Source organism: Jaculus jaculus, chromosome 1 (genome assembly GCF_020740685.1).
Source record: "Jaculus jaculus isolate mJacJac1 chromosome 1, mJacJac1.mat.Y.cur, whole genome shotgun sequence".
Taxonomy (NCBI): Eukaryota; Metazoa; Chordata; class Mammalia; order Rodentia; family Dipodidae; genus Jaculus; species Jaculus jaculus.
In genome coordinates this window covers 130,782,918-130,927,096 of record NC_059102.1, presented here as the reverse complement: position 1 = coordinate 130,927,096, position 144,179 = coordinate 130,782,918, and the positions used below count along the sequence as shown (strand labels likewise).

Genomic DNA, 144,179 nt, shown 5'->3' with positions numbered 1-144,179 from the left:
TCTGTAAATGACACTTCTGTAGAGTAGAAGTCCAGGCTCTTCTATTACAACTTTTTTTTTCTTTTAGAGAATTCAAACTCAAGGCAGAACAGATGCCTGCCATCACAGTTTTAACCAGTGGAAAAGTGTCTGTTGGCAATATTGAACTAGAACCAACTGATCAAGCATAGAGCCCCAGCTTGGAGAGAGAGGGGAGCCAGCAACACCTATGAGCTTCAAGGCAAAAATGCAGGCAAATTTAAACCAATAAGAAAGGCATCATTCAGGGTCTTTTGATGACCTTGAATAACAATGGAGTCTAACTTGAGTCCACTGAACCAGCATTGGGAGGATTTTAAAGTACTGGGTTGAAAGGAAGAACATATGTCCAAATGGCTCTATGTCCACTAGTAGGTTTTACCAAAATTAAAACTAAACTCAAATCATTTTTTTAAAATTATTTATTTATTTATTTGAGAGCGACAGACACAGAGAGAAAAACAGATAGAGGGAGAGAGAGAGAATGGGCGCGCCAGGGCTTCCAGCCTCTGCAAACGAACTCCAGACGCGTGCGCCCCCTTGTGCATCTGGCTAACGTGGGACCTGGGGAACCGAGCCTCGAACCGGGGTCCTTAGGCTTCACAGGCAAGCGCTTAACCGCTAAGCCATCTCTCCAGCCCTCAAATCATTTTTTTGTTTTTTTATTTTCCTCTGGCTTTCAAGGTAGGGTTTTACTCTAGCTCAGGCTGTCCTGGAACTATGAGGTCTCAGGGTGACCTCGAACTCACAGTGATTCTCCTACCTCTGCCTCCCAAATGCTGGGATTAAAGGCATGTGCCACCATGCCTGGCTAAACTCAAATCTTTATGACAAGAGGTTGTTTTTTCAACTTAGAACAAAACATTATCCAAGAAATTTAGGGTCCACCCTGTCTTGGAGCCTGAGAGATATATGTATCACTTTCTTGACCATTGCATTTCAAAAAAGACAATTCCCAGGTTCTTGAAAAAGACATGCCTAGGTTGTTTTTTTAAAGTGGAAGGAGGTTTGTTTGTTTGTTTGTTTTTTAAATCTTTTGAAAAGGAGGCAGAGAAATAATTTAGAAATGCAAGGTTTTGTGTTTTTTTAATATTTTATTCATTTATTTACTTGAGAGGAGGCAGATAGAGAGAGTGAGCAAGAAAGAAAGAGAGAAAAAAATGGGCATTCCAGGGCCTCTAGCCACTGCAAACAAACTCCAGATGCATGCACCACCTTGTACTTCTGGTTTACGTGGGTCCTGGGGATTTGAATCTGGGTCCTTAGACTTCACAAGCAAGCACCTTAATCACTAAGCCATCTCTCCAGCCCAGGTTATGGTTTTTGTTCATTTTCTTTTTGTTGTTGTTGCTGTTTGGGTTTTCTGAGACAGGGTTTTCTCAATTGCCAAGGCTGCCTGAAACGTGGTATAGAGCTCAGATTGCCTTCATACTTGTGGTCTTCCTGCTTCAGCCTCATGAGTGCTAGAATTATAGGCATGTGTCACCATGATCAACAGAACAATGCAAGCTTTCCAAAGTAAATGTTGCAAGAATTAAGGTTATCGGCATGGGGTCAGGAGAAAAGTCATATGAAATTTTCCAAGCTAACTTTTTCTTGATGAGTTTTCTTGATAACTTCCCAAACAATTCAAACCAGAGGGTGGGAATGAACAAAGTCATGATGTTTGACAGCAATTGGAATCAAGGGTAAAATCCAGTTAACAACTCAATCTTTAATTTAGAGGTCCCACCAAGTGAAAAGAAGCTAGAAAGATCTAGTGCTCTGAGCCTCAGAGTACTCAAGTTTTGGAAGTAGCTTGTTCTCATCTTAAACTTCCCCATGAAGAGAGTTGACAAGAAAACCCACTTTTTGGGTGAGAGTAATAATACGAGAATTTGGAGGTGTTTTTGAGAGTGACAGAGACTTTTTCATTGTTTGATTGGGCTCATAGTCACACAAAGCTTCCACTGAATTAGTGGCCTCCAGATTCTTATGAATTCAAAGAATGACATTCACAGACCATAGAGGGATAAGTTTAGAAAAATGTTATTATCGAGCTCATAGGGTTTAAGAGAAGAAAAGAAGACAGAGCTCCTGCCCAAGAGGAGGCAGGAACAGAGTTCCCAGAAATGGGGAAGCCCACCTATCGATGGGGGCTGAACTGAACAGTCTCGCCTCAATGTCAGGTTTCTAGGTAGGGGGATCAGGTTTTCAGGGAAAGAGTGAATAATTTCCAGAAAAGGGAACTATCCTTTTGGAAGTGGGTTATTATCTCTTTTAGGAAGCATGGGCTCCTTTAGGAAAGATAAGAGATAAGAAAAGAGAATGCCCTGCTGATGCTTCTGACCTCTAGCAAAATGAAAGCTATAAGGACTCCTTTAGGAAGAGGAAAATGGGGATAATTCAGATTCTCATCCAGACTGAGGCCTTGCTACCTCTAAACTGTCTAAGAGAGCAAGAATAATTCCAAGAGAGGAAACTAGGTACCAATAGAGCAGGAGATGGGACCATATCACCCAACTGGAACTATATCTAAAGGCTCTGACAGTGTGTGATGATTACTTATCTACTTTGATTCTTTAGGGTTTTTTTGTTTGCTTGTTTGTCTTGTTTTTGTTTATGGAGGTAGGGTTTCACTCTAGTCCAGGTTGACCTGGAATTTACTATCTCAGGGTGGCCTCCAACTCACGGCAATCCTCCTACCTCTGCCTCCCAAGTGCTGGGATTAAAGGCGTGCACCACCACGCCCAGCTTCTTTAGTTTTTCAAACTCTACTTTGTTGTGTTTGTCTCTACTGCAGAACAATATGTGTGCCACATAGTAATAATGTAAAATATAAAAAACCAAGAAAGGGGAATCACCCATAATTCCTCGATTTAAGGATGACCACTGAAAGGAAATGCAAATTAAAATGACTTTGAGAGTCTGTCTCATTCCAATAAGAATGGCCATCATCAAAAAATCAAATAACGCATGCCTTTATTCCCAGCACTCGGAGGCAGAGGTAAGAGGATCACCAAGAGTTCGAGAATACCCTGAGACTACATAGTGAATTTCAGGTCAACCTGAGCTACAGTGAGACCCTACCTCAAAATACAAAATAAATAAATAAATAAATAAATAAATAAATAAATAAAATAACATGGGCTGGAGGGATGGCTTAGCTGCAAATCAAAGGACCCTGGTTCAATTCCCCAGGACCCACATTAGCCAGATGCACAAGGGGACACATGCATCTGGAGTTGGTTTGCAGTGGCTGGAGGCCCTGGCACACCCATTCTCTCTCTTTCTCTCCCTCTCTCTCTCTCTCTCTCTCTTCCTCTTTCTCACTCACTCTCTCTCTATCTGCCTCCTCTTTCTCTGTCAAATAAATAAATAAATAAAAAGACTTTTTAAAAATCAAATAACACAAAATGCCTTTGATATTTATGACCTCACAGTGGCTGAGCTACATGTACAAGACCTAAAAAATAGGAGGAATAAAAGATGGCATCAAAATAGAAGACAGACTGCTTGGAAAGAAGAAGGAATTTGTGGAGAGAAGATTTGGGAGGGTGAAAAGGGAGTGTGGTGGGAGGGGACTGTGATCATGTTATATTATTTATATTTATGGATGTCAATTAAAAAGTTTTTTTAAAAAAATCAAATGAAGAACGGGAGAGATGGCTCAGTGATTGCTGTTTGCAAAGCCTGTGGGACCAGGTTCAATTTCCCAGTACCCATAGAAAGCCAGAACCACAATGTGTCAGGAGTGCATTCACAGTGGCAAGTGGCCCTGACATTCTCTCTCTCTCTCTCCCTCTCTCTCTCTCTTTCCCTCTTACTCTATCTCTTTTTCATAAATAAATACATTTTAAAAAATGACAAATCCAGGTGTAAGTGGCACATGCCTATTGTGAGTTCAGGCCCAGCCTAGGACTACTTAGTGAATCCCAGGTCTGCCTGGGCTAGAATTAGACCCTACATCAGAAAACAAAACAAAACAACAACCAAAATAAAAAGATCAGATGCCAATGAATGCCGATGAGGGTGTAGGGAAGAGAAAGAGAGAACCTCATCAACTGTAGGTGGGAGTGCAAACTTGTGCAGCCACTATGGAAATCAGTATGAAGGCTCCTCAAAAGTCTGAAAATAGAGAACTTCCAGGTAAGATGGCAACATAGGAGCCATGCCAACCAGCCTAGGGATGGACTTAGGTAAAACCACAGCAAAATACACTCTTCTTCTGAAAAGTGAAGGAATACAGGTTATTCTTAGACACAGCAGAGAAGTTGGAGAGACCGAGATCCACCAGAAAGGAGGAAGATGGCCAGAACCCCACTGAGGCACTTGCAGCCCACCAATCCATGGGACCCTCACACCCATACAGCACCGCCCCACCAGGCACACCAAGCCACAGCAGCAGCAGAGACCAAACAAGGGGTTTTTTCAACTTTATCAGCCTTCTTGCAAAGTTAAGAAATCTGAAGATCAACTAAGGAGCTACTGAAAGGGATGCAGGTGGGACTGCTAGAGAAACTCCAGGAATCTTCCCTCTCTCATCCCCCAACCGCCAGAACCTCAAGCCTCCAGCATTCAGACCCCTGTGGCAGCACAGCAGATCAGAGCTCCAGCTGCACAGCACAACACAGAGGGATTGAGGTGGGCACTCAGCATTGGTGAGGTTGGAAGCCACCCCAAAACGTAAAGGGGGCCGACTGACAAAAAAAAAAAAAAAAAAAAAAAACAGGTATATAGGCCTGCATTGGAAGAGCTAATCTCTCTTTCCATGTCAGGGCAGGTTATGGGTTGTATATTCTTGGTTGGCTTTACCATTTTCAAATAATCTGTATTTGGGGGTTGAAAATCGTTGTCTTTGATGCTTTCATATTTATATATTTTTTATATATTTTTGTCGTTTGCTTTGTCATTATTGGGACAGGGTCTGATCCAGATTCAGGCTGACCTGGAACCCAATTCAGAAAAGAAACCTCTACCTCCCAGCTGACAATATTAAGGGTGTAGAACAATACACACCCTTACAGATTTGGGCTTTATAAGACTGTTTGTTTTAATCCCCACAATTGCATACTCTGTGCTAATTTTTATTGAATGTGTACATTGCTCAGTTGAAGTTTAGAATTTGCCAGTAAATTGTTCCATCCAGTCCACTAGAATACTTGATTAGCAAGCAAACTCAATGCCTAGGATTACTTCTGTGTCTGGATTGGGGTACAAGAGCTACACCTGGCACATTAAACTTATATCTTAAAAGTATATAAAGGTGGATTGCCACATATAAGAACACTGCAGGTAAGTACAAAATCCAAGCATCAAATCAATTCAGAATGCAAAAATCACTACATTATAATATAAGAAACACAAAGAATCAAGACAATACAGTCTCACCAAAAATCATAAATCCATCAGAAATGATCACCAATGAGAATGTTTTAGATGAAATGCCTGAAATATTTTTTTTAAATAATTGTGTCTATACTCAAAGAAATCAAAGAAGAAATGAAATGAATCAAAGAAGAAAACAAAGGAATTAAAAAAGAAAACAAACTTCTGAAAGAGAACACAGAAAACCAGCTTGATAAAATAAGGAGGTAATTACAAGACATAGGTAAATTAGAAATACTGAGGAAAAACCAAGCAAAAATTCTAACTCTGAAGAACACAGTCAATCAAATAAAAAACTCTGTGAAAAGTCTCACCAGTAGAATGATGAAGGAGAGAACAGAATATCTGAACTAGAAGACCAGATGGCAAACCTAATACAGCCCAACAAAGAGAAAGACAAGCTAATAGCAAGGTATTAAGGGGAATTTCAAGATATCTAGGACACTATGAAAAGATCAAACATTAGAATTCAGGGTATAATAGAGGAGAAGAATTTCAATCCAGAGACTTAGTAGATGTTTTCAACAAAATCATAGAAGAAAAATTTCCCCAAATTGGGAAAGAAATGCCTATGCAGATACAAGACACTTTTAGGACACCAAACAGACAAAACCTGGGAAGAACCTCTCCTTATTATGTTATAATTAAACTACTAAACACGCAAACCAAAGAAAATATATTGAAAGCACTTAGAGAGAAAAAGTTAGTCAACTACAAAGGCAAGCCCATCAGAATAACTGCAGATTACTCAACACAAACTTTAAAAGCCTGAGGGGCTTGGAATGATGTATTCCAAGTTCTGAAAGATAACAACTATCAACCAAAATTACTTTATCCTGCAAAGCTATCTTTCAAAATTGATGGAGAAATAAAGACATCCCATGACAAAAATAGGCTAAAGGAATTTATGACAACTAAACCAGCTCTACAGAAAATACTTGAAGGAATTCTTCATGCTGAAGAGAGAGCAAAACAGACACAGGAGGGAATAGGAAAAAATAATCACACTCAAATAACAATTAAAACAACCAAGTAAAGGAAAAACATGAAACACTACAAAATAAGAATAGCAAGAATAAATGCATGCCTTTCAATAATAACTCTTAATATCAATGGCCTCAATGCACCAACCGAAAGACACAGGCTTGCAGACTGGATTAAAAGGCAGGATCCTGCCATTTGTTGCCTCCAGGAAACTCATCTCTCAATACAAGAAAGACACTGTCTTAGGGTGAAAATATGGAAAACAGTATTTCAAGAAGATGAGCCTAGGAAACAAACAGGGATTACTATCCTAATATCTGACAGGATAGACTTCAAACCAAAATTAGTGAGAAAAGATAAAGAAGGTTATTTTATATTGATTAAAGGAATACTCCAACAAGAGGACATTACAATTCTAAACATATATGCACCAAAATGGGGGCTCCCAGTTTCATCAAACAAACACTATTAGACTTAAGGTCACTGATAACATCAAACACGATTGTAGTGGGTGACTTCAATACCCCACTCTCATCAACTGACAGGTCATCCTGGCAAAAAAAAAAAAAAAACATACAGAGAGACATCTGAATGATATCATGGAATAAATGGACCTAACAGATATCTGCAGAAAATTCCATCCAAATGCTGCAGAATATAAATTTTTCTAAGAAGCACATGGAGCATTCTCTAAAATAGATCATATATTAGGACACAAAGCAAATCTCAATACAGGAAAATTGAAATAATCCCTTATATTCTATCTGACCAAAATGAGACTAAACTGAAAATCAGCAACAAGAAAAGCTACAGAGCATACAAGAGTTCATGAAGGCTAAGCAGTACACTATTGAATGATCAATGGGTCATTGAAGAAATCAAAAAGGAAATCAATAAACTCGTAGAATCAAATGATGATAATAATAAAACATACCAAAACATTTAAAATACAATGAAGGCAGTCCTAAGAGGGAAATTTATAGCTCTAAGTGCTTATATTAAAAAACTAGAGAAGCCAGGCATGGTGGCACATGCCTTTCATCCCAGCACTCAGGAGGCAGAGGTAGGAGTACTACCATGAGTTCGAGGCCACCCTGAGACTCCATAATGAATTCCAGGTCAGCCTGGGCTAGAATGAGACCCTATCTCGAAAAACCAAAAACAAAGAAAGAGAGAAAAAGAAATCAGAGAGTTCACAAACAAACAATTTAATGCTTCACCTTAAGGCCTTGGAACGAGAAGAACAAGGCAAATCAAAAATCAGTAGATGGGAAGAAATAATAAGGATCAGGTCAGAAATTAATGAAACAGAAACTAAAAATCCAAAGAATCAATGAAATAAAGAGTTGGTTATTTGAAAGGATTAAACAAGGTTGATAAACCCTTAGCAAATCTGACCAGAAGAAAAAGAGAAGAGACAAAAATTAATAAAATTAGAGATGAAAAAGGCACCATTACAACAGATTATAGGGACATAATTTAAGAATACATATGCTTCTAAGTTTGAAAATCTGAAAGAAATGGATGATTTCCTTGATTCATATGACTTACCAAAATTAAATCAAGATGAGATAAACCATTTAAATAGACCTATAACAATTATGGAGATCCAAGAAATTATAAAAAGTCTCCCAACTAAAAAAAAGTCTAGGCCCAGATGGATTCACTGGTGAATTTTACCAGACCTTCAAGGAAGAACTGACACCACTGCTTCTAAAACTTTTCCATAAAATAGAAAAGGAAGGAATTCTATCAAACTCCTTCTATGAAGCCAGCATCACCCTCATACCAAAACCAGACAAAGACAGAAGAAAAAAAGAAAGAAAACTACAGACCAATCTCCCTCATGAACATAGATACAAAAATTCTCAACAAAATATTGGCAAACAGAATACAAGAATATATCAAAAAGATTATTCACCCTGACCAAATTGGCTTTATCCCAGGGATGCGGGGATGGTTTAACACATGCAAATCAATAAATGCAATACATCATATAAATGGTCTGAAGGACAAAAATCACATGATCAAAGGTATTCAACAAAATCCAACATCCTTTCATGGTAAAAGTATTATGGAAACTGGGAATAAAAGGAACATATCTCAATATAATAAAAGCTATTTATGACAAACCTACAGCCAACATAATACTAAATGGAGAAAATTTTGAAGCTTTTCCACTAAATTCACATACAAAACAAGGGTGTCCACTGTCCCCACTTTTATTTAATATCATACTAGAAGTCTTAGCTATGCAATAAGGCAAGAGACACTCATAAAAGAGATACAAGTTGGAAAGGAAGAGATCAAAGTAGCATTATTTTCAGATGACATGATTCTGTACATAAAAGACCCTAAAGATTATACCAGTGAACTGTTAGAGCTGATAAACACTTTTAGCAACATATCAGGATACAAAACAACTACACAGAAATAAGTAGCTTTCCTATACACTAACAACAAACATATGAAAGAATTGCCTCAAAAAAATAATAAAGTACAGTTGAATAAACTTAACCAAGGAAGTGAAGGATCTTTACAATGAGAACTTTAAAACACTCAAGTGAGATATTGCAGAAGACACAAGGAAATGGAAAGACACCCCACATGCTTGGATTGGAAGAATCAATATTGTGAGAATGTCAATCTTGCCAAAAGCAATCTATACATTTAATGCAATTACCATTAAAATTCCAATGGCATGCTTCACAGAAATAGAAAAAACAAACCTAAATTTCATCTGGAAGCACAAAAAAACTTGAATACCCAAAACAATTTTGAGCAACAAAAATAAGGCTGATGGTATCACCATACCCAATTTTAAGCTATATTACAAAGCCATAGTAACAAAACAGCATGGTATTGGCCCAAAGTCAGGCATGTAGATCAATGTAACAAAACAGAGGACTCAGATGTTAATCCAGGCAGCTAGAGCCATCTGATTTTTGACAAAAATGCCAAAAATATTCACTGGAGAAAAGACAGCCTCTTCCACAATTGGTGCTGGGAAAACTTTTTTTCTCTCTCTCTCTCTCAAGTAAAAATTGGGTAATTACATGTAGAAAATTAATCTAGACTCACTTCTCTCACTATGTACAAAAACCAACTACAAATGGATTAAAGACTTCAATATAAGACCTGAAACTCTCAATTGCCTAGAAGAAAAAATAGGAGGAACTCTCCACAATATAGTAGTGAGGAAAGATTTCCTGAATAATACTCTGGCAGCCCAAAAAATTTAACAGTCACTCAACCAATGGGATCTCATGAAGCTAAAAAGCTTTTTTGTACAGATAAACGTCATAAACAGAGTCACCAAACTACCCACAGAAGGCGAGAAAATCTTCACCAGCTATACCAGTGACAGAGGGATAATATCTAAAATCTTCAAAGAACTCAAAAAACTAAAACAATTTAAAAAACCAAACAACTCACTCAAAAAATGGCTCAGAAAACTGAATAGAGAATTCTCAATAGAAGGAACACAAATAGCTTATATCCACTTATGAAAATGTTCAACATTTTCAACCATCAGGGAAATTCAGATTAAAACAACGATAAGTGTCCACCTTACTCCAGTCAGGATGGCAATCATTAAAAAATCAAATGTCAATAAATGTTGGTGAAGATGTGGGAAAAGAAGAACCCTCATTCACTGTTGGTGGGAGGGCAAACTTGTACAACTACTATAGAAATCAATATGGAGTGTCCTGAAAAAGATGAAGATAGAGCTACCAACTGACCCAGCTATTCCTCTACTGGGCATCTACCCTAAAGGCTCCACTCTTCACTGCAGAGATATTTTCTCAATCATGTTTATAATTGCTCAATTCACAATGTCAAAAAAGTAAAATCAACCCATATGCCCATCATTTGATGATTGGATGATGAAGATGTGGTACACATACACAACAGAATTCTACTCAGTGGTAAGGAAACATGATAAAACGAAAATTGTAGGAAAATGGATGGACTTGGAACAGATCACAGTAAGCGAACTCACACAAGCACAAAAAGACAAATGCCACATGTTCTCCCTCATCTGTGGTTCCTAACCTGAAACACCTTGAGTTGCGGGTATACCTGACAGGGAACTCAAGGGTCAGATAATAGGGATGGAAGTTTTCCAGCCAAGGGGAATAGGAGGGAGGTGAGATACGAACAAAACTAAATCCAAAATATATTTGTTCCATAGAGGTCTGGAGGGATGGCTTAGCAGTTAAGGTGTTTGCCTGCAAAGCCAAATGACCCAGGTTTGATTCCCCAGGACCCACGTTAGCCAGATGCACAAGGGGGCACATGCATATGGAATTTGTCTTCAGTGGCTGGAGGCCCTGGCGTGTCCATTCTCTCTCTCTCTCTCTGCCTCTTTCTCTCTCTCTCAAATATTTTTTTTAAATTTTTTGGTTTATTTTTATTTATTTATTTTAATTAATTTATTTATTTGAGAGTGACAGACAGAGAAAGAGGCCTCGAACCGGGGTCCTTAGGCTTCACAGACAAGCACTTAACTGCTGAGCCATCTCTCCAGCCCTCAAATATTAATATAAATAAAATATTAATAAAATAAATCCTAGATGGACAGTCCAACATTCCAAGTAGTTTTTGTTTTTGTCTTTGTTTGGGTTTTTGTTTTTGTTTTTTAAGGCAGGGTTTCACTCTAGTCTAAGCTGACCTTGAACTCATGATGATCCTCCTGCCTCTGAATTCTGAGTGCTAGGATTAAATGCATAGGTCAACCCCCCCCCCAGCTCCAAGTAATTTTAAATCATAAGACCTTTTAAAAATCATATGCTCTGGGTGTGGTGGTGCATGCCTTTAATCCTAGAAATTGGGAGGCAGAGGTAGGAGGATTGCTGTGAGTTCAAGGCCACCCTGAGACTACATAGTGAATTCCAGGTCAGCCTGAGCTAGAGTGAGACCCTACCTCAAAAAAAAAAAAAATCACATGCATCAATCTATCAAAAAATTCTGATTTATTTTCCTGAGTATTTATTCCATGCATCAGTTTGCCTCCAGTCTAGCACAGGCATAATCACCTGTGATCATGTCGATCTCTGATCTATGCTCTTTTATGGATATCTTCAAGATGTACAAGGGTGACAGTTGTGGTAGCCAGTCTGGGAGATAAAAAGACCTTGTATCAGAAAAATATACGCAGGCTGGATAGATTGCTTGCCTGCAAAACCTAAGGACTCAGGTTTGATTGCCCCGTACCCCCTGTAAGCCAGATATACAAGGTGGTGCATGCATCTGGAGTTCATTTGCAGTAGTTAGAGGCCCTGGCACACCCATTTTTTCTATCTCTCTCTCTCTCTCTCTCTCTCTCTCTCTCTCTCTCTCAAATAAACAAAATAAATGAAATATTTTTTTAAATGTGGAGTTCAAGTGCACCCTGAGACTACATAGTAAATCCCAGGTCAGCCTGGTCTAGAGTGAGACCCTACCTAGAAAACAAAATATGCACAGAGGGAAGGAATCACTCTACCTTGGAGAAAAGAAGCCATCCTGCAAAAGGTGACATTAGAGCTTGTCCTGTAATGAACAGGAAGAACATCACAGAAAAACAAGGATGAGGTAGACATTACAAATGAGAATGGTATAATTAGTTAGATGAACCACAAACAACAAGTTTGTGTAGGTCTCAAAAGATTCTAAAGTATAGTAATCATAATATGTATATATGCCTATGTATGTAATGCAACATTATATATATAATCAAAAAATAGGTATGACTCAGGGTCCATTGCAAAAGAGGTGGCAGAAAGAATGTAATAGCCAAAGGAAGGGTAGGAATCCTTACAACGTGCTCCCTAGACACAAAATGGCCTGGATATTCATGACCTCACAGTGCCTGACACTACCTACACAAGACCATCATAATAGGAGGAAAAGATCATGACATCAGAATAAAAGAGAGACTGATTGAGAGGAGGAGGGAATTGATGGAGAGTGGAGTTTCAAAGGGGAAAGTGGGGGGAGGGAGGGAATTACCATGGAATATTGTCTACAATTATGGAAACTGTCAATAAAAAAAAATAGGTATGAAAAGTGAGCCAAAAGGACTCACACAGAGCTTTGCAGAGCCTTAAGACCCACTCAAGCCAACTTCTCTGCATCTGCAGAAACCAAAGAGTGAGTCATCACTGGCATTCCCCTGCCACCAGCTACCACAGAGTCCCCAAAGGATGTGGAGGTAAAGTCCCCATGGACTCTTGGGATCATGGAGAGGAAAAGAGGAGACAAAAAGAAAACAGAAAGATCATTCCCTCAGGATCCAGAAGGATTATATGTCCCCCGTTACTACCTCTGGGTGGGGCACATCCCTGCTATCTCCCCCTGCCATTGTCACATCAAAGGCTGGACTGAACCTGCCCTGCTGGAAGGACTCTCCACACACCTCTACTTCTTGGTATGTCCTTAAGCCCATAACCACACACTACCACTGGGAAAGCCACTGGTTAAAGCATATTAAATGTCAGCCTGCTGGGGGGTGAGGGAGCTAAGAATTCAAGGTTGTCAAGGAAATGACAAGCCATGCATTGAACAACACCAGGCCAGCCTCACCTGACTTAAAAGCACTCATTAGTATACCAGGACCTATAAAGTTTAGCAGACAGAAGGGAACTGGCAGGAAAAGATCCCTTCAGTAAATGCTGAGCTACCAATGTTGGAAATACTGTCCCATATCACCTAGGGTCACTGTGATGCCCAAACCAGCAGCATAGGCATCTCTAGGTCTCTGTTGGAATAGCAGAATTTCAGGCCAGCTCCAGTCTTTTGGTGGCAGACGTGGTATTTTACAACATTCTCAGGTCATTCTTAAGCACGTTAAAGGCTGGGAAGCATTCTTTGGGGGGTGGAAATCAGATGCATCTTAGAATTGGCACATTTTTTTTTTAATTACAGATTTCTGAGCTCTACTCTAGATAATTGTTGAGACTTTCTGATCACAGCTTATAACAACCTACTTTCCACAAAGCTCCAATAGCAATCCTAATGATACCAGTCCATACAGTAGAGCTAGAACCACTGGTCTGGTCCAAATAACAGCAACTAACTTGATAACCTATCAAAAGGCCTAAGGCTCTCTGCTTAGAGACAAAATTTAGAGAAAAATAGGGCATTTTAAGTTCATATCCCATCTTTACTCTCTTCATCGAGCTATATGTCTTGGGATAAGTCTCCTCTTCTTTGAAACTCAGTTTTCTTACCTCCATGGTAAGTAAGATTTGCCTACATGGATGGATAAAGGAAGGGACTTCGCTTGGGGCAGCTATGGATAAGAATCCCAGACATCCCACCCACAGCTGCCCCAGCTAGAACAAAATCCTTAAGGAGCACCAGAAAAGCTAGAGGCAACATACATTGATCCAGACTGGGCCAGGCTGTTCTCAATGGATGCTATCAGAGCTGGAAAGTGAGGCACATGAAACCAAAGCCTTCAGTTGAAGTGGAAACTACATGAGCTTTCTCTCCAGGACTGTGTTCCTCATATTCCTGGGGCCAGTCACCCTGGTTTGCCTGGAACTGAGAAGTTGGATAGTTTTAGGCAAACTAACACTGTTTGGTCACCATGATCCTAGGGGGATGTGGGTGGGGTAAAGTTTCTTTGTTGCAGAAATGAGTACAAAAAGGCAAGTTCCAGGAAGCATGTAAAGAAATTTCTTTCATTATTCCATACGAATTCATTGAATACATGTTATGCACCCAGCTGAATCAGGTGCTTGTAAATAACACTGAAAAAGACATGACTTCCATCTTCACAGAGCTGATAGCCAAGGGATGTTATACCTCACAACTTTACCATAAATTACCTTCTACATTTTTTTTTTCTTTTTGAGGTAGGGTTTCACTCTAGCCCAGGCTAACCTGGAATTCACTCTGTAGTCTCAGGGTAGCCTTGAAACTCACAGTGATCTTCCTACCTCTGCCTCCTAAGTGCTAGGATCAAAGATATGTGCCACCATACCCGGCACCTCCTACATTTTTTGATTTAAAAAAATTATGTTGAAGTCAGGCATGATGGCACACCCCTTTACTCCAAGCACTTGGGAGGCAGAGGTAGGAGGATGACTGTGAGTTCAAGACCACCCTGAGACTACATAGTGAAATCCAGAGCTTGAGTTAGAGTGAGACCCTGCCTCAGAAAAAAAAAAAAAAAAAACAGAAAAGTGCTGGAGAGATAGCTTAGTAGTTAAGGTATTTGCCTGCAAAGCCAAAGGACCTTGGTTCATTTCCCTAGGACCCACATAAGCCAGATGCAGAAGGTGGCACATGCATGTGAAGTTTATTGGCAATAGCTGGAGGCCCTGGCACTCCCATTCTCTCTCTCTCTCTTTCTCAAATAAAAAATAAAAATAAAATATTTTAAATTTAAAACAAAACAAAAAAGCAAAAATTATATTTAGTCCTTACTTTATGTAACTTGTACAAAATAACCAGATGAGCTAATGTTTTTTGAGACTAGCCTCAAGTTTTCTATGTAGCCAAGAATGACCTTGAACTTTTCTAATCATACTGCCTCCAGGTTCCAAATGCTGAAGCTGCAGATATGTCTTACCATGCTAGGTTTATATAGCACTGGGAATCAAACCCAAGACTTCACGAATACTAGGTAAACATACTACCACTTAATCAATTGAGCTGCATTCCTAGCCACTGGATGGGCTAAATAGCATAAAAATAAAACCATTATGGCTGGAGGAATGGCTTAGCAATTAAGGCCCTTATCTGTGAAGCCTAAAGACCTAAATTCAATTCCCTAGTATCCACATAAGCCAGATGTGGCACATGCATCTGGAGTTTGTTTACAGTGGCTGGAGGCCCTGGCATGCCCATTCTTCCTTCCATCCCTCTCTGTGTCTCTCTCTCACACTCTCTCTCTCGCAAATAAATAAATAAATACTAAAAAAATAAAACTATTAAAGCATTAGGAGAAAACATGAGAGAATATTTTTATAACTTTAGAATAAATAGGAAGGTGCATACATTCATACATAAATTGTACAGACAGACTTCATAAAGTTTAAACCCAAGGCTTAAAAATAATTGTGAAACTACACCCCCCCCAAAAAAATCAGGAAACAAAGCTGTAGAGATGGCTCAGCAGTTAATGGTGCTTGCTTGCAAAGCCTGATGGCCTGATTTTCTAGTACTCACATAAAGCCACATGCAAAAAGTGGAATCTGGAATTTGTTTTCAGTAGCAAGAGGCCCTTATATACCCATTCTTATGTTCATTCTCTCTCTCTTTCTTGATAAGTAAAATAATAATAATTATTATTATTTTGAGAGAAAGAGAAAAAAAAGTGGCAGACAGAGAGAGAGAGAATGGGTGTGCCAGGACCTACAGCCTGCTGTGAACAAACTCCAGATGCTCATGCCCCTTGTGTGCATGTGCAACATTGTGTGCTTGAGTCACTGTGTGCCTGGCTATGTGGGATCTGGAGTTTTGAACATGAGTTCTTAGGCTTCACAGGCAAGGTGCTTTTTCTAAGCCATCTCTCCAGGCCAAAATAATTTTTTTTAATCAGGAAAATTGGAAGAACCAGAAAAGACGAGAGAGTCAGCTTTACAGTTTAGGCTAAATGGGGTCAGGAATCTGAAAGTCCAGGAGTCTGAAGGCTTCCAGTTACTTCCTAGCACTGAATAGCACCTTGGAGCAAACCCAGAAGCAGTTCCTCATAGAATCCTGGTCATCCTGTTTCAGTGACAAGTCCAATAGGAAGGGCACATGCTAATCCTGTAATGTTAGGATTTCTCCTTATGGGTATTAAGGCAAGAGAGAAAAATAAATGGAGAATTAATTATATTTTGTGTCCATGTATGATGGGAGAGAGAAAACATAAGACCTGTTTAGCTAATGTTTGAAGATCCTGGTGTCAAAAAATCTGAAAGTGGGCTGGAGAGATTGCTTAGCAGTTAAGATGCTTCCCTGTAAAGCCTAAGGACCCATGTTCAACTCTCCAGATCCCTGGTAAGCCAGATGGACAAAGATGAGGCAAGCACAAAGTCACACATGCCCACTAGGTGGTGCAGGCATCAGGAGTTCTATTGCAGTGGATAAAGTTCTGGCACGCCAATTTTCAATCTCTCTCTCTCTCAAATAAAAAAAAAAAACATTAAATTTAAAAAGGATTATATCTAAAAAGCTGAAAGTAACTTAAAAGTCCTGATTTCCTTTTCCCCATGTTACAGATGGAGAAATGGAGAGGTGCTGGAGACAGCCCTGCTCCTCAAGTTTGTACACATAGACCAAAACACACAAGGGGCCAGCCATCTACTATCTTCTGTGTACACAGCTTCTGCCACACAGCTGGCTTCTTTGGCAGACAACATGCCTTACTATTGTTTTCACTCCTAGCAGCTATGTAACATCCACCAGTGACCTCATGAAGGAAAAGAGGAATGGCAAAATTAGGCATATTCCCAGAACTCCAGTTGCATAATTAGGGGATGGGGGAGAAATACTCAGACACAATACTTCTAAAACAATGCTGTGCAGCAGAGCACTCAAACTTCCTCCTGCAGGCTAGCTGAAGTAGTGTCCTTTGGTCAACATCTCCTCTTTCCCTATTATTCCCACCGCCAGCCCCTAGTAACTGCCTTTCCATCTGTTTCTAAGGGATCAACTTCTTTATATTCTATATTCTACAAGTGTGACCACAGCTAACACTTGTAGCATTTCAACATTGCCACAAGAATAGAATGCTGTGTTTTGTTTTGTCTTGTTTTTTGTATTATGTGTGTGATTGTGTGTATTCACGGTGTGTGTATGGGTATGTACATGTCACAGCACACTTGGGGAGGTCAGAAGACAATCAGGGTATTGGTTCTTGGCTTCTGCCTTGTTTGAGACAGGGTTTCTCTTCTTGTTTGCTGCTGGAAGGCCAGAATAACTGGCCCACGAGCATAATTCCCCAGACTCTACCTACTATTGACATAGGCATATTGGGATTACAGACATTTATATACCTACAATTCCACCTTTACATGGGTGCTAGAGGATCCAAATTCCAGTTGACAAGCTTATGGAGCAAGCACTTTTGACTACAGAATCATTTTCCCAATGCCTAGATTAGATGTTTAATGTAGTCACCAAAAAATAGATGTAAGTTGTAAAGTGATAGAAAGATTAATTAGTTTGACTGAATCTTTTTTTTTTTTTTTTTTTTTTTGGTGAGGGAAGGGTTCAAGATAGGGTCTTACTCTAGCCCAGGCTGACCTAGAATTTATTACGTAGTCTCAGGCTGGCCTCAAATTCACGGCCATCTTCCTACTTCTGCCTCCTGAGTGCTGGGATTAAAGGCATGTGCCAACATGCCCAGCTTGACTGAATCTTTCTAACATGTATCCATGTATCCAAACATTTCACTCTTAATTACAGTTACCTAGCCATTAAAATAATTTTAAAAATAGATTCCAGCATGAAAGGTTGAGTGGTCAGATGTTCAAGTACAGCTTTTTAGAAAAAATGACTCTTGAGTTAAAATATAAGATATATAAATATTTTATATATATAAAATATAATATAATATCATATATATATATAATAACCTGGAATGTAGCTCAATAGTAAAATGTTTGATTAGCATACTCAAGGCCCTGGGTTTGGTCACCATACCACAAAAAAGAGCCATCCTGGAGCAACCAGTAGTATGTTAGATTCATTTATCATATTATTGTTTATAGCTTCTTTGTTAGACTATATTTTTCCACATTCATATATATGCTGACTCTGTCTCTGCTTAACTTCTATGAGCCTGATCCTAAACATTTTGGTTTCACTAATGTTTGGTCATTATGAATATCTCATGAATTTGTTCACCCTGATGCATGCCTCCTGTGAGAATTTTACAAAGGAAACACCAAGAAGTAGAATTTCAGCTGGAAGTGGTGGTGCACACCTTTAATCCCAGCACTTGGGAGGAAAAGGTAAGAGGATCACTGTGAGTTTGAGGCCACCCTGAGACTACATAGTAAATTCCAGGTCAGCCTGGGCTAGAGTAAGACTATACCTCAAAAAAACAACAACAACAAAAAAGTAGAATTTCTAGTTGTTACATACTGATTGAATGTTTATGCCCCCTAAAAATTTCTATTTAGATCATAATCCCAAATATGATGATATATGGAGATGGGGCCTTTGGAAGATAATTAGGTTTCAACGAAGTTCTGAGAATGGGGCCATCATAATGGAATTAATGCCCTTATAAGAAGAGACCAGAGAAGTGCACATGGTGCATGCCTGTAATCTTAGCAAAACGGAGGCAGAGTCAGGAGGATTGCCAAAGGGGCGTACATAGTGGACATCAAAAAAATATTTTCTAAAAGCCTACAGAGTTAGCACATTCATTTTCATGTTCTCTCTCTCTCTCTCTCTCTCTCTCTCTCTCTCTCTTGTACACACACACACACACACACACAGGTTGAGAGAGAGAGAGAGACTTCACCAAAAGAACCCAGCCATGCTGTCACCTGATTTTGGGCTTCCTAGTCTCCAAAACCATAACAAATAAATGTCTGTTGTTTGCATCACCACCCTGTAGTACTTTATTATAGAACTTGAGCAGCTAAAGAAATCGGGGTAGTCATAGTAGCAGAATGAGCCCAGGAAGACACTCACATTAGCTCTTCTTCCCACACCTCATTGTCTCTCCAAGTTATCCGGCCACTCCCCGTCTAGGTCTTATGCAATGGACAAAAGTCCTCCCAACCAAATCTCAAGGGCCATAATAGGTTGCTGTTTGGATCAAGATGCAATTTCTGCCTATTACATTGTCTCTTTTCTGTCCTGGGAAACTGGAAATGAGACAACATACAGAGTCATGAAATTTTGTCAATCTCTAGCAGACAATCTACCATTTATTCATTTAACAAACATTTACTTGAGCACTCGCTCTGTGCCAGGCAGTGTTCCCCATGCCGTGGATACAAATGTAAGACACGACTTCTGCCCTTGTGAAAAACTGTGGTGACTTCTCTACCAGAAACAAAGGCTGTGAGAAGGTATGTGGCTTGACCAAGGTCGCACAGCAATCTTGTTCAGTGAGAACTAAGCCTAAGAACAGTGCTTTTTCTCTCCTGTTTTGGACATGAACTTACTCTCATCTTCCTCTTGCTTCCCCTCTCCTCAGTCTGTGTCCGGCAGGATGAGTCTAGAGAACTTTACCTGGGTCAGGGTTACCCCTGCTGAATTCATCCTCATGGGCATCACTAACCGCTGGGACCTGCGTGTGACCCTCTTCCTGATTTTCCTGCCTGTCTACCTGATCAGCCTGTTAGGAAACATGGGCATGGTGCTACTGATCTGGGTGAATTCTCGGCTCCACACGCCCATGTACTTCTTCCTGGCCAACCTCTCCCTGCTGGATGCCTGCTATTCCTCTGCCATTGGCCCCAAGATGCTAGTGGACCTGCTGCTGACCCGTGCCACCATCCCTTATGCAGGATGTGCCCTCCAGATGTTTGTCTTTGCAGGGCTGGCTGACGCCGAGTGCTGCCTGTTAGCAGTCATGGCCTATGATCGCTATGTGGCGGTGGGAAGCCCTCTTCTGTACACCACGGTGATGTCGCGGCATCTATGCCTGGCACTGCTGGGGGCATCAGGTCTGGGTGGGGCAGTGAGTGCCTTTGTCCACACGACGTTCACCTTTCGCCTGAGCTTCTGCGGTTCCAGGGAGGTGAACAGCTTCTTCTGCGATATCCCTCCACTGCTGGCCATCTCGTGCAGTGACACCAGTCTGAATGAACTCCTTCTCTTTGCTGTGTGTGGCTTCATCCAGACGGCCACAGTGTTAGTGATTGCCGTGTCTTACGGCTTCATTGCTGGAGCTGTCATCCGCATGCCCTCAACCGAGGGCCGCCGGCGGGCAGCTTCCACCTGTGGCTCCCACCTCACGGCCGTGGCCATGTTGTATGGGACGCTGATTTTCATGTACTTGCGTCCCAGTTCCAGCTATGCCCTGGACACTGACAAGATGGCATCCGTGTTCTACACCCTCGTCATTCCAGCTCTCAACCCACTCATCTACAGCCTTCGAAACAAAGAGGTCAAAGAAGCCCTTGGGCGCACCTGGAGAAGGTTCTGCTGTCCAGGGCAGGGCACCAGTGGTTGGTCCCAAGATGCTGGCTAGGTGTGACTATGAAGAAATAAGGACATACTTTTCTGTCATATCACTGTGGGTAAAGATAGGTATTCGTCTGGCCTGCATGTCTCTTTTATTGTGGGACAAACTAGAGAAGTGGGGGAATGAAAGCATGAAGAAAGGAGGCAGCAAGCTGGACTATTCTAGGACAACACTTTGAGTCTGCACCAAGACCAGGAGATGTTGCTCTGGAACTGCGTCAGGCTTCAAAACACATAATGTTTAAAACACATCAGGTTCAAAGCCAGTAGATGCAGAGTAGCATAGGTTTGTTCGCCAGCTGTTCTTGCCAGAGGCTGATCCCTGAAAGCTCTACTTGAGATCCATGTTAGCTCCAAGTTTCTAGATTCTTGCTCTGTCAAATTTCCTCATTACCAGTGATTCCCTTCAAGGTTGTAATAGAGTCAGAGTTAGAATTATGGTTAAAGTTACGTTTAAGAATTTAGGTTATGGCTAAGTATTGGATAGCTTTTCAGGGTTTGGTGAATTAAGAAGCAACTGAGAAAATTAGAATTAAAGTTATATAAATTTTATGATTTGGGTTGGTTTTGGTTAGTATCAGATTCGAGATAAGACTAGAAACCAGGGTGTTCATAAAGTTGAGACTTGGCAGGAACATTAAAAATGTTTAGGGTGGGGCTGGAGAGATGGCTTAGCAGTTAAGGCACTTGCTTGAGAAGCCTAAAGACTCATGTTCAACTCTCCAGGTCCCACTCAATGCAAAGTCACACATGCGCACAAAGAGGCACATGTATCCGGAGTTCAATTGCAGTGGCCAGAGGTCCTGGCATGCAAACTCTCTCTCTCTCTCCCTCCCTCTGTCATAAAAAATGTCAGTATGTTGGGCTTGCCTCAAAAAAAAAAAAAATAGTTTAGGGTAGAGCTGGAAAAATGGCTTAGAGAGTAAGTACACTTTTTGTGAAAGCAAAATGAGCTGAGTTTGATCTCTAGCACCCCCATAAAAAGTTAGACATTATTGGACATGCCTATCACTGCAGCTTTGAGGTAGGGTAGAAACAGAAGCATCCCTAGGGCTCACTGGTCAGCCAGTCTAACCAAATCCCTGCGTAAGCTCCAGGTTCAGTGAGAAACTCTGTTTCAAGGAAATAAGACTGAAGAGCAATAGAGGATGACCCCTGGTGTCACCGTCTGGCCTCTGTAGGCATGCCCCTGAGGCACATGCATCAGAAGACATGTGTGTACAGCACATGTGCATGCACACACACACCACAATGTGACACACACAATAAATGAGCAAATAAATAAATAGAAGTAGTTTATGGTTAGTGTTAGGTTGAAAAACTAATATGCTGAATTCAGGTTTCATTTGAATTGTTTGATTAAATTTGAGTTAGAGGTTAGGTCTTGTTAGTCATTTAGTATGCAGAAATGGTGAAGTCTAGGTCACAGCACAAGTACTTTATTTAAGCTTGACTCAGAACTAGATGAGACTTAGACATAAAAACATTGTAGGCATCCAATTGAGATGTCTTGTGTCACTTTAAGACTTAGAGTTATGCATAATGTTAGGGGTAGGGGCTGATTATTGGTGAATTTAGTTTTCTTTCTTTATTTATTTTGGTTTTTCGAGGTAGGGTCTCACTCTGGTCCAGGCTGACCTAGAATTAACTATGTAGTCTCAGGGCGGCCTCAAACTCATGGTGATCCACCTACCTGTGCCTCCTGAGTGCTGAGATTAAAGGCCTGTGCCACCACGCCCAGCTTGAATTTAGTTTTTCTTTTAATTTGGAGTATGAGCATGCTCAAATTCATATATGGTTGGGTAGGACTAACATCATGACTATTTTGTATTAATATTACAATATCCAAAGGTAGGAAAGGGAGTGCTATTACCCTGACCTATTAAGCAATGGTGACTACCATGTTCCAAGTCTTGAGCTGCAGTGAACTCTTCAAAACCAGTGCTTTTGAGATCTTCATTCACCCTAGAGTTCACAATTTATATATTTCCTTTGTCTTCTTGACTCATTCTCACATTTTAAGACTCAAGACACTTATCTACCTGGGAAATCCTTCCATGGAGCATAGTGGGAATGAACCTGAGAGTGATAGGATAGGCGCTTCCAAGGACAAATGGAGCACAACCAATGCCAAATGTCTGTTTCTGCTTAGTCCCCTTTTCAGGCCTTGACTGTGGCTAAGGGGAGGATGGAGATCGCAATATGTGAGATTCAAACAACACTTCATTATGACCCCAAACAGGTTCCCCATGAAGTCTCTTCTCCAGGCCCCAAGTAGAGGCTGGCTCATTCCTTAACACTCCCTTTCAAGAAACAAACCAGCTACCTTCCAGTTAGATTGCAGGAACTCTAAAGGTTTCAGGGTCTCCTAAAATCTATGGTCTTCTGGGAGGTAACAGGGTAGTGGAGATGATGTAGCTAAGATATATTTTCAAATCTCAGAGAATTTCATGGATTTCTTGATAGAATGAACAACTTATCCCTACTTGCTATTTGCCCCAGTCTTAAATTCCAAGTCTCACCTCCCAAGATCATGCTTGGTCATGGGCAGTATTGTTTGTTGACCTACCTCTTGATAAATTGTTTTGTTTTGTTTGTTTGTTTGGTTTTTTGAGGCAGTGTCTCATTCTAGCCCAGGCTGACCTGGAATTCACTATATAGTTTCAGGCTAGCCTTGAACTCATAGAGATTCTCCACCTCTGCCTCCCAAATGTTGGAATTAAAGTCATGTACCACCACACCCTGTATATATATTTTTTTTGTCCTGTGTGGTAGTTGGGATTAAATCCAGGGCCTCACACATACTAAGCAAGCATTCTACTGCTGAGTTATATTCTCAGCCCTCTTGAACCTTTTTTATTTTGAGACAGGGTCTCACTAAGATACCTAGGTTGATCTTGAACTTACTCTGTAGCTCTGGCAGTCCTGAAACTTGTCATCTCCCTGCCTCAGCATCCCAAGTAACTGGGATTACAGGCTTGTGCCATGAGGCCCAATTGAACTGGTATCTTGAGAGCAGATGTACAATATTCCAAACAACACATTTAGATAAATGCTAAAATAAAGCCCTTCCCTATCACAAGGGTTTTTTTTTTTAATTTTTTTTTTGTTTATTCTTACTTATTTATTTGAGAGCAACAGAGAGAGAAAGAGAGAGAGAATGGATGTGCCAGGGCTTCCAGGCACTGCAAATGAACTCCAGACGCCTGCATCCCCTTGTACATCTGGCTAACGTGGGTCCTGGAGAATCGAGCCTCAAACTGGGGTCCTTAGGCTTCACAGGCAAGCACTTAACCACTAAGCCATCTCTCCAGCCCCCATCACAAGGTTTTATAATCCTTTCCCAGTGTCCCAAGTCTTCTTTCTTTTTATCATGTAGCAAACTTCATGCTGGCAGCATTATCAGAAGTGGTAACATGGGCAGGAGAGATGGCTCAGCACTTAAGAGCACTTCCTGTGCTTTCAGTTCAATCCCTGGGACCTACATAAACACCTCCCTTAAACCTGTAGTGTAGCAAAGACCTGAGAATCACTGGAGCTCATGAAAAACTGCCAAGCTCCAGGATCAGTAAGAGACTCCAGTTCAAATAAGAACAAAGGGAAGAGAGATGAAGCAAGACACCCAACGTTCCACTCCAGCCACCTCAGGTGAGTGAACCCCACAGCAGGTGAGCGCATGAGCCCATACATGTGAATACACACACACACACAAACATACCCCATACCACACATCACATATACATCATATCACATCAGGTAAAGGAAAGAAAAAAAAAGAAGTGATAGCCATAAGGCTGTGAATGTAATGTTCCCCCACGCCTACAATGAGGTCTATGCACAAAGACTTGTGGTAATTCTTGTCATAGATTCTTGGGCTGTCATCACCATGACCAGGGAAAAGTTTCCAGAGGAGCCAGGCATGGTGATGCACACCTTTATCCCAGCATTTGGGAGGCAGAGGTAGGAGAATCACTGTGAGTTCAAGACCACCCCAAGACTACATAGTGAATTCCAAGTCAGCCTGGGCTCGAGAAAAACCCTACCTTGAAAAAAAAAGTTTCCAGAGGCACATGGTACCGTCCATCATCTTGGCCCTACAGGATGTGCCTGAGTCCTTCCACATGTTTAGCATCACTGAAAGAGCCAGAGGCGATAATTACATACATCTTAGAAATCAACTGGATGAAATATGGTGTTGCAGGTTATTACTCTGAACTTATTTGAGGTATAAGAAAACAAGTAAGAGGGAAGAGGAATAGGAAAACAATAACAGAGTCCAACCTAGGAAATGGAGAAGAAACAGATACATCCCCACTCCTAAATGAGACACCCGGTAAAGCTGCTTCAATTCAGATACGATATTTTCCTTTTAAGCCTCTTTTTTTTGTTTGTTTGTTTCTGTTTTTGTTTTGTTTTCTGAGGAAGGGTCTCACTCTAGCTCAGGCTGACCCAGAATTCACTATGTAGTCTCAGTATGACCTTGAACTGATGGTGGTCCTCCTACCTCTGCCTCCTGAGTGCTGGGATTAAAAGCATGAGTCACCACACCTGGCTTTTAAGCCTTTTTAACCATCAGTTACTAAGACACAGATTTGGAGTGAGGAAGACTGAGGAGCTTTTTAGGAGGACTCACTGCACCAAATGAGTTAGTCCCATCAACTTGGGTGAGAACTGAGGGGAAAAGCGGAGGGCAAGTATAAACAAAGGCATGGAAGTGAAATGGGCTCAGGTGGGCAGATGACGTCAAGAAGATCAATGCGGGGCTGGAGAGATGGCTTAACAGTGAAGCGCTTGCCTGCAAAGCCTAAGGACCCATGTTGGACCCTCCAGATCCTACATAAACCAGAGGCACAAAGGTGAGGCAAGCTCAAGGTTGCATATGCCCACTAGGTGGCGCAAGCATCTGGAGTTCAATCTCAGTGGCTGAGGCCCTGGCACACCAACTCTCTTGCTAAAAAAATAAGAAAGAAGAAAAAGATCAACGTGACTGTCTTGAGAAAGCTGTGTTGTCAAAGAAACAGAAAGAAAGCTGAAGAACCATGCCCCTGGTTATTAGGTAAGGGAGATTGGACTTTATTGAACAGACAATGGAGAATCATTGCAAGTTTCTATTATGAAAATGTTTCCTTTATGTTTGTTCCAACACTGTTTTATGCAAAGCAAATTCCACCTGAAATGCTACCTTTAAGCACAATTTCTTCATCTTGCAAACAGACAAATACAGCATTTAACATAGATGTGATCTCCTGCTGCACAAAGAAACAATGTCATATGTACAGCCACTTCACAGACAAACAAGCAGCTTGAGTGTGCACTTACACTGAAACTCTTAGGCACATGTGGTTGCACAAGGATATGCCCCCATACCCATGTGCATGTGTGTGTGTGTGCCATGTGTATTGCACAATTGCCAGAGACACAATCATATCATGCCTACAAGAAGCAATTAATTAAGAGTTTAGATGGCATGATGATGGCCCCAATAGTTACTGCTGTAAACAGTATTCCCTAATCACCCCGATTATTTTCTTTTGCCATCTTAAGGACTTAGGAGTAGGAGCCTCCACCATGCACAAGGCTCCTGAATGTCCCCTGAATTGAAGGCAGTACGAATTACATCACCACCATCAAATTGGGCCCTAGAAAGGAAGAATAACAAGGCCCAGAGATGAGCTGCCTCCTGCTTCAGGAATGAAGGCCTGAGCTGTGCAAGCATTGCCTCCAAGGAGAAGCTGAAGTGTTCCTGAAGCACCAAGCTCCCTAGATGTGACCAATCACTTGTTCCAATGACAAGCCATACCTGCTACTGTTCCCTCCTGTGATGTAAGGGACCAGGTTTCAGAGTGTGCAGTTATGTCTTCTTGAGTGTGATTGCATAAGAGAGTGTGCATTGTTTGTGAAGGTATGATTAGGCATTGTCATCTTTGCCCAGTGGTGTCCTTGGGGGACAAGAGGCAGTGTGTATATTGGTATGCCCCTTGTAGGGCGGCACATCTCTGCTTTGATCCACCATAATTCTATGTGAGTATAACCATGAAGGGGCAAAGGCTGTGGGATCATAAGGCTGTGCACAGGGCTTAACTGTGTAATCCAGGCAGGGATTGGATGAACAGGCACTGGGTAGAGTGCTCACACACAACAGGTGGCTGATGAAATATGAATGTATGTGATGGATCACTGTAGCTGTGCATGATGGGATGTGCCACCATGAACAGGAATGTGACTGACTGACACCCTCTAAATGCTATCATGTGACTGTAATTGGCTTTTTGTTTATGTACATGATGATCTGTGTCCTTCGATCTTGTGGTTCTGTTCCTTTGCTGATTAGGATGTGAATGGATGTGCTGAGTCCACATTTCTGTGTGGGATTGGCAATGCTTTTGTTTGCAGAGAACAGTTGAAGGCTGTACATATCAGCATGCCTATGAATGTGGGTTTGTGATTACATACAAATGTTTCTGCAAAAATCCCAGTATATGAATATTTATCAGAGTCTGTTTAAACATAGATCAGAGTTCATCCAGTTTCCAAGAGCAATTTCATAGACAGGCTTACTTCCATCCTACCTAGTTACCCTCATCCTCTTCTATCTCTCTGAAGGTGGAAAATAATTGGGAATTTAAGAAAAGAAACTCTACAGGGAGCCAAAGCCAGAAGATTTTTCCTTAAACAGTGGAGGAAGAAGTCAGTAGGGTAGAGAGGTCCTTTGGTAGATTTTCTTTATTTCTTTCTTTTTTGGACAGAGAATGGTACAGACGTAAAGCAGAAGGCAAATCTTCTGCAAAGGTAGTGAGTATAGCCTCTGAAGACCTCTGTCCCTAAGTCCTCTCCTGTTAAGACCCCCTTCTCACAGATCTGCCCAGAATTTCTCTTTTTGTAAACTAAAAAATTTTTTTTTTATAAAAATTACATGCAGCGGCTGGAGTAATGGCTTAGCTATTAAGGTGCTTACCTGCAAAGCCTAAGGACCCAAGTTTTATTTCCTAGTATCCACATAAAGCCAAATGCACAAAGTGGGCATGCATCTGGTATTCATTTGCAGTGGCTAGAAGCCCTGACATGCCCATTCTCATTCTCTCTCTCTCTCTCTCTCTCTCTCTCTCTCTCTCTCTCTCTCTCTCTCTCTCCTCTCTCATTGCAAATTGCCATGTCGTTTGTTCACTTACCCCTCCCCTTGGCTATGAAAACTATAAGATGAAAATAAAATCTCAGGTCAGGGCAGAGTTTCTTTGGAGAGCTATATCAAGCAATTTGGCCCAGGTAAATAAACTACTCTACTTTCACTCAAACTGGCACTGGAATGGTCTTTCCAGAGAATTTCTGCAACAAAATTAGCAACATGTTAACAAATGATTTTCACTTATAAAATACCTCTTTAATGTTCTTCTAATGCCTATATGCCTTTTTTCTCAGCTGTTTTATAGTTCATATGCACACATAATAGGTGTGGAGTACTGTGTGTGTGTGTGTGTGTACATGTTTGCAGTGGCTAGAGACCCTGCTGCTGCACTCACCATTTCTTTCTCTCTATCTGCCTCTTTCTCTGTCTCTCATAAATAAATAAATAAATAAATAAATAAATAAATAAATAAATAAATAAATAAATAAAAAGGGGGTATGATGGTGCATGCCTTTGATCCCAGTACCAGAGGGGCAGAGGTAGAAGGATTGCTGTGAGTTTGAGGCCAGCCTGGGGCTACAGAGTGAGTTCCAGGTCCACTTGGACTAGAGGAACAAGACCTCACCTCAGAAAATATATTAATTAATTAATTAATTAATTAACAAAATAAAACAAAATAAGAATTTATTAGATTAGTCAGGCCATCCTAACAATGAACTCCATTTTACTTTGTTTTAGCCCAAGCTGTCTTTCTTTCTTATTGTCCCTCTGTGCCCTTTCTGGAAAGTTCTCTCTTTGAAATTTTTCCATCTAGTGAAAAAGGTAAGCTTAGCTCCTCATCAATTAACTCTTATAGTAACTCAACAAATCAATTCAACTTTTAGCTTCTTCTGTACCACATTTTTACCCACAAGGATGAGGACTTTATTACCATTTTATGACCAAGGTAACTGGGACTCAAAGCTGATGACCTAGTATCACAGCCAAATAAACCCTTCTGCTACTTGGGACACTTGAATTGTTTTAAATTGGCCCCATAGATCCTTGCAAGACCCAAGTTCCTGGGACTCTACGTGAAAACTTACAGAAATCCCAGACTTGGGCAGGTGCACTGTCTCTTAGGTTAGAACAGGGTCTGGAATGTCCCCCCAAAGCCTATATGTTAAAAGCTTGATTCTCAGTATTATTGGAAGATGGTGGAACCTTTAAGAAGTGGGGCCTACAAAGAATGTAATAGCCAAAAGAAGGCTAGGATTCCTTACAACATAATTCCCCCAGACAGAAAAAGGCCTGGACATCCATGACCTCACAGTGCCTGACACTACCTACACTAGACCATTATAACAGGAGAAAAAAGATCATGACATCAAAATAAGAAAGACTGATTAAAAGGGGGAGGAGATATGATGGAGAATGGAGTTTCAAAGGGGAAAGTAGGGGGAGGGAGGGCATTACCATGGGATATTTTTTATAATCATGGAAGTTGTTAATAAAAAAAAAAATTGGAGAAAAAAAAAAAAAAGAAATGGGGCCTATGGGAGGAAGTGAGGTCATCCAGGTTGTGCCCTCAAAGGAGAGAGGGACACAGTGAGGTCAAAAGACTATCAGCCCTGACAGGAACATTCTGCTCAGATGTCAGCCAAAGAACAGGTCACAGGAGAGTGGCTAACTCTAGCAGGTTCCATGACCCATTTTGTAGCATAGCCCACCCACCTTCTGCCTCTAGCCTCTGCCCACCAGCTGGCTATGTCTGCCCCAGTGCAGCCGTTGTCTCCTGCAGAACAGCCATCTGGTATCACAAGTACTGGGGGTCTCCTAATGACCCCTGCTAAATCTTCATTTTCAATGTAAGTAAACGGGGCCACTCCACCAGTCACTTAAAGTCCAGTTTCTCCTGGCTTCCACTAGGGTGCTATTCATACATGCCATATGCCACCACTCCATTCCAGTTCAAACATACATTGCCCGTCTGCTCTGTTCCAGACCCTCAGTTGGATGCAGTCTCTACTCCCAGACTGCTACCAGGGCAGACAAGAAGACATAATGGGGCACATATACTGCCTTAGTTTGGGTCCTGTGCTCTCATAGGTCACCTTCCCACCTCATCCAACTCCTTCCCACCTCTTATTTTATTTCCTCTAGCTCCAGAGATGACCTGCCCCACACACAAGAGGGGAAATCCTTCCCAGCCCCAGGAAAGACCGCCTAAATGTTCACAAAGCCACTGAAGAACCTTTCCCTGGATGGAACTTGTTCAGTTCATGTGATGTAGAAAGAGATTAACGTAAGGGTCGGTGATGTAGCCCAGTGCACGACACTGGGCTCTGTCCTCATTATAGGAGAGGGGGGCAGGAGAGTTAGGGGGAGATAAACTGATGTTCACATTGAACAAAGTAAGGGGTAAAAGTATATGAATATATTCCAAACACTCTCTTTGGAAAAGTTTGTATGTATTCCACAGAAACTGCTACAGTTCAAAGGATTTCTGCAGCCCCTTTCTCAAACATCTTTGAGGCACAAAAGGAAATCTGCCTCTTCTTACCCACCAGGTTCTATGATCTTGTCCTCAAATGATCTGACCATTTCAGCATCGGTCCAGCTCACCCTCCCAGCATTGATATTTTCAACCCTTCTGTTTATTCATAATAGTGTGTAGCACTGGGAATTTCCACATCCAGAAAAACAAATAAGCAATTACATTTCAAGAAAAGATTTTCAGAGTCTGTCTTCTACAGCCTCATTTCTAACATAACTTTAATCTTTATAATAAAGCAGCCTTCATGTCAAAGACATAGCATTTTTAAGCCTTTAATCCTAGCACTTGAGAGACTGAGGTAGGAGGATCGCCATGAACTCAAGGCCACCCTAAGACTACATAGTGAATTCCAAGTCAGCCTGGGCTAGAGAAAGATCCTACCTTGAAAAAAAAAAAAAGCAGGTATAGCACTTGGAGAGATTTTAGGTAGTGAAAGGGGCTCATGTCATGAATAGTAAACTGACTATTCCTTCTAAAGTTACAAAGACAATTTCTTTTTGAAAAAATATTTTACATATTTATTTATTTGAGAAAAAGAAACAGAGAAAGAGGAAGAGAGAGAGAGAGAGAGAATGGGTGTGCCATGACCTCTGGCTGCTGCAAACGAACTCCAGACACATGCACCACCTTGTGCATCTGGCTTACGTGAGTCCTGGGGAATCAAACCTGGGTCCTTTGGCTTTGCAGGCAAGACCCTTAACCACTGAGTCATCTCTCCAGCCCACAAAGACAATCTCTATAAACTAAGTCTCCTTTCCTGCAAGGACTTCCATGGGACAGCCATTATAGATGGCAAATGAAAACTCACTCTCTACGCAGAAATGACTGCTTTATGAAACCATTGGCACTTTTTCTTTCTTTCTTTCTTTCTTTCGTTCTTTCTTTCTTTCTTTCTTTCTTTCTTTCTTTCCTTCCTTCCTTCCTTCTCTCTCTCTCTCTCTCTCTCTCTCTCTCTCTCTCTCTCTCGCTCTTTTTTTTTTTGTGGTAGGGTCTCACTCTAGCCCAGGCTGACCTGGAACTCACTCTATTGTCCAGGATAGTCTCAAACTCATGACAATCCTCCTACCTCTGCCTCCTGAATGCCATCATGCCCAGCTAATTGGTGCTTTTTCTAACTCACCCAATCCATAGCTCTTCTGGATTGCCTCCACCCCGCCCTTTTCCCTTGCGCACACACTGTTTTCTTTTGTTTTTGGAGCTATTATTCCTGCTTTCTTCCCTATTTTTTCTTTTTACTTTTCTTTACTAACATTTAATGGATGTCATACCCTAGACTGGCCACTGAGACTATAGACAAAGTTTTTACTCTTTTGGACACAAGAACAATGAGGATTAAGATCAAACTGAAAGAGAAAGGCACTGAAGAGGGAGCAATAACTTGAGGGTGGGAAGGAAGAAGAGAAAGTTGAGGAAAACTCAGGGAGGAATGTGGAAGATAACCTAGAAGACCCCAGTTCCTCAACAGTCCTTGAATCCATAGCCTTGAACACATGACTTTGCCTTCCAATCATGACTTGAGGCTAAGCCATGTGAGACACTCTGACCAATAGGATATTAGGAGGCGTGACACATGTCTGTGATGTTGGGGTCATTCTTCATATTCCTTTCATTGTCATGAGGACATGTCCAAGTCCATTTGTCCCAAGAGCAGATAGACACAGAGCTGCTCTAGCCAAGGTGACCAAGATGGAGCCCCCAGCTGACCTGCAGATGGAAAAGCAAGTCCAGCCTAGGTGAGGGAAGCCACTGATGAGAGTGAAACTAAAGAATTTATTTTAATGTTTTTATTTATTTGCAATGAATGAGTGAGATAAAAAGAATGGTCATGCTAGGGCTTCTTGCCACTGAAAATGAACTCCAGACACATGCACCACTTTGTGCATCTGGCTTTACCTGGGTATTTGGGACTCAAACCCAGGCTGGAAGGTTTTGCAAGCAAGTACCTTTAATAGCTGAGCCATCTCCCCAGCCCAAGGATTTGTATTATAAACCAGTGATTATGGGGGTGTTCTGGGGTTTGGATTTGGTTTGGATCCCTGAAACTCATATCGGAATGTGGTTCCCAATATAACAGGGTGGAGGGCTCTAAGAGATGGTTGGGGCACCAAATTGCATTAATGCCTTCCTGGGGGTTTGGGTTAGTTCTTGAGGCAGTAATGGCTCAGATGGAACTTGATTGGTTGTGTAAAGCAAGGGGTCCCCGTATGCCTTGGTTCTTCTGCTTTCACCTCCTTTTTTTTCTTACTTCTGCCATGTTATAAAGCAGCATGCCACCTGCACCACATGTGGCACCTCTATCTCAGACCTTCCGGCTTCTGGAACCATGAAGCCAAATAAATTATTTCCTTTATAACTTATCCAGTCTCAGGTACTCTGGTATGGCAGCATAAACTAAGACAGGGTAGTTTGAAATTGAGTGAGCTGCTTAACTAGCTCTGATATTTGCTTTTTTTTTCTTTCTGGTGCAGCCTCTCTCAGCCCTTTCATTGTCCAGAGGACTGACGGATCAACAAGTATACTTCATTTCTCTTGCTTTGAGCCATTTATATTAGTATTCTGAGCATGTTTCTGCCACCAAGCTTCTGTCAATCTACTTTAAGCTATGAGTCATGTCTTTCAAATAGACTGAAAGCTCCTGAAAGAAAGGTAAGTCAAGTCTCCCCTTCCAGCATTCATAACTAAATCTGCTTTCTCGTTGTAGACACTTAGTGTTCTCTGTTGACTGATTCTTTTGAAACTTTTATGTCACTCCCATGCTTAGATTCTGCCTATACTGGAACATTTTCAAATTTTCTCATAAGGGAAACTGAAATCAATAAGGGTAGTGGTTACTAGAAGGATGTAATGAACAAAACTAATCAAATGACCTTCCATTAAGCAAGTAGCCAGACTTCACACATAAAGACATCATCACCTCACCCCTTGTTCCCCCCAAGGACAACTGAATAACTGGCATTTGGTGAAACAATGACAAAGACCATGACCACAGGACACAAGTAACTGAAGGCCCCAGGAACCACAAGGATATGGTAATTTATCAACCACAGGCTGATGCTCACTAATGGCTTTTATTCCTAGTCCATTTAATCCTCATAAGAATCCTGTTTGACATGCATTATTAGCCCCATTTTACAGATGAAGAAATTGAAGTTTAGTGAGACAGCTTGTCCAAGGCTTCAACGTAGAAAGCAGTAAAGCTAATATTTTCATATAGATCTCTCACCCTCTCTTGACCCATTTTTATTGCAGATCTCCTTAGCATGCATCAGGATGGACAAAGACAGGAATACTTTAAATGCTCCTGTAAAATTCACATTTTATCCACTATCACTCACTATCAGAACCAGCAGATCTGAGGTAAGGGCTTGGGCTACATTTAGTGTATGTATTGGGGAAGGGTGCTGGAGATTGAATACAGGGCCTTGTGCATGCTAGCCGAGTGCTCTTCCACTAAACTATACCCCACCCCTGGACTGCATTGTGAAAAAGCATCCTAGGTGACTTTGATGGAGGCCTCACTAACTTACATTATGTAAAAGCCAAACAACTCAGACCATGAAAGGGGTGATGCAATCCTTGCCTTTGGAAAGGCTAAGCTGGCTGAGCAGTGTTCAGAGGTGATACAAAAACTGTTAGAAGGGCTGGAGAGATGGCTTAGTGGTTAAGTGCTTGCCTGTGAAGCCTAAGGACCCTGGCTTGAGGCTCGATTCCCAAGGACCCACATTAGCCAGATACACAAGGGGGCGCACGCCTCTGGAGTTAGTTTGCAGTGGCTGGAGGCCCTGGTGCGCCCATTCTCTCTCTCTCTCTCTCTCTCTCTCTCTCTCTCTCTCTCTCTCTGTCCTTCTTTCTCTGTCTGTTACTCTCAAATAAATAAATAAAAATAAACAAAACATTTAAAAAACTGAGAAATACATGACTCTCAAAAACATGGAGATCAAAATTGACCATGAACACTGTGGATTAGAGGTTTTGGTGACTTACCAGCTTGCTTTCTGAGGTAAGTTTGAGATAGTTCTCTCTCTCTCTCTCCCTTGAATTTACAGAAATTACTAGGAATCAGTGTCTTACCAAGATACCATAGACTGGGTAGCTTAAGCAATAGGCATTTATTTCTCACAGAGCTGGAGAGTGCTAAGTCCAAGGTCAAGGAACTGCAGATATGGGTCTTTCTCAGTGCTCACAGCCAGGCTAGGAGCTTACCTGCTGTAGCCTTAAATGGTGGAAAAGGGAAGCACTTCCTCTTACAGGACACAAATCCCAGCATGAGGATTCCACCTTCACAAGCTCATCCAATCCTGACCAATTCCCCCAAAGCTTGTCCTTTTAAGCCATCTTATTGAGGGTTAAGGCATCAATATATAAATTGGGGGAAGAGGACCACAACATGCAGTCCATAACAGTGAGCTTAATCTTTGTTTACATTAGCCCAGCACATTGAGGGGGAGGTCTTATTCTATAAAAACTTCTAAGTGCTCTCCTCTATGACCCCATCCCATATGTCCCTCTGGCAGAATACTCCTCACATAATCTAAGCATTGCCTATTTTGTGCCTCTAATCTCTTCCTTGCACCCCCTGTTCCCCATATATATCATCCTGAGGGTTTCTCCACAAAACAAGAGAGTGCCTGATTTCTGTTCTACCTCTGAATAGCAAGCACAGGGCATGGGCCAGAGAGACAATTAAGAAATGTGTGTTCAGATTGAGGAAGGTAGCAGATTCATAGTTTGGAAACAAAACAGATGTGTGGCTACAAAGAAAGGTGGGTAGCATGAAAAGGAATAACAGTGCAATGATAAATGCTAAACAGAGGCCAGGTGAAATCCAGAAATGTTAAACTTTATATTTGTAAAAGAAACAAAGGACACAGGTGCTTAGCAACAGTGGGGAGAGGGAAAATCCTCCTCAGCCATAAGCAAGAGAGGATAAGCCTCAGCAAGCGAGTGCCTCAGACTTGTCTTCTGTAATAAGATAGCCTATGACAAGAGATGCACAGTTGGCATAGAAGAGGTTTCTAGCTTGCTCCTCAGTGCAGCAGAGGACCATCTTAAGTGGAATCTTACCAACAAAGCTTACAGATGGGGAGGTCACAAGCCCCTAACATTTTCATAGCTCTAAGTCCCAATGTTCTCTTCATCAATGGCTAAGCAAGTACCATGCAAAGAATCAGTGGGAAGCCAGGAAAATGTTGTCACTTGGAAATAGATTCTCATACACAGGTCTGAATGGTGATGGGTAGAGGTTGCTCTGCAGAGTCAAGCAGAAAGGGCTTCAGTTTGGGAAGAGCAGTCTCACCTCTGGGAAGAGGAGATACCAACTGTGTGGGATAGAATGAGGTCATAGACAGAGGCGGGCATGGTAGGGCAGGCAGAATCATTCAGCTCCCACACTTTGCTCATCCAACACACTTTCAGTACCCCAGTAGTCGCATGTTTTCTCTTTATTCTGGTAGTTAGAGATTCAAGTGCATAGAGCCATCTGGGTTAGCTTCTAGTGAGGGCTCCATCCCTGTCTCGTAGATTGTCACTTTCTGTGTCCTGAAGTGACCTCTTCTCTGGGCACACTCTGGGAAGGTGAATGGATTAAGGCCCCACACTTCAGTCCTCATTTAACCTTAATTAACCATAGAGGGCTTATCTCCAAATACATTCACAATGTGGGTTGCAGCTTTCACATAGGAATTTTAAGGGACACAAATTGGTTCCTAACACTGACTATAGGACAGGCACCCCTCATCTCTTTCCAATAGTTTTTTTTTTTTTTTTGCCAGGGGGGAATCAATCATTACCTGTTCATAGGCAAAATTGCCAAGGCAGTGAAGATCTTGAATTCTGAGCTTTGAGTTCCTACATTTAAGACCCCCCTTTTGATTTTTTTTTGTTAATATTTTTAAGCTAGCATACAAAATTAATGGATTTCCTTATGGCATTTTATACATATGTGTCATTATAGGTTGTTCTAACTTACCCTCCCCCCCCCCCGTTGCCATCTCCCATCTTCTGTCCTGCCTCCTCGTGTTAGTCCCCTTTCTCCCTCCTGCTTTTATGTCAAATATGTTCACTTACATATTTCTCCCTCCCCCTCTCTTAGACTCTCTTTCTTTCCTCTCTTGGTCCCTTTTCTAGTACACACACACACACACACACACACACACACACAACACTTTAATCTAGGTTATGCATATGAGAGAAAACATGTGATATTTTTATTTCTGAATTTGGCTTATTTTGCTTAACATAATGATTTCCAGCTCCATCCATTTTCCTGCAAATGTCATGATTTCTTTTCTCTTTGCAGCTGAATAAAATTATATTATGTATAAGTACCACAGTGTCTTTGTCCATTCATCTGCTGATAGACATCCCGGCTAGTTGTATTTACTAGCTCAATAGAGCAGCGATAAATGTGGGTGCATGTGTCTGTGGTATGCTGACTTAGAGTCGTTCAGTTATATATACCTAGGAATGGTTTAGCTGAGTCATAGGTTAGTTATTGCTTTTATGTTTTTTCTTCATCACTAGAAAATAAACTCAGAGTTTTACACATGCTAGGAAATCTCTGTGCCCTTGAGCTATATCCCCAGCCACATCTTTAATTTTTTGAGAAAACCCCATCATGATTTTCATAGAAACTGTACCAGTTTACATTCCCATCGGCACAGCATGAGTTACCCTTCCCCCATATCCTTACCAGTATCTGTTGTTCACTGTTTCCTTAATGGTAGCTATTCTGATGAGAATGATATGGACTCTCAAAGCTGTTTTTTTAAACTAGTTTTTGTAAGTTAGCATACATAGTAATGGGTTTCATAATGGCATTTTCATACCTATGTATCTTGAGTTCCTACATTTACATCTTGACTCTACTATATACTGGATAATTGCCCTTGGGAAAATTGTCTAACTTTTTTTAAAAAAGGGTACTATCACTCTGGAGTTATTGTAAGATGCATCTAAGAATGTTCATATAAAGTGCTCATGAGACTAACCTTGTAAAAAAAAAGACTGGTCCATAGAAAATCTCATTACATTTTGGGTGCGCTCACTAAATTGGATCAAGGAGTCATTACATTGGATTTAGGCCAAACACTATACTCTCAACTAGGGAGTTACATCCCTGTCCCAGTCATGGACCTCACATGGTGATCACTCCCTTCATTCTTTTCTTCCTCAGTCTGCCTGTGTCTCTTCAGCTTACCATAACCTGAAAATTAAGTATATGCATATTGTTATCTATAGGACAACATTGTTTTGTTTTTACTCATTTGAAGTGTTGGAATTTAATATTTTCTTGTTCTTATTTATAAAAACAAATTATCTGTGATTATTCATATCTGTTGCAATGTGGCATGGTATTTACTGAATAGCAGCCAAACCATTCATCCTCATTCCTCTGCTACCTCCCTGTGGCCACATCAGGGCATAAACATTATTTCCATAAGTCTTGTCAGAGGTGAGGATTTAAATTACTGTCTTATGGCTTCTAGGTGAGCATAGGTAGTACACTTTTCACTAAACACATGATATATTTATGGAAAAGTGATATAACTGCTGGCCTTGGACTGGAGACATGGCTTAGCAGTTAAGGTATTTACCTGCAAAGCCAAAGAATCCAGGTTTGATTCCCCAGGACCCATGTAAGCCAGATTCACAAAGAGGCACATGCTAGTTTATTTGCAGTGGCTAAAGGCCCTGGTGTACCCATTCTCTCTCTTTCTCTCCTTCTCCTATCTCTCTCAAATAAAATAGAAAAAAATTAAAAAGAGAGATATAACCACTGACCTTATGCCCTATTGTGATGAATTCCAACCCAACAATGTTGCCTTGGGATTTCCCCCACTTATGTAATATATTATCACTTATAATAAATCAGATCAGAGCTCAGAGGTGACAAGATGCAGGTACCTATCTTCCCTCCCCAACCCAATAATGTCATAGTCTAGTATATAAACAGATACCTACAATTCAACTTTAGAAACCACACATGCTGGAGGGAGAAAGTTTATTTTATTTTTTAAATATTTTATTTTTATTTATTTATTAGAGACAGAGAGAGGGACACACACACACACACACACACACACACACACACACACACATAGAGGGAGAGTGAATGAGAATGGCTATAGCCACTGCAAAGGAACTCCAGATGCATGTGCTGCCATGTGCACCTGGCTTGTGTGGGACCTGGAAGGCATGTGCCTTAACTGTTAAGCCATCTGTCCAGCTGAGACAGTTTATTTATACTTATATTTATTTATTTGCAAGTAGAGAGAGAGAGATAGAAGAGAGACAGAGAGAATAAGAATGCCAGGGCCTCCTGCCACTGCAAACAAACTCCAGGTGCATGTGCCACTTTGTGCCTCTGGCTTTACATGGGTGTTGGGGAATTGGACCAGGGTTGTTAAGCTTTGCAGTCAAGTGCCTTAACCATTGAGAATTCTCTCCAGCCCCAATATAGGGAAAATTTTAATGTTTCATCAAATTAAAATGGGGATGAGATGTAACTGAGTGGTTAAGTGTGTTCTTATCATGCATAAAGCCCTGGGTTCAATCCCCAGCACCAAAAAAGAAAAAAAATCAATTTAATTAAAAAGATAGAGGGCTTAAGAGATGATTTAGTGGTTAAGGCACTTGCCTACAAAGCCTAAAGACCCATGTTCTACTCTCCAGGGCCCACATAAGCCAGATGCACAATATGGCTGATATCACATGTATTGTGTGATATAAGCACATAGGTTTCACATGTGCACAAGGTGGCACACAGGTCTGGAGTTCGTTTGCCATGGCTGGAGGCTCTGGTGTGCCAATTCTTTCTTGTGCGTGTACTTCCTCTCTTGCATTAAATTAAAAAGGGTCAGTCTGTTGGGTTTGCCTCAAGAAAAAAAAAAAGGATAGAATATGGCTGGAGAGATGGTTCAGCAGTTAAAGGTGCTTGCTTGCAAGCCTGTCAGTCTGGGTTTGAGTTTCCAGTACCCACATAAAGTCATATGCACAAAATGGTTATGCATTTGGAGTTCATTTGCAGTGACAAGAGGCCCTGGTATGCCCCTTCTTCCCCCTCCCTCTCAAATAAATAAACAATTTAAAAATAACAAGACAAAATAATAACAAAATGAGTTATTAAGATGTTTGGGTTAAGCAAAATACTAAGTTTATTTTATTGATATTAGCTCACTGAACTTTCATTCGAACTATTTGACCCCTTGAACAAATGGAAAAAAGAAGACACAATCAGTACTTGTTGGATGCAGGCTTTAATCCTTCAAACCTTTTTCTAAGCAATGTTTCCATGACCTGTGGGAATTCATGTAATGAGAAAACTGCTGCATTCTGAAAAATGATGCATATTTACTAAGAATCCAGAGATGTGAGACTTGAGCTGAGTTTTGGAGGGCAAGTAGGGTTTCCCAAGTTGTCTAAAGGAGATGGGATCTGGAGAGATGGTTCAGTAGGTTCAGTAAGTAAAATTTTTGCTATGCAAGCTTACTGCCTGAGTTTGGATGCCTCAGAAATCATGTAAAGCCAAATGCAGTACTGTGTGTGTGTTTCTAATCCCAGTGTCTATGGCAAGATGGGAGGCAATCAGGAGAATACTTGGAAGCATACAGGCCTGCTATCATGGAAACACAGTGTGAACAAGAGATCTGGCCTCAAACATGGTTGAAGATGAAGACCATCACCCGAGATCATTGACTGATACCTCACACACATGAATACACATCATACACACATAAACAGAAAGACACACACACACACACACACACACACACACACACACAGAGAGAGAGAGAGAGAGAGAGAGAGAGAGAGAGAGAGAGAGAGAGAGAGAGAGAGAGAAATTAAACAAAATGTTACATCAAAGGCCTGGGGATGTGGCTCAGTGATAGAGCACTTGCCTAGCATGTACAAGATCCTGGATTTGATCCATGGTGTTGCCAAAAAGTAAAAGTAAAACCAAAAGGCCACATCCTAGGGCACGGTGGCACATGCCTTTAATCTCAGCACTCCTTGAAGCCAAGGTAGGAAGATCATTGTGAGTTCAAGGCCAGTCTGAGACTACATAGTGACTTCTAGGTCAGCCTCGGTTAGAGCAAGACCCTACTTGGAAAAACACAAAAAAAGCCACAGAAACCCTGAGGGCTATACTATTGATCTGCCAGGCAAAATGTGTCCAATAGAGAAATAGTGGCATGATAATTATAGGAGTAACTAACCACTTTATGGCTGGAGTTGAGGTCCACTCCATAGGAGGGAATTTATGCTTAGTACAATAAACCTGGTCAAAAGTCTATGACTAGAGCAGTCATAGGCCCTAGTGGAGAGGTGACTCCTTAAAAAAAAAAGATATACAATCCTATCAAATTGTCATCTAAATAGTTATATCTAGGGACTAGAGAGATGACTCAGTGGATAAGGCACTTAATTAAAAAGCCTAATAACCTGGGTTCAATTCTCCAGTACCCATGTAAAGGCAGATGCACAGTGGTACATACATCTGGAATTTGTTTGCAGTGGCTGGAGGCCCTGGCATGCCCATTTTCTTTCTCTTTCTCTCTCTCTCTCCTTGCAAATAAATAAATAAAAATGTTTAATCTATTCTTGCTTATTTACTTGAGAGTGACAGAGAAAGAGGGAGAGAGAGAGAGAATGGGTGCACCAGGACCTCCAGCCACTGCAAACAAACTCCAGACCTGTGTACCTCCCTGTGCATCTGGCTAATGTGGGTCCTGGGGAGTAGAGCCTTGAACTTGGGTCCTTAGGCTTCACAGGCAAGCGCTTAGCCGCTAAGCCATCTCTCCAGCCCCTAAATATTTATATTAATTCCCATAGGTTAGTGTTGCTCTCACATTTGATCGGTGGAGCTCCTTTCTGCAGTGGGCTCAAAGAAGATCACAGAAAAGGGGGCAGAAAGACTGTAAGAGCCAGGGGCAGGGATACATTGTTGTGGAACACTGTCCTCTAGACAGTAAATGATCCTGACACTCTTAAACTCAGCAACTGACATAACCTGCATAAGACTGGGCTTGTCCACATTCTATCATGGTTATCAGAGAGGCCTGCAAGGCCCTACCCTTCCCTGAGGATTTATATACATTTATAGGCTTTATGCTTGCTGAAGGAGGTAGTATTGTAGCCAAATATACATACATATATGTCAATTTCCATAGTGGCTGAACTAATTTACATTCCTACCTACAGTGTATAAGGGAATACCATCAACCTCATCAGCATTTTTAATTTTGTTTTATTTGTCTTGTTTGGGGTAAGGTCTCACTTTGTAGCCCAGACTGCTCTATAAGTCACTATGTACCCCAGGCAGGACTTGAACTCATGGCAATCTTCATGTTTTAGATTGTTGAGTGGTAGGATTACTGGCATGATCACTTGAATTATTTATTTATTTATTTATTTTTTGAGGTAGGGTTTCACTCTAGCTCAGGCTGACCTGGAATTCACTATGTAGTCTCAGGGTGGCCTTGAACTCATGGCAATCCTCCTACCTCTGCCTCCCGAGTCCTGGGATTAAAGGTGTGTGCCACCATGCCCAGCTGTTTTTTTTACTAAGAGCATACTTTGTATGGATGCATCATGTGTTGGTACCATCTTTTCCCTTTTCTCTGCCCCTATTCTGCAGGGGTCCCTCCTCAGTGGGGTTGCAGGTATTTCCCATGGGGTTGTGGGCTATGCATTCTGGGAGTAGAAGTCAGTTATTGGGGACAGGCAGTGCCTCTGGCCATGACATCCCAACCTGTGGTTCTTACAATCTTTCCAGCCCCTGTTCCACAAAATTCCCTGAGCTTTGGTGGGTGAGTTTTAAATCTACTTCAGTGAGGAGCTTCTGGATCTCTGCTTTGGTAGGTGTTGAGTATCGTCAGTGTCTCTTTCCTTCACCCTGGCATTGATTGTCATGTCACCATGGAAGCAGTACTCACCATATGGATGGTATCTCCTCAAAACTGCAAGTCAAAGTAAATTGTTCCTCCTTTAGCTTGCTTCTTTCTAGTATTTTATCACATGAAGGTAAAAGTAATACAAAAAATAATGCCAAGAAGTAAGGTTATTGCTGTAGGGGGAAAAAAACTGACTATGTTGATTGTTGGCCTTTGGAATGGGTTAGCAGGAGGAATGTGGAGTTTGGGAACTGCAGACTAGAGAAACCCTAGGATGCTCTAAGCAGAACTTAGTAGGTAGTTCTGGTAGAAGCGCTGAAAACCAGAATGTCAATATAAACATGGACAGTAAATGTTATGCTCCTGAGGTCTCAGTGAGGAACAAGGACTCCATCAGGTATGGGATAGAAGACATATCATGTTATATTCTGGCAAGACATCTAGCTACATTCATCCAATCCTTAAAATTTGAGAATTGCTAAAATAAAAAGTAATATACTGGGGAGATTGCACAGTGGTTAGAAGAACTTGCTTGCAAAACCTGTTGACCCAAGTTTAATTCTCCTACCACCCACAAAAAGCCAGATGCAAAAGTGACGTGTTATTTGCAGCTCTAAGAGACCCTGGCATGCGCGTGCACACACACACACACACACACTTGCAAATAAATAAATACATTCTTTAAAGTAAAGCACTTTGTGGGAAGGTGGCTTAGTGGATAAAGCATTTGCCGAGCAAGCTTGATCAGCTGAATTTGGATCCCCAGGACCCACATAAAGCTGGATGCAAATAGCACCAGCATCTATAATCCCAGAACACGTGTGGTAAGATAGGAGACAGAAACATGAATCTACTGGAAGCTCATGAGCCAGCTAGCCTGGCAAATGGAGTACTGAATGAGGCACTGCCTCAAAACAAGGTGGAAGGTTAGGAGTGACACCTAGGTTGTTCTGACCTCCACATGTGTGCCACACATACCTATGCTTTCTCAGTCTCCCTCTCCCTCTCTCTCAGATACACACACACACACACACACACACACACTCACTCACAGGCTGTAGCAGGGTTATTTCTCACTGCCTTTAGCCTGGTTTAGAGTGAGAGAAAGCAGAAAGTGGAATAGAAGAAAACTGAAGAAATTACAGTTTGGTGAGGAAAGGAGAACAAATGCATTGAGGACAGTGCTAATAAGGTAAGGCTGGACAAAGCACCTGTAATTGCTAGAGATAAGCACGACGAGTGAGAAACCAAGTACTTTGCACTGGGACGATATGAATGATGCCTGAACAAAATGCCCTTACGAGGGTTCTCTGCCCACATGGCTACCTTGGTAAATTTTTTTTCCCCCCAGTTCAGCTGTGCAGGCACTTAGCTGCTGCAGACATAATCCAGGCACTTAGCTGCTGCAGCCATAATCCAAGGGGTCTAACCAACATCTCAAGCTGACAGTAGAACTTTAGGGGTGGGGCTCCCCAAACCAGTTGGAGCACAGGTATATACCATGAGGCCCTGATGCCAGACATATAGCTGCAGGGCTTGATGTTTGCCCTACTGTTTGTTTTCCTTTGGCCTGATCTTTCCTTGTTATGCTAGAATGGGAATGTTTACTCTGTTATATGTTGGAAAATTGTTATTTTCTCATTTAATTTTACAAGGCTCATGGTTAAGTTAGCCTTGAGTTTCAGAAGAGACTTTAGACTTTTGACTTCTGAACAGTCTTCTTAAAAAATATTTTATAGGGCTGGAAAGATGGCTCAGTGGTTAAGGGGCTTGCCTACAAAGCCTAACACCCAGGGTTCGATTCCCCAGTATCCACATAAAGCCAGATGCACAAAGTGGCACATGTATTCTTTGTCTCTCTTCTCTCTGTCTACAAAAATATTAAGAGAAATAAATAAGGTCTGGAGCGAGCCTGGAACCGGAGTCCTTACACTTCACAGGCAAGCACTTAACCGCTAAGCCATCTCTCTAGCCCTCAATCTCCCAATATTGTTAATAGCATTGGATATTAGCCACTGGAAATGACTTACCTTGAATTTTCACAATATATCAAAGTATTTATCATGCAATATTAGATAAGGCAGAGAACCGAACTAAGTTTAGTAAGCTCCAATGCTATTACCCAGTACCCATGTAAGCCACATGCACAAGGTGGCACATGTATATGGAGTTCGTTTGCAGTGGCTAGAGGCCCTCACGGACCCATTCTCTTTCTCTCTCTGTCTGTCGTTCTCAAATAAATAAAAATACTTGCTTAAAAAAAAAAAAACATATTGAAGACTGCAGTCGTTGAGGCACTTGCTTGTGAAGTCTGGGGACCCAGGTTTGATTCTCCTGTACTCATGTAGGCCAGATGTATATGGCAGTGCATGCATCTGGAGTTCATTTGCTATGGCTAGAGGCCTTGGTGCACCCATTCTCTCTCAAATAAACACATAGTAAAATTTTTTAAAGTATTGATGACTGGAGAAAAGCACACTAGAACATTGACTACAACTGTCTTTTCTCATCTTCATTGTCTACAATGAGCTTCCTTCATCAGAAGAACCATGCCCTCTTTTTATTGACTAAATGTGGTAGAAGAAATTTAATGAAGAAAGCAGACACAGATGATGGTCTAAAACACAAGTTTCTATTGTACAAGCTTTACCAGGGAGACAGCATGACCCTGAGTCTTCTGCCTATGTATGCAGCTACACCGGGCTTATATCTGGTTAGCCCAGCCTTGGGCACAAACACCCCTTAACAAACAGCTTTCTGTTCTACATTTGTACTTTCTTACCACTGACTGATTTGTGCCTCAGAATCATGTAACCTTAGAAACTTGTAACCCACCAATAGTGTAAAGAATTCAAGATGATATCAGACTGACTGCCATATCAGAGCTCAGTACTCAGGCTTTGGAACTGAGTCCATGTCAACATGAATAAATTTTCTGATTCTCCAGTATCTCTCTGGTGCCATCTCTGTGTGACTCAGTTTCTGTAACATGAACATGACATATAGTTTCAAGACTCTTCTACAATTGGTTTCTGAACAAGCAAGGACATCAAACTGTAGATGCTAAAACCATTATTTAATTCCCAATTATATTTTCTCTGATACTAAGACATATATTTCAAGAAATACAAGGAAAAAACTCAACAATTATTTTTATAAATACACACAAAAAAACTAGATATCTATAAAAATGATAACAGGAATCAAGTTTGTTTAATGAAATTATGGCTTCATAAACCTCTTTTAGCTTTTTGTTGCATATTCTACAATGAACACATTACTTTCATAATTTTTTAAAGTTTTTGCAATTTTTGGTTTTTTGACGTAGGGTCTTACTCTAGCCCAGGCTGACCTGGAATTCACTATGGAGTCTCAGGGTGGCCTCAAACTCACGGCAATCCTCCTACCTCTGCCTCCTGAGTGCTGGGACTAAAGGCATGCACCATCATGCCCTGCCTTTTGCAATATTTTTGAGACAACTAGCAAACAAATTACATCATAGCCACATAACAGAGTATCAGTAATTATTGAAGAAACGTTATAGAAGAGTATTATATGAAAAATGTACAGTAAGTTATTAGCTGACCATACTATATATAACAGCATGTTCAGAATGATCCCAATGTTGTTTAAAAACAAAACAAAAAAGTTTATGTATACAAAGAAAACACTTTAATAACAAATATGCCATAACATTAGCAGTGTTTTATTCTAGATGGCAGAATTACAGATTCTAAATTTTTATTTGGCATCTGCATTTTGGTCAATTTTCCTCTACTGAATGTGAGTTATTTTCCAACAATGCAAAAAAAAAAAAGGTTAAAAAAATCTAGACTAAGCAAAAAGTTGCCTTGTTGAAATAACAGAAGGACAGACAGACATGGAGAAGCAGTGGAAGGTCCTCCTTAAACAAGCTTCCCAGCCCCATAAACTCCAGTGTCTGTGTCACAAGATGCTTGTCACCCAGCACCATGAGCAGCCAGCGTAAATCATCCCTGCTGTTCCATGTCATTAGGGAACACTGACTGCAGCTGCAGCAGAGGCCACACTGCTCCTTACAGGGCAGGAGGTGACACCTGGAACCTTTTGCTTTGTTTTTGTTTTACAATGCTGGGGATCAAACTCAGGGCCCTGTGCATGCTGGGCAAATATTGTGCCATTAAGCAACATCCCCAGCTCTGTCTAGGGCCATTAAGTAGAAAAGAGGGCCTAGGGAAAAGAAACTGCTTTGTAGGACTACAGATCTGATTACAAGCAAACATAGCCAGTCATTTGACTAAGGAAACACACTCTTTACGCTGCACATAACACACTAACTAGGGAATCCTACTCTGAGACCTCAGCAGACAATTTCCAGGACACTGCCTTTAGGATGCTAATAAATATTGACTGGAAACACTAACAGAGATGTCAGGCTAGAAAATCTTAAGTAAACAGTTCAAAAGCCTGGCATCCTGTTTATGTAATTTTAAGTCATTTTATAGGTAGCCCCAAAGTGACTCAGCATTATGATTTAATCGAAGAATTTCTGACTTTCCATATAATAACAGAGACTACAAAGAACAGCTTAAAAGCCAGAAGACACAGGAAGGAACAAAAATAAATATAGACATGTGTCCTCTAGCCCAAACAATGGAGAATTTAGGCAACTAGATTATCAGTTCAATCTATTTCCAGATCACTGTCTTCACTGTGACAGGTGGCAGAGTCACGCACAGATGACAGCACCAAGACTTCCTTTTCTGGGAGTAATCCGAATTCCTGTAGAAAAGCTTCAAGGTCCACAGCAAAGAAATCCTCCCCCAACTGGTCAGTGACACGGACAAAATTGCCAATCAATTCTCCCCCCTTGTAGATGAGCAGGGCAGGCAGGGCATTCCTGGTAAAATGACTGCTGGCTCCAATGACTGAGCTCTTCACACGACAGAACTTGACAGCAGGGTACTCTGAGGCAAGGCAGATCATGCAGCCATTCATGGCTTCGGTCCCGGGAATGCCATCCTCATAAATGTGGACCATGACGAGGGTGCTTTTCTGTTCTTTATCAATCATTTCTAAAAACCCTTCTCCACTGGGGATCTCAAAAACCTGCTTGAATTGGGGCCCTTTGTGTAACTGCTGCCGCATCTCTTCCATCCTCTGCTTCCGGTACTGCTGCAGAAACTCCTCATCATCCTGGTCCTCATTCATCATAGCAAACTCCTTCAGTGTCATCTGGAGGAAGACCATCAGGTAAACAGCCAGAATATGCATGAAAATGTCAATATGCACTGTGCATTTAGAACATCTGAGGCACCACACTAAGACTTTTATGCATATCACTTTTTCCTTTTTCCTTTTTCCTTTTTTTTTTTTTGCAAAAGAGTCTCAAGGGAGGTAGCTCAAGCTGGCCTTAGACTCAAAAACTCAAGTGATCCTCCTGCCACAGCCTCTCAAATAATGAGGAATATCATGCCTGACTTTCACTGAACTCTTGAGATACCCCAATAGGGAAGGAACTTTAATAAACCCATTTTAAAAATGGATTTTTTTTAAGCCCCAAGGTTTTACATTATTTTTCCCAAGTGCACAGAGTAATAGGTATAAAACCAGGAATTTTAAAACTTGAATTTTTTTTTTTTTTTTTTGAGGTAGGGTCTTCCTCTGGCCCATACTCTCTTTCCTCTTTCAAATAAATAAAATATTTTGTTAAGCTGGACGTGGTGGCATACGCCTTTAATCCCAGCACTTGGGAGAGGTAGGAGGATCACCATGAGTTTGAGGCCGCCCTGAGACTACACAGAGAATTCCAGGTTAGCCTGGGCTAGACTGAGACCCTACCTCGAAAAACCAAAATAAATAAATAAGTAAAAAAAAATTTGTTTTGAAAAACAGGTTTCAGCCAGATGTCACCTTTAATCCCTGGGAGGCTAAGGTAGGATTGCTGTGAGTTTGATGTAGCCTGGGACTACAGAGTTAAATTTCAGGTCCGCCTGGGCTAGAGTGCAATCCTACTTTGAAAAAGAGAAAAGTAAAACAAAAATAAATGGGGCTGGAGAGATGGCTCAGTAGTCAAGGAACTTGCCTGCAAAGCCTGAGGACATGGGTTCAATTTCCCAGTTACCATGTAAAATCAGATGCACAAAGTGGCGCATGCATCTGGTTTTGTTTGAGGCTCTGGTGTGCCCATTCTCTCTGTCTGTCTCTTTTCTCTCTCTGCTTGCAAATATATAAATAATGTATAAAATTATTCAAGGAACACAAAAAACAGGTCTTTTATTTAATTTTTACTTTTTGAGACATGATCTCAAGCTCTATACAGCAAAGGATGACCTTGAACTTCTGACACTCCTGACTCCATATCCCAAGTGCTGGGATTACATGTACCACTATACCTGGTTTATGCAGTGCTGGGGAATTGAACCCAGGGCTTTGTGCATGCTAGGCAGACACTCTACCAACTGAACCACATCCCCCACCCCAAAACCCTACATTTTTAACTGCAATGCCTCTCAATTCAAATTTGACATAAGATGATGTCACTTCATTGACACATCTCCCCTTTGTCCATGTGATGGCTTATATTATCAACTTGACAGGACCTGTGAGAGGTTACCTACATTAGGTTAGCCTCTGATCATGTCTGTAAAGGGATTGCTTAATTAGATTGAGGTGGAAGACCTGCTTTAAGTGTGGGTGTCATCATTCCATGGGTCAGGCCTCTAGACTGTATAAAAAGGAGAGAGCTGGGCTGGAGAGATGGCTCAGTGGCTAAAGGTGCTTGTTTGCAAAGCCGGACGGCCCTGGTTTGATTCCCTAGTATGCACATTACAGGCAGATGCACAAGGTGGTACATGTATCTGGAGTTCATTTGCAGTGGCAGGGGAGGCCCTGGCATGCCCATACTCACTCACTATCTCTGTCTCTAATAACTTTAAAAAAAAAAGGAGAACAGGTTGAGCAGCAAACCTTCCTTGCTCTCTGCTTCTTCACTGTGATGAATATGACCAGCCACCTCAAGCTCTCATTACTGTGCTTTTCCAGCCATGATGGACTGTAACCTGGAACTGTAGGCTGAAATACATCCTTCCTCCTACTTAATCTGATTTTTATCAGGTATTTTGTCCCAGCAATGAAAAACTGATTAATATGGTCAGTTTTGACAACGCATTATTTTAGTCCCTTTTATTGATTGACAGATGCAGACATTAAAAAACTTCAAGCCAGGCATGGTGTTGAACACCTTTAATCCCAGCATTTGGGAGGCAGAGAGAGGATGATTGCTGTGAGTTTGAGGCCACTCTGAGACTACATAGTGAATTCCAGGTCAGTCTGGGCTAGAGTGAAACTCCACTCCACCTTGAAAAACAAAACAACAGAAAAGGAACTTCAGAAGGAACATTCTCAATCATTGCTCTGCACCTACACCCACATCTCTCTCACACACACACTCACTTATACTCTAAAACTTTTTTCTTTTGGGGGACTTCCCAATGTAGACAAGGCTGAGAACAAGCTGAGAACTCACAGTTCTTGTCCCTCAGCCAGTATGTGCCACTATGCCCACCTTTACTTTTCTATTATCAGCAGTCAGCATACTGGAGTAGTTTTGCTTGCATAGCAGCAGCTGTGGGTATATCTCAACCTGCTTTTGCCCTTAGGTAATGTAAATGATAACATAAGTGTTTCCTTGTGCTTATACTTTCATAAACTGATATACAATGTATCATATTTTACTTTCACCTCCTCATCCCTTATTTCTGGCAGTCAGGGCAGGGACAGCCTCTCTCAAGTGGAATCCATATGGTCATGTGACTGTTGCTTCACTGTGTTGTAACTAGTCAGCTTCACTGGAAGTTCACTGTCTTCATTAGCAATCATCTTCCCATCCCATAACTCTCCACTCAATCTTGGCCTACCAAAGTGGATCTTTCTGATTTGTAAGTCTTTGGGTTTCATGCCCTGAAATCCTAGTCAAGGTGATTAATTACCAACTTAATACTCCTATCATTGCCCTCATTTCATTGCCTTCATTTTGACTTATATGTAAGCTTTTAGCCATAGGTAACTGATCTCAGAAATTCCTAGACATTATTTTTATGGTCAGAGGGTGTAACAGAATCGTTTTCTTTCAGAATGTCTGCGTGTGTTTGTGTGTGCACAAACACGCACGCGTGTGTGCGTGCACACACACACACACACACACACACACACCTTCCAATGAACTAGAGCAATATCATGGAAAGATCAGAAAAACCTGAATTAGGATTTTAGCTCTGACTACCATTATGGTTAAATTACCCTAAACAAGGGACTCTTGTTTTATCATCTAAAAACTGAGGTAACACCATCACCCTCACAGGGGTATTTCTTCAATAAAAAACTGAAAACTAATACTCAGCACTTTCAACAGGCAAGTCCATTATCATGGACATTTTCCTCACACAGTCCTACAGCAAGGGGGCACTTACCACATTCAACCAATTTAAAAAATGAAAAAAAAAAAAAAAAAACACCTCAGAGGAAGAGATTTTGCCACAAGCACTTATAATAGCTGAGGACAAGCCCAGGTGTGTCCACGTTAAGACATGGCTCTCTCCTTTGCCACAGCTTCTAAGAGGACACATCCAAACCTCCTGAATCACTAAGCCCAGTTCCAGCAGGCAGATAAGTGACTGGGAAAAGCCAGTCACCTTCCCACTGATCTTCTCCTGGAGGTCCTTCTGTTTCTGCTGCTCCTCCTCCTCATCCAAGTGGGATCTGCAGGTCATGGACAGCTTCTTGATCAGCCTCTCCATCTCCCGGCATTGCTCCTCCCTCTGCTCGGTCTCCAACTGCTTGAAGCGGCGCCAGTCATTGATGACGCCTTTAGGACCTGAGCAAGATGTTCAAACATGTGACTAAAATAAGGCAAGGTACTTCTGTAAGTAGGCGCTAACCTCGGCCTGAAGTTTGCAAAGAACCCATTCCTTCTCTCTTTTCATAAAACAAGTAAACAAAATAAGTTAGTTGGACTTCCGGTTAAAATGGTGGCGTAGGAACCACACCAAAGCAGTCTAGAGGAGAAAAAGAAAAAAACAACACAGCAAAATATACTTTTCTACTAAAAAGTAAGGTGTATAAGAAATTACCAATGGCAGCAGAGAAGTAGGAGAGATCCAGAGCATCCAGAGCCCACATAGGCAGGCAGAAGCAGCTACAGCAGTGGCGGCACCAGGTCCGCAGGGCCACAGATGCAAGGATGGGCTTGAGCTGCAGGAAAAGCCAGGTGAGGGGATTTTCCACTCAAAGCAGAGCTCTTTGCAAACTCAAGAAACATGAAGGGAGAACTGCAGCAAAGGGACGACCAGATCACAAGGTAGAGGATCACGTGGACAAGTGGGAGAACTAGAGCCACGATCCACAGCCTCCCCTCCCCCATCGCCAGTGCAAGCACCAGCAAACACCAGAGACCTGGGGAAGGGACATCACAGCATCCAGCACCAGCGACCAGAGCAGCAATCCAGAGACCCAGCCAGCCTACTTGAACCCACAGCACACCAAAGAGTGACCCAAGCAGGAGCGCGGCATAACTGAGACCAAAACCATCCCAAAAGGGAACTGGGATTACACCAGGTCAGTACCGGCCAAATAAGCCTGGTATATAGGCCTGAACCAGAAGTGTTAATTGCTCCTTCCATATCAGATAAATTGTATGCTAAATCTAATGGATGGTCGGATTTGCCATTCTTAAATAAGCTATATTTAAGGCTTGTTATTTGTTGCTTCTTGATTTATACTGGTTTTGTTTCCTCTTCTGTTGTTCATAGGGAAAGGTCTCACTTGGTCACAAGCTGACTTGGAACCCTCAACAGACCAGATATCTTAACCTCCTAGTTGACAGGATTAAGAGTGTGGGGCAACACACACCCTAAGGGAAAGTGACTTTGTTAGAGGATCTGGTTGTCATAATACCTACTCTTGCATAAATACTCTATGCTGCTCTTCATTGAATGTATACATTGTTTAGTTAAATTTTAGAATCTGCCTGTATTTTGTTCCACTCAGCCTACCTGAATCTCTCTCATAGCAGGCAAACCCAATATCAAGGGTCACTTTTGCAGATACTCTGAGAGTCTTGAGAGCCACACCTAGCACCTTAAGCTGCTACCCTGAATATATATTACATCTGATTGATTGATACATCTAATAATACTACAGCTAACTAGAAAATCCAAGCATTACATTAATCCAAGATGCAAAAAAATATATATATTATAACACAAGAAACACCAAAGATCAAGACAATACAAATCCACCAAAAAGTATTAATGCATCAGAAATTACCTCCAGTGAGAATGAGTTGGAAGAAATGCCTGAGAAAGATTTCAAAAGAATGATTATAAATATGCTCAAAGAAGTCAAAGAGGAAATCAAAGGAATCAAAGAAGACATAGGAAACCAATTTAATGAAATAAAGAGCTCAATATAAGATATAAGTAAGGAAATATAAATAATAAAGAAAAACCAGTCAGAATTACTAGCAATGAAGAACACAATCAATAAAATAATAAAAAAAAAAAACTCTGTAGAAAATCTCACCAGTAGAATGGATGAAGGATCAGACAGAATATCTAAACTAGAAGACCAGGTGACAGATCTAATACAGTTCAACAAAGAGAAAGACAAACTAAAAGGAAAGTATGAAGGGAATTTCAAGATATTCAGGACACTATGAAAAGATCAAACATAAGAATTTAGGGTATAGTAGAAGGAGAAGAATTTCACTCCAAAGGCATAGTAGGTGTTTTCAACAAAATTATAGAAGAAAACTTCCCCCAAATTGGGAAAGGGGTGCCAATACAGATACAGGAATCCTTAGAACACCAGCCAGACAAAAACTGGAAAGAACCTCTCCTTGCCATATTATAATTAAACTACCAAACATACAAACCAAAGAAAATATATTGAAAGCAGTTAAGACAGGAAAAGGAAGTTACCTACAAAGGTAAGCCCATCAGAATCAGGGCAGATTATTCCATACAAACTTTTAAACCATAAGAGCTTGGAATGATGTACTGCAAGTTCTAAAAGACAACAACTGTCAACCAAGGTTACTTTAACCTGCAAAACTATCCATTCAAATAGACAGAGAAATAACGACATTCCACAACTAAAGCAGGCTAAAGAAATATTTGAAGACAAAAGCAGCTCTACAGAAAATACTTGAAAGAATCCTCCATGCTGGAGAAAAAAAAAAGCACACATATAATGAACCTGGAAAAAAACAAAACATATTCAAATACTAGTTAATACAACAGAGCAAAGGTAAAGCAAAAATAAATACACACCTTTTAATAATCTCTTAATATCAATAGTTCAATGCCTCAACCAAAAGACAAAGGTTTGCAGTCTGGGTTAAACAGCAGGATCTTTCAATTTGTTCCCTCCAAGAAAGCCACCTTTCTACAAAGGATAGACACTATCTTGGGGTGAAATGTTGGAAAAAGGTGTTTCAAGCAAATGGACCTAGAATACAAGCAGGGGTTGCTATCCTAGTATCTGACAAGGTAGACTTCAGTCCAACGTTAGTTTAGAAAGATAAGGAAGGTCACTTTATGTTGATTAAAGGCACCCTCCAACAGGAGGACATTATGATCCTAAACATACATGCACCTAACATAGGGGCCCCCAAATTCATCAAACAAATGCTATTAGAACTAAGGTCACAGGTAACACCAAACACAGTGGTAGCGGGTGACTTCAACACCCCACCATTCACCGTGAACAAGGAGGCTTTAACCCAGAGATGCAGGGATGGTTCAACACATGCAAATCGATAAATGTAATACATTATATAAATGGACTGAAGGGCAAAAATCATATGATCATCTCATTAGATGCAGAGAAAGTGTTTGACAAAATCCAACATCCCTTCATGATAAAAGGACTACAGAGACTGGGAATAGAAGGAACATATCTCAATATAATAAAGGCTATTTATGACAAGCCTACAGCCAACATATTACTAAATGGGGAAAAACTGGAAGCTTTTCCACTAAAATCAGGAACAAGACAAGAGTGACCACTGTCCCCACTTTTATTTAATATAGTACTGGAAGTCTTATCCATAGCAATAAGGCAAGAGCCGCACATAAAAGGGATACAAATTGGAAAGGACGAGATCAAGTTGTCATTATTTGCAGATGACATGATTCTATATATAAAGGACCCTAAGACTCTACCAGCAAACCGTTAGAGCTGATAAATACCTACAGCCATGTAGCAGGATACAAAAAAAATACACAGAAATCAGTAGCATTCCTATATACTAACAACAAACACACAGAGGTGAAATCAGAGAATCACTCCCATTCACAACTGCATCAAGGAAAATAAAGTACCTTGGAATAAACCTAACCAAGAAATTAAAGGATCTCTACAATGAAAACTACAAAACACTTAAGTGAGAAATTGCAGAAGACAATAGGAAATGGAAAAACATTCCTTTTTCCTGGATTGGGAGAATCAATATTGTGAAAATGGCAATCTTACCAAAAGCAATCTACACATTTAATGCAATCCCCATCAAAATTCCAAAGGCATTCTTCATGGAAATAGAAAAAACAATCCAAAAATTCATTTGGAATCACAAAAAACCTTGAATATCTAAACTAATACTGAGCAACAAAAATAAGGCTGGTGGTATCACCATACCTGATTTTAACCTATACTACAGAGCCATAGTAACAAAAACAGCATGGTACTGGCACAAAAGCAGATATGTAGATCAATGGAACAAAATAGAGGACCCAGATATAAGTTCAGGTAGCTACAGCCACCTGATATTCGATAAAAATGCCAAAAATACTCATTGGAGAAAAGACAGCCTCTCAGCAAATGGTGCTAGGAAAACTGGATATATCTTCAGAAGGATGAAAATAGATTTTTCACTCTCTCCATGCACAAGAATTAAGTCCAAATGGACTAAAGACCTTAACATCAGACCTGAAACTCTGAAACTGCTAGAGGAAAAAGTAGAGGAAACCTTTCAACATATTGGTCTTGGCAAAGACTTTCTGAATATAACCCCAATTTCTCAGGCAATAAAACCACAAATTAACCACTGGGACCTCATGAAATTACAAAGATTTTGTACGGCAAAGGACACTGTGAATAAAGCAAAGAGGCAACCTACAGAATGGGACAAATCCTTTGCCAGCTATATATCTGATAGAGGATTAATATCTAGAATATACAAAGAACTTAAAAAGTTAAATGATAAGAAATCAAACAAGCCAATTAAAAAATGGGCTATGGAGCTAAATAGAGAGTTCTCAAAAGAAGAAACACAGATGGCATATAAGCATCTAAAAAATGTTCTACATCCCTTCTCATCAGGGTAATGCAGATTAAAACTACACTGAGATTCTAACTCACTCCTGTCAGACTGACTACCATCATGAAAACAAATGATCATAAATGCTGGCAGGGATGTGGAAAAAGAGGAACCCTTCTACACTGTTGGTGGGAATGCAATCTGGTCCTGCCATTGTGGAAATCAGTGTGGAGGTTCCTAAGACAGCTAAAAAATGATCTACCATATGACCCAGCTATAGCACTCCTAGGCATATATCCTAAGGACTCATCCCATTTCCTTAGAAGTATATGCTCAACCATGTTTACTGCAGCTCAATTCATAATAGCTGGGAAATGGAACCAGCCTAGATGTCCCTCAACTGATGAGTGGATAACAAAGATAAGGCACATTTATACAAGTTCTACTCAGTGGTAAAGAAAAATGAAGTTATGAAATTTGCAGGAAAATGGATGGATCTGGAAAGGATTATACAAAGTGAAGTAACCCACGCCCAGAAAGCCAAGTGCCGCTTGTTCTCCCTCATATGTGGATCCTAGCTACAGATGATTGGGCATCTGTGTGAGAAGGAAAAAACTCAGTAGCAGAGGCCAGTAAGTTAAAAAGGAGATAAAAAGGGAAGAGAAAGGAAGGGAGAATGGTACTTAATAGGTTGGTATTGTATTTATGTAAGTAGAAGAATAGATTAACGGGGGTGAAAAGGCCCAAAGTGAGGTCAGGGGAAGAGATCGAGTAAAGGAAAGGTGGAGAGAGGACTAATCAAAATTTAAGAGGATGCAAATAAATCATATGGAATCAGCCGGTTCTAGACAATAGAACACTCAGGAGCTATAGATCATTATTAGAAAAATTTCAGTGCCAGGGATGGAATATTTCCAGTGAGTTGTTGGCCAGGGAGGTCCCTGATGCTCCCAAAACATTATAGGACATTGCTGAGGCCCTTGGTTTCTCACCAGGAATAGATGGTAAGACCCTATTGCTGAAGACTCCACATACCTGGACTGCAAGGCCACTGAGAAATCCTGCTGGAACTGAGCTTATAACCTTCTCCATGTAGACCAGCTGACACACAGCTGGAAGAAGCCATTCTACATGTAGTTCAATGGGAGGAGATACCACCAGTGAAGGTACTCAGCAGTGGACACTGCAAGACTTATAATTGGCCAGCCAGGCCAAATGAGCCAAGGGGTGCAATACTGGCACTTCTGTCATGGTGGAAACCAACTGCCCTCCAATCAGACTGGAGGCCCGTTCCATAGGAGGGAATACATCCCAGATACTGAAAACATAAAACAGGGGTAGTCATGAGCCCTAGGGGTGTAACATCTGCTGATGTCTTGAAAAATGTACATACTATGCCTATCAAACTGCCCAGTAAGCACTTCTCTTAATATTTATACCCTTATATTAATGCTATTTTCACTTTGGGTAGAGAATCTTCTCTTTTCAGATGGCAGTGACCTTGGGATGACTCAGAAGGTATCATAGTGCTGGAAAGAAGTGATTGGAGTACTGAGTAACATCTCGATCACACCTTCCAAGGCTCAGGGTCTGTTGCGGAAGAGGTGGCAGAAAGAACGTAAGAGCCAAAGGAAGGGTAGGACTCCTTACAACATGCTTCCTCCAGACATAAAATGGCCTGGATATCTATGACCTCATAGTGCCTGACACTATCTACAGAAGACCATCATAAGAGGAGAAAAAATAATGACATCAAAATAAAAGAGAGACTGATTGAGATGGGGAGGGGATATGATGGAGAATGGAATTTCAAAGGGGAAAGTTGGGGGAGGGAGGGTATTACCATGGGATATTTTTTATAATCATGGAAAATGTTAATAAAGATTGAGGAAAAAAAATTGCAGAAGACACTAGGAAATGGAAACAATCCCTTGTTCTTGGATTAGAAGAATCAATATTGTGAAAATGGCAATCTTACCAAAAGCAATCTACATATTTAATGCAATCCCCATCAAAATTCCAAAGGCATTCTTCATGGAAATAGAAAAAACAATCCAAAAATTCATTTGGAATCACAAAAAACCTCGAATATCTAAACTAATACTGAGCAACAAAAATAAGGCTGGTGGTATCACCATACCTGATTTTAACCTATACTACAGAGCCATAGTAACAAAAACAGCATGGTACTGGCACAAAAGCAGACATGTAGATCAATGGAACAGAATAGAGGACCCAGGTTAAGTCTAGGTAGTTATAGCCACCTGATATTTGATAAAAATGCTAAAAATACTCATTGGAGAAAAGACAGCCTCTTCAGCAAATGGTGCTGGGAAAACTGGATATGTATCTGTAGAAGGATGAAAATAGATTCTTCTCTACCCCCATGCACAAGAATTAAGTCCACATGGATTCAAGACCTTAACATCAGACCTAAACCTCTGAAACTGCTAGAGGAAAAAGTAGGGGAAACCATTCAACATATTGGTCATGGCAAAGACTTTCTGAATACAACCCCAATTTCTCAGGCAATAAGACCACAGATTAACCACTGGGACCTCATGAAATTACAAAGATTTTGTACGGCAAAGGACACTGTGAATAAAGCAAGGAGGCAACCTACAGAATGGGAAAAAAAAATTTCCCAGCTATATATCTGATAGAGGATTAATATCTAGGATATATAAAGAACTCAAAAAATTAAATAATAAGAAATCAAACAAGCCAATTAAAAAATAGAGTAGAATTAAATAAAAAGTTCTCAAAAGAAGAAATACAAATGGCATATAAGCATCTAAAAAAATGTTTAACATCCCTAGTCATCAGGGAAATGCAGATTAAAACTACGTTGAGATTCCATCTTACTCCTATCAGATTGGCTACCATCATGAAAACAAATGACCATAAATGCTGGCGAGGATGTAGAAAAAGAGGAACCCTTCTACACTGTTGGTGGGAATGCAATTTGGTCTAGCCATTGTGGAAATCAGTGTGGACGTTCCTGAGATAGCTAAAAATAGATCTAACATATGATCCAGCTATAGCACTCCTAGGCATATAACCTAAGGACTCATCTCAAACCTCAGAGATACCTGCTCAACCATGTTTATTGCCACTCTATTCACAATAGTTGGGGAATAGTACTAGCCTAGATGTCCTTCAACTGGTGAATGAGCCGAACTCTGGCAAGAGGGAGCTGGCTGTAACACCCAAAAGCCTGCCCTCCAAAAAGGTGCCACTTTCCAAATTGCCATGATTTGGAAACCAAGCATTCAGAACATAAGAGTGTATGCGGGACATCTGGTTAAACCGGCACAGGGGCACAGCCTAGTGATAGAGCACTTGCTTAGTATGCGAAGGGCCCAAAAGTGGAAACAAACAAAAAAACACAAACTAAAAGTAACAGTGTAAATATGCTATTTCTAGACAATTATTCTGCCAATATACTTGTACCTGTGATTTACGGGGTACCACACTTATTAATTTGAGAAGTAGGATTCAAAGCCAATCCAGTTTGTTTCTTGCCATACTGCTAGGCATACAGATTTACACTAGCACGGCACACACAGTAAAATGGCAACACAGTTATTATCTCTGAAAGTGGAATTGGACTTAGAAGAGATCAGGCAATGTCTAATGGATATATAGTATATGAGCCGCTTATAAAGCCTGTTCCCAGAATTCAGAGCTTTCCAGTACCTGTATTAACTGAGATGCCTTCTCCTACCAGCTCAGCCTCTGCAGGCATGGCACTGCTGGCCAGGACACCCCTGCCTGTGTCCTTGTCTTCATGGTCGCTGTCCTCATCCTCACTGGTGCTGTAGTAGTACTGCAGTTTCTCCCCCAGCAACTTGTCATCCAGTGTCGTCATGGTGCCTGGGAGAGGATGACACAGAAGGCTTTTCCCTAGCTGTAAGACAAAACTCTGGAGCTGGGCGTGGTGGCACACGCCTTTAATCCCAGCACTCGGGAGGCAGAGGTAGAAGGATCTTCGAGAGTTCAAGGCCACCCTGAGACTACATAGTGAATTCCAGGTCAGCCTGAGCCAGAGTGAGACCCTACCTAGAAAAAAAACACAAAAAAAAAAACACAAAAAACAAACAAAAAAAAAACTCTGAAGCACACAGGGCTCCACTTGTGCTGAAATTCTGTAATTTATAGGTATCTAAATGTTTCCATAAACAGAATTTCAACAGATCCCTACCATGAGTCTGTGTGAGAAGAGTTTATCATGCTCTTTGAAAAAGATTTATTTTTATTTATTTGAGAGCGAGAGAGAGAGAGAGAGAGGGAGAGGGAGAGAATGGGCGCAACAGAGCCTCTAGACACTGCAAATGAACTCCAGATGCATGTGCTACCTTGTGCATCTGGCTTACGTGGGTCCTGGGTAATTGACCCTCAAACTGGGGTCCTTAGGTTTCACAGGGCAGTGCTGATCCACTAAGCCATCTCTCCAGCCCCCATCATGCTCTTTTTATACACAATAAAACTAAGGCTCAAGCCAGGTGTGGTGGCACACACCTTTAATGCTTGCACTCAGGAGGCAGAGGTAGGACAATTACCAGGAGTTCAAAGCCACCTTGAGACTACAGAGTGAATTCCAGGTCAGCCTTAGCTAGACAGAGTGAGACCCCATCTTGAAAAACCAAAACAAACAAAAAAATCTGAGGATCATACATTGAAAATTTCTTTGTCATGCTCTGCGACATACAGCATGATTCTGAGTCATATTCATTTGTACTAGTGCATGGCCTAGGAGGAACCTACTTTCCCAGCTGATGATTTTTTTAAATTTATGCTTATTTTTTACTTCTGCTAGCTAAGATTGTTGGCTAATAATTTGGAGAAGAGAAAAAGTTCAAGAGTCCATCAAGTGTATACTGCTAGAAGCTGGGCATGGTGGTGCATGCCTTTAATCCCAGCACTTGGGAGGCAGAGGTAGGAGAATCACCATGAGTTCAAGGCCACCCTGAGACTACATAGTGAGCCTGACCTGAGACCCTACCTTGAAAAAACAAAAATAAAAACAAAAAAAGAGTATACTTCTAGGGTTAGCAAGATGGCTCCACGGTTAAGGCACTTGCCAGCAAAGTCTAATGACCTGGGGTTGATTACCCAGTACCCCTATAAAGTCAGATGTACAAAGTGGCACATACATCTGAAGTTTGTCTGCAGTGGCTGGAGCCCTAGCGTGTCCATTCTGTCTGTCTGTCTTCTCTCTCTCTCACTGCTTGCAAATAAAATATTGAAAAAAAAAAGTACACTGCTAAATTTAAGTCTGGGCCTCACTTCTTCCTCCAGTAATCCCAACACTAAACTGCCTTATGAGACTTAACATGGATCCTGGCACATTATTACAAAGGTCTTCTCTACAGGTACAGGGCTCTTGGTTTCTGCAACTCAAACGGCCAGCATAATGCCTCTGCACAATTTGGGAGCCCATATAGAAGCAGCCTGGATCTGCAGTAGTATCTGACTGTTAAGACCCAGAGCATTGTTGCAGAGGCAAGAGTTATACAGACCAAGTGCTGGTGCTACCGGGGGATCAGAATTTGGAGGTGTCATGTACAAAAGATAAGGCCACAAAGAGAGATCAGGAAAAATGCACTGGGTGACAAGGTCAGAGAAGGAGTATACCTAGGGGCAGGGGCCTCTGAGGTGGCAAGGCAGACAGCGAAGGGAGGAGCCCGCTCAAGGTTCCCTAGAGGCAGACACACGGGTCAGAAGGGCAATGCTAAGGGGACAGTGCTACTCTAAGCCACGGGTGGGGAAGAGGGGTAGTGAGGAGGAAAGTACTGCTGAGGAGCACAGGGGAGGCAGGAGCAGGTGAGGATTGCAAATCTAGCTGAGCTCACAAAAAGGGAAGAGGGCTGTGTCAGCAAAGCAACCCACTGAGGAGGGGGGCTGGCGGAGGGAGGAACGTGCTGAGGGGGCGGGACTCGTGAAAGGAGCAGGGCTGGCTGAGGGCTGTGGATGTTGGAGCAGCTCATGGAAGGGGCGGGGCTGTCGGAGGGACGCGCTGAGAGGGCGGGGCTAGCAGAGGGACGCGCCGAGGGGGCAGACGTCACGGGAGGGGCGGAGCTAGAGGAGGGATGCGCTGAGGAGGCCGACTCATAGGAGGGGCGGGGCTCACTGAAGGGGCGGAACTGGCGTAGGGACGCCGTGAGACGCGAGACTGGGGGAGGGACGTGATGAGGGCGGGGCTCACGGGAGGGGCGGGGCTGGCGGAGGGACGCGGACAGGGAGCTGGGCCGCAAAGGAATTTTACTAGGGTGGAGCCCGGGTCCTGAAAGGACAGTGGAGGGACACACGGAGGCTTAGAGGAAGCTTAAAAATGGAGACCAGCGGGGAGCAGGATAGGGAAGTGGCAGAGGCCATGGGACTCCGGGAGGTCCGGACTCCACCTATTTCTGCCCAGGCTCACGAGTCATCCCTCCACCCGGGGCTATGTCGGCTAACCCCAGTAGTTACCGGTCCTCGCTCAGTCCGGATCTAGAAGGGCTGCTCACCAGAAGGAAGGGAGTGCTCACGTACAGGAACAGAAGTGGATCGGCGCCCTGAGCGCTAGAGTAAAGCGGCCGGAGTCCCGTTGGTACGGACCAATCGGGATGCCTTCCGGCGTGATGGCGGATGCACGCTGCCCAATGACAAGCTTCTTCTCTTGTCTGAAGGAAAAACTACTGGTCCTTTCCTGGGACAAAACAGCCGGACATTTTGCATTTTTTTTTTTTTTTTTGCACACTCTGAAGTATATATTCCCTTTAATTCCCTTAACGTGTCGAGAATCATTCCAAATGCATTTTATATCCGTTTTTCATCACATCTACTAAAACGGAAAGTTATTCATGGATAATAATTTGCCCAAGAATATATAACCTTTATGTATAGAAAATAAAAGTTTGAAAAATTAAAAACTGCCAAACTCATGACAACCAAAGGCTAAATGGAATCCTGAATTGGATTCATGGGCGGGAAAAAGATATGAATGGACAGAAGAAGTAATCTGAATAAATTCTGTTAACTAATACTAGTTAGTAGTATTGAGTTAGTAGTTTACAAATTTGTACTATGGTTATGTGAGGTGATGACCTTTGAAGATTAGGGGAATATTTTGCTAAACCTAAAATGACTTCAAATTCTGAGCCTTTGTCAAGGTGTCCAATACACGACGATGAAGCTGCTCATAAAGAGCTTTGTGCAACATGCCTGTGAAGCCTAAGGATCCCTGTTCGATTCTCTAGGTCCCACACTGGCCAGATGCACAAGAGGGCGCATGCTTCTGGAGTTTGTCTGCAGTGGCTAGAGGCCCTAGCATGCCCATTCTCACTCTCACCCTCTCCTTGTCTCTAATAAAGTTTTTTAAAAAATCTTAAAAAAAAAAGAAAAAGCTTTGTGCAGATTGAAACATTCAAGATATTCGAGGGTGGTGCAATTTAGAATAGGGCTCTTATTTTGGAGATGGAAATTCTTATTTTATGGTTATAGGAGCACCTGAAAATTTCTGCCAAATTGTGTTTGTGCACATTTTTTTGGTAAACTATGTTTTTAAGCTATCAGTCAGAAGGCACTCCCCTAGCCAACCCCTAAATTTACCAATTCATTTAAAAAGACTTACAGTGACTATTCATTGTTGCAGAATTCAACTTCCATGTGTAGTCGACTTTATGCTTGCGATTTGCTTTTAATAGCTCATTCATCACCCAGGAAGAGTGCCTCCATAAGAGATACCTATCAATACCTAACACTTGATAAATCTTTGGCTTTAATTATGCTTTTAATCAATTCTACCTAATGCACAGGTCTTCTTCATCCATGGCAGTAACTTGTCCTTCAAAGTTCACTTTAAATTTTGGTATCATATGTGTAATTTTGCCAGAATGGAGCTCCATTAAATAAGAAATTGATTCAGATCTGGTAGCACACACCTTAAATCCCAGCACTTGGGAGGCAGAGTTAGGACTGCTTTGAGACTGGGACTATGGAGTGAGTTCCAGGTCAGCAACTACAGTGAGGCCTCACCCTGCATAATAAAATAAAATTTAAGAAATCATATACCAACAGAATATAAATCTTTCTGTATTAACATGGTCAATTTTACAGATTAAATTTTAAATTTTAAAGAAATCCAAACCAGCCTTGCATTCCTGAAATAAACCCTATTTGGACTTTATGTATTTATATGCAAAACCTTACAAGTGAATCACATGAAGAGCATCTATGTTCATAAGAGATGTTTTGTGGTATCATTTGATTTTGTATACTAGTTTAATAAAAACTCCACTTTCTGAAGAACTTCTGTAAAAATTGGCATTATCTCTTAAGTATTTAATGGAATTCACAAGAGAAACTGAGTTTGCTGTTTTCTTTGTGGTAAGGTGTTCTGTAACGAATTCAATTTCTTTGGCAAATACAGAGCTATGGTAGGCATTGAGCTCCCAACTCACTCTTCAATCTACGCTCTTCAACAATGAACAGAATTCACCAAATCATTTCTCCCTCCTCTGCAATGAGCACAATGAGGGGTTTATTCAGTAGAGATGAAGCTATCCTGCAGTTTCGTGCAGCTGCAGGGCAGGCCATTAATTAAAACCAATACTGATGTAAGGACATCCAATGGAGCACTTCCCTAGCCTTGCATCTAGCACATACAGTTCTTTGCTGATCCTGCAGCCTACCAATCATTTCCCCATGCCCTCCCAAATCAGAAATCATGCCCTGAAGGCTTCCTGCCTCCACAACTTTCCACAGGCCTCCTATCCACACTGGTGCCAATTCCCTCTGCAGGCTGGGCACCTCACCTGTGTCCTGACCAATAACTTTCTGCTTGCCACTAAGTACTTTGGGCCTCTGACATCTAGCAAATTTCTCCTGTCCAGTAGAGTATACCTTTAATAAGGTGAATCCCAGTCTTGGGAGGGAGTTAGTTCCTTTCCAAGTTTGTCCTTTAGTTAGTCCCATTCCAGGGTTTGCTATGTGGACTTTTGCTTTATATCTTATAGCTACTCCTTTAGCAGTTTAGCAGTTTTGACTGGACGCAAAATGACCTGTCTCTGGATTCATGCTCTTGTGTCATGTACTAACCCTTGAGTGTGGACTTGACCTAAGACCTTACTTCTAAAGATTAAAATGCCATGAAAAGTAATGTCACTTTCAAGATGAGGTTATGATTGATTGTGATGACTTTTCAGCTTGCTTGCCTTCTTGCTCTATGGCTTTTCTTACTTGCAGCTTGGATGAGTCCATCTCATATTATAAGAAATCCTATAGAGAGGTTCATGTGGCAAGGAACTGGCAGCCAGCAAAAAACCAAAACCTTCATTCCAACAGTTCATAAGGTTGCACCCATCATGTGGGTGAGCTGATAGTCACATCCTTTCACTTGAGTAATGAGGTAAATTACAGTGCCAGCCAACACCTAGACTGCAGTCTTTGAAGAGACCCAAAGCAGAGAGCCCATTTAAGTCACATCTAGTTTCCTGACTTAGAGAAATTGAGATCATAAGTACTGTTGTGGTTCATTACTAAGTCTGAGATTGGGGGTAGTTTAAGTGACAATAGAAAAAAAAAATACAGGGTTGTTCCAATTTTCTTTATCATCCTGTATCCATTTTGGCAAACTAAATTTTTATGGAATTTGGCTAGGTTGAGATTTTAGTCTAAATTAATTTCTTTCAATGGCAAAGAACACCCACTTATTTGCTCAATACTTCATAAACAAAAACTATATCCACACAAAACATGTATGCAAATGTTTATAACCGCTTTATTTGTAGTAGCCAAGATTGGACACAACTCAAATGTCTTTTAATAGGTGATGGTTAAACAAACCATGATGCATCTATACCATGGTATACTACTCAGCAATATAAGGGCACAAAGCTATTAATACATGCAACAATTTGGATGGAGTTCAAGGTATTTGTTCTAAACGTGGGTAGCCAATCTCAAAAGGTTACATATGGTATAATTTCATTTACATAACATTCTTAACACGACATTACAGAGATGAAGAACAGATTAGTAGTTGCCAGAGTTTTAGGGATGGGAATATGGGAAAAAAAGAGGTGTGAATATAAAAGGCTGGGAGGAGGAATTGATAAGAACAGTTATGTTAACAGTGGTGTTTCCACAAACCTAGAAGGAAAAAAATTGCATAGAGCTACATACATTTAATTCACTGCCTGTGTGCACACACAAGCAAAAGCATGTGAAGCTGCTGAGATGTGCATGTTTGTGGATTGTGCAAGATGTCAGTCTCCAGGTTCTGACACCACACTAGTGTGTAGGATGTGACCACAGAAACTGAGAGAAGGGTACATGGTCATGTCTATATTTATGCAACTATCTGTGAATCTATAGTTATTTCAAAATGTTCCCCCCCCCCATTGATCTCATTCTTTTGGGCTTAAACTACTTTAGCTGGCCCCACCTGGCTTTATGTGAGTGCTACAGAACTGAACTCAGGCCAGCAGACTTTGCAAGCAAGAGCCTTTAATGGCTGAGCCATCTCCCCAGCCCTTAGATAACTATTTTATATTGCACCTCCCATTACTCTCCATCTGATTCTCATTGAGACTGTTTTAAGACCTGAATAGAGATCTAGTAGTGAAGCTATTTATCCCTTGGGTATCTGAGATACTTTATTAACCATGTGATAATTATTTCACTAGCTATTAACTATAAACAACCTGGAATTTTCTATTTTCTTTCCTTGAAGGGCATGAGGGTATATCCCTGTGATTCCAGCACTCAAGAGGCTGGAGCAAGAGGATTCTGAGTTCTAGGCCAACCTGGGCTACTTCTAAAAACCCTGCAGTTCCTCTCCTTTGCCTAAATCATCTACTTAGAATTCTTGTTTCTTTCCTCCACAATCACTCTGGGGCTTACAGAACACATGTGATGATTACTTCTGTCCTCAATTATAGGGTTTGTGATTTTTAGCCAATTTCACTTCCGTGTACCGTGTTCATGTCTTACGTAATTTCTGCATAAATTCAATCTGATCACTCTGCTCTTCAAACCTGTATCTTTCCCTCCATCCCTGATTGGCCATGCTGTCCACATTTCTTACCTACATCGTTGACCTGGCCTTCCTGCTGGTCAACTGCCAGCTTCATCTTTCACACTGCTGCCAAAGGCATCTTTTTAAAATCTCATCTCATGACCTCAGAGTGGCTGATGCTATAGATATACAAGACCTGCATAATAGGAGGGGGAAAATGATCACATCAAAATAGAAGAGTTGGAAAGAAGGCATTCAAGGGAGGGAGCACTGGGGAAGGGAAAGAGGGAGGATAGTGGGAAGGAATTATAATCATGGTATGTTGTCTATAAATAGAGGTTATCAATAAAAAGTTTTAAAAAGTTACTTTTCTCAGTACAAATAAATAAAATCTTAAACCTTTCTGCTTCTAAGCTTCCCTTACAAACTCGTATGACATTCAGTGCCTTCAAAAAGATCCCTATCTACCTTTTTTAGCTATGTGAACTTGGGCAAGTTCTGTCTCCCTTTGGTCTGTAAATGGTGATAACAATGGCCCTACATTATAATAACTTATGGCACTTAGAACTGTCTGGAACATAGTAAGTGCTCTAAAAGTTAGCTATTTCATGAGCCATTACTCACTAAACTCCCATTCCTTCACTTCCATCACCACCACCTTTTTGGGAGGTGAAAAGATGAAATAATTCTGACTCTACTCTTGTCAGACCTTGGAAAACCATGCAACATCTCAAGTATGAACTAGGCTTTCTAGTTCTAGCTGTTAAGATCAAGAGGGCTTTGGTGAAGGCAGAACTGGTGCTTGGCTTCTTCATCTTACTGCTGTTTGGAATATTCAGCCTCACATAAGCAGTTACTCTGGCTCACAACTACCACTGACCTTATTATAATTTGCCTTGTATGGTTTTCACACCACTCTCTCTGCTCTTCAGCTCTGTCTTTTGCATTTTCTACAATGTGAGATTCCAGGGAAAAGGATGGTTTCAATGACCTTTAGTCTTTAATGCCAGCAAAGACAGGGTTTTTGCTGAGTGTATGAATAAAACTACCCTAGGCCCAGGGAAACTGTTGTCAAAGGCCCTTTTCTCTTCACATTCTAAAGTTTATAGAATGATTTCCACACTTTTATAACACATTGCTTTGTATAAGTTATTTATGTATATTTTCTCCAATAGACTGTAAACTCCATATTATTTATTGCAACATATTCCATTTATAGAGTGCTCTAATTGAATGGTGTCTGACAAGGAATAGTTCAAATTCCTTGGGTCTATTTATTTGCTTTCCCATGAGACATGGATGTGGCAAGTAATTACTTAAACCCTAACTTAAGGAGCATCTTTATAGATTTTATGGGCCAGAAAATATATCAAGAATATCAAGGCAACTAAAATCTACCAAAAACTTAATATTGACACTAAACAAACAACTTTAAGGTGGACAAATAATTTTATTTTGTGCATGCAAATACATGTCAAGTACTGCAAACTTTTTCCATCAATTTCTCTCAAACACTGAAAATCATGATGCTCTATTTTGTGAACAGCCAAAGCTAATATCTCTTCACTTCAGTGCTACAGCAAAAAACACACAGAATTCACTCTTTGCTATTCACTATCATCACAACCCTCATTGTTCCATCTCTGCCCTCCCCCCATACACAGGCCTTATAAGTCCTAGTCTTCCCCATTTAATCCTATTCCTATAGCACAAAGGGAAACATTACAATTTGGAAATTCAAATTGAAACAAATGGAATAGAATTTATTCCCATATATATTCCCCATTTCATTGTACAGAATTATTTTAAATTATAGATTTAAATAGCTGAGTATATGCCTTAAAAATGAGCATTAAATCCATCTTAGAGATGGTGCCTGCTTTTTACATGATGGGTGTACACCATCTTTAATTTCATTTACATTTCAATCGAACAATAGATTTGCAAAGAAAATGTCTAATACAGACGTAAAAATATTCACACTAGAGCTTCACAATCGGTTGTACAATTGACAAACAGGCCTCTTTTCCCAAACTTTCTGCTAAGCAAATTTATAAAGTGTAATCAATGCAACAAGAAAAACATTTTTCTTTCACTTCCAGGGAAAAGAATATGCAATAAACAGTATAAATGCAGACAGCAGTTGCTGCAAGCTAACCACGATACTCCCAAGTGGCTGTACAGTGGGTATGTGCAGTACAAATAAAAGCCACGTGTGTTGTATCACAACTACAGTATAATTGTTTGCCCAGCTAAGAGAATGCATGCACTTCCATGCCTTGGGTTATAAAGTGAGGCCTAATTCTTGACAGGTTTATGGAATATATGCAAATGACCTTGGCTTTTGGCAGTACTAAGTGCAGCCAGTGTCTGTTTTCCACTGGTTTGGGGATATTTTGTAATTTTTATGTAAAAAACAAACAAACAAAAAAAACCTGCCAGTTTTGGACTTGGGGAAATAACTGCTCTTGAAGTAAAAAATAAGCCTCCACTCAAATGTGGGGTGTTCTGATCTGTGGTTTTGACTCTTTGTATTCCCTTGCCAGCAAAGGGATACAAAGAAAGAACTAGTATAAAGGAGTTATCAGTAAATTTATCCAGAAAATGGGACACTCCTTGAGCAGGTTCATTTGTGATCTGCTTGCAGAAGGGGCCCTTCTACAGGAGTTACAGTAAGTGATCCCATCAATCCTCTTCCTTCACTAAAACACAAGAAAAGTTCATCTAGGAAACTAATACACAGTTGCAACGCAACCTTTTTCTTTAATGATTAGTTACCAAGACTGGTGACAGTCTGCTCAGAAAACCTAGGGAAGAAATAGTCAGATTCAAAGTTGAAGTCACACACTGAATCTGACTGTTACAAATGCCAATCTTTGCTAACAAGACAACACGAGATTTAATTATCTAAAATGTAAAAGTAAGGCAGATGGCTTTGAAAATAAGTTTTTCAAATGTTTATATGATCCCATCACTCAAAATTCCTACAAACCACTGTGCAATCTGTAATTGTCACTAGACAAGTATGTAAAATCAGGATGTGATTTATAATTGAGCATCAGCTTGAAATGTGGGTCAAAGTGATTAGATCCATACAAATGGAAAATTTCAGTTCTACTATCAAAGATTTAATTTGCTATTCTCTTACTAGAGAAACAGCTTCAGGGGTGAGGGCTGAGGGTAGGGAGACTGAATCAGTGCCACTGGCCTAATGGCTACCTTTTCTTGACAATTACAATGTACAACTTTTTATACACATACAGGTTCATTGCATGGCATTGAAATAAGTCGTGGCAGCAAAGGCAAAAGAATCTGATTTGCTCAGGTACCACCTAAAAGGAATATACATGCAACTCTTAGAATTCATAAAATGAAGTGAGTCCACAAAAGATAACTAGTGACACACTAAATATTCACAGCATCTGAATGAGACAGAGAGACTCAGGCACAGGACTTAGAAACTAAAAAACACAACAAAGGAAAGAAAAGCACACCATTTTCTTGCTTTTCAGATGTTAGATTACTTTCCCTGATTAGACCATAAGCAACATACATACTTTAACTACAAATATTACAATTTTCCTCTTCTGTTGCTCTGTAGCCTTTGATTCTGAGTGTATACATCACAATGCCTTGTCAAAGCGACAATTGTCCCCAATTTTAAAAAGCCATGTTCTAGGACTCAGTTGTACTATTTTCCTCTATTACATTAGCAGATACCATTTTGAAGAAAAATCAGATGAACTGCTCTTTCTTCTAAAGTGGCAGAGAACCAATGGCTTTATTTCACATTAAATTCACTACAACTGGCAAGAAGATGGTCACCACAGAGAATGATGCAATACAGAATAACTCAATACAGAAGCAATGTTGTTAGTGAGAAAGAGTGAAGATTTAAGACTAGGAAGTTATTGTTTTATGGGATCACCTGCTGCAAAACAAGCATTATTTTGATATAAATGTTTTGAGACATACCAGTAAGGTTGGCAGTTATATACACAGACTTATGCAAATGTAATTGACTGGACAAGTAGGCAAACACCTAAGCAGTTTATCCCAAACCCCTCCAGCAGAGCACAACCAAGTTTCAAAATTTCAATTTTAAAATTAAAAAGATAAGGTTAAATACACAAGATCAATTTATGTAGTATATATTCACCCTCAGAACGTGCTGAAGATGTTTTGTGTAGTTCTGTTGCACAGAGGGTTCTTTCCCTGAGGGCACATAAGGAGCTCTCAAACTGTTAATAGGTCTCTATTTTGTAACAAAATAGCAATTTTAAAATCTTAAAAAAAAATACATTACCTTCAACATGGAAGATCTCACTATTAAATATCCTTGAAAAAGACAAACTGGTTTGCATATCCTTTTTGGAATTACAAACAGCAAAAAAAGTACATTGGAAGCATTTCAAATGTAGTAAGCACATATTTATAGAAAGGTTCTGATATAAATTATATAACAATCATGTTCTTGTGATGTCTAAGCTAATTTATAATGTCAGAAATAAGTTAATGTAACATGGTTTACAACTCTTGTTCCTATTCATTTCAGGTTACAGAGTGAAATAAATAAAATGTCTCTGTAGGGATGAGGAGCACTGGCCATGGCAAAAAGGTACAGTACTAACCAAAGAAAACTAAGTCAAGGCTACTGTGCTGTTATGCTACAAACAAACATCTTCATACACTTGAGTATTAAATAAATGTGTAAGATCTTCCATACTGATACCAGAATATCAAAACTACCCCTTTGTTTCTCAGGTATATTTACAACTTATCAGTCACCTTATGAGCATGTTCATTAAGACAGGTATCAAACACCAGTATTTACTCATTCTGATCAAGAAATTTCAGGGAAATGTAACCCTCCCGCCCCTGGAAATGTGCACAAAACTTTTTATCAAAATCTTATCTGATACAATGCTGTGGTTTTGTAAAATAACTAAATAGCTCAGACGACCAATAACATGATCCTGTTTAAGCATTTTGCTAGCAGGAAAAGCCCTTACATACAGTACACCTGGTGAAAGATCAGCTTGGCTTAAAATATTCCAGTACAATTTTCAGATTAAACAACTTCACAGAAGTTAATTAAAAAATAATAAAAGTCAAACTAATCTTAAAGAAACGAAGGAAAAACAAAAAGACAAACTACAGGTAAGATCACCAGGAAAGAATGCCCATTTTTTGTTTATAAATGTTGACTGAAATTTGAGTTTCAATAAAACACTACCCACAAATGTGGGGCAAGGCTGGTGGAACGTACTGCATACTTTCAGATGCCACGTGGAAACAATTTCAGTCACATATGGCAGGGCAGGTATTAATCATGTTTTTAAGTATGAGTAAATGTTAGCCAATGTTCTATAATTACATGGTTCATAGTCTATCAACCTAACAGTCAGGAAACAAGGAAAATTAAACCCCAACATGAAGTAACAATAAACAATATTTAACTAAGATAATGCAATGAACATCCAAATTAATTAGTTTAAATTAAAACCCAGCAATACCATCTTGTTAGTCAGTGCAAACACTACATACAGGGTTTTCTCAAGAAAGCTGAAAGCACCTGATTCTTTTGCCAAGTCATCAGATTCAATAATGTACAGGCTTAAATCTGCTTTTTAAAAAACTGCCATTATATTAGTGCATAATTTATCAAAATTGTAAAAACGATTCTGCATAACTTAGGAGAATTTAATATCTAGTACATCAGCTGAAAGACTTAGGCACTTGGTTATATCTTTAATTAATTACTTCAACAAGTAGCCTATGTATAAATATTAACAAAGCAGAAACTATTCTTGAAAAATGGAAAATTAAAAAAAAATTAACTGCTACAGATAAAAGCACTGCACCACACTCCTACATAATGCAGTAAACAAAGCTAGTATACAACCCTGTGAATGTCTAAGTTAAGAACATCTAACTCCACTCTTCAAAATAAAAAAATGGAAATAAATCCATGCAAAGTCCAATGGAAAAGATAAATAAAGCAGCTGGAATGAGATGGAAATTTCTCTCAGTGAAACATAAAATAGAAATAAATAAGTTAATTAAGTCTACTTTCACTAGATGTATCATTGTAGGATCCTGCTAGTTTAATAACTGAGTTAATTTACTATAGAAGCCATTTAAAATAGGAAATGGCTCAGTTACTGCACCGGATTGCTACAAACTCATAAAAAGCTGCTTGAAGCTTAATTAAATGTTGTCCAAATTCCAATCACTTCTGGAAAGTGAACATATTACCCTAGTAAAGTAAATTTTCTTTTTTTTTCATAATGCTAATGCAAGAGGGCTTGAAGTATCAAAGAGTCCACAGGAAATGGATGCCCCCAGTAATATCTTTTTTTTTAAAAAAAATATACATTATATAATATATATTATATATATAAAAAGCTAGTGTAAATGCTTCCATGGTGTGGTCACAAATTTGAAAGATGAACTTCCTTTCAGCTGTTAACCATCTTCCCATTTGCAATAATAGGTTTTAAAAAGTCGTTTTTATCTTCAGACATAATGTGAGTTTTCAGAATGAGGCTGCCAACACTGACAGATGTGGTGGTGATGGGAAGGCAACTTGCATTGCTAATAGACACTGGGAGTGGCTGGCTAAAGCAAGAAGTTACCGGCAGAACTGTTTTTTGCTCCTCCCTGAAAGAAAATAAATGACAGCAAAAGCAAGTTAGTGTTAAGTGAAAACATTTACAAGTAACCACATATGCTTAATGAAAGCTACATCCAACTTTATGATCCCTCAACAAAAGCTTATTTTCTTTATCAACAAAAATATCAGAAATCGCTAAAAAGTCCTATTTTCAAATTTACTGTAAAAATTATAAGTTATAATTTTACAATTGATATTAATATTAAAATTATAATGAGTAAAAAAGTATAATTAAGTTCAAGATTAAGCTTCTGTTTTTAGAAATGTTATACAAATGGCAATGGTAAAAAAAATCTTAACATAACTTTAAAAATAAGAAATACATAGCAGTTTTTTGTTTGTTTTAATATCAATGTATGTGTTAGAGGGATGAGGAAAGGTTTACTATACAGCCCATGCTTGCCTGAAACTCAATATGTAGCCTAGCTGGGCCTCAAACCGGCAATAAGTCACTTGCTTCTGCCTCTCTAGCGCTGAATTCCAGGAGAGCATGACCACTTATTTTAATAAATAAACTAGGTTTAATTTTCCATTCTGTGGTCAAAAAAGCTTGTCAAAATTGAAGTATAACCTTACACGAGATACAAAATTGTATCCCAACACAAAGTAAGTTTTAGGTTACTAAAATGGACTATCCTAACTTATTCAAGTTTCTATAAAAATCTAGGCTGACCAAATCATTATTATGTAATGTTTTCCCCTTAGCGAAAAGTCAAAAAGTAAATCTAAGACAGTAACCATGTCTCTGTAAGTATTCATACCCTATGCCCGCTGATTAGGAGTTGTCTGTCTAACACTCACAGAATCACATGGTCTTCACCTAAACTCTGTCTCTTTTGCTTTACTGGCTCCTTCTGGTGCTGCTGGACTGGATGCCCATTTTCGACTGCTGTTCCATTCAGCAACTGATCATTTTGAGAACTGATACCAAGTTGTATGTCCAGGATCTCCTAATAAAATAGAATGTTAATCCTTCAACATAACAACAGTGTTTTATATTTTAAAATCTAAAGTGGAACAAAGGCTCCTCCTCATCTAACTGTGGCACTTACTTCAATTTGTTCACTCTGTCCATCAGGTTCATCAGTATCAAGTGCTGAAAGTTCTAACTCAATGTCCCTGTCAGGCTTAGTATCTGTTCCATCTTCTGCATAATCACTCTGAAAAGAAGAAAATATTAATTTTATACCTGCGGAACACAGAGTCTGACTTTTAAGATAAAGTGAATTCCATTTATTTAACTAAAGAATTTGTTAAGAAATTTGGGGCTATAATTTTATTTCTACTGTAGGTTTGATTTGTTTTATGTGTGTGTGTGTGTGTATGCATGTTCATATGTGGGTGCAGGTCTGTGTGCACGTACACACACACATATTGTGGAGGACAGAGGCCAATATTGGGTATCTTCCTCAGTTGCTCTCCACCTTATTTTTCTTATTTATTTATTTTCTTATTTTTATTTTTAGGTTTTTCAAGGTAGGGCCTCACTCTAGCTCAAGCTGACCTGGAATTCAATATGTAATTATCAGGATGGCCTCAAACTCACAGTGATCCTCTTAACTCTGCCTCCTGAGTGCTGGAATTTAAGATGTGCACCACCATGCCTGGCTCTTATTTTTGAGGCAGGGTCTCACTGTAGCATGGAGTGACCTAGAACTGACTCTGAAGCTCAGGCTGGACTTGACCTTATGATAATCCTCCTTCCTTAGCTTCCAAGTGCTAGGATTAGAGGCATGAACTACTTCCCTAGCTCTCAACTATAATTTCAAGAAAGTATTCTATCACTCTACAGAAAATGCAGTAAAGAATGGTTTCATCTAATGCACATGCATTAAGCATGAAGCTAACAGGTTCAGTTTCTTTACCTCTCCATTTCTCAGTTCAATTTCTTTGCTTAAAAGATTTAAAGTAAGGTGACGGCCTTCATCCAGGGAATTCCATTTCTGCTGCATGGCCAGAGCATTAGCCTCCCTCTGAAGAAGTAAAGAGTTACTCTTGGCCTACATGAGAAAAACACGTAAACAGCTTTCAACCATAGTTATATTAAAAAAAAAAAAAAATCAAAGCTAGTTGCACAGAGCTTACCTGCTGAAGTTCAAGACTCAAAAGGTCTCCTGTACTGGAATGCTTTCTATGACCAGATAAATCAGTAACAATGAATCTGTCCCTTTAAAAGAAACATTTTTATTTAGAAAAATGAAATTAAGCAACTATAGCTAAAATGACTATATGTTTTATGTAACAGATCAACCCATAAAATATCAGTCATCATTCCAAATGTAAAATTCTTCAGGTATTTATTAAACAGCTTGGATTTGCAAAACTTATTCCAGGGACAACTGGGGATAGTTTTAAAAATTTTATTAAATAATTTTATTATCAATTTACAACTGATACAAATGAAGCCCAAAACATCTCTGATAAGAGAAGTGAAATGCACCAAAATAAAATTAAATCAAACAAAAAAACAGTCAGGAGTGGTGGTGCATGCCTTTAATCCCAGTATAAAGGAGGTTGAAGTAGGATCACTGTGAATTCTAGGCCATGTTGGAACTAGAGTTTCAGATCAGCCTGGGCTAGAGTGAGACCCTACCTTGAAAACAAACAAACAAACAATAACAACAACAACAACAAAACCTTGCCAGCTTGTAAGAAATGCTACCAACATTTCAGCAAGGTGGTGCAAAACACAGCCTCAAAAAACTAAAACAAAAATAACTTAGCCAAGCATGGTGGTGCACACCTATGGGGGACAGGTTTGTATTGTGAAGACACATATAAGTCTGAAAGTAGAGAATCCTAAAGAATTAAGAGTAATGTTACCTTTCAATATAGTGCGCTGATGATGTGGCCTCATTTCCATATGAACTCCACCTTGAATCAACAGCATTGACATAGGGGACATAATCTGCACAAATGTAGAAAAAAACAATTACTAGAAAAGTGAAAACTGGGGCTGTAGAGATGGCTCAGTGGTTAAAGGAGCTTGCTTGCAAAGCCTGTGGGTAAGGGTTTGATTCCCCGATACCCAAATAAAGCTTGACACACAAATGGCACATGCATCTGGAATTCCTTTGCAGTGGCATAAAGAAGACCCTGGCATGCTTTTTCTCTTTCTCTTTCAAATAAATATAAATAGCAAGGCATGGTGATGCACACCTTTAATCTTATCCAGCACTTGGGAAGCAGAGGTAGGAGGGTCACTGTGAGTTGAAGTCAGCTTGGGATTACAGAATAAGTGTCAGGTCAGCCTTGGCTAGAGTGAGACCTTACCTTGAAAAACCGAATAAATAAATAATAAATTACTACTTTAAAAAAATTCTATCTATAATCTAATAAAACCTCTAAACTTAAAAAAAAAAAAAAAGGGAAAGTGAAAAACAGCAGGGTGGTAGTGTATACTTGTGCATGTAAGAGGCTGAGATAGAAGGACTGCCACAAGTTTAAGGCCAGCCTAGACTACAGAGTGAGATACAGTTTCAAAAACACCAAAAAGAACAGCAGCAACAAATAAAACAAAGTAAATCAGCATGTAAATGTAACTCTATAATTTTGAGTACAGATGTATATTTTATTCCACTAGCCACAAGGTTGGGATTAAACCATTTAATTCTGGGTTTAATACCGTTACTAATGCAAAGAATTGTCAATCTCTCACAGACTGGAATAAAAAACAAAGGATCTAGAATATATCAGTTTTAGTTACATAAATTACCTGACACACTGATGGGCTTAGTTGCACTTCCTTGGGAAGCAGTGGCCTGGACAGGATCTGTAGTATGGTAACCTGTACGAGAAGATCGGGAAATTGCACCCCATTTTGAGATGATGGGCCCATCACTAAAGGGAATTATTGGGTCTTCTTCTTTTGTTCTTCTTTGAGTTTCAAATAAATGCACTCTTCTCTTAACATCTCCACTGTCCAGGTCCTATATAAACCAAAGAAGGGTTGCTGAAAGATAATTTGGCTAATATTACAAATACATGTTTTTCTGGTAGACTTTATGCTAGCTTTAGATTTTAATTATCATTGAACAACTATATTAAACTACCAAATTATGAACGAGTTTATTAAATAAAATTTACTTCAGACTTATCTAATTATAAATAATATTTACAGTAGTTACATAGCCATAAAATGAAGATAAAGCATTCATTTTAAAACTTGAGGTAGGGGCTGGAGAGATGGCTTACCGGTTACACTGTTTGCCTAAGAAGTCTAAGGGCCTGTCAACACTCCAGATCCCACATAAACCAGACGCACAAAGGTGAGACAACCACAAAGTCACACATGCCCACTAGTTGGTGAAAGCGCTTGGAGTCTGACTGTAGTGGCTGATGCCCTGGCTCGCCAATTCCAAAAAGACCCTGAGGTAGGGCTGGAGTGATGTCAGTGATTTAAGGTTATGCCTTCAATCCCCAGTACCCATGTAAAGCCAGATGCACAAGTTAGCATCTGGAGTTTGTTTGTAATAGCAAGAGGCCTGACTGTTCTCTCTCTCCCTCTTTCTCTCTCTCTCACACACAAATAAAATATAAAACTTGAGGCATTTATCTTCCCCATCTCCAATACCCACATCTGCTCCCAATTAAGCAAATCATACCATTAATACAGCACTGGAATTAGCAATTACATCTTTGGGCTCTGAGTCAATAGCGTTAATACAGGAGCCTATGGTGCCACAAGACCAGGGAGAATAATGGGAAAGATGATCCTCTTCAAATTTTGTACCACTCACACTCTCAGAGAACTGATTAAAAAAGAAAACACAATAAAAGGACTAGTTAGTATGATACTTAAGTATGCAAGCTTATAACTAATACTACTATAAAATTCAAAGGATTTCATAGTGAACAATTAAGTAAATTATTTAGTAACTAATAGAACAGCTTAGGAGACTGAGAAGGGATTCCTGGGCTCATAGTAAGTTCCTGGCCAACCTGGGGCTACATAGTGGCACTATGTCTCAAAAGAAAGTAAGTACATAAAACGCAGTTATAAACAATAAATAATATTTATACAATAGAAAATGTCTTAAATGTCTTTGTCTTAAAAATGTGCTTGAGAGCTGGGCATGATGGCACATGCCTTTAATCCCAGCACTTGGGAGGCAGAGGTAGGAGGACTGCTGTGAGTCCAAGGCCAGCCTGAGACAACAGAGTGTATTCCAGGTCAGCCTGAGCTAGACAGTAGATACAGCTCAAAGTCTAAAAGCAGTCTATAATTTCCTTAAAAGAACATACAAATAAAGAAATATAAGTGATAAGTCATGCATTATTAAATAAGAACAAAGGATATTCAAAAGTAGCTCTGAAACTAGAAAAAAGTATACCCAAGTTACAAAAATCATTAAAAACACAGTTTACTAAATATGCTAATAATGAAACTCAGATCCAGAAAAGTTAAATATATTGTCATTTTCCTAAGTCATACCGATAACTAACAGTTTATCTGAGTCTTGGAATACTCATTTCCTAAAAGCATAATATATATAAAAAATGAAACCATACTATTCTACCAAGCAAGTGGCATCTCTGCTATTCTGTTACCAAGCTGCTTATCTAGAAGAATCTAAATTTGGAGAGAGATGAATGTGAATCTAAGTCAAAAATTCTGCTGGGCATGACAGCGCACACCTTTAATCCCAGCACTTGGGAGGCAGAGGTAGGAGAATTGCTATGAGTTTGAGGCCAGTCTAAGACCAGCTTGGGCTAGGAGACCCTACCTCGAAAAACCCCTGCACCCCCCCAAACAAAACATGAACTACCACACTCAGCTAATCTTTCTATGATGAAAACTTTAAACATAAATGTAGAACGCAATATATAAGTAGAGTACAATGCATTCTACCAATCTATCATCTAGGATTCAAGGTATATGCCACGTGCCCTGCTCTGTGGCTCATGTTTTAATCCCAGCACTTGGGATGCTGAGGTAGGAAGACCATCTTGCATTCAAGGCCAGCCTGGAATAAATACAAAGTGAGTTCTAGGTCTTACTGGGCTAGAGTGAGACTCTGCCTCAAAGAACAACAAAAACAATGAAGAGACAACCAAACAGATTGATTTTTGTCATTCTTCCTCCCTCCTTCCCTTCCTTCCTTTTTTTTTTCTTCAAGATAGGGACTCACTCTAGCCAAGGCAGACCTGGCACTCATTCTGTAGTTCCAGGCTGTCCTTTGTAACTCACAGTGATCCTCCTACCTGTGCCTCTCAAGTACTGGAATTAAAGACATGCACCACCATGCAATGGTGTTTTTTGTTTCTATATTAGAACCACTAGGGTGCAGAATAAGCCAGAGGGAATATTAAAAAAAAAAAAAGTTTTTCTCTAAAGGTAACAACTAAAAACTACTGGTTAAACTGTAATCACGTTGGAACAGACTTGTTTTATAGTGCCAAGAATAACAGTTAACAGTGATATATATGGCAGAAACAGAGTAAGCATTTCCATACTTTTTGTGAAGCAGGGAAACAATAGCTAGGATTCATACTTCAGCAATTTTCAAGCTGAAAGATCTTCAGCCAATTACTTTATTTCTCTGAGTAAAATTCCTAACCTCTAAATTAAGAATGAGACCTATCCCCTAAGGTTCTCATGAGAATTAAATGAAATAGCACTTTGAAAATGATTAGAATACTTAGCATAAACAGTTATTTAATAAATGGTAACTACAAAACATATTTTTATTTTGTGATGCTGCAGATAAAACCTAAAGCCTTACTCATGGCTAAACACATCCAAATGGGGATGGATAACCTTTTCAGTGGTATGGTAGAATATATGCTTAGTATGTACAAGGCTCTGGGTATGATCCCTAGCAAACAACCAAAAACAACAAAAGGTCATAAAATATCTTGTGTACTACTGGAAAGATTTTGAATTCCTGATAAAGGAGTACATCTTGCTGTCTTTTAAAGTCAGAGTTTTTATATACTCATTGTTTATTGAACTGAATTCAACTGCATACCAAACTACTGCAAAATATACAAAACTGCTAACTCATTGCGTAAATAATCTTAAGACAGCTATCTGACCTATCTCTGTAACAATAAAGTGGCGAAAACCTTTCTTACATCTGTACGAAAGTCTACACTGAATAAAGGAGAGGGTGGTGTGGGTGATTGTGTTGCCACGGGAAGAGTTGAAGAAACAGGTGCTTTCTGTGTATGGTACTGTGCCCACTGATCTGGCTTTCTTCTTATCTGCTCTTCACAACTGGTCTTCAAATGACTACAAGGTTCCTAAGAGGAATAAAGGAAAAAATCTTAAAGTTACCTCCAGAGCAATGAATGAAAAGGTTAACATTTATACAACTAATGTTATATAAAATCTATGCACTCACTTTTCTAGTTAAGAAAAGTTACTCATATTTATGTAGGAATACTACAAAAAGACCTTGTACTTACATTTGAAAGATTATTTTAAGCCAGGCATGGTGGCTCATGCCTGTAATCCTAGTACTTAGGAGGCAGAGGCAGGAGGATCTTTGCCAGTTCAAAGTCAACTTAGGTTATAGAGTGTCAGGCCAGCCAGAGCTTCTATTAATGTCATCTTCTTGGTACACAGCTGGGCACCAGATGCACCTGCTGTCATACACAGGAACATAGTAAGACCTTGTCTCAGTGGGGGTGGGAAGGAGGGCATATAATAGAATAATAGAAGGGGAATGGGACAACACATGATCTGTCCATACAACATAGGTTCTAATTAATAAAAATAAATTAATTTAAAAAATAGTAGAAAATAAAAAGTATTTTAACCTTCCCATTTGTTTTCTAGCCAAACAAAACTTTTTTTTTTTTTTTTTTTTTTTTTTTTTTTTGAGGTAGGATCTCACTATGGTCCAGGCTGACCTGGAATTAACTCTGTCATCTCAGGGTGGCCTTGAACTCATGGCAATCCTCCTACCTGTGCCTCCCGAGTGCTGGGATTAAAGGTGTGTGCCACCACGCCTGGCTACATTTTTTTAATATAAATATGTAACAGGTCCAGTTATAATAGCTTTGTTTTTTTAAGTTAATTCTTACTATAACCTTAATGAAGTATTATTTCCATCAGACAAATAGAAAAACAAAACAAAACACAACACTGAGACTTACATAAAGGTCAAGTAAATTTTCTATGTCACATACCTAGTAAGTAGAAGAAGTAGGAGTCTGGTTGGTTTAACTCTAGACAAGGAGCTCTTAACTACTACATGAAAGTAAATTTTTTATTTCCATCATGACTTACCCTTGGTAAAGGCACAGTTGTCCTTGGCTCATTTGGTGGCTGACAAGCCACTGAATAATATCCGTCTAATGAGTTGTATCTTTCCCGCAAAGATGTCTGATAGACAGATGAGTGCATCACATCCATTGGAGGTAAAGAATTGCTTCTAATAATGTCATCTCGTTGGTACATGGCTGGGCGCCAGATGCGCCTGCTGTCATACACAGGAGCATACATTCCAGAGGGGACTGGAGGAACTGGTCCATACTGCTGCGGAGGAGGAGGTTGGTAAGGAGCAGAATTCATTCGATCTCGAGGGGAAAATGTACTGTAATGATCGGCATATGGCATGGAAGCAGGTGGGAGGGAGGACTCTGGAACATTATTGGACCTCACAAAGCGAGGAACACAGGGAGCCACACCAGCTGGTACCGTTGGAGGTGGTGGGTAGTATCCTTGAAAATTGGAAAGAGGAATATTTAATATAATCTTAGTAAAAATCCAACATTTTATAATGGTTTAAGTCTAAAGCAGCCTTTAATTGGGAAAATATAATTAGTCTTTTATAGGGAAGCTATATTATTTTCATGACAACATTGTACTAATATTAACATTCCAACACTTTGATAAACTGCTTCTTAAAATTACATGACAGAGCCATTAGCAGACAGTTGGTAATTTCTGTTTAGGGCAACTTTTACTAGAGGCTTCTAGATTAAAGTAATTAGGTAATCATTGATTCTTATTAGCCATTTTGAAAACAGAAATTAAAGACCATAACATGGGAGGCTGAGACAAAAAGATTGCTGTGAATTTGAAGCTAGTTTGAAGCTACTAAGTAAATTCCAGGCTAGCCTGGGCTACAGTGAGACCCTGTCTCAGAAAAAATAAAAAACATTTCAGGGCTGGGGAAGATGGCTTAGTGATTAAGGCACTTGCCAGAAAAGCTAAAGGACCCAGGTTTGATTCCCCACTACCCACATAAAGCCAGATGCACAAGGTGGTGCATGTATTTGGAGTTTATTTGCAATCACTAGAGGCCCCTCTTTCTGTCATAAACAAAACAAAACCAAAAACAAGCTTTTAAGCTGGGTGTGGTGGTACACACCTTTAATCCCAGCACTTTGGAGGCAGAGGTAGGAGGAATGTTGTGAGTTCAAGGCTACCCTGATACTGCACAGTGATTTCCAGATCATCCTGAGCTACAGTGACACCCTACCTTGAAAAACAAAAAAAAATTCATGATGTTCATTTATTTTCCCAAACTGTACAAAACACACATAGACAATATATTTTGCATACCATTTCAAAGTTCATGAATTTTATATTTGATTCTTACAAGTGACAATGTTAAAACTACTGGTATACATATACCTAAGAATGAAACTAGACTCCTATCTCCAACCAGTTATAAAAATCAACTAGACATGGATTAAAGACTTATATATATCACCTGAAACTATAAAACTACTAGAAGAAAACAGGAGAAATCAGTCAGGACATTCTTTTTGGAAAAGACCCCCAAACACAAGAAACAGGCAAAAATAGGCAAAGGTCATTGCATTAAACTAAAAATTTCTCCTCAGCAAAGTAAACAGTCATTAGACTGTAGCAACAACCTCTAAAATGTGAGAAAATACTTACAAACCACATATCTGACAAGAGGTTTACATTTATAAGGAAATAATAATAATAATTACATATATAAGGAAATAATTTTTACATTATATAAGGAAATCACAGCAAGAAAAAACCTGAAATACTGATATCAAAATCAGATGTGGTAGTACACACCTTTAATCCCAGCACTTGGGAGGCAGAGGTAGGAAGATTGCTGTGAGTTCAATGCCACTCTGAGACTACATAGTAAATTCTGGGTCAGCCTAGGCTAGAGGGAGACTCTACCTCGAAAAACAAACAAGCAAAAGGAAATTTTAAAAAAATACTGGTATCGGGGCTGGAGAGATGGCTTAGCGGTTAAGTGCTTGCCTGTGAAGCCTAAGGACCCCGGTTCGAGGCTCGATTCTCCAGGACCCACGTTAGCCAGATGCACAAGGTGGCACATGCATCTGGAGTTTGTTTGCAGTGGCTGGAGGCCCTGGCGCGCCCATTCTCTCTCTCTCTCTGTCTCTTCCTCTCTCTGTCTGTCACTGTCAAATAAATAAATAAAAATAAACAAAAAAATCTTTAAAAAAATACTGGTATCTACAGTCATAGATATACATATATATTTTTGGTTGTTGTTAATTTATTTGTTTTGAGAAAAGGTCTCATGTAGCTCAGGTTCAGGCTGGCTTTGAACTGAACATGCTACATAGCCAAGGCTGGCTTTAACCTTATAATCCTCCTGCCTCCACCTCCCAAGTGGCATTATAGACATACACTATCTTGGTTAGCTAGATTCAAGTATTGTGGGGGCAGGAAGAAAATCATTACTCCAAGGAATTACTATGTTAATGTAGACTTCTAGATACATATATATGATCTACTCATTTACTTACGGGTAACAATGTTTACATCAGTTTTTTGTTTTTCCTTAGAATTGACTAAAAGTACTTACCTGTTTGTGGATACTGTGGGACTTCAAAGGGTATCTGAGTCCTTGGATCTTGAAAATACTGAATGTTTTCAGAATGCTGAGGATATACTGGAACTCTAGTTAGAAATGGGCTGGATTTTGGAGGCACAGAATTCAGCTCTGTTCCAAAAGTGGAGGGCCCAGCTGAGGTAGCAGCTACATTACTTATAGGAGTCTTGGGTGGTGAACCAATTTTACTGGAAAGAGAAAATTTAACAAAGGTCAAAGGATAAATCCCCAGATTTGGTAAAAATGTTTCATAAAATTATACAGATAAGACTATTAAGAGAAAACATATCAAGTATTTCCACAGTAGCAAACAACACATGAAATTTCAGTACCACTACATATTGGTAATTCTCAAGAGGAGTAACATCTTATATTCCAGAGAAGGGAGAAGGAAATAAAAATCAAATTTCAGGTACTAAGATGACACATCAGTCCATTTACCATTGTCCTCAAGAGCAACTTGTACCTGCTAACATTCACTCCCTATTGCCACTCTACTCTTAGACACTAGCAACTAGAACTCTGTCTCTACAGATTTATTATGCACATTTCATATACATGTAATTGCAGATGGCCTTTTATATCTGGCAATTTAAAATAAATTTTATTTGTTTATTTATTTGAGAGAGAGAGAGAGAGAGAGAGAGAGAGAGAGAGAGAGAGGGAGAGAATGGGCATGCCAGGGACTCCAGCTACTACAAACAAACTCCAGAAACATGTGCCATCTTGTGCATATGGCTTATTCGGGTCCTGGGGAATTTGACTGAGGTCCTTTGGCTTTGCAGGCAAACACCTTAACTGCTAGGCCATCTATCCAGCCCCATATCTAGCATTTTTCACTTAGCATAATTTTTATATTTTCTGTGGACCTTGTGCATGTTGGCCTGCATAATACCACTGAATTGTATCCTTTCTACTTTGGTGGGAAAGGGGGACAATGAGGGCAAAATCTCACTAAATTAACCAGGCTGGCCTTGAACTTAGAATCTTTTTGTCTTAGCCTTTCAAGTAGCTGAACTAGACCTAGATCACCAGGCTGAGTTAATATTTTCAAGATTCATCCATACTGTGGCACAAAGTAGTTCTCTGCTTCTTTTTTTATGGCTGAGTAATAGAATCCACAGTATGCATATCACAGTTTTATAACATTACCTGACCTAAATCTTCAAAAGCTCATTTCCTAACACATATAACATTAGGCCTCTATAGGTAGGTCTCAACCTAGTTATATAATCTTATTTTTTAAAGATATTTTAATTATTTATAAGGAGACAGGGCAGAGAGAATGTGAACAGGTGCACCAGGACCACCAGCTGCTGCAAACGAACTCCAGATATATACATCACTTTGCGATCTGGCTTCACATGGGTGCCGGGGAACAGAACTGACTCATTAGGCATTATAGGCTAGGACTTTTAACTGCTAAGCCATCTCTCCAGCCCTATAATCTTATTTTTAAAAATATTTTATTTGGGGGCAGGAGAGATGGCTTAGCAGCTAAGCGCTTGCCTGTGAAGCCTAAGGACCCCAGTTCGAGGCTTGTTTCCCCAGGACCCACGTTAGCCAGATGCACAAGGGGGCATACACGTCTGGAGCTCGTTTGCAGTGGCTGGAAGCCCTGGCGTGCCCATTCCCTCTCTATCTGTCTCTTTCTCTCCCTCTCTCTCTGTCACTTTCAAATAAATTAAAAAAATGAACAAAAAAATATTTAAAAAAATATTTTATTTATTTATGAGAAAGAAAGAGACAAAGTGAGAATGGGCATGTCAGGGCCTCTAGCCACTGCATACAAACTCCAGACACATGTGCCCTCTTGTGCATCTGGCTTACGATGGTCTTGGGGAATTGAACCCAGGTCCTTAGGGTTCACAGGCAAATGCCGTAACCACTAAGCCATTTCTCCAGTACCCCCATAATCTTATTTTTTAAACATCAGTCAATAATATAAACCTTCAGATATAAATAAATGTACATAAAATGTATGCATCACACACACTTTTATAATATAGAGCTAACTTCACCCCTAGCTCAAACTTGCAGTTATTAAAGGCTGCTCTCAATATCCTGTATATTTTCTAGCAAACTTAATTCCATGTTATGCTGGAGTTTTTCCCCCCCAAGTCCTTCCTTATTTTTCCAAACAATATAAATTTTCCTATCCCTTAAGTGTAGTATGTTTCATTTGTATAAAGCTGTCTCCACACTCTTAGTATCACAAATCCCTTATATTTCAGGTATTTTTAATAATGTCAGGAAAAATTTTAGAAATGAATATATAAGTAACATATATTAAGTAGACAATGTTTCTCATAGATCTGGTCAAATATCATTAAGAGCCCATTAATAAAGAATTAACATGCTAAGTGTACAAGTACAGAATATCAAAGGTAGCATATCCATCACTGTGTGCTAAGCATGATGATTTTTTTATTTTTATTTTTGGTTTTTTGAGGTAGGGTTTCACTCTAGCCCAGGCTGACCTGGAATTCACTATGTAGTCTCAGGGTGGCCTCAAACTCATGGCGATCCTCCTACCTCTGCATCCCAAGTGCTGGGATTGAAGGCATATGCCACCACACCTGGCTTTAAAAAATTTTTTTTATAGTATGCATGTAACAGGTACTGACAGACTGTTTAAGGGGTGGGGGCATCAACAGGAAATGCATTACCTCAGATTTTATAACTCAAAAGAAACAAATTTTAGAATTGGAAGTAACTTTCCCAGTTATTTGGAAGTTACAGCTTTTTTCTTTTTGTAAAACTTTATTTAAATTTCTGTTTATTTGCAAGGAGAGAGAGAGAATTGGGTATAATAATAGGCTGCTTGCCACTGCAAATGAACTCCAGAAGCATCTGTCTCTGTGCATCTGGATTTACATGGATACTTGGTAATTGAACCCAGGCTATCAGGCTTTGCTTACAAGTAAGCATCCTTAAGTACTGAGCCATCTTCTCAGCTTTTAATTTTTTTTTTCTTCTTCAGGTAAAAACCCTGTGCCAAGTTAAATCTTATTTTATCAACAAACAACAAACAAAAAAGGTGATAATAATAATGCAAGTAATTTACTAAGTGCTTATTAACTGGCAAGCACTGCTCAAAATACATTGCAGTGTTAACTCATTTAATTCTCACAATCAATATATGAAGAAATCTACTATTAAGCTACATGCCTAGGCCATGTAGTAGGTATTAATTTTATGAACGAGTAAACTGGAATGACAAGATTAAATCACTGGTCTAACATCACTGATGAAGAGCTTGGTTACAAAGATTCCTGTCCTTATAGCTGAGCATGGTGGCACACATCTTCAATCTCAGCATAGGGAGACTGAGGTTAGAGAATCACTGCCAATTCAAGGCCAGCCTGGGCTAGAGTGAGTTGCAGGCAGGCTAACCTGCTTTAAAAACAAAAACAAAGGATTCCCCTCCTTAACTATGCATCATTATAGAGTAAGAAACAGCATGCTCTAGCTGAAATAGGGCTAGAGGTTCAAGCCTCTCTCCATTCCTTTCTGATCTCCCTATTGAACCAATTGAAGTTAAAGAATATAAAGTACAAAAACCCCAATTCTGGTCTAACTTCTTCTTTTTTTTTTTTTAAATTTTTATTAACATTTTCCATGATTATAAAATATATCCCATGGTAATTCCCTCCCTCCCCACCCACACACTTTCCCGTTTGAAATTCCATTCTCAATCATATTACCTCCCCATTACAATCATTGTAATTACATATATACAATATCAACCTATCAAGTATCCTCCTCCCTTCCTTTCTCCACCTTTTATGTCTCCTTTTCAACTTACTGGCCTCTGCTACTAAGTATTATCATTCTCACACAGAAGCCCAGTCATCTGTAGCTAGGATCCCCATATGAGGGAGAACATGTGGCGCTTGGCTTTCTGGGCCTGGGTTACCTGACTTAGTATAATACTTTCCAGGTCCATCCATTTTTCTGCAAATTTCATAACTTCATTTTTCTTTACCGCTGAGTAGAACTCCATTGTATAAATGTACCACATCTTCATTATCCACTCATCTGTTGAGGGACATCTAGGCTGGTTCCATTTCCCAGCTATTATAAATTGAGCAGCAATAAACATGGTTGAGCATGTACTTCTAAGGAAATGAGATGAGTCCTTTGGATATATGCCTAGGAGTACTATAGCTGGGTCATATGGTAGATCAATCTCTAGCTGTTTTAGGAACCTCCACACTGTTTTCCACAATGGCTGGACCAGATTGCATTCCCACCAGCAGTGCAGAAGGGTTCCTTTTTTTCCACATCCCCGCCAACATTTATGATCATTTGTTTTCATGATGGTGGCCAATCTGACAGGAGTGAGATGGAATCTCAATGTAGTTTTAATCTGCATTTCCCTGATGACTAGTGACGTAGAACATTTTTTTAGGTGCTTATATGCCATTCGTATTTCTTCCTTTGAGAACTCTCTATTTAGCTCCTTAGCCCATTTTTTGATTGGCTTGTTTGATTCCTTATTAGTTAACTTTTTGAGTTCTTTGTATATCCTAGATATTAATCCTCTATCAGATATATAGCTGGCGAAGATTTTTTCCCATTCTGTAGGTTGCCTCTTTGCTTTTTTCACTGTGTCCTTTGCGGTGCAAAATCTTTGTAATTTCATTAGGTCCCAGTGGTTAATCTGTGGTTTTATTGCCTGAGCAATTGGGGTTGTATTCAGAAAGTCTTTGCCAAGACCAATATGTTGAAGGGTTTCCCCTACTTTTTCCTCTAGCAGTTTCAAAGTTTCCGGTCTGATGTTAAGGTCTTTAATCCATTTGGACTTAATTCTTGTGCATGGCGAGAGAGAAGAATCTATTTTCATCCTTCTGCAGATATTTATCCAGTTTTCAAAACACCATTTGCTGAAGAGGCTGTCTCTTCTCCAATGAGTATTTTTGGCATTTTTATCGAATATCAGGTGGCTATAGCTACTTGGGCTTACATCTGGGTCCTCTATTCCTGGTATAACTTCTTTAACATACAGTTGAGGAAAAATAAACTCTAAGTTGAAGTGACTTTACAAGTTTGCAGAGCTATTCAGTTGCATAGTCAGGATTAGAACTCAAGTACTTTGTACTTAATGCTTTTTTCTACTACATGAATCATTATGCATTAAATTCCAATTAATTGTTGTCCCTCAGGATTAACAAAAGAAAAAGGTGGGGAAGGGGTTGGTTTCTACAAGGGATAAAGAACGGAGTCTCTCTTAACCCAATACTTACTTTTCAGTTACAGACTCTGCAGAGGGCCCTGCAGCATTCTGACCATTAGTGCCAACTTTCCCCACTTTCTTCACAGTCTCCAGAGCTCTTAATGTACTGTCAGTACTACGTGGGATTAGCTGGGAAACACTGTTTTCTGTATTTGAAATTCCATTTGTACTTGGAACAATTTTCCCAGTTGTTTCAGTACTTCCTATGACAGAAATGACATTTCCGGCTGTGGTTGTGACAGTGTTGTTTACACCAACTTTATTTAGAAGAGGAAACGTTCTTACACTCGCATTGATCTTTTTATTCCTTAGTCGATACCTGTTTAAAAATAATGAATATATTGATGAATACTGCTCTTAATTTTAACTTGAAGAAACAAAAACAATGGGAAAGGATATATATATATATTTTTTTGGATTTTTCCAGGTAGGGTCTTACTCTAGCCCAGGATGACCAGGAATTCACTACGACATCTCAAGGTGGCCTTGCACTCATGGTGCTCCTCCTACCTCTGCCTCCTGAATGCTGGGATTAAAGGTGCGTGCCACCATGCCTGACTTGAAAAAAAAATTTTTTTTAATTTAAATTTTAATTTATTTATTTAGTTGAGAGTGAGTGAGAGAGAGAAAAAGGCAGAAAGAAAGAGAATGGGTGCGTCAGGGCCTCCAGCCACTGAAAAGGAACTCCAGACACATGTGATACCTTGTGTATCTGGCTTTACACAAGTCCTGGGGAATCAACCTGAGTCCTTTGGCTTTGCAGGCAAGTGCCTTAACTGCTATCTCGCCAGTTCTGAAAGTATTTTATTTGACAGAGAAGGAGGGAGGAAGAGAAAGAGAAAGAGAAAGAATGGGCATGCCAGGGGCTCCAGCCATGGCAAACCAACTCCAGACGTGTGTGCCCCCTTGTGCAACTGCATAACGTGGGTCCTGGGGAATCGACCCTGGGTCCTTTGGCTTTGCAGGCAAACACCTTAACCACAAATCCATCCCTCCAGCCCCCTGAAAGTATTTTTTAAAAAGAAAGTAGTTTTGAATTTTCTACAGCTAAGTATCAGTCTACAAGATGTCACATGAAAACATACAAATTGTTCACGTGCATGCAAACAGGTACATAATACAAGAACCAAAGAACATATGCATTCCAATAACATTTCTGAGGGAATGAGAATGATTAAATATCATAAATAAAAAGTGTTTAAAAATCTTGTATTGATTCTATTAATCTTGTATAGTATCTTGGAATATAAAATACACTATATAAAAATGGCTGAAACCAACACCAAATTCAGACAGGAATATAAAGGGGAAAAGTACTTAAGAATGTAAAGTATTCTCTGTTATTAAATTGTTAATGTGTGGTAAAATTAAAAAAAAAAAGCCAAACTCACAACATTATACAAAATAAAGGAATGTGATGTTGTCAATTCCTCAGTTTATTTCTAAAGCAAAATGTGTTTGGATTAAGGATTTTCTGATATGTTTTATTTATGATTGGACATGATAATGTGAATGTGAAGTAATTTGATCTTTCTATTTAAGAAAAATTTGTATCCATTTATATAACAAAAATTTCATTATAGCCGGACATGGTAGTGCATGCCTTTAATCCCAGCACTCGGGAGGCAGAGGTAGGAGGATCGCTGTGAGTTCGAGACCACCCTGAGACTCCATAGTGAATTCCAGGTCAGCCTGGGCTAGAGTGAGACCCTACCTTGAAACACCCCCCAAATTTTTTTTCATAATGAAAATTAATCCTTCTTTAGTAAGTATTTTTAGGGCTAGAGAAGTACCTTAGAAGTTAAAGCACTTGCCCACAAAGCCTAAGGATCCAAGTTCAATTCCTCACAACCCACAAAAGTTCGATACACATGGTGGTGCATGAATCTGGACTTTGTTTGCAGTGGCTAGAGGACATAGTACACCCATTCTCTTTCTCTCTCAAATAAACAAGTATGTTCCATTTTGTGTATCTGGCTTTGTGTGGGTACTGAGGAATCAAATCTAGGATGCCAGGGTTTTCCACAAGAGCCTTTAAACAGTGAATCATCTCTTTAGTCCCAAATACTATTTTTTTTTTTAAACTGAGGTAGGGTTTTACTCTAGCCCAGGCTGACCTAGAATTCATTATGCAGTCTCAGGTTGGCCTAAAACTGATCCAATACTTTTAAGTTGTGATCAGGAAGAAAAACATACACTTGGGGGTCACTATTATATAAAATTAATGATATTAATGTTATTAGTGACAATATCTTCACAAGTTTTACTCCTTCAGTATTTATAAGGTACTTTGTTATTCAATCTTCTGTTTGTGACTCTTTAGCATATACCAAGAAAGAAAGAGTTAAAAAAAAAAGAATAAACTGACACAAAACAAAAATTCCACTGATGGACAGCTTACATGTCTTAACTTCTAGGAATTGGGAAACAATGATGCTTATTTTTTGAAGGAGGAGGAGCGTGACCACACATACTTTATGAGGCAGTGCAATGAAGGGGTCAGGAATTCCTCTACTTCCTTCAATATGTTCTCTGGGGAGAGGGAATATGTGTGGGTACAGGTATTTGGAGGCCAAGGGTCAATGTTGGGTGTCTTCCTCAATCACTTTCCACCTTACTTTTTCTTTTAATTTTTTTTTTTTGTTATTTTTATTTATTTATTTGAGAGTGACAGACAGAGGCAGATAGAGAGAGAATGGGCGCACCAGGGCCTCCAGCCACTGCAAATGGAACTCCAGACACGTGCGCCCCCTTGTGCATCTGGCTAACTTGGGTCCTGGGGAATCAAGCCTTGAACCAGGGTCCTTAGGCTTCATAGGCAAGCACTTAACCCCTAAGCCATCTCTCCAGCCCTCATTTGTTTTCTTGATGGTAGCCATTGTGACAGGAGTGAGATGGAATCTCAAAGTAATTTTAATTTGCATTCCCTGGTGGCTAAGGATGTAGAACATTTTTTTTAGATGTTTATATGCCATCCGTTCTTTTGAGAACTCTACTTAGTTCCATGGCCCATTTTATAATTTGGCTGTTTGATTTCTTATAATTTAGTTTTTTCAGTTCTTTGTATATCCTGGATATTAATTCTTTATCAGATGTATAGCTGGCAAAGATTTTCTCCCACTCTGTAGGTTGCCTCTTTGCTCTATTCACAGTATTCTTTGCTGTACAAAAGCTTTGTAATTTCATGAGGTCCCAGTAGTTGATCTGTGGTTTTATTTCCTGAGCAATTGGGGTTATATTCAGAAAATCTTTACCAAATCCAATATGTTGAAGGGTTTCCCCTACGTTTTCCTCTAGCAGTTTCAGAGTTTTGAGTCTGATATTAAGATCTTTACCATTTGGACTTAACTCTTGTGCATGGAGAGAGATAAGGATCTATTTTCATCCTTCTACATGTACAGATCCAACATTCCCAGCACCATTTACTGAAAAGGCTTTCTTTTCTCCAATGAGTATTTTTGTCAAAGATCAGACGGCTTTAACTACCTGAACTTAACATCTGGGTCCTCTATCCTGTTCCATTGATCTACGTGTTTGTTTTTTTTTGTGCCAGAACCATGCTGTTTTTGTTACTATGGCTCTGTAAAATAGATCAAAATCAGGTATGGTGATACCACCAACCTTATTTTCGTTGTTCAGAATTGTTTTAGATATTTAGCCTTTTTGTGCTTCCAAATGAATTTTAAGAATGCCCCCTTGTGCATCTGGCTTATGTGGATTCTGGAGAATCACACCAAGGTCCTTTGGCTTTGCAGGCAAACACCTTAACTGCTAAGCCATCTATCCAGCTCCTGACTCTGGGATTTTGATGGGGATTACATTAAATGTATAGATCGCTTTTGGTAAGATTGCCAATTTCACAATATTGCAGTCCAAGAACATGGGATATCTTTTCATTTCCTAGTGTATTCCTGAGATAGCTAAAAATAGATTTATCATATGACCCAGCTATAGTACTCCTAGGCATATATCCTAAAGACTCTTCTCACTTTCTTACAGATATTTACACAACCATGTTTATTGATGAACTTTGCACAATAGCTAGGAAATGGAACCAGCCTAGATGTCTCTCAATTAATGAGTGGATAATGAAGATTTGGCACATTTATACAATGCAGTTCTACTCACTGGTAAAGAAAAATGAAATTTGGAGAATAGATGGATCTGGAAAAGATTATACTTAGTGAGGTAACCCAAGCCAAGAAAGCCAAGCATCTCTTATATGTGGACCCTAGCTAGCTACAAATGATTTGACTTCTATGTGAGCTGGAATAAAACTCAGTAGCAGAGGACAGTAAGCTAACAAGGGGGTGTATGGGAATAGAAAGAGGGGAAGGGACTTAAGAGGATGGTATTGTATATATGCAAGTAGAGGAACAGATTACTGGGGGTGAATAGGCCTAAGTAAGGTCAGGAGAAGAGATTGAGCAAAGGAAAGGTAGAGGGGGGGGTCTAATCAAAATCTATGGGTATGGAAAACCAGGAAATGGCTTAGAGGTTACAGCATTTGACTCTGAACCCAAAGGACCTGGGTTTGAATCCCCAGGATGCTCGTAAGCCAGATGCACAAGGTGGCGCATGTGTTGACTACAGGACCTGGCGTGCACATTCCCTGTATCTGTCCCTTTCTCTATCTGTCAATTTCTCTCTCATATTAAAAAAAAAAAAAATCTATGGGTATGAATAAGTCATATGGAAACCTACTTTTTTGGACAATGGCACACCCAGAACCTATAGACTATTACTAGAAAATTTTCAGTGCCAGAGATGGGATACATTCCAGTGAGTTGTTAGTGAGGGAGGCCCCTGATGGCCCCCAAACATTACAGGCCATTGTCAAGGCTCTTGATTTCTCACCATGAATAGATGGTAAGATACTATTGCTGTATTACGACTCTATATACTTGGATTGCAAGGTCACTGAGAAATCCTGCTGGAGCTGAACTGCAAACCTCCCCTGTGTACACTAGCTGACACAAAGCTGGAAAAAGCTACACTGCATGTAGTTCCATGGGACAGAAATCACCAGAGGAGATAAACAGTGGACATTGCAAGCTTTAAATTTGTCCAGCCAGGCCATATGAGCCAATGGGTACAATAGTGGTATTACTGTTATGGGGGAAACCAACCACCCCCCAATTGGGCTTGAGGCCTGCTCCATGGGGAGGAATACATGCCTAATACTGAAAACCTACAATAGGGGTAGTCATGAACCCTAGGAGTGTAACATCTGCGAGTGTCTGCCTAAATGTATATACTATGCTCACCAAACTGCCTGGTAACCACTTTTCTTAATGTTCATACCCATATATTTATGCTACTCTCACTTTTGGTTAGAGAAACTTCTCTTTTCAGATGGCGTTGACTTTGGGATGACTCAGAAGTCACCACAGTATTGAGAAGAAGTGACAGCAGAGAGCTCAGCACTGAAACATCTCTACCACACCTTCCAAGGCTCAGGAGGGTCCATTGTGGAAGAGGTGGCAGAAAGAAGGTAAGAGCCAAAGAAATGGCACGACTCCTTACAATGTGGTCTTCTAGACACAAAATGACCTGGATATCCATGACTTCACAGTGCCTGACACTACCTACACAAGACCATCATAATAGGAGGAAGATGATGACATCAAAATAAAAGAGACTGATTGAGAGGGGGAAGGTTATGATGGAGAGTGGAGTTGCAAAGGGGAAAGTGTGGGGGAGAGAACAACCATGGTTTATTGTCTTACTGTCTATCATCAAAACAGAAGGACTACTTGGCAAGAGGAGGTTGCTCAATGGAATAGATATGGGAGAAGAAGGACAAGAGGAGCACAGAGAATATTATCAAATTATACTATGTTCATTCACTAAAATTCTCAGTTATAAAACAAGTGGGTTCCTTCCTGAAGATGACACACAAAGTTGTCCACTGGGCTCCACATGCATGTACACATACACACTTGTACTAGTATTACATGCACCTCCCCCCGCCCCATGGTTATAGACACACCTATATAAAAATAGTAGTAGTGCTAAGGAGGTAAAATGTTTGCTGTACAAACATGAGAATGTGAATTTGGATCTCTAGCACCCAAGTAAATGCAGGACAAGGCAGTGCACACCCAGTGTGATCCCAGTGATCAGGTAGAGGCAGGTAGATCTCTGGGTGATATAAAATATGACTTATGGCCTATAAATTCCCTGCATTTTCTCATCTATGCCTGCTTTGTAACAATCTCACAACCCTACCTAATTATACTCTTTTCAAACCACACTGACATTCTATCCATTTTGGAGTGCACTGTGCTCCTTCACCCTTCAGGTCTTTCACAGCAAGCTGGCTAGCTAGATGAGCTGAATGTGTGAACAATAGGAACTCTGTCTTAGTAATTAAGGCAGAGAAGAATTCAATGTTGATATCTGGCCTTCAAATACACACATGCATGCACATATGCATATATACTACAAACATATACACATGCAAAAGAAATTACACATAGATCTCCTGATAGAGAAAAGCACACAAGATAGATCGTATGTATAAAATGAAAGATGAGGAGGAGAGTTGGCTTAGAAATAAGTAGTTGTAATAGTAAAAGAGATTAGTAGGTACCTTTAGAGAGAAGCAGATTGTTCTGCACTAAGACAATAGAAAGGTGTTCCTGAGGGTCAGATACCATGTAATATAAGATAGCTTGTAAAAATGACAATTCTTTGGAAAAGTTAGGGCTTGAGGGGAAAATGTCCCAGAAGGGTTTCTGTGTACAAAAAAAGCAAACCCAAAGGACCCAGGTTCGTTTCTCTAGTACCTAAATAAAGCCAGCTACACAAGGTGGCACATGCATTTGGAGTTCATTTGCAGTGGCCAGAGGTATTTGGTGTTCCACTGTCTCTAAATAAATAAATTAATTATTAGAAGAAAAGATGAAAAGAAATGCATATGGTAATAAATAATGACTAGCTGGAAGTGTCTTTAAAAATGTAATATTGGGCTGGTGAGATGGCACAACAATTAAAGGTACTTGGTTACAAAGTCTGCTGGCCTGCATTGAATTCCCCAGCAGCCGCTTAAAGTCCAGGTGGAAAAAGTGGTCCATGTGTCTGATGTTCATTTACACCAACAAAAGACCATGGCACATTCATAATACTCTTACAAATAAATAATAAACTTTAGAAAGTTTTCATATAAAAGATGGAGTAAGGTATGAAAGTTCAGTTTTGGATCAAATCCTGTGACATACTGTATTTTACAAAGAAAATTTTGGTAGAAATGAAAAAGGCAAATTGAGACAAGTAAAAAGCCACTGACATACTGAAATGAATAACTTCGTTTAATTAGATAACTGAAATGTAAAATAGAATGTGATATAAAATATAATCAATTTTAGTATTATAACTGTTATCTTTATTACTGCTATCTTTAGATAAGAGGTACTGAAGGTCTGAACTAGACTCTGCTGTACTTTAGATTTTTCCCTTAAAAAAGGTCCTCTCACAAGCTCTATTTTACTTTTTTTTTTTTCAAGGCAGGACACACTAGCCCAGGCCTAACCTGGAATTCACTATGGAGTCTCAGGATGCCCTTGAACATATGGTAATCCTCTGACCTCTGCCTCCCGAGTGCTGGGATTAAAGTTGTGAGCCACCACGTCTGGCCAAAAGCTCTATTTTAGATAAAAAGTTCTATTTCAGGTGTGGACAGGATGACTATATTACATAAAGCTTCAAAAACTATATTGATTTGAAATTTGGCAAACGCAGTTAAGATTACATACCAAGAAGCTGGATGTGGTGGCACATGCCTTTAATCCCAGCACTCGGGAGGCAGAGGTAGGAGGACTGCCGTGAGTTCGAGGCCACCCTGAGACTCCATAGTGAATTCCAGGTCAGCCTGTGCTAGAGTGAGACCCTACCTCAAAAAACCAAAAAAAAAAAAAAAAAAAAAAAAAAAAAAGATTACATACCAATGGAATCTTTTTTCTTAGACTCCTGTAGCGTTTCTAGACTCTTGAAAGTAAGAGGAAAAAACTGAAAAGAGAAACCTTCTGATTCTTTTTATACACACACATATACATGCACACGCACATGTAAACCCACTTTCCATCATGTTGAAGCTGCATATAGTGGTAATGACATGCAGGGCACAGTGCTACAAGGAGGCAAGAAGACAACAATAAACAAGACAGGTAAATTCCATGGACCTTACACTTGAGTCAGACAGACAATAAAGAGATTAGAAGTTGGTAACTATAAGACATGAGTAAAGGTTGCTAGTCTTTCTAAATAACATTTATAACTATGCCTATTTCACGAATTGTCTATGGCTGCTTTGTTGTTACAAAGGCAAAGATGAGTGGTTAGGAAAGAAACTGAATGGCCCATAAAGCCTATTTCTTTTCCGATGTAGAATTAACAGAAGTTTGTCAACCTCTAGAGTAGACCTTTTTTTAAAAAACTCTAATTGTAATAAATGTGACTATTTCATATGAAGTAGTGCAGGAACCACCCTGAAAAAAATCAAAAGATGAAACAACCGTAAAGATAGCACAAAAAGGAACAGCATTATATGAAAGACCTGAAGGGTGAAGGAGCACAGTGGACTCCAAAATGGATAGAATGTTAGTGTGGTTTGAAAAGAGTATAATTAGGTAGGGTTGTGAGATTGTTACAAAGCAAGCACAGATGAGAAAATGCAGGGAATTTATAGGCCACAAGTCATATTTTATATCACTAATCACAGGGCAATGACAAATGATCAAAGACAGGTGAAAGGGAGTGAAGTGCATAGATCTGTGCTTTAAAATATATTTTATTTTTATTTATTTATTTGAAAGAGAGAGAGAATGGACATGCCAGGGCCTCTAGTCACTACAAATGAACTCCAGATGCATGTGCTACCATGTGCATCTGGCTTACATGGGTAGTAGGGAGTCAAACGTGGGTTCTTAGGCAGAACATGGTAACTAATTATTCAGGACAACTCAAAGGAAGACAGCTGACAAAGAAGATTCCTATAACAAAGCCAACATAACTACAGCTTGTCAGGGAACACGGAAAAAAGAAAAAAGATGAAGAGTATTTTTGGCTAAATGAGAAGTATCTTACATACGCTCACATATCTAAACACTTAGTCCTCAGCTGGTTGTACTTTTTGGGTGGGATGTGAAACTTTTAGACAGTAGGGCCTTGCTAGAGGAAGTAGGTCACTGGAGTTGAGCCTTGAGGATTTATAGCCAGCTCTACGTCCAGTTGATTCTCAGTTTCCTGAATACAGTCTATCAAGCTAGTTTCCCCGTTTTGCCACTAAGTCATCCCCATCATGATGGAATATATCCCCCTGGAACCATAACTCTAATTAAACTGAAAGCCAAATTCAAGTCTTTCCTAAACTTAAAATGCTTTTTTCTGATATTTTGTTTCAGCAACAAAAAAATAACTGATACAGAAAATTGGTACCAGAAATGGTGCAGTTCTTGTGATACACTGGACCATGTACTTTGCACGGCTTTGGAACTAGTCTGAGGGAGAAATATTGAAGATCTGCAATGAGTTAGGGAAAGCTTACAATGCTGTCAGGAGAGTTTAAGGAGCCAATCTGATGGAAGGCCAAGAGAAACAGTGTAGGTCCAGCACGGAGGTTTCAGAAGGAAACAAGGACTGTATTAACAACTGAAATAGAGGTAATTCTATATGACATTCTAGAAAAGAATATGCATTTTGACCATCTGAGAACTTAAGCAAGGCTGAATTTTAAAACAAGAGAGTGATGTGTTGGTGGAAGAAATTTATAGGCAAAATAGAAATTGAGTCTGTGGTATTGTTTTTGTTCACTGCTCTTACATCTACAGTGAAGCAAAGAAAAATGATGTAAAACATAAGGTATGATAAGGAAACAAGTCTAAACAAGTTTAAGTTCCAAACATGGAGACTACAACAGAAATAAGTTGTAACATTAAAAGAGATTTGTAAGTGTCATTACAGAAAAGCCTACTGCTCTGCACCAGGATAGCAGAAAAAAGGTCCAGAGGGTCAGATCCCACTTAATGAAGGACAGCTTGCACAAATGCAAATTCTTTTGAAAGGAGAGGGCTTAAAGGGAAAATGTCCCAGGAGGGATTCTCTGCACAAAAATAGCTGCCTAGTAAAAGTGTTTTCACAGATTTTAACAACCAAGGAATACAAAGGCCACTAAAACAGGTCCAAGGGGGCCAAATTCATTCCTGAACTCAGCATTAACTTGGCATTGTCATTCACATGGTACTGGTTTATAAGCATAAAAGACAAAGACTAGGGGGTTCATGGAGTATTGCACCATAGCTTCAGAGAGCCACTGAAGCCAGGCAATGTGTTTGAGGATCAAAGTCCCTAAAAGAAGGCTCTGAGGGGGCCACTGAGTGAAGGTATGAAGGTGAACCCTAAGTTGGTAATGGACACTCCAGGATACTAGGCATGTATGAACCTGGAGCATCTGCTAAGAAAAACTATATGCTCAGAATGGAGGTAACCCAAGACAGAGGCTATACGTAGTACAGGAATCAGGGCTGGAGAGGAGAGGTTCCTTATGACTTTTGGCACCCAAATGATTTCACCACAAGTCTTAGATTCCAGACAAGGAGCCATAGTATTTGGTATTGTCCTGTTGGGTTTCAGTCTTGCTTGGGACAATCCTTCCTTGCTATGTCCTCATTCTTCCCTTTTGGAATAGGAATGTTTATCCTCTGTCATTATACACTGGAAGTATGTAATTTGTTTTTTGATTTTATATAGGAATCTCAAGAGACTGCCTTGAGTTTCAGAATAACCTGGACTTTTGAAGAAGGTTGGGACTTAAAGACTATGGGGATGTTAAAAGGTAGACTAATGCATTTTGCAACATGAAATGGACATAAACCTGTGAAAACCATGGGTGCAATCTTGTTTAAATGTGACATGGGGGCTGGAGAGATGGCTTAGTGGTTAAGCACTTGCCTGTGAAGCCTAAGGACCCTGGTTCGAGGCTCGATTCCCCAGGACCCACATTAGTCAGATGCACAAGGGGGCATACGCATCTGGAGCTGGAGGCCCTGGCGTGCCCATTCTCCCCCTCTCTCTCTATCTGCCTCTTTTTCTCTGTCTGTCACTCTCAAAGAAAGAAAGGAAGGAAAGAAGGAAAGAAGGAAAGAAGGAAGGAAGGAAGGAAGGAAGGAAGGAAGGAAGGAAGGAAGGAAGGAAGGAATCAGTAACTTGACTGGGTGATATTTCTTAAAAAAAAAAAAATTGACATGGCCCATCTGTAGGTTTATGTGTTTGAACATTTGGCCTATAGGTAGTAGTGCTGTTTGAAAAGGTTATGGGACCTTTAAAAGGTGAAGCACTGCTGTAGGAAAGGGTCACTGTGGTGGAGGTAGGCCTTAAAGTTTTATAGCCCAGCCTCACTTCCTGTTGATTGTCTGCTTCCTCAGTACAATGTCATGAGCTGGCTTCCTATAATTGCTGCCACTGTGCCCTCCCCACTATGTGGTAATGTACTGTCCTGAAACTGTGAACCAAATTAAACCTCTCCCTTCCTTAAATTCCTTCTACTGGGTCACAGCAATAAGAAAGTAACAGAAGATATAGGAGGAGATAATTAGCTCATTCAAATGCAAAATATACAAAAATAAAAGAGATGTTCACTAAGAGTTAATATACATGTAATTTGTGTCACAGAAAAATTTTAAAGAGAATCTTTTAAAACATGTTAGTTTATTTATTTGTGAGAGGAGAAAGAGAGAAGGATAGAGAATAGGCATGTTAGAAACCCTTGCCATTGCAAGCAACACCAGACACATGCCTCACTTTGTGGATCTGGCTTTACAGGTGTACTTGGGATTTGAACCCAAGCTGGCAGGCTTTGCAAGCAAATGCCTTTAACCACTTAGCCATCTCCTAGCACCAGGAGAGAGAGAAAGAGAGGGCTAGGGAAGGAGGAAGGGAAGGAGGGAGGGAATGGGCACACCAGGGCCTCCTGCCACTGCAAATGAAGTCCAGATGCATGTGCTACTCTGCATCTGGCTTATGTGGGCACTTGGGAATTGGACCTGAGCATTCAGGATTTGCAAGTAAGTGCCTTTAACACTGATTCATCTCTCCAATCCTTAGTCAATTTTTTTGGTGAGTTTGTATGTATGCTTGTATGTGCGTGCGGGTGTGTGTGCATGTGTTTGGATCCATGTGTCTGTATAGGTGAACGCATATGTGTGCATTAACATGTGGAGGCCAGAGGTCAACACTGGAAGATTGTATCAATTAGTGTCCATCTATTTTTCTTTGGAACTTTATTTATTTATTTATTTATTTATTTATTTATTTATTTATTTATTTAAGAGTAATAGGGAGAGAAAGACGCAGATAGAGAGAGAGAGAGAGAATGGGTGGGTGCGCCAGGGCTTCTAGCCACTGCAAATGAACACCAGATGCGTGCGCCCCCTTGTGCATCTGGCTAACGTGGGTCCTGGGGAATCGAGCCTTGAACTGGGGTCCTTAGGCTTCACAGGCAAGTGCTTAACCACTAAGCCATCTCTCCAGCCCTGTTTTTGATTTTTAAGGTTGGGTCTCTTGTCCAGGCTGACCTGGAATTCACTATGTAGTTTTAGGGTGGCCTCAAACTCATGGCAATCCTCCTACCACTACTTCCACCTCAGTTTTTTTTTTTTTTTTTTTTTTTTAAATATAAGGTTTCTTGTTGAACCAATCTCACCAATTCTGCTTGACTAGCTGGCTATCCAAACCCCAAGAATATTCCTTGTAGCCCTTTTCTAGCTCAGGGGTTATAGGTGTGTATGACCACACCCAGTTTTTACATGGGTGGTGAGGACTGAACTAAGGTCCTCATGCTTCCTCAGCAAGCACTTTACCAACTAAGCTATCTCCCTACATCTTTGGAGGGTATGTGTATGTATGTGTGTAAATATTGCTTTGTTTTATTTTGAGGCAAGGTCTCACTCTAACTCAAGCTGACCTGGAACTCATCCAGAAACCCAGGCTGGCCTCACACAGTCCTACCTGAGCCACCCAGGTGCTGGGATTAAAGGTGTGAGCCACCACACTGGCTTCTTTGGTGATAGTTTCGGTTCACTGAAAGGTATTTTATAGTTTATGTGGCCAGAATAAATGGACACAGAAAAAGCAGATAACTTAAGAAAAGAGAGGAGACACAGAAAAAACAACAATGTTAAAAAGACCAAAAGCCAGAAAACAAAAATGTATCTACATTACTATTCTGCCTCAGATTTTGTTGATATGTTCAATAGAACCTGAACAATTAATATAAAGGCAAATAGGGGTACTTTCATTCTACATAGGTAGCAAAAAAAGGGTTCCAGCTATAGTCTCAAAATATGGCCTGTGAATATTAATCTTGCCCTTAAGTTTATCAATTTATTATGGTTTTGAAAGCAATGGTTAATTTGCAATCTAACTTACTTGTATATTTGAAACACTACAAACATTAAGACTCTTCTTACACTTCCACAATAACCAAATATTAAAACATATGAAAATATTAAAAACTTACTTTTCAAGCTCTTCCTGAGAATGGGCAAATGTACAATTTGTTCCTCGTGGACAACCCCCTTGCTGTCGCAAATCTCGACACATGCTAGTTTTGTATTTGCTGTTTGGCTGAGGCTACACAAAAGAAAACATCCAACGAATGGAAAAGTGAAGACTCTAGCTGTTACTCACTTTCAGGAATTCAGATTGTTATGATTAGACCACCTTTAAATCATTTCCACACTAGATAGATAATTAATAAGCTAAAGAAACTACTATTCCTGTTGTGAGTTTGGGGGCATAACCCTTATGAGGGCTTTTTAGGCATCCTCTCTGAAAATTGTATAAAACATGTTCAAATATTGTCTATTGTTTTGACAGGCAACTCAATCCTCAGGGGAAAAAAATTCTCACTATTGTACTGCTATTTAAAAATTTTTATAACAAAATCAAACAATTTAAAAACGCTAAAAAGAAAGCTGTGATCTTTGCTCACTCAAACTTTCCCAGGAAATGTTGAATACAATTCTTCTGAAATTGAAAAATTACTAATTCGTCAGTTAATCTGAGGGTACAATTCTATTCTCAAACAATAAAGCAGAATATTAAAAACATTTTTATAGTTCGTTTGTAGCAGCAAGAGGCAACTGCATGTACATTCTTTCTTTCCTTGTCTCTCTCATAAATATTTTAAAAATTAAAAAAATTAAAACTCATTTATAACATGTATCGAACACTAAGATGTAGTTTTCACTTCTTGACCCTAACAAGATAAAAAGAAAATCATCATTCAGTTGACAGCTGAATGTTACTTTATCTTCTAATCAAATAAGGACAGAAGAATTAAAAGCTAATCACCTATGGAAACTTTTAACACCAGCTGTGTTAGATACTGATAGAATATGTTATCTAACATCTTTAAGGTTCAGCTTAGGAACAGCAATTACCTTGCAGGTATCTGTGAGGCTTAGAAATAAAATATGCAGGCTATTACATAGGAAATGATATAATAAATGGAAGTCATTCAAATAAAGAATATATTTTACCCTCAATTTCTTTATATATATGTATATATATATATATATATATTTAATTTATTTGCAAGCAGATAGAGATAGAGATAGATATATATATAGATAGATAGATAGATAGATAGATAGATAGAGAGAGAGAGAAAGAGAATGGGCACTATCAAAGTCTCATGCCACTACAAATAAACTCCAGATGCATGTACTACTTTGTACATCTGGCTTTATGTGGGTACTGGGAATTGAACCATGGTTGTCTGTCTTTGCAAACAAGTGCCTTTAACTGCTATGCTCTCTCTCCAAATCCTCAATTTTGGTTTTTAAATATTTATTTATCTGAGAGAGAAAGAATGGCCACACTAAGACCTCCTGCCATTGTAAACAAGTTCCAGACGCATGCACCACTTTGTATGTCTGGCTTTATGTAGGCATGGGGGGAAACAAACTTGAGCCATCAAGCTTTATTAGCAAGAGCCTTCAACCACTAAGCCATCTCTCCAGCCCTTTAACCTCAAATTTATCCTTCCTTTCTTCCTTCCTTCCTTCCTTTTTCCCTCCCTCCTTTCCTCCCTTCCTTCCTTTTTAAAGTCTTTTTTGAAGTAGGGTTTCACTATAGCTCAGGCTACATAGTGGAATCCACTATGTAGTCTCAGGGCAGCCTTGAACTCACAACAATCCTATTTCTCTGCCTCCTGAGTGCTGGAATTAAAGGTGTGTGCCACCATGCCCAGGCTTTAACCTCCATTTCTCAAGGGCATTGAAAGTATTTTGAAAATTCAAATTCAGTACTTTTACAAATAAAAATTAATTGGGAAGATAACAATGGATTAAAAAAAAGTGACTTTTCTACAGTAGAAAAAACTGGACAGCTGCACATGGTGGCATACGCCTTTATTACTAGCATTCAGGAGGCAGAGGTAGAAAGATCACCATGAGTTCAAGGCCACTCATAGTACAGAGAGGATTCCAGGTCAGCCTGGGCTAGAGTGAGACCCTATCTCAAAACAACAAACCCACATACCATACACACACACACACACACACACACACACACACACACACTGGACAAAATGTTTGGAAGGAGGAATCACTGTGCTATACTTTTGTTTTTCAGTGAAAACTTCACATCCAAAATATCCTCTAAACTCTTGCTGTTCTGCTGTACTATGGAATACTAGTAGTTAGGTACACTAAAAACTGAGTTTCTCCAAAAAGACAGAGATAATAAAAACTTACAAGGAGACTAATAATATAGCTTTGTGGCAGAGTTCTAGTGTAGTATGCACAAGGTATTGGGTTCAAACCCTAGTGAAACACAAACACACACACACTTTATAAAGAACAATGTTATATAATGAGCCAATCCAATGACCAAATGTATTTTTAACAAGTAAAGTAATAGAGACTGTCTTATAGATAATGGCAGTCAGAAATGCAATAAATTTACTTACCTGAGGTGTCTCATGGCCTTTTCTACTATAATTTTGTATGAAGTCCACGAGACCATGAACCACTGTTTTGACAGCTACCATTGAATTTTCTAGCTGCTCCCAAGATGGTGAAACAGCATCTAAAATAAGAACCCAGGGGATAGAGTATGGGTGAGGAGAGATAACTGTATCCGCAGTATCTCTCATGCACTATTTCCCTCAAAGTTGGACACAGTATAAGAACACGAACATTTTCTCACATACCTGGATTAGGATCTATGTTTGCAAGAAGCTCTAAATGAGGTCTCAGTCTATTTAAATTAGCTGGGTCACCGGTTCGTTGCAAAACAATTGTCAATTCCTGGACACTCTTTGCAAATGATTCTGGAGACTGTAGCTAATAAATAGAAAAAAATGATTTTTATTTTGGTTTTAAGACATACCTATGTTCAAATATTTTTCATATATTTGCTTACTTAATAGATTCTTAAGTGTCTTCAGATATCATAGGAGTATCAATGATGAATTAATTTTCACCTCAAAATCTGCCCTATGAAACTCATCATTAGACACTTAGAACACACACTTATTAAGTTATATTAGCTCTCTATGGTCAGACTATAGATAAACTTGAGACTCTGTAAGCCTATATGTTTTTATGCTAATATCCTGCATTTCTGTTACATGCCTTAAGAGTAAATAAAAGAAAAAAATCTGGAAGGACTAATACTTAAAAATGTGGAAATCTGTCAGTCTCTCTGTCAACTCTTGACTTTCAATGGTCTAGTAATTTTTCAATTTTAGGATTCAATGATAACAGGATTCCAGATTTTGAACTGGTTCTGTCCCCAGGCTAGTGCTAACCAGTACAATCTCTCACAATGCCAGGCACAGGGAGTGAACTATAGCTTTTATCAGTTATACCATCTTCTGGGTAAACAACCAATACTCTTAGTATACTATGTTACAAAATTAAGACACTTGCTATGTTAGGTATATTAAATGCATTTTCAACTGAGATGGGTACATTAGAATGAAAAATACAGAAGCACCCGCATTACAGTGTTCTTCTGTGTAACAGCAAGGGTATAAAATCAGCAACTCTAATTTACAAACCTTATCAATGATAGACTGCATGTGTGATTTATGTGCCAAGTCCCCATACAGCAGTGAGGACCACTGCTCAGGTGAAATACGAAGTCCTGCTTCCATAGCAATATGAACAATTTGGGCATCATGTTCTCTGCGTAATGCCTCATAACTCCGAAATTCTTCCTTTAGCTGCATCAGGGAAGAGTCTTCATCTCTTTTAGTAACCTAAAAATAAAAGAAAACTTAAACTCATCAAATTGTTTTATTCATTCCTTCTTGCCCAATTTATTCACTTTTGGGGTGAGTGAGAGAGCTTATACCACAAATTAAGATACCACACAAAATAATGTCCTCACCATAAATCCTTTTGGGAAAAAGACAGAATCATAACTATACAGATGCATACAGAGCCCTTGTCTCAATGTGTTCATCAGTGTACAACAAGAAAGAGAAATACTTGTAAACTGAAAATTACAGTACGAGTGCTATTATAGGGCTCTGGCAACACAGTGGAAAGTAATTTGGCTGGTAAGGATAAATTTCAGAAAAGACTTTCTCCCAGTTAAAAATCACATGAGCTACATCTTGAAAAATAATCAGGGTTTACTTAGAAAAAGGGGGAGGAACAGAATCTAAAAAAGAGCAGCAAGTGTTAAATGGAAACATGAAAGATAAGAGGACATTTGGTTTAATGCTTCAACATAGGCCAGAGGACTCAGAGGGCCTTGTATACTATAAGTTATTTGAATATTATTCTAAGAGGAATGAGAAGCCACTGAGAACATTTATATACAGAAGTGATATGATCAGAATTATGATTCATAAAACATCATATTGGGGGGATAGAGAGATGGCTCAGCAGTTAAGGCACTTGCCTGTAATGCCTAACAACCCTGGTTGGATTCCCCAGTACCCACAAAAAACCAGATGCATAAAGTGGTGCATGCATCTGGAGTTTGTTTGCAATGGCTAGAGGCCCTATTACAGCCATATTCTCATTCTTTCTCTCTCTCTCTCACCTTGCAATATTAAAATAAAATCTTCTATGGGTATTTAAATAAATTTAAATAAAATATTTTAAAAGCTCACATTGGTAGCAGTGGGGGATAAACAAGAAACCCATCCAATGTGACAGGGTAGGTAGTTCAGTTGTATAGTACTTCCATAGAACGTGCAAGGCTCAGGGTAGGGGAAGGAGGCCCATATTAGTACTATCACATGATGATTTAAGAAATATTTTGGGCTGGAGAGATGGCTTAGCAGTTAAGGTATTTGCCTGCAAAGCCTAAGGACCTTGGTTCAATTCCCCAGGACCCACGTTAGCCAGATGCACAAGGGGGCGCTTGTGTCTGGAGTTTGCAGTGGCTAGAGGCTCTGGCATACCCATTCTCACTTTCTCTCTCCCTCCCTCTCTCTGTCTCTAATAAATAAATAAATAAAAACCTTAAAAAAAAAAAAGAAAAGAAATATTTTAGCTAGGCATGGTGGTATACACCTTTAATCCCAGCACTCAGGGGGCAGAGGTAGGAGGACTGCTATGAGTTTGAGGACAGCCTGAGACTATATAGTGAACTCCAGGAGAGCCTGGATGAGCCCTGACCTTGAAAATAGCAAAAAGAAAAAAGAAAGAAATTTTCTGCCACCAGAAATGTACATATAGCTTAGGTGCCACAGGTGCTTGCTGGGTTCAATCCCCAACACTGCACATGGTGACATATGCCAACAATCCCAGCACTTGGGTGATGGAGTTAAAAGGATCAGGAATTCAAGGCCATCCTTTGCTACATAGCGGGTCTTAGGTTTGCCTAAGAAACAGGACACCTTGTGTCAAAACAAACATATATACACTTAAAACTTTCTGCCACCAGAGAAACGATCATTGAAGTATTTATACAACTTTAATATCTTTTTTTCTTTTTTTGTACAGAGGACCAAACCCTGGGCCTTATGTTGCTAGGCAAGCACTCTACTACTTAGGTAAATCCTCAATCCCACAAGTTTAATCTTTACCTGACTTAAATGATAAAAACAAAACCAAACAAAACATGGCACTAGAGAGAATGCTTAGTAAGTTAAAGGCACCTGCTTGCAAAGCCTGTTGGCCTAGGTTCAATTTTCCAGTACCCATGTAAAGCCAGATGCACAAAGTGGTATATGCATCTGGAGTTTGTTCGCTGTGGCAAGAGGCCACACTAAGCCCATATCCTCTCATTTTCTCTCTTTTTTTGCTTGCCAATAAATTTAAAAAAATCAAAAACATACAAATCCAAGTTATATAAGAGTTATTCCAGATTTTCACATGAAATAATAAAGTTTTCTAATAATACAAATATGCAAGTATATTGCTATATAATTTCCAGAATAAATGACACATGCCCAAAGCACTGAAACTTTCCAATGACATAACAACAATCAAAACTTTAATCCAACCAAAATAAAAAATAAGCTGGTCCTGCTTCAGTGTACTCCGCAGGATGACTTACTTGACTAAAAAAAAAAAAAAAAAAAAAAACTTTAATCCACTTGAAAACATTTCCATCAATTAGCAGTTTTCTAAAATATAGTTGTCCAGGAAAATCTTTTCTTGCCTATCCTTTTTCTTCATTCTTGGAGTCTTGAACTAAATAATTTAAATATGCTTTGGATAGTTTACTTTCACAGAAGCCAACTGGTCTTTTCATTTCCAAGTCACTAAGCCATTCTCAAGACTTGGCTAATTATCTATACTTTAATTTTTTTTCCTTTAAACTTATGTGTGTGTGCGCGTGTGAAGTGCTTATCTTACAAGGGGATGCCTAGGCTGCTTGCCACTAAAACTGAACACCAGATACCTGGACCTCTTTTTGGGTCCAGCTCATTTGGGTGGTATAGAAACTGATTTTGGGGCTGGAGAGATGGCTTAGTGGTTAACCGCTTGCCTGTGAAGCCTAAGGACCCCAGTTCGAGGCTCGGTTCCCCAGGTCCCACGTTAGCCAGATGCACAAGGGGGCGCACGCGTCTGGAGTTCGTTTGCAGAGGCTGGAAGCCCTGGCGCGCCCATTCTCTCTATCTATCTGTCTTTCTCTCTGTGTCTGTCGCTCTCAAATAAATAAATAAATAAATAAAAAGAAACTGATTTTGGCCAGGAAGCTTTGAAACCAAATGCCTTTTGCTGCTGAGCCATGTTTCCAGCCCTGCAAGCTATACTCTTATAGCTTTATAAGAAAATTTATATAGAAAATTTATAGAAAATTAAAGGATTTAGGCTGTTTTCCACATGTCAGTAACTTTCTCTAAGTACTGGGCATGGTGGCACACGCCTTTAATCCCAGCACTCAGGAGGCAGAGGTAGGAGGATTGCCGTGAGTTCGAGGCCATCCTGGGAATACACAGTGAATTCCAAGTCAGCCTGAGATAGAGTAAGACCCTGCCTTGAAAAACAAAACACCTAAAAAAAATATTTGCCCATTACACCAAACAGAAAATCACAAAGAATGGAAAGTGGGGCAATCTTCTTAATCATTCACTTTCTTATCATCCCTAAAATATATAGGCATTTTCAGATGGAAGACTAATTTCTTTTTTTTTTTTTTAAATAGAAGTTGACTACAGATGGTAGAACATTTTTTTAAATTATTTATTTATTTATTTGAGAGCTACAGACACAGAGAGAAAGACAGAGGGAAAGAGAGAGAATGGGTGCGCCAGGGCTTCCAGCCTCTGCAAACGAACTCCAGACGCGTGCGCCCCCTTGTGCATCTGGCTAACGTGGGACCTGGGGAACCGAGCCTCGAACCGGGGTCCTTAGGCTTCACAGGCAAGCACTTAACCGCTAAGCCATCTCTCCAGCCCGGAAGACTAATTTCTTTACAGGACATAAATAAAAAAATGATTTTCAAGTTTTCTTACAGAGATTACAGTATAATTTCAGGCTCTTTATTGAGATGGCAAATGTAAATGAGTAAGGTTTCTTTAGTCTACTTTTACAATTTTTCCTGATAAGAGTCCAAAGTTTACCAAACTACTTCCTTATGTTCCATTCTGTGTTGCTGAAACCAAAAATGGTAGTAACAAATAGTTGGTATCAGAGATGTAATTAATGCACAAGTTAAAAAGAAAAAAAAAAGTTCATCTCAATTTTTGCAAGTGTTCATTTCGTAGGCCAGTTGAGGAAGAAGCATGAAATCTAGAAAGTCTGCTTCACAGTCTTGAGACAGTTGCACTGTGCTTACCTTAAAACAAGAAGCTCGATACAGTAGTTGCACAACATGACCAATACTTGTTTTTGATGCCTGAGGAAATCTTGGTTCTAGTCTCTGCACAACAAAAAGAACCAGAACTTTCCTTGAGAGGGCAGAACCATCTTCTAATGCCAGCAACACCAACTTTAAGGCTTCTTCTTGCATAGCTAGAAATAGTAGTAATAAGAGTTCATTATAACACAGATAATTTCAAAAACATTTATTTGAGCTGGATATGGTGGTGCATGCCTTTAATCCCAGCACTCTGAGGCAAAGAGGGAAGGATCACAGTGAGTTCAAGGCCACCCCAAGACTACAGAGTGAATTCCAGGTCAGCTTGAGCTAGAGTGAGACCCTAACTAAAAAAAAAAAAAATTTATTTGGGTATCAGTTTATGGTGGTACACATAATCTACAACAATTAGCACTCAAAGATGTTATCATACATACACAAAAATTGCTTAAAAATATATTGCCTACTAAGTACTCAATTAAAATATAGGTCAATAGAACTTTAATGAAATATGTTCTGCAGATATATAATAATCAATTAGATAATGGATGGGGAAAAAGTAATTCAGAACTATTTTCATAATAATATACAAAACCCACTAAGTACTCTGTTAGAAACTATCATATAATCTAACCACCAGGTGGTGGCACATACCTTTAATCCCAGCACTTGGGAGGCAGAGGTAGGAGGATCACCATGAGTTTGAGGCCAGCCTGGGGCCACAGACTGAGTTCCAGGTCAGCCTGCACTAGAGTGAAACCCTACCAAAAAAAAAAAAAAAAAAAAAAAAAGTAATATTAACCTCTGAATCTAATAACTAAGGTAAATACATACAAGCAGGTATCCAAAAAATTACAACTTTAAATTAATTCCATAAAAATGTGGATTAAGGGCTGGAGAGATGGCTTAGTGGTTGAGCGCTTGCCTGTGAAGCCTAAGGACCCCGGTTCAAGGCTCGATTCCCCAGGACCCACGTTAGCCAGATGCACAAGGGGGCGCATGCGTCTGGAGTTCGTTTGCAGTGGCTGGAAGCCCTGGCGTGCCCACTCGCCTCTCTCTCTTTCTCTGCCTCTCTCTCTGTCTGTCACTCTCAAATAAATAAATAAAAATTTAAAAAAAAAATGTGGATTAAATGTTTTTTATTTAACTTTGCATTGTTTAAAATTTAAAACACACAAAAGAAGAGATAACATGTAACCATAATGGAGCTGATGTCAGAAAAGCTTCATCAAGTTCTCTTTTACTCTTCTAGTGCATTTTGACTGGCATATTTTGAAGTAAGTCCCAGACAACATAATCCTTTACCCTTAAATACTGCAGTATATAGTTCTAATAGACAAAGCTTTCAAAAAGCTTAATAAGGCCATTATTATATGTAGGAAAAGCAGTGTATTTCTTTGATATAATTAAATCCAGGTTTCATTTCTCCCACTGCTTCTAAAATATCTTTTTACATTTGATTAAACTATCCAAATAATCCATACATATTGTCCACATATTGTTTTAGTTGAGATGTTTTTTAAGCTGTCTATCCCTATGTTTTACTTTAAAAGAAAGTTCATTTATTTATTATAAAAATACTTATTTTTTGGCAGGGGCGGTGGTGTTGGAGAGGTGGTTCAGTAAATAAAATGCTTGTTACTTGATCCCCAGACCCTACATAAAAATAGTGGGCTTCTGTAATTCCAGTACATTATGATGAGGCTAAGAGTCAGGGGGCTCTCCTGGATCTTCAAGACAAAACACCAGAGTCAGAATACAGAACAAGAAATGCCAGTGCAAATGAGACAGAGAAGACCAAGCTGAAGTTATCCTCTGACCTCCATGCACATTCCATGGCATGTACATGTACACAAACATGAACAAGTGTACTCACATGAAAACACACACACACACACAAATGACAATAATTTAAAAACAGAAATAACTTTTTTCTAATAAATTTCCCTCAATCTCTACTTGTAGCATTTAAAAATATATCCCACTAGCTTATTTTTACTTTATTTCAGGTAAACCAGAGGTTTGATTACACTCAGACTGGGTTTGGTTTTTTATTTTCATGTTTTTTGTGGACAAACTATTCAATAAAAAAAAAATTTTTTTAAACATTTTGTTTTTTCTCAAGGTAGGGTCATGCTCTAGACCAGGCTGACCTGGAATTCACTATGTAGTTTCAGGGAGACCTTGGACATATGGTGATCCTCTTACCTCTGCCTCCTTCCCGAGTACTGAGATTAAAGGCGTGCTCCACCATGTCCAGCTGCCAAACATTCTTTAAAAAAATTTTTTTTGTTCATTTTTCATTTATTTATTTGAGAGCAACAGATGCAGAGAGTAAGGGGGGGGGGAGGGAGGGAGGGAGGGAGAGAGAGAGAGACAGACACCATTTGAATCTTTAGAGCCTAGTAAACAAGTGGGTGTAGTCACAAATATCTGTAACCTATTCCTTGGGCAACAGAAACCACAGAGCAGACAATTGCTGGGGCTCACAAATATCAAGCTCTGGAACCTCTAAGAGACTCTGCTCCAAGGAAAGACTAGACAGGTGAGCGATATTTTCTTCTGGCCACCTAGGCGAGCATACAGGATGTCCCATTAGCATATGTATGTGCATATACCACACACCCACACCACACCACACCACACCTACCATGTACATGCAGAAGTAAAATTATCAGTGGCTCTAGGCTTCATCCATTTTAATTTTCCCCTGTAATATTCCATCTGGTGTTTCAGTGTGTGTGTCTGTGCATGCATTCATGTATGTGCAGGTGCATGTGTGCACATGTGTGTGAAGGACAGAAAACAACCTCAGGTGTAGTTTCTCTCATTGGCTTGGAGCTTGCCAAGTAGGCTACACTGGCTGGCCAAAGAACTCCAGGAATTCACCTGTCTCTGCCTCTTCAGCACTGGGATTACAAACATGTACCACCAGGTTTATATTTTTTACATAAATACTGAGACTCAAACTCAGATCCACAAGCTTGCACTACAAACATATTACCAACTGAGTCATTTTATCAGCCCTCATCTAATGATTTTAACAAACACTAGTAATTCTTGTCTAAGTCCACTAATTTATTTAAGGTTACAAAATAGTACTTTCTTTTCTATTTCATTAGTTGGAATGTTGCTAAAAGATAAAAATTCTTTCAATATAGAAGAGCTATTTAAGAAAGGTTAGGAAAAGCAGGGGCAAAAACTTTGGCATTTATTTGTCTATTCTCTTTGCAATTCAGAACGTTAGTGCCCTAGCAACTACCTAAAACAACAAATATTTTCTATACTATTATTACTAACTCATTTTTAAAATTTTCTGCTTAGTTTATTTCTTTAATCTTTTTACTTACTTTAAAAGTTTTATTTACTTATTTGAGAGAAAGAAGCAGAGAGAAAGATATATATATAGAGAGAGAGAGAGAAAGAGAGAGAAAATGGGAGCACCAGGGCCTCCAGTCACTGCAAATGAACTCCAGATGCATGTGCCACCTTATGCATCTGGCTTAAGTGGGTCCTAGGGAATTGAACTGAGGTCCTTTAGCTTTGCACGTAAACGCCTTAACCATTAAACAACCTCTCCAGCCCTCTTTAATCTTTTTATTATTAGCATATATTAATTACAAGAATGGGTTTATTAAGACATTTTTATATGGGGCATAATTTTGATTATAATATTGCCACAATAACCTCTCTTGTTCCTCTTATTCCTATTAATACCAATTAGGCAGCATTCTACTTTCAGGTTCTTATATTTTCTACATGACATTTCATAGATTTTTAAATATTTTGTTTGCTTCAATCCCCTTTAATCATAATTGACATGAAAGTTGTTCCACTTCTGTCCAGTGAGAGATTCGAGTTGAATTCTGTTGTTTTAACAAGAGATTGTTAATCATTGTTTTTTTTTTCATTTTAGCATCAAATTTCCCAAGCTTATTTTTTACTTTTCTACTTTAAAAGTGAAGCAAGGGAAATGTATTTATGAAAGCTCATACTCATAAAAGGTCCCTTATTTATTTATTTTTTTTAGGTTTTTTTCGAGGTAGGGTTTCACTCTGGTCCAGGCTGACCTGGAATTCACTATGGCGTCTCAGGGTGGCCTCGAACTCACGGCAATCCTACCTCTGCCACCCAAGTGCTGGCATCAAAGGCGTGCGCCACCACGCCCGGCAAAAGGTCCTTTATTGATTGCTTTTACGTTTTAGCAACAGGTCTCAGAAATTATCATTTTAAAAAAATCAAGTGGTCAGCTGGGTGTGGTGGTACATGCCTTTAATCCCTGCACTTGGGAGGCAGAGGTAGGAGGACCACCATGCGTTCGAGGCCACCCTGAGACTACAGAGTGAATTCCAGGTCAGCCTGGGCTAGGGCAAGACCCTACTTCAAAAAACAAAAAAATGAACAAACAACAACAACAAAAAAAATCAAGTGGTCTACTGATATTGCAAATTCAAATATAAGACAGCAGGGTTTTTATATAAATCCCTTGATTTGTTACATGAATCTTTTATTTATTTACTTTTATTTATTTTTTAAACTTCATTTTTAAGGATGGTGAAGCCTCAAATAAACTAGACAAGTGCTCTATCACTGAGTATATACAGTGAAGGAAGACCTTGAACCTCTGACTTAGTTGAAATTTAGGTACTGATAAGGTTTAAACATTCCAGTTCTTGCCAGGCATGGGGGTGCATGCCTTTAATCCCAGCACTCGGGAGGCAGAGGTAGGAAGACTGCCAAGAGTTCGAGGCCACGGTGAGACTACTTAATGAATTCCAGGTCAGCCTGAGCTAGAGTGAGACCCTACCTCTAAAAACAAAAACAAAAACAAACAAAACAAAACAAACAAAAATTCCAGTTCTTTTTCTACACATCCATCAGTTGTCCTAATGCTACTTATTAGGATTTTTTCTTTAGCTGGATATAGTGGAATATATGCTTCAATTCCAGCTGAAGCAGTTTGAGGCCAGTCTGGGCTACATAATTCTAGGCCTGCTTGAGCTATTTTAGGAGATCCTTCTCCAAAAACCAAAACCAAACAATATTTCCTTCAAAAAGTTAAACTGTGGGCTGGAGAGATGCCTTAGCAGTTAAGGCGCTTGCCTGCAAAGCCAAAGGATCCCACTTTGATTCTCCAGGACCCATATAAGCCAGATGCACAAGGGAGCGCATACTTCTGGAGTTTGTCTGCAGTGGCTGGATGTGTTGGCACACCCATTCTCTCTTTCTCCCCCTTCCTCTTTCTCTCTCTCATAAATAAATAAATAAAATGTATTTTAAAAAATTAAATTCCCCCTATGGTTCTGTATCAAAAAGGTACAATAATAAATCTTTAAGAAACAGATGAATACTTCCTAACTTTGTGATAAAGATTGTTTTGAGAGCAGGAGAGATGGCTTAGTGAGTAAGATGCCTGCCTGAGAAGCCTAAGGAAGTAGGTTCAATTTCCCAGAACCCACATAAGCCAGATGAGCAAGGTGGTCCATGCATGTGGAGTCCATTTGCAATGGCTAAAGACCCTAGTGGACCCATTCTCTCTCTGCCTCTTTCAAATAAATAAATATATTTTAAAAGATTTTATTCTTATTTATTTATTAGAGAGAGTGAGTGAGTGAGTGAGAATGGGCATGCCAAGGCTTCTAGCCCCTGCAAATGAACTCCAGACACATGTACCACTATGTACATCTGGCTTATGTGAGACCTAGGGAATCGAACCAGAGTCCATAGCCTTTGCAGGCATGCTCCTTAACTGCTAAGCCAATTCTCCAGCCTTAAATAAGTGATTTTTTAAAATAGTAAAATCAGAAACCATAAAGAAATTATTCCCTATTGACTTTAATATTTATGTTTTAAAGTATTAAAAAGCAATCCAAAGTTCCCCCCACCAAAAAGTTTACCGCTGCTTGATTATTTACTTGTGCAATCTTAGCCTCTTTCTGTCTTGGTTTTCTATTTTTGTTTTTTTTTTTCAAAGTAGGGTCCCTCTGTAGCCCAGGCTGGCCTCGGACACATGATGATCCTACTACCTCTGCCTCCCAAGCGCTGGGATTAAAGGTATGTGCCGCCATGCCTGGCAGCTTTTCGAAATTGTAGCTGTGTCACTTATCTGACTGATGGTTGAGAATTAAGTGAAAAATTTCTTCTAAAACCTGATAATAAGAAAATGTTAAGATGGAGAGCACTCTTACCTGGCCCTAGAAACTGGCATCCTCGAGCCCTGACAGCAGCCCACAGATTGGCAGACAATTGTTGAGGGTTCTGGTGCTGTAATATCAGTTCTGTTACAGTTCTTTCTCCAAGTGAACGGGCTGCTCGCATGGCTCTAACACGACCTTCTTCTTCTACCAGTTGACAGTTTACAAGTGTCACTAGTTTCCTTTGCATTGGACGGCTCAGTGCACTCTGATTCAAACTAGCTACACCTTTAAGCAAAAGGGAGACAAAGGGAACCAAATGTTTTTCAACAGAAAAACCAATTCCCACCATATTATTAAATCAAAATTTCTTATGACTCCATTCTAATAAATTTTTTAACAATATGTATTCTATATATTTTAATCATTCAGTAATAAGGAATCTAATTCTTAGTAACTTTGGTGTCTTGATCTATGCATTGTACATGTCCAAAGACAGTATTATGGATTTCTTAGTCTACTCTCCATTTCTCCATTTTTACTTACGCATTTGGAGATATAAATTAAAGATGATTATAAGTTTTAACCAAAAAGTAACAATTAATGTTTTCTAAATTTCACTCAGGGACACTGCTTAGAATTTCTCTCCTCTCCTCATCATGAGGCCTTTTTGTTTGTTTGTTTGTTTATTCAGTTCTATTACCAAAGAAAAAAAATCAAATATGCTGTCATTTCCTCCATTTTAAAAATAAGTAAACATCTTTTATTTATTATTCTTCCCTTTTGCAGCAAGTCTTCAAGTATAGCCCTGTCTCCTTCCCTATCTCTATACTTTTCTTTGAGCTAGGGTCTGTAGCCTAAACTGGCCTCAAAATCACTATGTAGCTCAGGATGTCCTCAAAATACTGATCTCCTTGCTATAATTCTCTTAGATGCTGGGATCACGATCTCAAAAGCACTAAGACCACAAGTACTACCATTCCAACACCCTGCCTCACAATCTGTAAAACCCACTCCACTTCAAGATCCTTAACACTTAAGATAATTACTTACATTTGAAAATCCATCCCCCAAAGACTATGGGCTCCCATGAAGGTGGTAACCATGACCACTGTAAACACTCAACATTTAACAAGTCTTACTAGTAAAAATTATTTTTTAAAGGATTATTTATTTTTGTTTTTCAAGGTAGGGCCTCACTCTAGCCCAGGCTGACCTGGAATTCAGTATGGAGTCTCAGGGTGGCCTCGAACTCACGGAAATCCTCCTACCTCTGCCTCCCGAGTGCTGGGATTAAAGGCGTGCACCAGCACACCCAGCTTTAAAGGTTTATTTTTTTAAGACTTATTTTTATTTATTTGAGACAAGGAGAGGGAGTGAGAGAGAATGGGAATGCCAGGGCCTCTAGCCACTAGAAACAAACTCCAGAAGCACACAACACCATGTGTATCAAGTTTACGTGGGACCTGGAGAATAGAATCTGGGTCCTTAGGATTTGTAGGCATGTACCTTAACCACTAAGCCATCTCTGCAGGCCAAAATGATTTTTATAAACTTACCTTTACCTCCACTTAGTGGTTTTAAGTATAGTGCCAAATCCTCAACACATTTCTTTGCGACTTCATAGTGTTTATTCTCACCTAGATTACTTAACTTTATTGACTGATGATCTGGAACCTGAAAAAGAAAAATAAGAGAAATATATTCATACAGTCCTTGCAACTGTTATTTACATACTTGATACTCTTGGTGAATATAAAATTATAATATAATACAGAAATAATACATCAATGCCATTTAAGTAAAAATTAAATTAGAACAGGAAGTTCATAGTATATCAATGCTAATATTTTAAGAGTTGATAACTGTGTTAGAATCATGAATTATGTTAATGTTAGGGGGAAGTTGTAGAAAGTTACACAGTGCTCTGGATACTTCCTTTTAACTTCTTTTTAAGCCTAGAAGTGTTTCAAAATTAAAAGCAGGAGGGAAAGTCAGGGACTCACACCCCCCATAGCAATTATTAGCATCTCCTTGTAATATTATTTAGCTATTAATTTTATAATTCTTAATATTTCCTTCCTTGCTAGAATGTAAGCATTACAAGACATTATTCTCAATAAAATTTGAACCTAAGGGGCCTGAGAATATAGCTTGGTGGTAGTTCCCAAACAACAAGTGCAAAGCTCTGGATCTGATCACCAGTACCACACAAAGTGGAAAATGTAACATGGATACTTCTATGACTGTGAGAAAAATTACTTAATTGTTCCATATCAACTTGTACATTCAAAAAATGCAGGTGAATATTCATGTTTCACACTGTTGTCATAAAAGTTCAATTTAATTCAACAAATATTGATACATATGGCGTGTTTATCATGTGCCTACTATCAGTGAACAAAAGAGAAAATGTTTTACCCCATGGAGTTTAAGTTCTACAGAGACAAGAGGCAGTCAATAAATTAAAAAATACATGAATATATATTATCTTTGAAGGTGATCCATAAAAACTATGGAGCAGGGCTGAAGAGATGGCTTAGCGGTTAAGTGCTTGCCTGTGAAGCCTAAGGACCCCAGTTCCAGGCTCGATTCCCCAGGACCCATGTTAGCCAGATGCACAAGGGGGCACACGCATCTGGAGTTCTTTGCAGTGGCTAGAAGCCCTGGTGCACCCACTCTCCTCTCTGTCTCTCTCAAATAAATAAATAGAAATAAACAAAAATAAATTTAAAAAACTATTGAGCAAACATAAATGGGATTAGTGGTCAGGACGAGCTTCCTTGAGAACATTTAGGAGGGAAGCCCTGGGGTAATATGTAGAGCATATATGAGAACTGGATATGAAGCCAACATAAGCAGAGATAGTGAGAGACAAAGTTGAAGAGAAAGAAGTTAAAATATATAGGTCTTATATAGGTCTATAGGTTATCATAAGGAACAAATAAGATAATACATTTATTTAAAAGGATCATTAACACAATACCTGACCTATAGCAAATAAATGACAGTACTATTGGAAAAAGTCCATGTATTTTTAAAAAATTCTTTTTTCATTGTTTATTTTTATTAATTCATTTGAGAGTGACAAAGAAAGAAAGAGGCAGATAGAGAAAGAATGGGCACACTAGGGCCTCCAGCCACTGAAAATGAACTCTAGATATATGTACCACTTTGTATACATGTGGGGTCCTGGGGAACAGAGCCTCAAACCCAGAGGTCCTTAGGCTTCACGGGCATGCACTTAACCACTAAGCCATCTCTCCTGCCCACGTCCATGTATTTTATTGGAACTTAAAATACCACCATTTGCAAGACACAGCTTTACTTTATGATATATTAAGAAAAACATGTTGCTCATTAAATTATGGCACTATTTATATGGCTGCAACTTGATTTGAGAGTGTATAACATGATTATAAACAGTGAAAATACATTTTTGTGCTTTAAAAGGAAAAGTTCCAAATACCAAAGTACTAAGAAAATGCAGTAATAAATTAATGGACTTTCTACTAAGTCGAAAATTTTCTCATAAACCAAGAAAACCTTGGAACTAATGTTTGGCTTTTGGTTCTTTTTTGTTTGTTCTACATTGTTTTCAAGACCAAGTTTCGCTACAAAGGCCATGCTAGCAATGAACTTGATTTCATCCTGCCTGGAGTGCTCAGCTTCCAGGCATGTACCACCAGGCCCACCTACTACTTTCTTGCTTTAACATATAATGCATGAGCTTTAGAATTTCAATTGCAAAGTATGGATAAGTATCTAAAGAGCTAAGAATCAGAAATAATAGATGGTAAACATTTACTATAATTTATTTATTTATTTACTATCATGTATAACATTAAATAGGCCCTCAGTAAGTGAAAATTATTGCATAATTTGCTACAATTCAGTACAATGATATAACATGAATATTCATTATACAGCATACATGCATAAGAAACTGTAGAATTTGGGCTGCAGAGATTGCTCAGCAGTTGAAGGTGCTTGCTTGCAAAGCCTGACAGCCTGGGTTCAGTTCACCAGTACCCATATAAAGCCAGGTGCACAGCGTGGTACAGTCATCTGGAGTTTGTTTGTGGTGGCAGAAGGCCTGGGTGCCCATACTTACTCACTCACTGTTTGTAATAAAAAATCAATAAAATATTAAAAGAAAACAAAAGAACTTTAGAATTTGTTACAGGTACTCTTGTAGAGTTCATTTTCTAACTTATAATATCCAATTGTATATATTAGGATGATTTATAATGTCCTATCAACTGACACTTTTATAAAAATCTCAACCTAAGTGTTCTGTTTGGCTGGCTTCTATTAAAATCTTTGATTATATTTTTTTCACAAGACCTACTGAATAAATACTTGCGTACACATATTTTTCATTCTTCAAATAAATCACTCATATAATTTCTGACCTCATTTGAGAATATCTTTTAAAGAAAATACATTAAAAGTAAATATACTAATATTTATTTTTTAGGCTTCAGCTATCATTAAACATGTTTTGTATTTCTTAATGAACTAAGTTTGATGATCACTAGTTACTAAGTAAAATACTGAACGCTTACCTGGGCTCCAACTAACTGCAGAAGTGCAAAGTTGACAGGGAGCACATCAATGTCTGTGTTAATGGCAGTCTGGTCAAAAGGACAAGCTTTTCGGTGAAGTTTATTCAAGCACGTCTTGCAAACCGTGTGTGAGCAACCTAAACTGATGGGTTTGTGCACATTCTCATCAAATTCATTATAGCAGATTGGACAGGACAGAAATTCTGTCCATTGAGCTGCCTGCACAGGCATTGTGGAAGCTGGATGCTCGGGTTAGCAGTCTAGCAGATCATTATTTTGCTGTGTAGTGTTTTGTAAGCTGCAAATGGACAAAAGTAAGAATTAACATATACTCATCATTCATTTTTAAAGTTAAGTGCTGATGTCCACCACCATAGCTCCAGAATCTGAATTTTTCTAAATATCTCACATGCTTTTGATTTCTTTGAAAAAAATACCCACTTACTGTATTTAATTTCTGAAAATCTGCCCAGTAATAATCTATAGTATTTCTTTTTATTAATCTCTATTGGTGGCTCATGTAATATTCATCCTATTTTTTATGTATTTTGATTGATGACCAGAAACAACCCCATCTTTCACATTCCATTTTTAGAAAAAAAAATTTACTTTGCACTAATAGAAGGAATTTTGTTTGTTTGTTTTGTGTTGTTAAATGTTCCTCTTAGATAATTACTACCCCCACATATATTATGATCTAGCTTAAAAATGTTGACTAAAGCAATACTATAGGGGCTAGAGGAAAAGCTCAGTGATACAGCACTGGCTTAGCATGCAGGAAGCCCTTGGTTCAATCTACAGCACCACAAGAAAAACAAAATAATACAGTCATCAAGTGTTAAGAAAACAGCTTTGGCACTTGAGACAGGAAATCTATGGTTAGGACTTACTCAGGGGCTAAGGCACTGAAAATCCACTCACATGAGAAGATTCTAATGACAGAGCTGTCTGTCTAGAAATAAAAGAATAATACTGACCACAAAGTATGATGCCAAAACAAAACATATAATATTGCTTAAAAAACTGTATTCTATTATAGTACTTGTTCTTTTTGGTTTTTCGAGGTAGGGTTTCACTCTGGCCCAGGATGACCTGGAATTAACTATGTAGTCTCAGGGTGGCCTCGAACTCACAGTGATTCTCCTACCTCTGCCTCCCGAGTGCTGGGATTAAAGGTGTGTGCCACCATGCCCAGCATCTATTATAATACTTTTGACACAACTATATCACTTAGTGAGACATATATTTATGTATAAGCGAAACCTGTCAGGTCCAATAAGTGTTTTACAAAAGTAAACCATAAAAAATAAAACATTGTTACATCTAATAATTTTAAGTAGAAAAAACAGCAAACTATAAAATTTCTATCTTTGCAATGATTATTGTTTGGGTAGAGCTATGTATACACAGGACTTTAAACTGAAAATAAAAGTATAAAAATAAATGAGAGAGAATTATTTAAATTTCTTATTTTTTAAAATATTTTGTTTATTTTTATTTGAGAATGACAGAGAGAGAGAGAGAGAGAGAGAGAGAGAGAGAAAGGGGGGGGGGAGAATAGGCACACCAGGAACTCCAGCCACTGCAAACGGACTCCAAACACATGCGGCCCCTTGTACATCTGGCATACATGGGTCCTGGAATCGAGCCTCAAACTGGGGTCCTTAGGCTTCACAGGCAAGTGCTTAACCTCTAAGCCATCTCTCCAGCACCTATTTATTTAGTTTTTGTTGAAATAGGATTTCTCAATATAGTCCAAGTTGATCTTGGATTTGTGACAATCCTGTCTCAGCCTTCCAAGTGCTAGGATTATAAATGGGAGCCACCATGCCTCACCTTGAATTTTCTTATTTCTAAGATTTAAAACTTTGTTCAAACTGGTGGGAAAGCTTGCCTAGCACACGTCCCTATGTTCAATTCCTAGCAATGTAAAAAAAAAAAAAACAAAAACAAGTAATAAAACATCTGTTCCAAAATTTTACTATAAGATTTAGAATCCAACTATACTGCACTAGTTTAGAATCCTCTGAATCTTCAATTCAAAATCTATGTAAGTGAACAAGAAATCTAACTAGTTAGGGTAAACAGCCAATATTTTTACTTCATCAAAGCTAAATATATTAGTCAAAAAGAAATTAGCTGCTTTAAAGTATAGTTAGATTTAGGAGAGAAAAGGTATGCAACTGAAAGTAATCCTCAGTGAATCAATATATAAATGAAGAATTCTAGTGGGCCTTAGTTTGCCTTTATGCTCCCCAAAACCAAGACTTAAAAACAAAAAAACACTTGGTAAAGACAAATTACAGGTCTTGCTGTGCAAAACCTACTCCATATTGTATATAAAATTTTATCAAAAAGCTCTAATGCATGGGCTGGAAAGATGGCTTAGCGGTTAAGCACTTGCCTGTGAAGCCTAAGGACCCCAGTTCGAGGCTCGGTTCCCCAGGTCCCACGTTAGCCAGATGCACAAGGGGGCGCACGCGTCTGGAGTTCGTTTGCAGAGGCTGGAAGCCCTGGCGTGCCCATTCTCTCTCTCTCCCTCTATCTGTCTTTCTCTCTGTGTCTGTCACTCTCAAATAAATAAACAACAAAAAAAATTAAAAAAAAGCTCTAATGCAGAGTATTATTGAATATTAGTATTAATGTCTTCATTTTAAATTAGCCAAATCTTGCAAATTTTAACTTTAATAGTTTACTCTCAAATTGCCATGCCATTTTAAGTCAACAATCTGAAAACTAGTTAGTTTGCTTCTAACTTTAGAGATGAAACACTAAGCAGGTGAGCAAATCCCCTCTGAAACTACTTAACATATTCAATGTTGTTTTCTGGCTGTAGAATTACAAATCTAAGCAAGAATGAATCTTGTTTTTAAAGGTATTTGTTTTTATAGTTCATTTTTACTTATGTGTGAGAGAGAGAATGGGCACACCAGGGCCCCTAGCCACTGCAAACTAACTCCAGACACATGTACCACCTTGTACATCTGGCTTACATGGGTTCTGGAGAGTTGAACCTGTGTCCTTAGGCTTTGCAGGCACTCTTCTTAACTGCTAAGTCATCTCTCCAGCCCAAGAATGAATCTTATTTTAAGCCTACTATTGAATTGATGTATTTTTTTGGAAATGGATATTTGTGTGGAAATACTAATTCTTTTGGATTGGGTATCATTAGCTGCTAGGTAATAGCAAACAAAGAGCTAAGACTCTTTCCTTAGTTTTCCAAAACTATCCAGTATTTCAAACAGTAAAGTATTCCAGCCTTATATAAGTTGTAGGTTATAAGAACACCGGAACTTTTAATCATTGTTGGTGAGAAGTTTAACTCCTATTAGAAACAATTAAATTAACTCCTTTAAAATATAAAACAACTAAACTTTGACAATAACATTTTTCCTGCTATATAGCAGATTCTGACAGCAAAGTTATTTATGAACTATATTTTCCTGCTACAATTAGGTACAATTTTTAATTTAATGAAAAGATTTTCCTCAGTATTACCAATAAATTCTAGATTCTTCAAATAAGACAAATATTATCTGAAACATAAAAAACATATATAATCCATTAATGTAATGTTTTTTTGAGGTGAGGTCTCACTCTAGCCCAAACTGGCCTGGAATTCACTATATAGTCTCAGGCTGTCCTCAAACTCAAATGATCCTCCTACCTCTGCCTCCTGAATGCTGGGACTAAAGCTGTATGCCACCATGTCCAGCTCAAAATGGACTATAACTTAAACTTGTATTTTTCCATTACCAAAAATGATTGATATCCTATTATCTTGATGATATTTTTTAAAAATAAGACTATAAATGAGCCATGGAGAGCTGAACATATTAATCTATAAAACTTATTTTAATGACTTAACTTGACTCAGTAGAGATCTAAATTCCTATCAACTGAGGTATCTATATTAAATATATGCCCCAAACATTTAAAATAAAATGGATTAAAAACCTCACAACCCAGCCAGCTGGAGGACTGTCAAAGAGTTTGAGGGCAGCCTAGGCTATAAAATGAGTCCCAGGTGAACATGTGCTAGAGTGAGAATCTGCCATGATAAATAAATAAATAAATAAATAAATAAATAACAAAGTCCACAAGTCTAAATACCCACGATGAGAAAAAAAAAAATTCCAATTCCTGTATCAACTAAGTCTAACAACTAGTTTCTGACACTGAAAAACTGTAAGATAAAGCATAGGAACAAGAATGGGTAATTGGCCTGGCCCACTAATCCCAGCACTTGGGATGTGAAAGTGGTGGATTGCTGCCAGTTCAAGGCCATACAGAGATTACATAGTGAATTATAGTGAATTCCAGGTTAGCCTGGGCTATAGAGCAAGACCCTAACTTGAAAAACTAAAAAAAGGTTAATTGGAGGTGAGACCTTAACAGATTTTCACTTAATCCACAAGCTCCAAATTCCTTGCTGAGTGCAAAAGACATAGGAAGAGTTATGGACATCTCTTACATGATGCAAATTATAAACGTCTTTATTAAGAACACACTGCATACCATTGAAGCACTTTCATTTTCTGTTATTAGTCTACCATATTATGCAGTCAGTTCAGGATCATGACATTTAATTTTTAAATATCAGAACAAAGTTTATGCCTTTTCTCTCTTTTATGTGTATGTGTACATATAGTAATTTATAATTCTGTTTATAAAAATATAAGCATTATGGGCCAGTTCTATTAAAACAATCATTTTCCTTTGAGGACTATAGCTACTAAAATGAACTAACCCAGTACTTCTCAACTGAGAAAAAAGTAAAAATAATTAGCTTTCCTAGGGTTATGGTTCAGTGATTCAAAAAAAAAAAAAAAAAAAAAGCCCAGCATGTGTGATGCCCCTAATTTTAATATCCAGGACTGCAAAATAAAAAGGGGGATGAATCCAAAATTATATTTAAGACATCAAAGACCTTAGAAACCTAAAACTTAAAAACAAACAAACAGATAAAAAAGAAATAACTGGTTAACTCTTAAAACTCAGCATACGATCAAATAAAAAGATTTGGAGAAAAAGGAACTAAATTGCAATACTGAAAACTGTTACATTATGTGATTTTGCTTTAGCTATGAAATAGATATTTTACTTCTCAATTATAAGGTTAAACTTATTCTGATATCAAAATAGTTATATAGCTTCATTTTAACTAACAAATTTTTGCTTAAGTGATGGATAAACTTGAAGAGTGCTTATTTTTAGAGAGAACTTAATTACCATATAATCTTTTCAGGAATGTTTTGGTTTTCATATGTACACTTATTTATTTATTGACCAACAGATTGTGTTTCTCGGATGGAAACTAGGTCTTGTGCCTATTAGACAAGCAGTCTACCAGAGCCACATCCTTTGCCCCATATGTCTACTTTCATTCAGTTAATTTTTCAAAGACCAGTGCTGTTCTTGAAAGCAATGTCCAATGAAATTCAATGCAAGAGACTGAGGATGTAGCTTGGTAACAATGCATGTTTGAGATCATGGGCTGAATCCCCAGCATAAACATGGGGGGGGTGGTGAGTAATCTTTAAATTTTAAACTGAGCATGATAGCTCCTAACTCTAAGTACTCAGAAGGCTGAGGGAGAAGGATTGCCCATGAATTTGAGGACACTATGGGCTACATAATTGAGTTCCAGGTCAGGTCTAACCCTACCTCAAAAAAATAAAATAAAATAAAATAAAAAAATTATGGTAGTCATGAAATAGGTAAAATTATAAATCAAAAGTATTTTAGCAGTATATTTTATTCAAATGAATTTATCTAAAATATTTCAGCAGGCATCAATATAAAATTAAATATTAAAAGCAATTGTGCAGTAAGTCTTTGAAACTTGGTATATACTTTATACTTAGAGCACTTCTTAATTTACATTAGCAACATTCCAAGTCCTTAACTGCCTCATGTGGCTATCAAGTAATATTGGTGACTTTTTAAAGATTATAAATAATAAAAACTAACTTTTACGGTAAGTCACATACTTAAAGCTTTCATTAAATAAGAAAACTCTTGATAATAATGATGTTACTTTCACCATGAAATTTAATTTTCAGCCTACTTTATTTTATCACATGCTTTCTTTTTCATCACTAGGAAGTGAAACTTGCACAGTCAAACCAAAAATATAAGTATTTATTACAAGCTTGTTAGTTAATTAGCACTCATAGCCACCATGTACACTACAGAGATTCTATTTTTGAATAAAAAATTCTAAGTGTAAAGAAAAATGCTTTGTTAACTAGGAGACAGCAAATTACAAAAGCAGAAAGTGAATTAATGAAAACATGAACAAAAGACATAAGTCTTCTTGCATGTGAGGCTAACATAATGTAACACCATATCAGGAGTCACTCAAAGGATCCACTACTGAACAGGACTGCAATTGGATTCTCCAAGAATAAAACCCTATTTGCCTTAGAACACCTGCCTTTCCTAAAGTGAAGTGAAATATGTGTGACATTTTTCCTTCTAGCAATTTTCCAAACTCTAAAATTTGGAAAATATTAATTTCCAAAGCAACAAAAATGGCAATACGGGAAAAAAGCCTTTAACAGGATGTGGTTACTATGTCTTCAAGAATTGAATGTAGTATAGTAAACAACATAAGATAGGGATGAGAGGTCAGAACAGTAGTGAAGCTTTTAACCATATAAAAAATGAGGAACAGAAGAACACATAACTACTCTTAATGAGCCAAAACCGCCTTAATTGAGTCTATTTATTTAACCATAAAAAGATGGTACTCACCAACAAACATTTGTTTCTTTGCTTGTTGGTGAAATTGTATCACTAGAGGTGTAGCAACGTAAGCTTTCTCAGGTTACTCAAAAGTTGTTTTGTGGGTTTTTTCTTTCTTTTTTTTTTTTTTTTTTTTTTACTGGAACGTAAACGTGTGACTACACAAAAAGGATAGTACTTTAGCACTTTATTTGGTGTACACAGTCGCTCTAATCACAGTGGGTAGGGGGAGAGCAGAAATTACTAAAGGTCCTAGATTAGAGAATACTAGAATTAAAAAGAATTCATGTGGTATTTATAAAAATATAAAACAGGGCATATAAATCATTGGGTTAGATTTACTTTATGTTAGTGACTGAGACTAGTTTGGTGTTAAGGTTGTATCTGCTGGTAACTGGTGATTTCAAGGATGGAAATGACAGCTACTCTCATCTCCTTTCTGAAAGCCTAAACAGAGCAAAGTACAACTGTTTCTCTGAGAAACAAAGATGCTTTCTACCATTCTTCTAAGATGGTGGAAGTCTCCTCAAGAGGCTTCCCCAAGGAAAATAAGAAGAAAGAGGGAAAGAAAGCCATGGAAGAATTCCCTGGCTGTGTTTCATACCATTACTCCTAGTCACATCCCTGTGCAACCACTCCGGTCTGACCATATCCCTCCGGGGAGGTGAAGCCTTCCCAGGGCATTGTTTGGCCAGGGTCCCTATTTACCCCACTCCGATCGCCTCCACCATCCCTGCGCTAGGGTCTTGGACGACCCAGGACAGAAAAGAGGAATCACTAAGACAGGACCTGATCTAGAGAACCTCTCCGTAAGCCCATCTTACTAACTGGAGTAGCAAAGCGACAGGGAAGCCTGGCCTCGGCTAGGGTGGGTTCCTCAGTGGTCAGAGGCGTCTCCAAGGCCGGTGTCGAAAGAAGGTGGCCATTGGAGCCCTGCGCTTCGCATCAAAAAGCCCTACCGGAGAGGGGCCTCCTCGGCTCCGTCCGAGTGCCAGGTGCGGCCCTCGGTTCCCAACCCTCGGGGCACCGGCGGCGACGGTGCACAGGCCCCGGGGCTGAGCCGGGTCTCCCGCCCCACCTCGAACGAGCAGGTACCCGGTTGGGGCCCCAGCCGCATCGTGCCCGCCTCCGCCCTACCTGAGGGGGCCCGGGCGGGGTCCCTACGGGCCGCTTCCCGGAGCCCCGCGACGGCGTGGCTCGGCGACGGAGGCGCCTCGTCTCGCCGGGGCAGAGCTCGGCGGCGGTTTCAGGGCCTCAAACTCCATCGGGAGCTACAGGGACAGCCCCGTTGGCGGCGGCGAAGGCCGCGGCGGGGCCTCCTCCTCCCTCCCTCCGCCTCCTCCTTCTCCTCCTCCTCACCACGGAGGCGGACCAGGAGGGATCCCGACTTAGCTCTCGCGAGAAGATACTGCCCACTTCACGCGAGATTACGCAAGCCCGGGAGTTGGGGAGGTGGAAGTGGAAGCATAGTAACCCTTGCAACCTAAACAGCTCATCAGTTTTCTGTCCCGTGAAGCCAATCCACCCTCGTCACATGACGAGAGAGCCCCACAGTAGTGTGGGAGACGCTGGGCGGACTAGGCAAGCCGAAGGGATTTATGGGAAACTCCCTGTACATTCATCTGAACCTTGAGCCAAGCAGCCAAGCTGAAGCTCTCATGCTGAAAGCATGTTACCCTTTCGAGCAGACTCTGATAAAGCTGTCTTACGTCCCACCTTACTCTCCTGCAATGAAATTGCAAATTTCAAATTACTAAATTACAAAACCCAAAACCAAATGAAAACGTTGATGTATGGCTGATTAGCCTACCTGATGTAAAACACTAAACTTCAAAGTTGATTTGAAAGGGAAAAGGGGGAGTGGTGGGAGGGGATTATGATCATGGTATATTGTCTGTTTATGGAAATTGTTAGCACAAATTTTAAAAACTAAAAAAAATTTGTTATGCTTTGGAATTACAAATAAAAGGATTTTACAACTGTAAAGCAGGAATTATTCTTTCTGTTCTTAAAAATGAGGAAACAAAATGTGATTAGGAATGAGGAAACTATCAATACTATATGCTATGCCCTATGGTGATAGTTCTAAAATGTTTTAGTTTTACTTGTATTTCATTTACTTATAATCCTATAAAGGTGAATGTAGTGTATTCTTATTGAAGAGAAACTGGTATTAATTGCCCACTGTAATGTACAACCAGAAATAACTGTAGAAGTAAACCACACATAAATTTGAACATTAAAAACTAGCTTCTATGAGCTTTAAAACTGTATGGGTATAGGCTAGGTGTGACAGTACACACCTATGAACCCTGCAACTGGAAGACTGTGATAGGAGGATCATGGTTGAGACAGGAGGATCACCTAGACGCCAGCCTTGGGCCTATCTTAAAAAAGGTCCATTCACTGGTGCCCCACCTCCAAGTCTCCCCCCACCCCCAAATAGTGTCACTCTAGCCCAGGCTGACCTGGAAATCACTCCATAGTCCCAGGCTGGCTTTCAACTCACAGAGAACCCCATACCTCTGCCATCCTATTGCTGGGATTAAAGGCATGGAACCACGCCCTGCTATCCCCAAACTTTTTCAACTCTTTTGCAAATCCAGTATTTCCAACTAATTTCCAACCTACTGTATGTATGTTCCCATTCCACAAGAACACACCCCCACACCTGTTAAGTTTTCCCAAAGATGAAAAATGTTAAAACTTATATCACCCTCTTCCCTGCTTTTTGTCCAAAGCTGATTTCAAAGTCCCACATACATTCATTTAATATTTGTTTATCTCTACTAGAATATAAACTCAATGATAACTGTGATTTTTGTTTGTTTACCTACCTTTTAGTACAGACATATAGTAAAGAACCAGCAAGTAGTTCTGAAATGATTAAAAAGCCAGGAAAAATAACTCCTTAAAATTCACATAAATATACAATCCAAGTTCTCCATTCCCACCTTAAGTTTATTATTTTTTGTATAAACATATAATTACATCCAATGAAAAAAGGAAAGAATTTTCTCTTACAACACCGTAGCTACCTTTTCAAGATTATTTCTATCTAAATGCAGTCAATAAACCCAAACAGACTGCTTTTTCTGTCATATCAGAAAACAGCTAAAAACATTTTAATATGACTTCTACCCTTTATTTTGCAGTATCTGTTATTCTAAAAGATTTCATTTTCCTGAAAATTCAGACATATCATGCAAACAGAATCTCTTCTAGGAATGTTTGTTTTTTGTTGTTTTGAGACACGGTTTTACCTCCCAAGGGCTATCTGCCACCATACCTAGCTTCTAGGAATGTTTAGAAGTCATTCCGTACTACTTAACAGGAATAAATAACATAAATAACAACGATTACTTTTATAAAACATTTTCCTCCCAAGCAAGTATTTCAAAGTGCTCACAAAAATGTTTACAACAATCTTACAAGGCACACATAAAATTTAAACAGCTTCAATCAAAATGTTCTAAATATCAAACATAGTAGGAAAAAAACCTTTACCCTGTCCTCCCACCCGATGCTCCCCTCCAAAATTACAACCTAAGCAAAAATAACAAAAGTACTTCAATCATATGTAAACTGTTTCTCAAAGAGAAATACTTTCACAATAAATGTCCATCCTTAAGTCAAATGAAATAACTAAGCACTGGAACATTAACTAAGCAGTGGAAGAAACAGTATTTGTTTTTGAAAAATTTTGTCTCCCACAAAGTACTCAAGTAATAGTATTTTTTTAAAAAGCACAAAATTGTCCTCTATCTCTATTGTCAGAAAGAATATAAAATTATAGAATTTTAGACCTGGAAGTAATCTTAAAACCCATCAATATCAAAGTTGTTATACACACACGTATTAAAACTTCAGGGACAGGTGAATTAACTAGTGGCCTGGGTTATAACTTATATTTGGAATTATTTAGTCTCTTGTAGAGTTAAAATTCTAGCTGATATCTTTCCCACAAAAGTATCACAAAATGGTATTTAACATTTATAATGATGTTCACACAATTATTATATAGTACAAAGTATATTAATTTTAAAATACAGAAGAATGTCAATAGAATTTAAATACAGCAGAAATTCTGCAAAAAGCTGAGGTACACAGAGGAGAAACAGACTGGCTTGGAAGTAAAATGAATAGGGTAGAGCTTCTCTACCACAAGTAATTCCTGTGTTCAGGTGAGGTTGTTTGTTCTGAAATGTATTTTGATCTTTATAATAACAAAAAAATTATATTTAGACATATTCTAGAGTTGTCTGCCAGAACACAATCTTAAATATTACTAAAATAACCACAGTCATAGTTTTGCATTTGGCATTTTTCTAGAAATATAAAATAAAAATTGGAATGATTAAATTTCTTTGTCAATAAACAACAAATGATAAATTGTATTAACACAAATAAAAAGTCATAACTAATTCTAGTAATCCCTCAAGTTGACTGTTCTTCTGCTAACAGCTAAACTACATAGTGACAGTATAAAATTAAAAAGGAGCCAAGCATGGTAACACACATGATAGGCTGAGGCAAAGGATCTCTAGTTTGAGCTTAGTCTGGACTATACAGGAATACCACCTCAAACAAAAACTAAAGATTAAAAAGGTAATAAACAACTGACATACACATAAATGACAGGCATTGTGCTGGGTAAAAAAAAAAAAAAAAAAAAAAAAAAATCCTAAAATGGAACATACTGTCCACTTACATGTCCTGCCAGGCAAGATCAAATTATAGTGATGAAGGATTGTGAAGGTTCAGAGTTAACAAGGATTGAGTAGAAAGGGGCAGCATGAGGGAACTTGGTGAAATTATGAAACTGTTCTGTAACAAAATTGCATTGATTGGTACACAAATCTATACATGTGTTACAATTTAAGGAAACATAATCCCAAAAGAAAGGTGAATTTTGCTACAAGGAAAAAATCACATTTTACATAGACAATGAAACAATACCTTTGATACAACTAGAATTTCTAAGAAAAGAAATTTCTCAGCCTATGACAGGGTTATATTTGCATTTGTCAGAGTTATTAATCCAACTATAGTAAATGCAGTCAAAAAAAAGAGAAATTTGAAAGGCATGGTGGCACACACTTTTAATCCCAGCACTCAGGAGGCTGAGGTAGGAAAATCATTATGAGTTTAAGGCCAACCTGAGACTACGTAGTAAATTCCAGGTAAGCCTGGGACAGAGTGAGAACCTACCTCAAAAACCAAAAAGAAAAGGGAAATGAAATGTTAATAGAAATGTAAGCATTTAAAGAAAGAATAAACATTTTAAAGAGATTCTTCTATTCCCAAGTGAATCTGAATTGTGTTCTTTCATTTTAAAATACCATGGTGTTCAGTTTATTATCCAAGAGCACTGGTTAAAACTTAAGACAAAAAATTGCTAGCTCTGTTTTCAAACTTACAACAATGAATAGTATGTTTTAAAACTTATCATTCTAACATTAAGTTTCTAAATGGTTGGGTGGCTTTTCATTTAAATGAATTACCTAGAGAGTACAAATAATCTGCAAATAATACTGGATTTTGCACTAGAATCAAGAATATTTTATAGCAGAACACTAATTCTCTAAGCATAGCACTGAGATTTTCAAATAATGTGAGATGAGGCAGAATCCCATCAGCTTGGTTGTGCCTCCCACAACTCTGTAACTGTCACTTCAGAAACAACCTGTGCAAGCAGGCCAAAAATAAAACCTAAAGATGAGGTTGTGACATAACAATGCCACATTTCCACAGAAAGACTTGCCTAACAGCATGATACAAGGGTTACATAGCAAGTCTGATTTCAATTATAAAACATTCTGCCTTTTGAGATCAGGCCTAGGCAGTTTTTCACCACCACTTCTGCCATGAACAGAGGTTAAATGCTTTTTGAGAGCAGACTTGTGCTTGAAATCCATATCACAACAGTGGCATTTATATGGCCGATCTCCGCTGTGTATGTTCAAATGGTCCTGAAGTGTACTTTTAGCAGTAAAAGTCTTCAAGCACACGCTACACTGAAAGGGCCGTATGCCCATGTGTCCTCGAATGTGCCGGTTGAGATTTTTTTTCTGTGTAAATGTTTTCCCACACTGTAAGCATAAAAACAGTTTATGCATCTTAAGGTGGCGAAGATAGTTTTCAACATGAAGAAAGCCCCTAGGACACCTGGGACATTGGTGCCTCAGTGAGAAACTTTCATCCAGATTCTGAGTCTCATTCACTGTACCAGGATTTGCATCGGTATTCTCACAAAATAATCCCTGATCTTGATTCCCAGGAACTTCTGCCACTCTGCTCTCAACTGTAGAATTGATCAATGAATGTTGTGTTTCAGAAAAATACATGCTTGCATTTGATGAGGTACAAGGCTGTGAAAACTGTCCATTTTCTACACCAGCTGTACTGATAGATTCTACATGGAGGATACAAATTTCATTCTCTTTAAAACCTATATCTTCCGTCGAGAGATCTGGTGAGTTCATTTCCTTTCCCTCTGATGTTAAGCTTTCTACCGTAGACTGTAAAACATTGCTTTCCTCTTCTTTAACATGGAAATCCATGTTTACAGGGCTATCTTCTGAAATTTCTATGATCTCACAGTCTTTATCAGAATTTTCTTCTTCATTCTTAACATCTGGATCAGAAGATTGACACAGGTCAGTGTGTTGTTGGTTATTTTTCATAGAAAGATCAACCTCCAGATACTTTGACAAAGCTTCTGTGCACTTTTCCACAATGTGAACCATTTGGAGGTAACTGGCAGCTGTCAAATATTTTAAAAGCTCTTTCCTTTTAACTTCAAGTGCTCCGGTGTAGCAAGAGAGCAACAATTTTCTGCCAACTTCAGCACTCTGCAGAATGGTGATTCTGACATGTTTTGACTGTGTGAGTAAAAACTGATCTCTCATGAAAGTGGAGCAAGCAGCCAAAATCACCTTGTGCCCTTGGAACTCAGTATCATTAATATAAATTGATACATCACAAAATAAATTCTGTTGTCTCAAGAGATTCATTTTCTGCAAGACCACATCTCCTTGCTGTTCAAACTGGAAGTGTAGAACATCAGACTCAGCAGCCATGGTCACAATCTAAACAAAATAAAGCACAAGCATTGGCATAAAGATAGATAATGCTTTTTCAGGTTGTGGTGATAAAGAATCATCCCTCCAAACAAAAATTGAGAAAAAGAAGATAGAAATTCTACTTTGAACGCTGAGAGTGAATTTGTCCCTGTAGCACCATCTCTAAACCCAGAAAATCACAATGTGTTTCTCTACAACTACATGGATTACATGCATGTAATTTTTTTTTTTTTTTAATTTTTGTTTTTCCGAGGTCTTGCTCTATTCCAGGCTGACCTGGAATTCACTATGTAGTCTCAGGGTGACTTCGAACTCACAGCAATCCTCCTACCTCTCTGAGTACTGGGATTAAAGGCGTATGCTACTACACCTGGCAGCATAAGCATGTAATTTTAATAACCAGTAACAGGCACAGTTACAATAGCAAAAAGTACACTCAACTCAGTAGTAACCCAGAGTGGAAGTCTTAATGGAATCACCAAACTTCTTACTGCTCATCACTATTATAGATCCTTAGTCCTGTTCACCTGGGTAACTGTAATGTCTTCTAACTATAAAGAGGCCCCGAAACTCTCCTCTCATAACCCTCTCTCCACCCTCCCACCCAGCCATGCTCACACAGGCCTAGAATTATGGAGACACTGCTGATAATTCGTACTTTAAGAGTTGCCTTAGCGGTTAAGCGCTTGCCTGGGAAGCCTAAGGACCTGGTTCGAGGCTCAATTCCTCAGGACCCACGTTAGCCAGATGCACAAGGGGTGCACGTGTCTGGAGTTCGTTTGCAGTGGCTGGAGGCCCTGTTGCACCCATTCTCATTCTCTCTCTCTGCCTCATTCTCTCTCTGTCCCTCTCAAATAAATAAATAAAATAAAACAGAAAAAAAAAATTAAAAAGAAAAAGAGTTGTCTTTTCCCTTCCCCATATGCCCAGACTAGACTGGGATCTTAGAAAGCCTACTTACTATTATAGTAATTGACTAAGACTTTTGAGAACTTGAGCTGAGAGGAAAAACAGCAAATCCCTTCTATCACCTGTTGGCTCTGGGTAGAAATGAAATCCCAAGCCTTGCTTCCCCAAAAAAGAATTCAACAGGAGTTCTAGGAAACCTGCTTACTATAGGCTTGAGTCAATCCTCTTCCCCAACTCAGGTCCCAGACACCAAGCAGCTCAGGGCAGGATCTCCTCCCCACCTTCTCCCTGAAAGAGACTTAAACTCACTCTTTTTCCCTACCAGGCAGATCAGAGTCCCTTTTGTCTGCCCTGAACCCTGCGATTCTCTCTGCTAGTATTAAAATAAAACTTTGAGTCCAAGAAACTGTCTCAGTCTTATATGTCAAAATCTCAACAGCCAAGCTGCTACCGGACAACATAAAAACACAAAAACAAAACAAAAAACACTCTTCAGTATTTTGAGGAATATGAGAGAGGGAGTGAATGGAGGAGAGGAAGTGGGAGAGGAAGGAAGGGAGATACATAGGGAGGAAATAAGAGGGAAAGCTGTCTTTTTGGTTGATGGCTAACAAGAAACTCGATCTTGGAAGGAACATATTCTGTGGGGAAACCCCACTTCCTGAGTCAAATGTCCTTGAAACCCAAATAATTTAAAGTTCTTGAATCCAGGAGCCAAAAATCCTTTAACCAAAGTTTCTATTTCTGCATTTGGCAAAAGATCCTTAAATCTTCCACTTCTTTAGGTTCCCCTAGAATCTGTATCATTTTTATGTTATAGTCAATTACGTGGTATTGAGACCAAACTCCAACTGAGTAAGTCCCAGGACCCTGCCTGCTTTAAGTGCATTTTTTGTTTTTTGACCGTAGCAGATTTCCGGCTGATGTGCTTTGCTTGCCTGAACTCTTTAAAACCACGCACCCTTCTGTAGAAGTAAACATTGCCTTGCCAATATACTCCAGATCGGTGAAATTCTTGGATCTCTTTCTTTGTCTCTCTATTTTTTTGAGGTAGAGTCTCACTCTAGCCCAGGCTGACCTGAAATTCACTATATACTCTCAGGGTGGCCTCCAACTCACCGCGATCCTCCTACCTCTGCCTCCCAAGTGCTGGAATTAAAAGCGTGCACCACCACGCCCGGCTCTAAGCTCGTTTCTAACAAACCTTAAGTACATCCTTTCAAGACAGAGTTTCGTTCTTAACGTGAATGGAAAACCTTTCATGGTTTCTGTCTAACCCACCTCCTCTGTAGACTCATCTCGACTTAATTTTTATTACAGCCCCAACTAATTAGATATTAATGTTTTTCGACACTGACCAGAGAAAAGCCAAATACGACTATATATATGCATCACATTTACGTTTCCAATTCCTTTTTTCAGCATGTGATTTGGCTCCGTTAAGTCAAAATCAAGTAACAAACGCGACTCCTCGTCTCAGTTGCTATTGGCTCATCGACGAGCCTCCAGGGAGCACCGGGAACTCCCGACGAGAGCCCCAGACGGCCAGAGCCTGCCTCCCACCCTCCCTCCCTCGAGGGGCACATGGTGCCCGGGTCTCGAGCGGCGCTGGTCACGGCCCAGGCCCTGCGGCCCCGGGGGGCTGCGGCGTCCGATGCACCGCTCGAGGACGGGCCCCGCCGCACTCCCGCTCCTCCTCGGGCCTCGCGGGGTGTCTTCCGTCCTCACTTACCGTCTTGCTGAACGCTTGAAGAATTCCTCGGCAGCAGCGGCCAGGACCGGAAAATGGACTGCCTGGGAGGAAACACATCCGGGGTCAACCAATTTTCTTCACGCAGACGGCCTCGGCAACCCGGAAGGACATCTTGAGAGGCTCTCTGATCTTCCCTCTTTTATTCCTGGAATGACAAAAAAAAAAAAAAAAGGCGCCCAAACACTAGCAAGCCCAGTCCTGTGTCCCAGCTTTGGAGGGCTAGGCGTTCAGCCTTTTGAGTCCTCCCGAAAACCTGAATTGGAGACTGGGTGTGAAGCATGGGCTAAGAGTAACCAACACTAGAATCCCCGACAGGCTTGTGGGCCCAGCCTCCAAGCTGTCTCCAACTTGAAAAGTGGCCAAGGGAAGGAAACTAAGAACTGCCTAGCCATCGTCCCATCGCTATTTGGCCTAAACCTCTGGATATAGCTAGCTCCACCACTGATTCTGCTCTTTGGCCTCTGACATCCCCAACCACCTTGCTGGGTCGAACTTTCGTGCCTTGCTGAGAAGACAGGCAGCCACTGTCTCCAGCCTCAGAAGGATATTTTATATTTATTGCTGGTGACTGAACCTTGGGTCTTATGGATGCAAAGTATTCCTTCTCCTTATTCATCAAAACTCCTTTAGAAACTTGATCGTCTCTGACTCTATTCCGAACTGTTCCTAAATTAGTTGGTTCCCATTTGGGAATGTTTTCCCTTTGCCTAACTTCAAAACGTAACACACTCACCTTATAAATACTCTTATCACTGATTACACCGCCAACCCTCAAGCGATTCTCTTTCCCAACCCCACCCCAAAGACGCACTCTCACTACCCCAAGTTGATCATGAATTCACTCAATAGCCTAGGATAGCCTCACATTGCTCCTCCTATCTCAGCCTCCCAGGTTCTGGGACTACAGGCTTAGGCTACCACAACTTCAGAATCCAATTCTTTATTTTATTTTTAGTTTTTCAAGGTAGGGTCTCACTCTAGCCCAGACTGACCTGGATTTCACTATGTAGTCTCAGGGTGGCCTTGAACTCATGGTGATTGCCCTACCTCTATGTCCCAAGTGCTGGGATTAAAGGCTGTACCACCACCCCAGCAGGATCCAATTCTTAAAAACAGTTCTACCTCCACAGAAGATTCTCACAGAAGTAACTGATTCTCATAACTAATTTCTGATTTGCCAATATGTTCTTCTGAAGGCAAGATTTAACACCCCCTAAAGGATCAAACCCAGGGCTTCTGTGCATGTTAGACACACACTTTGCCACTGAGCAGCACACTCAGCCTGTTGGTATTCCTGGTTAATGTATATTTAAAAGAATAACAACCAGGTGTGGTGGCACACACCTTTAATCCCAGCACTCAGGAGGCAGAGGTAGGAGGATTGCTGTGAGTACAAGGCCACTCTGAGACTACATAGTGAATTACAGGTCAGCCTGGGCTAGAATGAAACCCTACCTGGGGGCGGGGGAAGAAGAATACAAGCATTCCTGTGTATAAATTCTAGCAACTGAAAAAGCAGGAGGGAAGAATAAGAAAACAAATCACTAATACACAATTTTTCATTGTCACACTTTATTAAGGAAACTTCCCCATATGAAGTGAAGAGGTAGTTCAAAGTATGTCTAACATACAACAGATTTAAAACAGCCATATATGAGCTGAAATAAAATGTTTTGGGTTATTTGTTTAGGACAATATTTTAGAAGTGGTGACACTGGTCACTTTCTATTTATACATCTTCTAAAACAAAACCACACCTGATTTACCATAGAGCTACTTCAGTTTGGAGCTTGTTTTAAAAATTAAATAATAAATAAATATATTTGTTTAAAAAAAGCTATGGTAGAGGGTCCCCTCTTTTTAAATTTTCTTGGGAATCCATAAAATACAAATGCTGAGTAACTGAAATTGTTCCTTTGCTATGCCTACATTAGAAAGCCATCTCTCCCTATTAAACTTACTTGCTATGATCACTCTTGGCAATATAATCTAAGAAACATGTATAAGCCAGAGCCAAGTCCCACCAAAACAGAAGAACTGTCCAGCCAGGAAGTGGAGGCAGATGCAGTGTTCTGTACTTGCAAATTGAGAACTACTCATCTTAGTAACAGAAAACCATAAAGATGTTAATTTTAAGGGACTAAAGAAAACAAAACAGTTAGCTATATATATGATTCTTCATATGAAACCAATTTGAGACCTCGTGTTGCTGAGATCATGTGAAACTATAAGCTCCATGAAGGCAAGGACCATATCAGTCTTGCCTTCATATCCTCACTACCTATTAATATAGTGCCTGGAAATAGCATTTGTTCAATGCTTCCTGATATTGTGGAAATAGCTCAGTGGTTGAGAGCACATGCTAACATGAACAAGGCCTTGGTTTTGATCCCCAGCATTAAAAAGAAAAAATGTTTCCTGAATGTCTCAATAAATAGTTAGAAATAGCCTCAAACTAAACAGATTAGTCTTACTTTAAAGTAACTCATGCCTTTCAGTCTTCAAACTAGAAACAAAAATGGGACATGAATGTGAACAAAACACTCCAGCTTGAAATCTTCCTGTGAAAAACGATGTTGAGAAAATATGTTTAAAACAATGCTTGACATGATAGAATCTCAGTGTTGCATAGAACTGGTGCTCTTTGGCTGAATCATGTAAAACTTAGGAGGCTTCATTAACAGAATGAGTGATGTTGGGCACAGAGTACCTACTAGTCTTATCAAGTAAAATTTTAAATTACTTTAAATATTAGAAATTAAACCATAAATCTGATTCACATGTAAATAAATCAAGTGGTAACAATTTAACAACTCTCTCCTGATTATCTAAATTAAGAATAATTCTTTTTGTGTGTGTGTGTGTTTAAATTTATTTATTTGAGAGTGACAGACACAGAGAGAAAGACAGATAGAGGGAGAGAGAGAGAATGGGCGCGCCAGGGCTTCCAGCCTCTGCAAATGAACTCCAGACGCGTGTGCATCTGGCTAACGTGGGACCTGGGGAACCGAGCCTCGAACCGGGGTCCTTAGGCTTCACAGGCAAGCACTTAACCGCTAAGCCATCTCTCCAGCCCATTAAGACTAATTCTTATATTATTTGTCCACATACATTCATAGCTCAAAAATAGAATCAAAATCCCAGGAAATGAGCTGTTTTCCAAATCACATTTGCATCCTTCTCATGCTGTTCTAACCTATTTTTCTCTTCCTAATCAGTATGTGCAGACCAATCCAATTACTTGGAAAGAATGTTAAATTCATCTAACTAAACAGGAATTAACAGGGCCTAGGGATGTACCTATATGGTAGAGTGCTTGCCTATCCATGTGTGAGGCCCTGAGTTTGCTCCCAACACCACTAAAATGAGATAAATTTGTTTGTCTGAAGATAAGATATATATATTTTGTATATCTTATATGTATATGTGTATACACACACACACACACACACACACACACACAAACACACATACACACACACACATATTTTTCCAAGGTAGAGTCTCACTGTAACCCAGGCTGACCTAGAATTCACTATAGAGTCTCAGGGTGGTGTCAAACTCACAGAGATCCTCCTACCTCTGCCTCCCAATTGCTGGGATTAAAGGCATATGCCACCATGCCTTTTTTTTTTTTTTAAGTAGAGTCTTGCTCTAGCCTAGGATGACCTGGAATTAGCCCTGGGCTGGCCTTGAACTCAGTGATCCTCCCACCTCAGCCTCCTGAGTGCTAGGATTAAAGGCATGCACCACCATGCCCAGAAAAATTATTTATTTATTTATTTATTTATTTATTTATTTATTTATTTATTTATTTAGGCTTTCTTGAGACAGGGTCTCTAGCCCAAGCTGGCCTGGAACTCACAGTAATATTCCCGCCTCAGGCTCCTGAGTGCTGGGATTTCAAGTATAAGTAACCAAAATAAAATAAATTATAACAGATAACACAAGTGCTTCTGTGATATTTTGTTGACAAAACCTAGGCTATCTCAAAAAGCCAAAAGGATCACACTGAGGTGAAACCCTGACAGGGAACTTTTCCTCAAATGCATTTTAAATGCATCACCACTGAATAATTTCCAAGCTGAGGTATAATATAGTGGAAAAGAAGTCAAGGGAGGATAGCTGTGATTTTGAGGCCAGCCTCAGACTACAGTATGAGTTCCAGGTCAGCTTGGGCTAGAGCTAGACCCTACCTTGAAAAACCAAAACCAGAAAAAAGAACAAAACAAAACAAAACAAACAAAAACAAAACAAAACAAAAAAGAAAACTAAGGCTCAAAATTGCATTTCTGAAAAGTGCTTTAGAAAAAAGCAACTGTTTTGTTTTTACATCCTGTAAGTTCAACTATCAAAGGTAGCAAAAGTGGGACAGTGTGTCTTTAAGAGGGGTATCAATCTGATTGCTTTTCTACATTGTATTTAACTTCTTTCATCTATTTCAGAAATTAAGATACAGGAGGAAAGGAAAATTCAGAGATACTTATTGTGCACTGGACAAAATTGATGGCTAAACTCACCTTTCTGATGACTCAACTTTGATGCTTAGTTCACAGTCTCCAAAATAGTTCATTTCTATGGAGAACATTATTTTTATTTTGCTCATTTACATGTGCCAAAAGAATTCTGATTATAAAAGCATCAATAAGTTATACATTATAAGCAGCTGGCCTGTTGTTGGGTCATGTTACCTGCAAAACCGTCCATGTTACTACTGTCCTATTATTTATTATTGATTTTGCTCCTCATGGTGGCCCCTATTTTCTGGAGGTGTAGATGAAAATTGTACTTTGGTCGATGAGAATAAGTCCATGAAATAAATTTGGGTATGAATATGTTAAAAAGTACATAATAAACCAACATACTTTATAGCCAGCTCCAAGAAAAGTACAAATGGTAGGAAGCAGATTTGTTCACATAGACATGGATGAATTATCCATAGGCAAACAGAGGACTCTATCACATATTTAGGTCAACAGCAGTATCACCTTATGTCTCAACCTACATTATTATTATTAATTTGTTTTGCTAAAGAAAAATAATATTTACTTTTCTAAGCCTACAATCTACTAATCAAAAGTAGGTGAAGTTATTTGTTGGTTCCTTAAGAATGTGCCTGATAAAAAATAGTGTCAGTCTAAGACAAAAGGCAGTATCAGGTAGACAAATGGAATTCTTCCTTGGGAATGGGAACCAGACATCACAGGGTAAATAATGCAAAATAGAAAATGGGAGAGGACAAAAAAGAGAGAAAAACCACTCTACGTGGTAAGTTGCCTGGTTAAATAGTGTCTTCTCTCACCCACTGTGTGTGACCACCTACATGGAGGCTTTGGAAAAGAAACTATCAAAATCACTCCTAACAAGATTCACACTATTGCCACATTCTCAGTCAGTTCTAATTAAGAGCACTAGGTCTCTACTCAATTCACACAATTACTATCATTCCTTAAGTTCAAGACCGCTTGGGCCAGTTTACCTGCGTCCAGGACCTGTGTTGCATCAGGTTGTGGTTGACAACTTTTAGAGTCTGTGACTGTTGTACATGCAAAAGAATCAAAGTCCACTGTAAGGTCTTGCACATTTCTCTCATTGGCATTATCAAAACTGTTTTTGCCATGTAGCTGTTTAAGATGTTTCCTCAACACTGGCTTATGTGCAAAAACCATGTCACAATAGTTACACTTATGGGGTTTATCTCCACTGTGAAGGTTAAGATGATCCTGTAAGGAACACTTCTGAGAAAAGGTTTTCCCACAGATTTTACATTGGAAAGGTTTAATTCCAGCATGTACACGCATGTGTCGATGAAGGTTGCCTTTCTGAGTAAAAGTCTTGCCGCAGAGTAGACACATAAACAGTTTATGCATTTTTAAGTGGTTGGCATAGTTCTCCAGGTGACGAAATACCCTAGTACATTTGGGGCACTGGTGATGCCACTGTAAGCCTTTGTCTACACCTCGAATATTAGGCCCAAAGACATCTTTTGAGGTCATGATGATGTTATCACTGCCTGTATAAGAGAGTGCATAATTGTGTAGATGGTTTTGCTCTAGTTCACTTACTCTGTTTTCCACAGTTGAATTTATCAGGGAGTGCTGGGGCTCTGATGAATGTAAAGCAGTGGGTTCAGAAGAAATAAACTGGTTCTGATCTTTTTTACTTCTAACCTCTGATACATCCCCAATAGATTCTACCTTAACAATCTGGATATCACTGTCCTCCATATCCATACTGTCTTCAGATGGGTGAATACAAGGTGAGTCCTGCTTTGGAGAACCTCTGGTATCTCCCTGCTGTTCTTTTGATTGGGGAGAAGCACTTTGCGGTTCACATCCCTCTTTACTATCCATTGGTTGTTTTGGCTTTATAAACTTCCACAAGGCTTGTGTGCACCGTTCTACAATGTGGCTCATCTGAAGAAAACTCGCAGCAGTCAAATAATTTACCAGTTCCATCTCAGGGAATTCCAAAACACCACTATAACAGGATAAGAGCAATTGTCTCCCCACTTCAGAACTCTGTAATATGGAGATTTTCACCTCTCTGGAATCATTCAGTAAAAACTGGTCCCTTAAGAAGGGGGAACCTGCAGCAAACACAATTTTATGCCCCTGGACCTCAATATCATCTATG

General features: G+C 39.4%; 5 protein-coding genes and 1 non-coding gene across 12 annotated transcripts in view; 1 reads left to right on the top strand and 5 right to left on the bottom strand.

The window, feature by feature from the left end:
* The first annotated feature begins 19,522 nt into the window (after positions 1-19,522).
* On the top strand, positions 19,523-20,506 carry LOC101613074 (olfactory receptor 5C1). The gene has a single exon (XM_004662705.3). The coding sequence runs from the start codon at positions 19,523-19,525 to the stop codon at positions 20,504-20,506; it is 984 nt and encodes a 327-aa protein (XP_004662762.2).
* A 24,603-nt stretch (positions 20,507-45,109) lies between these two features.
* Pdcl (phosducin like) lies at positions 45,110-61,971 on the bottom strand. Of its 2 annotated transcripts, none has more exons than XM_045142141.1 (4): positions 61,859-61,971; positions 59,049-59,225; positions 50,725-50,906; positions 45,110-47,266 (listed from the first exon to the last, which is right to left on the bottom strand). In XM_045142141.1, the coding sequence occupies exons 2-4, from the start codon at positions 59,218-59,220 to the stop codon at positions 46,715-46,717; spliced, it is 906 nt and encodes a 301-aa protein (XP_044998076.1). In that variant the 5' UTR covers positions 59,221-59,225; positions 61,859-61,971; the 3' UTR covers positions 45,110-46,714. The 2 variants fall into 2 exon arrangements, with proteins under 2 accessions (XP_044998076.1, XP_004662836.1); XM_004662779.2 differs by having other exon boundaries at positions 61,821-61,953.
* Positions 61,972-67,781: 5,810 nt separating this feature from the next.
* Rc3h2 (ring finger and CCCH-type domains 2) lies at positions 67,782-129,109 on the bottom strand. Of its 4 annotated transcripts, none has more exons than XM_004662780.2 (21): positions 128,934-129,108; positions 121,047-121,344; positions 118,038-118,155; positions 116,533-116,766; positions 110,324-110,499; positions 106,137-106,337; positions 105,285-105,417; positions 105,042-105,160; positions 102,585-102,697; positions 89,079-89,387; positions 83,803-84,017; positions 81,264-81,697; positions 80,105-80,272; positions 77,632-77,778; positions 76,743-76,956; positions 75,851-75,935; positions 75,113-75,194; positions 74,893-75,027; positions 74,080-74,187; positions 73,829-73,977; positions 67,782-73,014 (listed from the first exon to the last, which is right to left on the bottom strand). In XM_004662780.2, exons 2-21 carry the CDS (start codon positions 121,275-121,277, stop codon positions 72,813-72,815), a joined length of 3,573 nt encoding a protein of 1,190 aa, XP_004662837.1. In that variant the 5' UTR covers positions 121,278-121,344; positions 128,934-129,108; the 3' UTR covers positions 67,782-72,812. The 4 variants fall into 4 exon arrangements, with proteins under 4 accessions (XP_004662837.1, XP_044997757.1, XP_044997758.1 ...); XM_045141822.1 differs by lacking the exon at positions 128,934-129,108 and adding an exon at positions 127,806-127,921; XM_045141823.1 differs by having other exon boundaries at positions 72,847-73,014; positions 73,848-73,977; positions 128,934-129,109.
* LOC123457919 lies at positions 105,502-105,608 on the bottom strand. Its single transcript, XR_006635270.1, has one exon. It is a non-coding gene; the product is annotated as a small nucleolar RNA SNORD90 (small nucleolar RNA).
* A 1,616-nt stretch (positions 129,110-130,725) lies between the features above and the next one.
* Zbtb6 (zinc finger and BTB domain containing 6) lies at positions 130,726-137,590 on the bottom strand. 2 transcript variants are annotated; one of them, XM_004662781.2, is made up of 2 exons: positions 137,523-137,590; positions 130,726-134,887 (listed from the first exon to the last, which is right to left on the bottom strand). In XM_004662781.2, the coding sequence occupies exon 2, from the start codon at positions 134,876-134,878 to the stop codon at positions 133,604-133,606; it is 1,275 nt and encodes a 424-aa protein (XP_004662838.2). In that variant the 5' UTR covers positions 134,879-134,887; positions 137,523-137,590; the 3' UTR covers positions 130,726-133,603. The 2 variants fall into 2 exon arrangements, with proteins under 2 accessions (XP_004662838.2, XP_044997908.1); XM_045141973.1 differs by lacking the exon at positions 137,523-137,590 and adding an exon at positions 135,996-136,015.
* A 3,793-nt stretch (positions 137,591-141,383) lies between these two features.
* Zbtb26 (zinc finger and BTB domain containing 26) overlaps positions 141,384-144,179 on the bottom strand; it is a 17,217-nt gene continuing 14,421 nt past the window's right edge. For both annotated transcript variants that reach the window (XM_004662782.3, XM_012949727.2), the window contains exon 2: positions 141,384-144,179. This exon is cut by the window's right edge and continues 123 nt beyond it. In XM_004662782.3, the coding sequence (XP_004662839.2) occupies positions 142,967-144,179 (1,213 nt within the window). In that variant the 3' untranslated portion in view covers positions 141,384-142,966.

Excerpts from the sequence above, each read along its gene's own strand:
- LOC101613074 (XM_004662705.3), top strand. The coding sequence starts at position 19,523 with ATGAGTCTAGAGAACTTTACCTGGGTCAGGGTTACCCCTGCTGAATTC.
- Pdcl (XM_045142141.1), bottom strand. The coding sequence starts at position 59,220 with ATGACGACACTGGATGACAAGTTGCTGGGGGAGAAACTGCAGTACTAC. Across the intron at positions 50,907-59,048 it reads AGGCATCTCAGTTAATACAG|GTCCTAAAGGCGTCATCAAT; the intron begins GTACTGGAAAGC and ends CATCTTGCTCAG. Across the intron at positions 47,267-50,724 it reads AGGAGAAGATCAGTGGGAAG|ATGACACTGAAGGAGTTTGC; the intron begins GTGACTGGCTTT and ends GTCTTCCTCCAG.
- Rc3h2 (XM_004662780.2), bottom strand. The coding sequence starts at position 121,277 with ATGCCTGTGCAGGCAGCTCAATGGACAGAATTTCTGTCCTGTCCAATC. Across the intron at positions 118,156-121,046 it reads TGCAGTTAGTTGGAGCCCAG|GTTCCAGATCATCAGTCAAT; the intron begins GTAAGCGTTCAG and ends TTTCTTTTTCAG. Across the intron at positions 105,418-106,136 it reads TGCAGTCTATCATTGATAAG|CTACAGTCTCCAGAATCATT; the intron begins GTTTGTAAATTA and ends TCTATTTATTAG.
- Zbtb6 (XM_004662781.2), bottom strand. The coding sequence starts at position 134,878 with ATGGCTGCTGAGTCTGATGTTCTACACTTCCAGTTTGAACAGCAAGGA.